This window comes from Ornithorhynchus anatinus, chromosome 5, assembly GCF_004115215.2.
Source record: "Ornithorhynchus anatinus isolate Pmale09 chromosome 5, mOrnAna1.pri.v4, whole genome shotgun sequence".
NCBI classification, from domain to species: Eukaryota; Metazoa; Chordata; class Mammalia; order Monotremata; family Ornithorhynchidae; genus Ornithorhynchus; species Ornithorhynchus anatinus.
In genome coordinates this window covers 23,914,284-24,057,341 of record NC_041732.1, presented here as the reverse complement: position 1 = coordinate 24,057,341, position 143,058 = coordinate 23,914,284, and the positions used below count along the sequence as shown (strand labels likewise).

Genomic DNA, 143,058 nt, shown 5'->3' with positions numbered 1-143,058 from the left:
GAGGAGGGGAGGGCATTCCAGGTTAGTGGTAGGACATGGGCCAGGGGGCGACGGTGGGACAAGCGAGAACAAGGCACAGTGAGGAGGTTAGCGGCAGAGTAGCGGAGTTTATGGGGTGGGCTTTAGAAAGAGAGGAGGGAGGTGAGGTAGGAGGGGGCAAGGTGATAGCTTTGAAGCCAAGAGTGAGGAGTTTTTGCTTCATGCAAAGGTAAACAGGCGACCACTGGAGGCTTTTGAGGAGGGGAGTGACATGCTAGAGCATTTCTGTAGAAAAATAATCCAGGCAGTGGATTGAAGTATAGACTGAAGTGGGGAGAGACAGGAGGATGGGAGATCAGAGAGGAGGTTGATGCAATAATCCAGTCGGGATATTATGAGAGATTGTAACAGCAAGGTAGCAGTTTGGATGGAGAGGAAAGAGAGGATCTTGGCAATGTTGTGAAGGTGAGACCGGTAGGTTTTGGTGACTGATTGGATGTGTGGGGTGAATGAAAGAGCAGAGTCAAGGATGACACCTTGGCCCCTGTTTGTGGGCTTGAGAGATGGGAAGGATGGTCGTACCATCCACGGTGACAGAGAAGTCAGGAAGAGGACAGGGCTTGGGAGGGAGGATAAGGAGCTCAGTCTTGGACATGTTGAGTTTTAGGTGGTGGACAGACATCCAGGTGGAGATGTCCTGAAGGCAGGAGGAGATACGAGCCTGGATGGAGGGGGGGAGAACAGGAGAGGATATATAGATTTGGGTGTCATCTGCGTAGAGATGATAGTTGAAGCCATGGGAGCGACTGAGTTCACCAAGGGAATGAGTATAGATGGAGAACTGAAGGGGACCAAGAACTCACCCTTGAGGAAAGCCTACAGTTAGGAGATGGGAGGGGGAGGAGGAGCCCGCAAAGGAGACTGAGAATGAACGGCCAGAGAGATAAGAGGAGAACCAGGAGAGGACGGAGTCCATGAAGCCAAGGATGGACAATGTGTTAAGGAGAAGGGGATGGTTGACAGTGTCAAAGGCAGCTGAGAGGTCGAGGAGGATTAGGATAGAGTAGAAGCCATTGGATTTGGTGAGAAGGAGGTCAATGGTGACCTCTGAGAGGGCAGTTTCGGTGGAGTGGAGAGGACGGAAGCCAGATTGGAGGGGGTCCAGAAGAGACTTGGAGTTGAGCAATTCAAGGCAGCGAGTATAGACGACTCATTTTAGGAGTTAGGAAAGGAAGGGTAGGAGGGAGATAGGGCAATAAGTGGAAGGTGCAGTAAAGTCAAGACTGATTTCCTACTGCAAACCAGTTCACATACTCCACTCCTCTTTACTCCAGCCTACTAACCTCAATCTCATCTATCTCACTGCTGACCCCTCACCCTTGTTTTCTCTCGGACCTGGAACTCCCTCCTCCTTCATATATAACAGAACATTACCCTCCCACCTTCAGTGACTTACTAAAATCACATCACCTTCGAGAAGCTTTCCCTGACTAAACCCTCATTCCTCTTACTCCCCCTCCCTTCTGGGTCACCTATGCACTTGGATTTGTATCATTTGAGGACTTGGTAGTCATTTCATTCTCAGCCCCACAACACTTATTTATCTGTGGGTAGGGGGACATGTTCACCAACTCGGTTGTGTTGTACTTTCCCAAGTAGTTGGTACAGTGCTTTGCTCATCATAAGCACTTAATAAATACTAGTAATTGGTGTTAAAGAATTCCTTGCCTTCTCCTCTCAGGGGCAGTTCTGTCAAGTTACAAAATTCTCCAGTTTTCTTAGATGCTGCTTGTGAATAAATATCTTCTCCCCTTTGGCATATATTTCTTTCTTACTCCCCTGCCTCTTTCTCATCACTGATCATCAGTGGCCTTTATTAAGTACTTACTTTGGGCACAGCACTATACTACGCACTTGGCAGAGTACAATAAAACAGAGTTGGTAGACATATTTCTTGCCTACAACAAGTTTATACAGTCTAGAGGGGAAGACATACATTAGTATAAATAAATGTATATGTAAGTAATTTATAATATATAATTTAAAGATATGTACCTAAGTGCTGTAAGGTTGAGGGTGGGGCAAGTATCAAATGCCCAAAGGCCACAGATCCAAGTGCGTCTGGTTGTCCTACTTCTCTTCGTCTGCATGCTGGAAAATAGCAGTTGAAGAGAATCATTATGAATTTGGGAAACCTGGTGTAGATCCATGAAGCTAATCCTTAAGTATTTGGATGGATATCAAAGACAACAATCATTACAAGATTCCTTCAAATGTCCTTGAGGCCATTTTGGAGCTAGAACATTGGGTAGGATGGGCCAATGTTCAGACCTAGTTAGAGCGTGGTTCATGTTTGTAAGAAACCACACAGTAAGCGCTCAATAAATACCATTGATTGATCGATTGATCAAGTCATCAGTCTCCTCTGTTGCAGAAATAATCTTGCCTAGAAGTTGCAGGCTGGACCTGACCCTTCTAGTCCCATGAGGCTAGGTTTTTGGGGGATTTTTTTGTATAATACACAGCCTCAGGTAGCATTGGATTTATGGACTTTTGAAATAAAATAATTTGATTTTAGGATTCAATTTAACACCTAAATACTTGGAAGAGAATCTGTGAAGGATTAGTAATTTATTTCTTACGGCCTTCATGGCTTAAATAAAAATGGTGATTAGTATAATTCAGGATAGAGAAGCAGCATGGCATAGTGGATGGAGCACGGACCTTGGAGGCATAGGTCATGGGTTCTAACCCCAACTCCACCACTTGTCATCTGTGTGACCTTGGGCAAGTCATTTAACTTCTCTGTGCCTCAGTTACCTCATCTGTAAAATGGGGATTGAGATTATGAGCCCCACATGGGACAAAGGACTGATTAGAGTGTATCCATCCCAGTGCAAAGTAGAGTGTCTAGCACGTAATAAGTGCTTAACAAAAACCATGATTCTTCATTATTATTATGTGAATACTTATGAAAGTAGGAGCTGGACAGCTCCTATTTACGATTCTCATCAGTAACTCATTTAGGTGCTATATGGATTTCCATATATATAAATTATAGTTACGGCTTGTTGTTCATGTTCAAAGGGACAAATGATTTGCTTTTATGTAGCAACTATCAGAAGTGAATTATTCAATATTCATTACTTGTAGGTTATAAAGGAATCTGGATTTACTTAGAATTTTCCTCCCCTTGTCACTGTAGGACATGCTTTAATGTTCCCCTTCACAGAGAATTTGTGGAAATGACTAATTGTATGTTTTGCATATTTATAAACACTTTGATATTTATTAATGGGACATTTCAGGGTAAGATTACCATTTTTCTCACATCATCCTCATTCCTCACAGAAAGGCTGACGTGTCAGGTAATGCAAACTAGAAACTGATTCAACAACAAAGGCAATTATTGACTATACAGAATGGAAAAGGGGGGCACTTTTATCCCCCAGAAGCTCTGTTAGTCTGACTTCCTGTGGAATGGTGGTTGTTCGATCCCTGAGTGGTTTCATTGCTCTAGTAACATTTCATCTGATTGGACACAAGACACAGTGCTCAAGGCTAAGAGAGGCCACACACAGGAGATGATGTCTCTTCGATGCTTCTTCAAATTACCCTTGACCTAAGATGAAAATGATCTTGGGATCACCTAGCTGGACCAGAACTCGAGTTATCATTGTGGTGCTCCATAATGAGAGTTGGAGGGGAAGAACTCTAGCCAAGAGGAAGTCTATTGACCTAGAACAGAGATAATACTGTGGATCCACAGGGGTAGGAGGGAAACTAATGAATTATTGTAAAAAAATAATTCAAAACATGATCCTGGTGACGAGGGTCACTGGTGAGTTCCATTAAGGGTATCTGATGAGGGGAACTTGTGATCGAGATGCTGAGGATGTGTCTGCTCCTGGTCCCTTGATAAATTGCATTCTTAATCAATTCACTTTTTTGAGCACTTACTGTATGCAGAACACTACTAAGTGCTTGGCAGAGTACAAGATAACAGAGTTGGTAGATACGTTCCCAACCTATAGTGAGTTTACAGTCTAGACTGTGAACTTCTTGACTACATCTTAACTGTACTGTACTCTCTTAAGTGTTTATTAAGCGCTCAATAAATACCACTGATTGGTCCTGAAAGACTGAACATTTGGAATGCTCTTAGCGATAATCAATTAATGGTATTTATTAAGTGCTCACTGTGTGCAGAACACTGTACTAAGTGCTTGGAAGAGTGGAAGAGCCCAGACTCTGGGCCAGAATTTCTTCATGGGCTTCCTAACGAGGCACAAAGGAGTTGAAAATAATAAAAATAATTGTGGTATTTTGTTAAACACTAACTTTGTGCCAGACACTGTACTAAGCGCTAGAGTGGATACCAGTAAATCGTATTGTACACAGTCCTTGTCCTAAATGGGGCTCACTGTCTTATTCTATGTATCTCTCACTCACAGAAGGGGGCCATGGAGTTAATCCTATACAGGAAATCATCTGTGCTAACACAATCCTCCATCCAAAGGTCTCAACACCTGTTGCTACCCATTTTCCCTCTCTGGTTCTTGAGGACATCATTTTAGCAGCCTGGGACGTGAGCATCTGTTGGATGAAGTGCTGTCTCTCCTCCCTGCAGCATGGTGGCAGAAATGTGAATTCTGATTGAATATAGACACCCCACCCCTCACCCCAACCCTTCTTCAACCAACAGTGTTGTACTTACAACACAAAGGCATGTCTAATGGCAAGTGATCAAACGCTGCACATCAGGATTAACTAGTTCGCATTGGTCATGGCTAAAGAATTACAAAGTGTCACTATTTCTATTATTATCTGCCACAATTTTGGAGGAGGCTACAGTCATTTAGGGTTCTTCCTCTGATTGTCACAGGCATACATGATTTCTCTCCTGGAACTTTCTCCTGAATGCTTTAGCTTTCCTGCAGGGGAGACAGAAGCCTGGCCTCTTGATGGGCAGGGAGAATAGAATCTGAGCAGAATCTAAACTGTAAGCTTGTAGTGGGCAGGAATCATGTCCATTATTATTATTATTACTGTGGTAATTGTTAGATACTTACTATTTGCCAAGCACTGTTTTAAGTGCTGGGGTAGATACAAGTCAATCAAGTTGGACAAAGTCTCTGTCGCACATGGAGCTCATACTTTTATTCTCCATTTGAGAGATGAGGAAACTGAGTCCAAGGGAGGTTAAGTGATTTGCCCAAGGACACACAGCAGACATATGATGGAGCTGGGATTAGAACTCAGGACCTTCTGAATCCAGGCCTGTGCTCTATCTACTGCGCCACACTGCTCCTCTGTACCAACTGCTTCTTCTACCAACTCTGCTGCATCATACTCTCCCAAGCGCTTAGTAATTGTGGTATTTATTAAGTGCTTACTATGTGCCAAGCACTATAGTAAGAGCTGGGGCTCACAGTCTAAGTAGGAAGGAGAACAGAGATTGAATCCCCATTTTGCAAATGAGGGAACTGAGCCCCAGAGAAGGGAATTGACTTGCCCAAGGTCACACAGCAAATAAGTGGTGGACCCGGAATTAGAACCCAGGTCCTCTGACTCCCAGGTCCGTGCTCCTTCCACTAGGCCAACAGTGCTCTACAAACAGTAAGAGCTCAGTAAATGTCATTGATTGACTGGGTAACAGCAGCAAACACTAACCCTTATAGTCAGTGTGTGGACATTAAGATTTAGAGTCATGGGCATGGTTTTAAGGAAACAATATTTTTAGGAGCTGTGCAGCCTTCTGGCCTGTCAGCTGTGAACTAGCCTGGCATTTGCAGTCAATCTATGCATCTTCTCCTTCCTCAAACAATGCCTAGTTCACTTCTCCTATCAGTCAGTCAATCAGTGGTATCTGTTGAGTGCTTACTGTGTGCTTAGTACTGAGCACTGTACTAAGAGCTTGGGAAAGTACAATACAGCAGAATTGGTGGACCTGATCCTGAGACTCTAGAAAGCTCATAGAGTTTCCTGGACCATCTGCACTGATGAGGGTTATTGTAATTTACAAACACACATACACCTGTTCCCCTCCTGCCCCACACCAATTCTCGTCCACATAAGAGCAGATTCAAGGGTTGTGGTAAAGCTGTGTTGGAATACGAAGTTACTCTTCTTTAATTCCCCACACTGTATCTCAGCCTAATCACTGTGAAGAGGGAACTCATGGTATTCTCCTGGGTTTTTGACCCCAGGGGTCCTTTCTACCCACTTACTAACTTTCTGTGTTTTATAATTGTTCTTCATATTCAAGAAGACATAATATCAGGAAGTTCACCTATGTGAGAGTGTGTATGTGTGCGTGGCTGAAAATGTCAATACAGGACCCTCAACCCTGGCCACATCGGACACACGAAAAGACTGTCCCTTGTTGTGTGATCATGCTTAATGTTCGCAGTGACTGACCCTGGTTTTCTTTTGTCTCCTTGTCTCCTACTTTATGAAGCTTTTAATGGAAGAGGGCCACTGCTTTCCTGAAGGCAGTGTACAGTGCAGGTCCATTCTCAGCAATCGATTCCTAATTTTCAGCTGGGATGCAACCTGATCTGTGCCTTTGTTTTCTTCTGTCCCCTTTTTCTTTCTCAATTTCAGCTCACCATACAGCACCAATTTGGATATACTGCTGCCTCTCACTCTCTTCATGTACCACACAGTGAAGCCTTGTTAAGGTGAGCACACCTGTTAAAGTTACCATTGCTCTCAAATACCACATTTTCCCCAAACCAAGACTAGCCAGATTAAGACACAATCCTTAAGAATCAAGTGCTTGATTTGTAAGTCTTCACTGACACGTATTCTCCTTCTCAGTCTCTTTTGTAGGCTCATCCTCTGCCTCCTACCCCCTAAATGTGGGGGTCCCTCTAGGTTCAGTTCTGGGTCTCCTTTGGCCTGAGAGTCAGAAAAGCCTGGCTTCTAATCCTGACTCCACCACTTCTCTGCTGTGTTACCTAAGGTAAGTCACTTCACTTCCACTGTGGGCAGAGAATGTTCTGTTTATTATATTATATTCTTCCAAGCACTTAGTTTAGTGCTTTGCACACAGTAAGTGCTCAATAAATACAATTTAATGAATGAACTTTTCTGTGCCTAGGTAACCTCATCTGCAAAATGGAGATTCAATACCTGTTCTCCCTCCTACTTAGGCTATGAGCCTTATGTTATTTTTTATCTACCCCAGCACTTAGAACAGTGCCTGGCACACAGTAAGTGCTTAACAAATATGGCAATTATTGTTGTTATTATTATTAGTGCTCCATCTTGGATGGAGTTTTGAAAGCCAACCTGGCCAGTTCCTATTTGACCTCCTTCCCTCCATCCCCACATGCATGAGCATGAGGTATAGAGCTTATCCAGGCTGAAGGAGAATTTGCCCTGAGCTGGTGTGGAAGTGGCTCAGACCTCGCTTTGGGATGAGACTACTAGAAACGGGCGGTTATTTCAAGTATGGGATTCTGGGATTTGCTGGAACAACACTCAGTCATATTTATTGAGCACTTACCATGTGCAGAGCACTGCACTAAGCACTTGGGAGAATAAAATGCAACACAACAATAAAAAGACACATTCCCTGCCCAAAACGAGCTTACAGTCCACTGAGTGAAGAGGACAGTTCATGTACCATGCTGCAGACTCTGCAGCCCCAAATGACTGAGAGAAGCAGCATGGCTTAGTGGATATAGCCTGGGCCTGGGAGTCAAAAGGACCTGGGTTCTAATCCTGACTCTGCCACTTGTTTGCTGTATGACCTTAGGCAAGTCACTTCACCTCTCTGCATCTCAGTTACTTCATCTATGGGGGTTTAGACTGTGAGCTCCATGTGGGACAGGGACTCTCTGCAACCTGATTTGCTTGTATCTATCCCAAAGCTTAGAACAGAGCTTGACACATAGTAAGCACTTAATAATTCTTGATTCTATGATTAAGTTGTCTTGTTTTTGTCCATCTGTCCCCCCCGATTAGACTGGTAAGCCCATCATTGGGCAGGGATTGTCTCTATCTGTTGCCCAATTGTACATTCCAAGCGCTTAGTACAGTACTCTGCACATAGTAAGCGCTCAATAAATACTATTGAATGAATGAATAAATACCATCATTATTGAATGACACATAGAGCAGAGAAGCAGGACTATCAAACCTGACCAGTCCAACTTTTGACTGGTCATTTGTAGATTATGTACATATGTAGATTATGGCCCAGGCCTTTCCTGGGCTGGCCTCTAATACCCTGGCAGAAGCAGACTTTATGCCAAATTTATGCCAGTCAGTATAGTTTTCAGCTGGCCTGTCCCTTATCTGTAGCTGATAAGCTACAGATGACACTGTCCACCATCCCCTCCTCCTCCACACCTTATCTCACCTTGGCTTCACGGACTCCGTCCTCTCCTGGTTCTCCTCTTATCTCTCTGGCCAGTCATTCTCGGTCTCCTTCGCAGGCGCCTCCTCCGCCTCCCATCCTCTAACTGTTGGAGTTCCTCAAGGGTCAGTTCTTAGCCCTTTTCTGTTCTCCATTTACACTCACTCCCTTGGTGAACTCATCCGCTCTCACGGCTTTGACTACCATCTCTACGCAGATGACACGCAGATCTACATCTCTGCCCCTGTCCTCTCCCCCTCCCTTCAGGCTCGCATCTCCTCCTGCCTCGAGAATGTCTCCACCTGGATGTCGGCCCGCCACCTAAAACTCAACATGAGCAAGACTGAGCTCCTCATCTTCCCTCTCAAGCCCGGTCCTCTCCCAGACTTCCCTATCACCATGGATGGCACGACCATCCTTCCTGTCTCTCAGGCCCACAATCTCAGTGTCATCTTTGACTCTTCTCTCTTGTTCACCCCACACATCCTATCTGTTACCAAGACATGCCGGTTTCACCTTTACAATATCGCCAAGATCCACCCTTTCCTCTCCGCCCAAATGGCTACGTTACTGCTACGGGCTCTCGTTATATCCCGGCTAGACTACTGTGTCAGCCTTCTCTCTGATCTCCCTTCCTCCTCTTTCGCCCCGCTCCAGTCTATTCTTCACTCCGCTGCCCGGCTCATCTTCCTGCAGAAACGCTCTGGGCATGTCACTCCCCTTCTTAAACACCTCCAGTGGTGGCCTATCAACCTCCGCTCCAAACAAAAACTTCTCACTCTAGGCTTCAAGGCTCTACATCACCTTGCCCCTTCCTACCTCTCCTCCCTTCTCTCTTTCTACTGCCCACCCCGCACGCTCCGCTTCTCTGCCGCCCACCTCCTCACCGTCCCTCGGTCTCGCCTATCCCGCCGTCGACCCCTGGGCCACATCCTCCCGCGGTCCTGGAATGCCCTCCCTCCTCACCTCCTCCAGGTTAATTCTTTTCCCCTCTTCAAAACCCTACTTAAAACTCACCTCCTCCAAGAGGCCTTCTCAGACTGAGCTCCTCTTCTCCCTCTACTCCCTCTACCACCCCCCCTTCACCTCTTCGCAGCTTAACCCTCTTTTACCCCCATTTCTCTATGCTCCTCCCCCTCTCCCTTCCCATCCCCTCAGCACTGTACTCGTCTGCTCAACTGTATATATTTTCATTACCCTATCTATTTTGTTAATGAAATGTACATCGCCTTGATTCTATTTAGTTGCCATTGTTTTTACGAGATGTTCTTCCCCTTGACTCTATTTATTGCCATTGTTCTTGTCTGTCTGTCTCCCCCGATTAGACTGTAAGCCCGTCAAATGGCAGGGACTGTCTCTATCTGTTGCTGACTTGTTCATTCCAAGCATTTAGTACAGTGCTCTGCACATAGTAAGTGCTCAATAAATACTATTGAATGAATGACATTAAGAACTGAGCCTCTCTCAGACTCAGTTCCTGCCACTGAATTCTGCAGCTTGGTAATACTTGCCTGTGTTCTGGGAGACCTAAAAGGTGAACACAAAGGCTCTGGAGGAAGTTGGGAGTTCAGGTGGTCCCCCAGAAAATACTCCAATTCATGTGGCCTGGACAGATTCCACAAAATGGAGTGTACAATAATAATGATGATGGCATTTATTCAGCACTTACTATGTGTCAAACACTGTTCTAAGTGCCATGGTAGATACAAGTTAATTAGGTTGTACACAGTCCCTGTCCTACAAGAGGCTCACAGTCTTAATCCCCATTTTACACATGAGGTAACTGAGGCACAGAGAAGTGCATAATGATTGTGGTATTAGTTAAGCACTTATTATATGCCAGGCACTGTACTAAGCACTGAGCTGGTTACAAGCAAATTGGGTTGAACACAATCCCTGTCACACACAAGGCTCACAGTCTCAATCCCCATTTTACAGAGGAGATAACTGCGGTGCAGAGAAGTGAAGTGACTTGCCTAAGGTGACACAGCAGACAAGCGGCAGAGCTGGAATCAGAACCTATGACTTTCTCTGACTCCTAGGCCCGTGCTCTACCCACTAAGCCATGCCGCTTGTAACTTGCTCAAGGTCACACAGCTGACGAGTGGCAGAGCTGGGATTAGAAACCTTAGTCCTGATTCCCAGGCCCATGCTTTATCCACTAGCCATTTATTATATAACTCTGTGTGCCTGAGGTAAAACATGTGAGGTCATTTGTGTCTTTTTCTCTAGTATCAGTTGTTCAGTCCACAAGGTCAAATTCCATCACATGATAATTTCCAAAGTGTTTAGTACAATGCTCTCTAAGGGTTCAATAAATACCACTGAGTAATCAATTGATCAAGCGGCCACCTTATATGGAACTTCCCCAGTGAATCGCTGGTATTTCCATCTCCACTCTTACTCTCTTCAGGTAATTATTGTTTGGTTTGGCTAGTGATTTCAGGGGTTTTTTCTTTTTGTTTTTTCAGTAACATTAGCCATTATTTGATCAGCCCTTGAAATGGTGTGTGAAGGGCTGTTGATGCTGAGGTCATTTTCGGAGGTGACAGCCAGAGTTTACCACTTTTATAATAGGGATAGTTCAAAGGTATAAAATGGGGCATTACAGACCACTTAAAAATACAAGTTTAAGGAATCATAAAACGACTCCCTGATTTCAATACGCAGAAGGAGAAACAAATTCTAAAGAAAAATAAAACCTTGAAGTTTTGGAGGTATGTGGTATACGACCATTTATTCATTATTCAATCAATGATATTGATAGCTTACTGTGTGCAAAGCTTTGTACTAAGCACTTGAGAGAGTTCAGCAGATTTGAACTTTCCCTGCCCTCAAGGAGCTTATCATCTAGTGATTGGTTGATTACATATATCTGTATAAATAGGTCCTGCAGCTAAATGTATATTAAAGCTCTTCTGTCTGCATCGGAAAGTAAGTACATATAGCTGCAAATCAACCACTTGATCAATCGCAATTATTGAGCACTTACTTTGGGCAGAGCACCTCAAACTTAATATGTTCAAGACACAACTCATCTCCCCACCCAAATCCTGTCTCACCTGACTTTCCCATCATTGTAAACAGCACCACCATCACACCTGTCTCACAGGCCCATAACCTTGGCCTTACCCTTGGCTCATCTCTCTAATTCAACCCACATATTTAATCTGCCACCAAATCCTGTCAGTAAAAACTTCATAACATTGCTAAAATCCTCCCATTCCTCCCCATTCAAACTGCTACTGTGTTAATCCAAGCACTTATCCTGCCTTGATTACTACACCAGCCTCATTGTTGACCTCTCTGCCTTCCGTATCTCCCCATTTCAGTTCATACTTCACTCTTCTGCCCATATCATTTTTCTACAAAACCATTCAGTCAAACGGTCAATTGTATTTGTTAAGTGCTTACTGTGTGCAGAGCACTGTACTAAGCATTTGGGAGAGTATAATCTAACAATAAACAGACATTCATTCATTCATTCAATTGTATTTATTGAGCCTTGCAGAGCATTGTACTAAGTGCTTGGAAAATACAATTCGGCAACAAATAGAGACAATCTCTACCCAACAACAGGCTCACAGTCTAGAAGTGGGGAGACAGACAACAAAACAAAACAAGTAGACAGGCATCAATAGCATCAAAAATTCTCTGTCCATAATGAGCTTAGGTCTAGATAGGGAGACAGATATTAATATTAATAAATAAATTATGGATATGTGCATAAGTACTATGGGGATGAGAGGGGGGATGAATAAAGGGAGCATTAAGTCCATGTTTCCCCACTCCTCAACAACCTCCAGTGGTTGCCCATCCACCTCCACATCTAACAGAAACCCCTTATCATAGGCTTTAAAGCACTCAATCTCCTTGCCCCCTCCTCCCTCACCTCTGTGATTTTCTACTACAAGCCAGCCCACACACTTCACTCCTCTTAGGCCAACCTGTGCATTGTACCTCGATCTTATCTATTCTATGTACTGCTACTTTTCCCAAGATATTGCTCATTTGATTGTTAGTGCTGCTAAGTGTTTCTCCAGAGAATATACATGGACCTAGAAATGTTCAACCTGGGAAAAGGTTTCTATTTAGAGCTGAAAAACTAGGCCACCTCCAAGAGCAGTGACCTACATTTTCCAACTTTAGAAATACAAGATAAAGTAACAGTCACCACCTACACTCCGTGGTTGTCTTCAACATGTTGATAATTGACAGCATAAGGGCATGGACATGGGGGAAGGGCCAAAGAGACATAAAAAAGCAGCTTTTGATCCAGGTGACAAGGTGAATCATGGCCCTGGATATTATGGCACCAAGATTGTAGTGTTTTCCAGCTGCAGCTACCTAAGATTGAGAAAAACCGCCATCCCTTTGAACCCAATTAGTAAATAACTGTTCTCTCTCCTCTCTCTTCACCTGTGAACATGATTCTTTATTTATTTGTCAGGCAAGAAGTCTACCGCTGTTTGCGATAGCCCTCAACATTACCTTTGGGATGGATTTCATTGATTGCAGCTTCTTGAACTGTAACTTGCCAAAAATGCCAGGTTAATTGTTTTCTGGTTGGACCAAGGTGTGGGTGGGTTGAGTCCTTAGCTACTTGTCATAAACTCAAAGTTCCTTATTATCAGGGAATATGCTATTAAGAGAGCAGGGTAGCAGGATTCTGGCTTCCAGTGCTAAAAACAGGTCCAAAATGCCAAGAAATTCCCCCAGTTTTTACAGCTATCAAGTTGTCCATGCTTTTTAGGTCATTGCTTCAAGTCCTGAAAGTAGCAATAATAATAATAATAATGATGTGTGATATTTATAAAGCACTTACTTTGTACCAAGCACTTTACTAAGCACTGGGGTAGATACAAGGTAAGTGGGTTGGATACTGTCCCTGTCCCACATGGGGCTCACATCTTAATCCCCATTTTACAGATGAGCTAAATGAGGCACAGAGAAGTTAAGTGACCTACCCAGGGTCACACAGCAGACAAGTGGAGGAGCTAGGATTAGAACCCAGGTCCTTCAGACTCTTAGGCCCGCGGTCTATCCACTTGGCCACACTGCTTCCACTAGGGCATGCTGCTGACAGAGAGTCTCGTTGCTTCTCATTGTTCCTCTCAATTTTTTTTCTCATTTAGATTGTTTTTTGCTTAATCACCAATGTCAGCTACTATCTTGCCTATAACTCCTGAAAGGCCCCGGCTGACTCTTATTTTGATCATCATTACAATGAAATTCAGTATTAGACTCTAAGGGAGAAAAGGGGAAAAAAAGAAGTTTCAAAGGTCTGCTAATACTCTCAAATTCAGAAAATGTTTGATGGACCACAAAGACAGATTTAGGAGCACATTAGTAAATCCTGGAAACATTATTAAACATTGTGTGGGAGGTGGGGTATAAAGGTGGTTCTTTCAAGTTATTCAAGAACACACCCAGGCAGTAACCTTTCCAAGGTAAGTCTCTGAAATGTGGTACAAATATTAAATGCTGCTTTAAAGAAATGAGATACGAAATGATTATTACCAGCAGAACAAATCTCTGTGGATACTATTTTTTAGTAGTCTCCTTGATAAGTCCTATGGGGAACAGTGTGGCTTGGTGGAAAGAGCATGGGCACGGGAGTCAGAGGACCTGGGTTCTAATCCCAGTTCCACCACTTGTCTGATATGTGATCTTGGGCAAATCACGACTTCTCTGTGCCTCAATTTCTATACAATGGGGATTAAGACTGAGAGCCCCACCCATGTAGGAAATAGACTTCATCCCACTTGATTTTTGTGTATGCATTCCAGCGCTTTGTACAGTGCTGGGCATATAGTAAGCACTTGGACAAGTGGATAGAGCATGGGTCTGGAAGTTAGAAGGACCTGGGTTCTAATTCTCATTTCGCCACTCGTCTGCTATGTAACCTTGGGCAAGTCATTTTACTTCTCTAGGCCTCAGTTCCCTAATCTGTAAAATGGGGATTAAGACTGTGAGCCTATGTGAGACAGGGACTGTTTCTAACCCGATTATTTTGTATCTACTCCACAGTTTAGTGTAGTGCCTGGCTTATAGTAAGCACTTAACAAATACTGTTATTAGTAGTAGTAGTAGTAGAGGTATCATCAATACTACTAAAAATAAACACTTTTTTTAAAAAAAAGCCCTCATTCACCTAATATCATCAGTTAATCTCTCTAAATTAACCCTTTACTGAAGGACTCTGGGCTTGTCCACTCTAAGAGGGGCCTGGTGTTTGGGAACCGACTGACCTCCTCAGAAAATCCAAAGATTCAAAAGAGGGAAGTCATTCCACAAACCCAACTCTACTCTGTAAATCAAGTTATTCATTCATTCAATAGTATTTATTGAGCCCTTACTATGTGCACAGCACTGTACTAAGTGCTCGCAACATACAATTTGGCGACAGAGACAATACCTGCCCAATGACGGGCTCACAGTCTAATCGGGGGAGACAGACGGACAAAAACAAGACAACATAATCACGATAAATAGAATCAAGGTGATGTATACCTCATTAGCAAAATAAATAGGGTAATAAAATATATACAAATGAGCACAGTGCTGAGGGAAGGGGGAGGAGGAGGGGGAGGCAGAGGGAAAGGGGGCTTAAGCTGAGGAGGGGAAAGGGGAGAGGAGGGGAAGGGGGAGAGCAGAGAAGCTGGAGGGAGAGCAGAGAGGGAGCAGAGGGAAAAGGGGTAGCTCAGTCTGGGAAGGCCTCTTGGAAGAAGTGAGGTCTCAGTAGGGCTTTGAAAAGGGGAAGATGGAGTCATGTGACCTAGTGAATAGCGCAAAGACCTGGATGTCAGAGGATTTGGGTTCCAATCCCATCTCCATCTCTTACCCGCAGAGTGACCTCAGGCAAGTCACTGAAGTTTTCTGTGCCTGAGGTTCCTCATCTATAAAATGAGGAGTAATACCTGTTGTTAAAAACAGCATTCTGAGCATAGCAGCTCTTGATCTAAATGACTCTGTTTTTGTCTCAGGAAGTCCCCCTTTTCAGGTGGGATGTATATCACATCCGCACATTCCAAATTCTGGGGGACAGGAGATTGCTTCTTACCCAAAACAGATAAGGCCTGCTTGAAGAGTCCCTTTTGTCACTGAACACTTGTCCGAGTTCTTTTGTGACTGGCTACTTCTCCTATATGTTGTAAATAAAGGCACAGCCAAACAGGAGAAGGGGACCACTGTGTCACTCGTACCTCTCTGGAGGTGAACGGGCACTCGGTCACCTTCCTCCTTTTCTGATCTATCCAACACTGTCTCTGAGTGTTGCTTTTCCTTGCTTGTGTTACCACCTTGGGTTCGAATCCTCACTGCCTTTTAGTTCCATTCTCTTTTCGAGAACACCTGTTCTTCCACTTTTCTAGACTGTGAATCTTCTGAACTGGGACTGTGTCCAACCTGATTGTATTTTATCTATCTCACTGCTTAATTCAGTCCTTGGTACACAGTAAACACTTAACAAATAGCACAATTATTATTATTAGGGACAGGCCAACATAAGCAATTCAGAGCAGCTGGCCCAGAGAGAGTATCAGGGGAGTGTATGGGAAGGGGTGGTAATGTCTAAAATTACTGCCTAGTAGGATGTGATATCTGATGCCTTTCCTTCAATTAGTAAGTGACACCCGTGGGTCCGCTCAGATATTTGAGCCTGGTTGGTCAGGATGATACAAGATATAATGGAACATAAAATCTACATGGTGAAGGAGATCTATTACATGCATTAGGAAGACCTACATTTTGATGGCCTTTATATTCTGTGGATAGCAAGTCTCTTCAACCTTATTACTATGACCCCGATTCAAACCCTCATCAGCTTCCAAGTGAATTACCATAATAATTATCTTAATCATTTCCTTACCTCAAGCCTGCCCCCTCTTCAATCTAATCCCAACTCTGCCACTTGCCTACTGTGTGGCCTTGGGCAAGTAATTTAATCTCTCCGTGTATCGGTTTCCTCATAAAATATAGTGGAAATTAAATACCTGTTCTCCCTCCTACGTATTCAGTGAGCCCCTTCTGGAACAGGAACTGGGTCCACCTTGATTATCCTGTGTCTACCCCAGTGGTTAGTACAGTGCTTAGCACAGAGTAAGTGCTTAAGGGTTACCACAGTTGTTACTGTTATTCATAGTATCTCACCATTGATGCCATCTTTTTAATGTGTTATTCAAAACACATCACGCCCCTCCTCAACAACTCTAATCTGCCAAATCAAATCTCTCCCACTTTCAAAACCTTCATAAAAGCCACTTGAATCAATCAATCAATCAGTGATATTCATTAAGCACTTACTGTGTGCAGAGCATTATACTAAGTGCTTACAAGTGTACAGTATAATAGTGTAGGTAGGCACAATCCCTCCCTACAAGGACTTTACAGTCCAGAGGGGCATACAGACTTTGAAATGAATTATGGATTTGTGCATAGGTGCTGTGGGGCTGGGGGAGGGTGAATATCAAAATGCTTAAGGGGAACATACCCAAGTACATAGGCGATGCAGAAGGGAGGATGAATAAGGGGAGTTAGGGCTCAGTCAGGAAAGGACTTTTGGAAATAGGCTTTGAAGATGGTGAGAGTAGTGGTCTGCCAGATATGTATGGGGAGGGAATTCCAGGCCAGAGGGAGGATATGGGCAAGGGGTCAGCAACTAGACAGATGAGATAGAGGTACAGTGAGTAGGTTTGTTTTAGAGGAGCGAATTGTCTGGGTTATGTTGTAGTAGATCGGTGAGATAAGGTAGAAAAGAGAGAGAGAGAGATAGCTGATAGTGCTTCAAAGTCAATGGTAAGGAGTTTCTGTTGGATGGTTGGATGGATGGGCAACTATTTGAGTTTTCTGAGGAGTAGGGAGTCATGGACTGAAGAGATTTTTGGAAAAATGATCCAGACAACAAAGTAAGTACTGGAGTGGGGAGAGATAGGAAGCAGGGAAGTCAGTGAGAAGTCTGACGCAGGAATCAAGGCAGGATATAGATGTTTGAATCAACAAGGATGCAGTTTGGGTGGAGAGGAAGGAGTGGATTCTAGAGATGTGGTGAAGATACAAATGGATAGAATTTGGTTATAGACTAAAGAATATGCCTGTTGAATTAAAGATATGGGTTGAGGATAAAGCTAAGGCTTGTGAGGCAGGGAGGATGGTGGTATTTCCTACAATTATGGAAAAGTCTGGAGGAGGACAGGATTTGGGTAGGAAGATGAGTAGTACAAGGATATGTACATCTATGCATAAGTTTACATAAGTGCTCCTCTAAGAGGCAACCCACGGTTTGTCCTTCCGACAGCTACTTTAGCATTCTTGAGAATATGTCCTTGCTTATTTGGGAATCCTTTTCATTTCTTAAGATTTTAATCATTTATATCCTTACTCTTTTAACTGTTTTGCAATTATTATCTGCTTGTCTTCCTCATAAGATTGTAAGTCCCCACTATCTAGTCCTGCATCTCCTTTTGCCTCTAGAACATCTCCATATGGATGAACTGCCAACAAGCCCAAATAAGCTTCTCATCTTCCATCTTAAACCCGCCCTTCTTCTCAACTGGCCATGTCCATTGACCATACCATTATCCTCTCGGTCACTGAAGCCTACAACCTTGATATCATCCTTGATTCCTCCCTGTCATTCTGCTCTCATCAATCAATCAAGCAGTGGGTTTTTTTCTGAGCACTTGTGTGCAGGGCACTGTACTAAGCAATGTACAGTACAACAGAGTTGGTAGACTTGTTCTCTGCCCACCATGAAATTACAGTCTAGAGGATAGTCAATCTGTTGCCAAAATCTCCAGTTTTTTCCCCAAAGCATTTCATGGATCAACTCCTTTCTCCCCACCTATACAACAACTACCCTGGTTCAAGACCTCATTATATTGTGATTGGATTATTATATCAACCTCCTCACTGTCCTCACTGCCCTCCTTGCCCTCAGCCTTTCCACTCTTCAGTCCATATTCCACATTGCTGCTGGATCATCTTTCTGAACCAGTGCTCAATACACCTCTACCCTCTCCTCTCCTCAACATTCTCCAAAGGTTACCCGATTCCCTCTGAACCAGGCAAAGATTCCTCACCATTGGACTCTCCACCAGCTCTTTCCATCTTATTGGTTCCTGTCACCCCTGGCTCACACTCTTTACACCTCCTCAGCCCATTTCCTGACTGTACCCTCCTCACTTCTGACCCCTTGCTAATATTGCCATTAGGGCTCAGAACTCTCTTCATCTTATATCCACCAAGCAATAAATAACACTACTTAACTTCTATTGTATGCAGAGTATTTTATCACCAAGCTCTTAGGTACTTTCTGGATTAATTAGTATCCCAGTTCCCATCAACACTTCACCTGCCTCATGCCCTTCTATAATTGTTTTTTTTTAATGTCAGGACTTGTGTATATGTGCATATTTGATATGTCCTCTGCCTCCCCATTTGAAGAGCAAGGTCCTTGGGAGCAGGGAATGTGTCTTGTGCTTATGTTGTCTCTTCCAATCATTAATTCATTTCATTCATTTATTGAGCACTTGCTGTGTGCTGATCACTGTACTAAGCACGTAGTAGAGTACAATATAATAGATACATTCCCTGCCTACAACAGTTTACAATCTACAGGGGAGACAGACATTAACCCAAGCACTTAGTATGGTGCACAGGTGCTCAATAAATATTTCTGCTCCTACTTGTATTACTAAATGCCCCCCCTACACATACATGGCTTTATTCAAAAGTCAGACCTATGTGTTCTAATGTAAAAGACAGTAACACAATCTTGATCCTTTGATTTCCATTTGTTTTTTCCAATCCCTCCCTCATTATCAACCTCAAGACAAGGAGTCTCTTGTAATATTCCTGCTTGGTGACCCTGGTTGGGCCCAGACTTTGTGGATCACTGACTCTATTGTCCCTCTGTAAACACAAGGATCTGGTGATCATGTCAACTCTGCCAATGGGAACTTTTGGAACAGCACAAGAGTTCAATTAATGCAATGCACTGTGCTGGTCCTGGAAAGGGACAGGCAGTTGGCCCTGGAGGGCGGGTATTGTGATGCAAGTCAGTTAAACAAGAGCAGGCCCTGAATGACAGAGAAGCCTTCCAATTTCTCCAACAGATTCATTCTTTTTACTAGACAGAACAGTACCAGTCGGGTCCTGGAGATGTTTTTATTTTCCCTGCCATTCTCCCTTTCTGTAAACTCATTGTGGACAGGGAAGATGTCTGTTTATTGCTACACTGTACTCTCCTAAGTGTTTAGTACAGTGCTCTGCACACAGTAAGCTCTCAATAAATACTATTGAATGAATGAATGAATGTCTTTACCCTTTGCTTTTTTGGCGTAGAAACCTTGGTCGACCACCACCTTGGGTGTTAGTGATGAATTAGGAAGGAGTGTGTCCTATTGGAAAGAGATCTGTCCTGGGGGTCAGAGGATCTGGGCTCTGATCCCAACTCCTCCACTTGAATGATGTTTGACCTTGAATGAGTCACTCAACTTCTCTGAACCTCAGTTACCTCATCTGTAATATGGGTATTTATCCTCCTCCCTCCAACTTAGACTGTGAGCCCCATGCAGGATAGGTACGGTTTCCTATCTGATTATCTTGTAACAACTCCAGCACTTAATACAGTACCTGGTACATGGTAAGTGCTTAAGAAGTACCACTCAAAAAAAGAACTTTTTGCTATGGACATGCATACATACACACTAATAGTTACTGTGGTACTTGTTAAGCACGTACAATGTGCCAAGCACTGCACTTAAACACTGGGGTAGCTACAAGTCCATGACAGGACTCACAGTCTATAACAAGTATTGTATCCCCATTTGAGAGTTCTGTGATTTGCCCAAGGCCCCACAGCAAGCAAGTGGCAAAGCCATGATCAGAACCTAAGTCCTCTGTCTCCCAGACTGCTGGTCTTTCCACTAGGCCATGCTACTTCTCACATAGCCCTTTGTCCTATTTCCTTTGGCTAGGTGGCAACACTGGCTCAAATTAGTTGGGTCAAAAAGAAATCCGGAGTGAGGGGCACAGAAGGACCAGATGGAGATGGAAACTCACCTTCCTCCCTCTTCAAATCCCACAGACAATTAACAATGTTGGTATTTGTTAAGCACTCACTACGTGCCAAGCACTGTTCTAAGTGCTGAGTTAGATTCAAGGTAATCAGTTTGTCCCACGTGGGACTCACAGTCTTCATCCCCATTTCACGGATGAGGTATCTGAGACACAGAGAAGTTAAGTGATTTGCCCAAGGTCACACAGTTGACAAGTGGCAGAGACGGGATTAGAATGCATGACCTCTGACTCCCAAGCCCGTGCTCTTGCCACTAAGCCACGCTGCTCCATCTTCAAAATCATTTTGAAGGTACATCTCCAAGAGGGCTTCCCTGAGTGAGACCTCATTTCCTCTTCACCTACTCCCTTCTACGTTGCTCTCATTCATTCTCTTTACTTACCCCTCCATCAGCCCCACAGCACATCTGTAATTTATTTATGTATATTAACATCTGTCTTCCCCTCTAGACTGAGCTTGCTGTGGGCAAAGAATGTGTCTATCAACTCTGTTGTATTGTACTCTCCCAAGTGCTTAGTACAATGTTCTGCACATGGTAAGCACTCAATAAATATTACTAATAAATTGATTGATTCACCTTGCTCTCTCCATCAACTACTTACTTGCAGCAAAAATTCACCAGGCCTAAATCATTCACTGAGTCACTGCTAAACAGCTTGGCCTAGTTATCTATGTCCCTACAATGGATGACCTATGAGAATCAGTACATGATAGGTGATAGAAATACTCCTAAGCCATGTGACCAACCCCATAGAGCACAAATGACAATCATAAGTGGCTTGGTTCTCCCTGCAAATCATTCATATTTATTGAGCACTTACTACATGGAGAGCAATGTAGTAAGTGCTTAGGAGAGTACAATGTAACAGAATTGTTAGTCATGTTTCCTGCCTACAATGAGGGTGAGATAGACACTAAAATAAATTACAGATATGTTCATAAGTGCTGAGGGGCTGAGAGGGGGTAAATAAAGGGTACAAACTTAAGTGCAAGGGTGGCACAGAAGGGAGAGGGAGTAGTGGAAATGAGGGCTTAGTCAGGAAAGGCCTCTTGAAGGAGATGTGTTCCTAAACCATGCACATCTTCTAGAATTAGGTTTGGAAGCATGCATCCTCTATCAGAGTCAGGCCTGTCTCTACATTTCAGTACGAGGGTGAGTGTGAAAAAATGAAATGAGGCCATGAGGGGGAAGAGACACGGCAGGAAGGCAGTGAGTTGCTTTTAAAGACATTTCACTCTGTAAATTCCCACTTCAGAGGCTGGGAAATTCTAGGTTTTAGCCAGAACACCCAGTTGTTTGGCAGGGGGAGTGAAAGCCAATAATGTAGGTAATAGTGGCCCCTGCCTTCTTCCAGATTACATTCTAAGGTAGACATCAAGGGTGTGATGGAAGAAATTGTTAGGCCCATGAGAGTGAGTAATACAAAGTTTGCTTGGGAAGAGTGAAGACAATTATGGGAATAATCCAAAGCAACTGATGGATGGGCAGACTTGATGAGCCTATTAACCATATAACTATTAACCATATGCCACCCTGTCTGTCAACTTTAAGCGCTACGTGGGACAGGGACTATGCCCAACCCGATTTGCTTGTATCCACTCTAGTGCTTAGTACAGTGCCTGGTACATAGTAAGTGCTTATTAAACAACACATTTGTTGTTATTACTATTATTATTATTATTAAGGTCCCAATAAAGGTACAAATAAGGACAGGGGGATTGGACCAAGTGGTCACTGGAAGGCACAAGCCCCTTCCATAATTCTGTGATTCAAATGGGTTTTGAAGTTAGGCACAAACTTTAGTTACTCAATGGAATTTATTAATTCAATAGTATTTATTGAGCGCTTACTATGTGCAGAGCATTGTACTAAGCGCTTGGAATGTACAATCGGCAACAGATAGAGACAATCCCTGCCCAGTGATGGGCTCACAGTCTAAATGGGGAAGACAGACAGCAAAGCAAAACAGAAAAAAACAAAAAAGAGACATCATCATGATAAATAGAATCAAGAGGATGTACCCCTCATTAACAAAATAAATAGGATAATAAATAATATATACAAACATGCACAATGCTGAGGGGAGGGGAAGAGGGAGGAGCAGAGGGTGGAGGGGAGGGGGAGCAGAGGGAAAGGGGGGCTCAGTCTGGGAAAGCCTTTTAGAGGAGGTGAGCTCTCAGTAGGACTTTGAAGAGGGGAAGAGCGTTAGTTGGCGGACTTGAGGAGGGAGGGCATTCCTGGACAGTGGTAGGACGTAGGCCAAGGGTCGACGGTGAGATAGGCATGAATGGGGGACAATGAGGAGAGGAGTGGCAGAGGAGTGGAGTGTACGGGGTGGGCAGTAGAAAAAGAGAAGGGGGCAAGGTGATGGAGGGCTTTGAAGCCAAGAGTGAGGAGTTTTTGTTTTGTGCGAAGGTTGATAGGCAACCACTGGAGGTTTTTGAGGAGGGGAGTGACATGCCCAGAAAGTTTCTGTAGGAAGATGATCTGGGCAGCGGAATGAAGAATAGACTGGAGTAGGGAGAGACAGGAAGAAGGGAGATCAAAGAGAAGGCTGACACAATAATCCAGTCGGGATATTATGAGAGCTTGTACCAGCACAATAGCCGTTTGGATGGAGAGGAAAGGGCGGATTTTGGCGATATTGAAAAGGTGAGACTGGCAGGCATTGGTGACAGATTGGATGTGTGGGGTGAATGAGAGAGCTGAGTCAAGGATGACACCAAGGTTGCGGGCTTGAGAGACGGGAAGGATGGTCATGCTGTCCACAGTGACAGGGAAGTCAGGGAGAGGACAGGGTTTGGGAGGGAAGATAAGAAGCTCAGTTTTAGACATTTATTGAGTGTTTACTGTGTGCAGACCGCTGTACTAAGCGCTTGGGAAAGTACAGTATAACAATATAGCAGGCACGTTCCCTACCAACAATGAGCTTACAGTCTAGCGGAGGAGACATGTTAATATCTTGATAATTAATTAATGAATATCCTAGCTTTAAGTTTCCTATTAGAAAATTGTTATTTTAGGGGAGCTAAGACTTCAGGGGCCTTTGGAAAGAGGGAAGGGTGAGAGCCAAATTGGTCATTAATTTAATTAAAAGAGTTGTTCACTTATCACAACCAGGGTTCTTGTGGAACAATGACAACCTGTTCAGGTCATGTCCAAAGCACAGAAACTCATGGGTTTCTGGGCAATGGGAAGCCAACAGCAGGCTTCCTAGAATTGCGTTTCTGATTCCCATTAGATTCTCAGGTCATTATTGCTCCATTTGCTGTCTGCCCCTAGTGATCAGGTACAAAACAATTCTCCAGTTCTAGAAGGACCATGGCCACTTTTGCCTAGCACAAGCGCTTTTCCTACAACCAAGCGAACATATGCTCTTGGCAGTATCTCAACACCTGTCCTCTTCTCTTTTGCTTAGTGTTCCCTGACTCCAACTGAGCCCCTATAGGTAGCTTTCAAATATCAGCTCCTTTGGGCCTTGTTAAAATACTTCATCAATGCCCATCTTTCTCTGCAGGGGTGACCTTTAGCTCATCTTTGCTGTCACTACCTGATTTGGATAACCTCGGAGGAAAGGTTGCCATGGCAATCATATTCCACTGAACCAAATTTGGTTCCAGTATCTTATTAAATGCTCCCTCTAAAGGAAATAATAAAGTGGGATTGGAGGGCAAGGGTCACCCACATGTAGCCACATGAATCCAAATTCCTCAAGCTGTAAGGCAAAGTGCTTCCCCCATTGCAAATCCCTACTGTTCTTCAGCTTCCTTCAGGAGACCCTCCTCTGCCCTGGCCCACCTCCTGTCTTGGCTGTTCTGGAAAATACTGAAATTATAGAAAAAGAAAAAAAGGAGCAGAAATCACAAAATAAAACTTAGTAAAATGTCAATCTGCCTTCTTGGAAGGCTTATTTTTACAGCTCAAATCTTACCTACATGAACAAATATCAAACATGGATGCAAAATGAATATCTTTAAGAAGCCTTATTAGATAGTTATTCAATTTTGGGTTTTTATAACATTTTTTCCTGGAGACTATGCTTTCATAGCATTTCTCATTAAATCTGAAGAGGTCATCCTTTAAACTAGCAATTTAGTATGCCTTACTCCTCTGAGGTCTCCTGAACTCCCAACTACTGTTAGAGACTTCCACGGCTTTGTTTGGTATTCAGTTCATGGTAAGAGAGATGGGTGACAGTGGCTCACAGCGTTAGCATTGGGGCAACAGCCTCTTGGGCCCAAGGAAAATCTACATTTCATTCATTCATTCATTCAATAGTATTTATTGAGCGCTTACTATGTGCAGAGCACTGTACTAAGCGCTTGGAAAGAACAAGTCGGCAACAGATAGAGACAGTCCCTGCCATTTGACGGGCTTACAGTCTAATCGGGGGAGACAGACAGACAAGAACAATGGCAATGAATAGAGTCAAGGGGAAGAACATCTTGTAAAAACAATGGCAACTAAATAGAATCAAGGTGATGTACATTTCATTAACAAAATAAATAGGGTAATAAATATATATAGTTGAGCAGACGAGTACAGTGCTGAGGGGATGGGAAGGGAGAGGAGGAGGAGCAGAGGGAAATGGGGGGAAAAGAGGGTTAAGCTGCGGAGAGGTGAAGGGGGGGGTAGAGGTAGTAGAGGGAGAAGAGGAGCTCAGTCTGGGAAGGCCTCTTGGAGGAGGTGAGTTTTAAGTAGGGTTTTGAAGAGGGGAAGAGAATCAGTTTGGTGGAGGTGAGGAGGGAGGGCGTTCCGGGACCGCGGGAGGACATGGCCCAGGGGTCGACGGCAGGATAGGCGAGACCGAGGGACGGTGAGGAGGTGGGCGGCGGAGGAGCGGAGCGTGCGGGGTGGGCGGTAGAAAGAGAGAAGGGAGGAGAGGTAGGAAGGGGCAAGGTGATGTAGAACCTTGAAGCCTAGAGTGAGGAGTTTTTGTTTGGAGCGGAGGTTGATAGGCAACCACTGGAGGTGTTTAAGAAGGGGAGTGACATGCCCAGATCGTTTCTGCAGGAAGATGAGCCGGGCAGCGGAGTGAAGAATAGACTGGAGCGGGGCGAGAGAGGAGGAAGGGAGATCAATGAGAAGGCTGACACAGTAGTCTAGCCGGGATATAATTGAGAGCCCGTAGCAGTAAGGTAGCCGTTTGGGTGGAGAGGAAAGGGCGGATCTTGGCGATATTGTAAAGGTGAAGTCATGAAGGCAAAGACTGATATTAGAAGTAATGAGGGTACAGATTGACTCTTGACCCCCAAACACCAGGTCAAGGAAAACAGACACCTGAGGCTTAGAAGAAAACTTGATCGCCAAGGTTGTTCAGAAGGTCAAGGGGTGGGGACTTTTTGGATACTGCCAAAATCGAAGAAACAGGACATTAAGGGGTGAGTGGATTGAGAAATGAAGGGCCACCCCCTTGGTTGGATTTCCTGTTCCTAATGTACTGATTTTATGTTTGTCACAACTAAGACAAGAGACACCCCTAGGCCAAAGGTCAGAGCCCAAAGATCTACATCAAAGTGGGCTGAACAAGGCCTCTCAGGGACTGGAATCTATGGAGAGAGGTCTCAGAACCATTCTGCCTTTTGGGGATCTCTCTGGATTGTTGAGGAGGCAGGGAATGAAACCTCTAAGATGCTTGGAAAATTCTTGTGCTAATCCAACCCCCAGTGTAGCCCCAATGTGCCCTCCAAGATTCACCTGGGGTTCAGGGGTGAAATCCTCTGGGTCTGACTCATGTTCACTGAAGCTTCCAGGGTAGCAGCAAAAAGCAACAAATGTTGGTCAGGTCTCTTCAGGAGACATCAAAACTTCATCTCTCCCTCCTGTTACTGTTGTAGGAAAATGTTGCCTCGAGTTGGACTTGGTAGATGCTTTTTTAACTTTTTTAAAATAGTACAGAAGTGACAAAGAATTTCTTGGACTGTGGATTGCTTTTTTCTCAAGAAAATTTTTTTTTTCCAACATTCCACATCTCCTCATCCAACCCATGCACTCCCTGTCTCACCAAAGTAGATCTTTCTCTGTCCAAGGCCACTACTGTACTTCAGAGTCACTCTTGGTCCCTTTGGAAGCAACTTCCTTCTCTCTTCCTCTCCTTCATTGCTCCAAGAGGGTTGGAAAATTATCCTCTAGACTATTAGCTCTTTGTGGGAAGAGAATGTGTCTGTTATACTGTGGTGTTGTACTCTCCCAGTCATTTAGTACACAGTGCTCTGCACACAGTAACTGCATAATAAATATGATTAATTGATTGATCCCTGGGCCATACCTCTAGGAGGATGAAAAGCTGCCCTTGTACTGTAAAACTTTTAGAAGGAGCTCTTCCCTGTTCACAAAGGAAACTGAAGGGAAGGAAAGGTTCTGAGTCAAAACAGGGCATTGGGTTAGGAGGTGTGGGAACTATTTGCATGAATGTTCAGATCCTTCCAATTTCCTTTTGGGGTTGTTTGGCCCAGCCACTGCTCTTCTGACTCCTTGTTTGCAGTAAAACCATCCAATCTCCCCTCTTCAAAGAGTCAGAAGCCTTGATAAGCCTGTCAACACATTTTCTCCATCTCTTCATTCCCTGCCATCGAAGACATACCGTTCCCCGCATAACACGACTATCGTAAGTCTGGGTAGGGACAGTTAATGAAACTGTGACCCTGGTGTGCCAGTGACATGGCCCAGAAACAAACTGCATCTTAGTGGACCTCCTGCCAAGGGTGCAGATGGAGAAAGAGAAAAATTTTGGAAGTTTCCATGGGAAATAACAAACCCAAAGCAGCCTCTATTCAAGTACTCTGCCCTTTATTTCTTTTCTTAAAGAAGGACAAATGATGGTTTTAAAAAATGTTTAGATTTTCAAACAACATTCCAATACACCTTTAATCACAATCTTGAGAATGGTAAACTATAGAACAAACAAATGCGACCATTTCTGTAACTTGTTTCAAATTAAGCTATAAACAAATCAAAAGCACACACACATGCACACACACACATGCACACACACACACGCACACACACACAGAGACACGCTACAAAACTAAGGCCACACACAGTCAGAAATGTTCTAATAATTCTGGTTTCTTGAAAGGATTCAGACTTCAGCAACCTTGACCTCTACCTTTCCTTGCTCTTCTGAAATGAAAGCAAGTGACATTATACATAATTATGAAAATGACATCTGCCAGAAATAATTAAAATGGTTTTCAGCACCATCCCGCCCTTAACACAAGCTAAGATAAGGGGAGGCCAAGAAATCTTTCTCCATAGTTTCTCTCCTGCTGGATTGCTACCAGGACAAAAGGTGACTAAGAGTCTACACTTAAGGAATCATGAAAAATAGATCTAAGAAAAATTGGAGCAGGTCCAGATGAAATGTGAACCCTCCAACATATGATGAGACACTAATTAGTCTTCATTTGTTACAGAACCTTAATTATGTTCTGTAAATTATTCTCCTGTTCTGACTTGCAAAGGGAGATGGTAAAGAAACCAGGACGTATTTTCTGAATATTTATCTGAATCCTCAGGGATTTGGCATTTCTATCAGAAACTTTTTCAGATCAGTTCTGGTTGGGATGTGCCTAATGTCATCCAGGTTCTGGCCTGGTTCCAGTCATCCAGCTTAGGCCAGCTTGAATAGGGGAGGAGATCGAAGTCTTGTTTTGTTTGGGTCAACAAAGGTTTTGTCTGACCATTCAGACTTCTTTCTGGGAAGAAAAATCACCTCCCATTCTGGGGCTCTGCTGATGGGAGGGCTTTGAGGTTTCTCTCTGCTTACCAGGAGTGAAAAGCCTGCTCTGGTCTGCCCTGGAAACTGCCTGTAAAAGCTTCAGAACGTCATAGAGACAATGGACCGCGTAGCCTATTATCTGTGGGAATGACACCGTCAGTTTTCTCACCCTGGAGTCAGCTCCGGGCCAGCAGGACCAGCGGCAAATTTGGCCATCTAATTCACAGTGCCAACCCTTGCTGCTGGCATGTCATCCGTAGGGGTTGGCACACTTTAAAGCCACTGCCCTCTCTAAAGAATGGTGGCAAAAAGGCAGAGGCTGAGCAGTCCAAAATGGCAGCTCAAAGCGGGGCCCCGTGTGATTCAGCACACTCCAGAGACCCTAAGAGGGCCTGCAGTCCACCTTCCAACATCTCATGGCCAGACCTTGCCCCCAAGTAGTGGTCTCCCCTCCTTCCCTCCAACAGTGGCTAAGACCCTACCTGCAACTCCAGACCTGTGGTCCAGACAAATGTGTAGCCCTGTGAGTGTTCTCTCCTGTCCCTTCCCTCCCCAGGCTCAGTTTGTCTCTCTGGTACTCCAGGTCATTGGCTATTTCTCCATCTTTCTAAGACACTGGTTGCCTCAATTTCTATGAGGTCCTGGCTGCCTCTCTCTTCAATACTCAGATTACTCAACTTCTGGGACCACTGACACTCAAGATAAAATGTTGACATCTATGTGCTCCCTTGAGAGAAATGGCTGCCCTCCTCCCTAGTGATACAGGCAGGAGACACAGTTTGGGAAGGCTCATAAGGAGGCCTGGGTTCTAATCCCACCTCTGTTACCTGCCAGTTGAATGACCTTGGATAACTTAACTTCTATGTTCTTCAGTTTTCTCATCTGTTAAAATGGGGATTTAATACCTGTTCTTCCACATCCTTAGACATGAATCTTATTTGGGACAGGGACTGACCAAATTATATTATATCTAGCTAGCACTTAGTACAGTGCATAGTATACAGTAAATTCTTAATAGATACCATTATTATTATTATTCTTTATCATTTTTATTATCCCAAGATCAATAAAAGGGTAGCCATTTCTGGCTCTACTAAGATCAAGTTTATTGCTGGTTTGCTGCTTAGGGCAAAGGTCCTGGTGGTTATTCTGTCAGAGGAGTTGGGGGCTATCTCTCATGACTTCCATCCACTCTCCCCTTCGCTCCCCACCATTTCCATCTCCCACTCCCAAGCTACTCCATCCTGAACTTATTTTATTTATTTATTTATTTAGATTGATAACAATAATGATGATAGTATTTGTTAAGCACTTACTATGTGTCAAGCATTCTTCTAAGTGCTGGGGGAGATACAAGCTAATCAAGTTGGGCACAGCCCATGTCCCACATGGGGCTGGTAGCACTAATCCTCATTTTACAGATCAGGTAACTGAGGCCCAGAGAAGTTAAGTGACTTGCCCAAGGTCACACAGCCCACAAATGGAAGAGGTGGGATTAAAACCCAGATCCTTCTGAGTCCTAGGCCTGTGCTCTTTCCACTAGGCCAAGCTGATGACTGCCTCTGCCTTCTGACTATAAGCTCACTGTAAGCAGGGAGTGTGTCTATTAGCTGTTGAACTGTACTCTCTCAAGTGCTTAGTTCAGTGCTCTGTAAGCAGTAAGTGCTTATTAGATACCATTAATTGATTGAGCATGAGGAGTTTCAGCTGGAATCTGGTAATAATAAAGATAATAAAAATGGTACTTGTTAAGCACTTAGTGTGTGCCAAGCACTGTTCAAGAACTGGGATAAGAACAAGTTAATCAGGTTGGACATAGTCCCTGTCCCACATAGGGCTCACACTCTTAATCCCCAATTTACAGATGAAGTAACTGAGGCACAGATAAATTAAGTGACTAGACCAAGGTCACACAGCAGACATGTGATAGAGTAGGAATTAGAACCCAGGCCCTTCTGATTCCCAGGTCCATGCTTTATCCACTAAGCCATAGTCTCAGAGTTTAAATGCTCATTATCATAGTTTAAGGGCACTTTTTATTTTCTATTGAGTAACAATAATAGTAATAATAATAAGAGCAATTGTGGTATTTCTTCAGCACTTATTATGTGCCAAACACTTTACTAAGCACTGGGGCAGATCCAAGATAATCAACTCAGACACAGTCCCCGCTCCAAAACGCGCTCAAATAGTGGAACAAAATTTGGCTGGCAAGAGACTCAGCTAGAAAAAAAGACAGTGACTGTCGAATAAACACTCCAGATGCCCTCTCCCCTCCCTTAATTCGTTATCGTACACCACGCTGACACCTTTAAAATTATGCTGGATATAAATGAGCATCATTAGGTGCAATTCATTTCATTGGTTTCAGACAATATTTGAATCACTGGCTTTCTTTTTAGGCTGGAGGCAAACCAACCTTGGCTGCTTCTACATGCATTAAGAACTATCCACGGACCTGGCCAGCCCCATCTAACAGATGGTGTTCCGTATGTTTCCACGTTGGCCCCATATGGAATGCTGCTCAGCAATCCAGGAATAGCACAGGCTATTTCTCCACTTCCCCCAGCCACCTCCAACCCAAAGGCTCTTCCCAGAGCAGGAGGACTTAAGCAAACCTGTCTGGAAAACACACAGCGGGACATCAAACGTCAAGAATCTCAACACATGATCTGTTTTTTCCCAAGTCCAACTCGGAGTTTAATGCAGAAGTGGATCCCAGGTACTTCCTCTATCCTGGGTATCCACCCTGAAACTCTCTGGGGTGTTCTACTTTTATTTTGTTTTAATGTGACATGCTCAGCCTTTCCCCAGCACTAGAATGTGGGTCAGCTTTCACCAGAGGTCAGTTAGTCTCAAGAAGGAAAAATGAGTTCGGCATTTCTGAACTGGGAATTTCACTTGGGAGACTGGGTTAATTTTGGAATGCTGCAGGGGGAAACCAGATCTATGAGTAGGAATGAGATTAGCACCGGGGATCAAGGCAGCTCATTCCTCAAGTTGGTTTAAGAAAGATCATCCAGTGTAGTTCCAATGGGCTCCGATTTCTAGTTTAGGGGGCTCAGAGAAGTTATGCTGGGATCTTAGCTCCCTATGCTAGAGTCCCTACCCCCAGCTTTACATGTTTGCTATTCCCAGAAGTGGGTGGAGAAAGGAGTCCTTTAAAATCCTGGCCCATCGGTCCCACCTCTGTGCTGGAATAAACAAGTATGTGGAGCTCAGGAGAGAAGCAAATTGCCAGAGCAATGAAGGCAGATCAGAAGATCAGAAGCGGATCAGAAGATCAGAAGCAGGGTGGTCCAGTAGTAAGAGCATATGCCTGGGAATCAAAGGACCTGGGTTTTAGCCCTAGTTCTGCTTGTTGTCCAAAGTGTGACCTTGGTGAGTCATTTCAGTTTTCTGTGCCTCAATTTCCTCCTCTATAAAATGGGTAATCAATACCTGTTCTCCCTCCTACTTAGACAGTGAGTGCCATGAAGAAAAGGGACTGTGTTCAGCCTGATTATCTTACATCTTCCTGTCCTATCTTTTGGTACTGTGTTTGGTACAAAATAAGTGCTTAACAAATACCACAGTAATTATTATTATTACTATATTATTATTTATTATGACTGGAACAAGACTGAACAGGTTTTCTCAGTGGTAGGGCTAGGTGGGAGCAGGGGAGAGGGAAGAATTAAAGAATTAAAGAAACCTAGCATAAAGAGGAGAAAGAAGACTCAATAGACATGAACCTGGACTTTTTCTACCCTAGTCTATTCCACCCTTAGTGCAATCTTTGAATATCCCAACCTCTTTCTCTCCCCTCCTTCTTTCAAATCCTTCAAAAGATAGAATTTATTCTAAGCAATTTACTTGGCTTGATTTTGTGAAGGGTGGGAAGGATAGGCGAGGACAGTGATATCTATGAAGACAAAGAAGGAAAAGTTTCCATTGAGTTTGGAGATTCTGTTGCCATACGCTACTTCACCAAAAAGAAAGTCCAATTCAAATTTGGTGACTTGTAGACTGGTCCAGTGATTTCTTTGCCTGTTGAAGAATGAAGCATTCCTTTAGTGTCCTCCAGGGAATAAAATCTCAGGATAAAGGCTCCAGGAAGAAGAGGAATATTGCTTATTTGCTCATCCCTCAGAAAATTTATTCATAGGAAAACTCTGAAGAATTCCAGGGCATGACACAATCTGGGATCTTGTTGCCATAGGAACCAGGAACAGCCAGCTCTGAAATCCTGATTAGGAAAGGATGATCCATTATTTCACCTTATGTGGGGTTCACATATTCTCTTGGTTCTTCAAGCAGTGAAAGGGAAAAATAGTGTTGAAGCTTTTATCAAGTGCCAGTTTTTAAGGTTCTGGTTGTTGCCCAGGCAGTCGGTTTTTATCTGGGTGACAGCCTGCCTAATGCTAAGGGCAGCATTGACCATGCCACCAGCCAGCCATGCAGGCTGTACTGCCAGGCAGAAAGAACCCAGGAACTGAGAAAAAGGCATGCCCATGGTGGTGCAGAGTGGAAAAAGAGGGAGAAGTGGAAGGCTCCAGCAACTCCAGAATATGGGCAAGTGGCTGCTGCAGTGATGGGAGATGGGAGCAGAGTGGGATGGGAGCTTACTTGGCTTAAGAATAGCGGGGAGGGTTGGTGTTCTGTTTTCAAGTTTCCCACCATTCCCCCTACCTCAAACACACTCCCCACTCTGCTTTGGCAAACCACCTCCTTCCCTTCCTTCAAAGCCCTCATTCAAAGCCACCTCCTCCAGAGGCGTCTCCAGGACCCTTCCACTTTTTCCAGTCATGCCATCCTGTCAGCCTCCTTAGAACTCAGGTTATCAACTACTTGCTACCTACTTGGAGTAGCATGATACTCTTGTGGAAAGAGCTTGAGCTTGGGAATCAGAGGATCTTTGTTCTAATCCCACCTCCATCACTAGCCTTCTGTGTGACTTCAGACCAGTCAATTCACTTTTCCATGCCTCAGAGGGCTTCTCCAATTAAGAGGTCTTCCTGGATTAAGCCCTCTTTCCCCAGACTCTCTCTTCCTTTCCCTTATGCATTGTCTATTCCCTTGGATCTGTCACCTTTGGGCATCTGATATTCACCCTCAACCCCAAAGCATTTATGTACATATCTTTAAATTATATGTTATAAATTATTTATATTAATATCTGCAGTCCACTTTAGACCTTAAGCGCACTGTGGGCAGGGATTGTGCCTGCTAACTCTGTGGTATTGTATTCTCCCAAGTGCTTAGTACAGTGCTCTGCACATAGTAAGTGCTCAATAAATACCATTGATTGATTGATTGGTTTCATCCAATGAAAAATGGGGTTATTTAGTACCTGGTCTCCCTCCTACTTAAAGTGTGAGCTCCATGAGGAACAGGAATTGTTTCTGACCTGATTATCTTTATCTACCCTAGAGATTAGTACAGTGTTTGATGCATATTAAATGCTTAATAAATGCAATTATTATTATTATTACTTATTCACCTGTGCCTACTCTTTGTACTGACCACCTCACTCTTAGCAAATTGATTTACACCAACTCTCTCTCCTGACCTTGAGGTCAGGAGTCACATGTTACCTGTTTTTGATACACTCTCCCAGGGTTTAGTTCAGTGCTCTCCCCTTAGCTGCTCCTGACTGAGAAGCTTCAGAGCACCAAGAGAGTCAAAATTTCCTACATGGTCTTGGGGCAGGGCAGAGGAAAGGATCTGGTAAAGTGGATAAGTCAATTAATGGTATTTATCGAGCATTTGCTGTGTGCAGAGCACAGTACTAATCATATGGGAACACATTATAGAGTTGATCTCCTCTTGCTAATGGAAGCAAAAATTAACATTGAAGTAGCATGGCTCAGTGGAAAGAGCCCGGGCTTGGGAGTCAAAGGTCATGGGTTCGAATTCCAGATCTGCCACTTGTCTGCTGTGTGACTGTGGGCAAGTCACTTCACTTCTCTGGGCCTCAGTTCCCTCATCTGTAAAATGGGGATTAAGACTGTGAGCTTCACGTAGGACAACCTAATTACCCTGTATCTACCCCAGCGCTTAGAACAGTGCTCTGCACATAGTAAGCGCTTAACAAATATCAACATTATTTATTTATTATTATTAACAGTACATAGAAGGATTTTCTAATCTGAACGAGTAAACGTGTTGCCCTGAGGACCGTCAACTCAACTATACCACACTTAATCTCTGGCCAAGTAGCACTAGTGGGGCCACTAATGATTCTGGTGAAAATGTACTCTCTTAAGGCAAGGATCCATGGGCGGTCAATGGAATGGAAAAGTCCCAGTGGAAAAAGCACACTTGAACCGGAGATCACCATAGTCCAATAGCAGGATAGGAGACCGATGTAATCACCATCTTTCCCCAAACAATTCCTTTCTGAATGCTCAAAGTCTTTTGGCTGACTAGGTGCAGCGCGGCCTATTGGAAAGAGCATCGACCCGGGAGTCAGAAGACCTAGATTCTAATCACGGTTCTTCCACTTCCCTGTTGTGGGACTTTGGGCAAGTCACTTCACTTCTCTCTTTCTCAGTTTTCTCATCTGTAAAGTGAGGATTCAATACCTGTTCACTCTCCTTCTTAGAAGGTGCGCTGAACAGTGTCCGACCTGATTATCTTGTATCTACTACAGTGCTTGGCACAAAGTAAGCACTTAACAAATACCAATATTATTATTATTGTTTCATTTGACAACACAACATAAATGGGAGGCAGGGACAGGTGTTTTGATCCCCGTTTTACAAATAAGGAATCCATAACCTCAGGTAATGTATGCAAGCAGGAGTCCCGGTGACATTTCCCTCCACACAAGTTTGGTGCAGATGGTTTGATCTGCTTCAGTCTGAGTTGTGTCAAAAGGATGAATTTTCCATTGTCCCTTGTCCTGGGCTGACTCAGCTGGAAGTTCACTTGTGTGAATGGAGCTAATGTAAAAAACAGGAACAGGAAAGGGAAGGACTGAGAGAGCAAGTGAGCAGATCAAATGCATTCATCGACTACAGAATCTGAGAGCTATGTCCTCTTCAGCCCCACCACTAACACCTCCAATCACAGAGTCACAGATTTCTCTCCATGGCTGGGTTTAGATTTCCAGAGACACAACAGCTGCCACGCTAATATTATGTTCTGCTATTATGGGTGTTTTTGTACACATTTTGGGTAGAATGTCATGAGGAAATTAGGGAACATTCATCTCACGGTGTGAGCCTATCTGGATACAGTGCACCGAGGCATCAGAAGAAAAGATTCATGTAAGCTCGTCCTCCAGACTGTAAGCTCGTTTGAGGGGAGGAAATGTGTTTACTATTATATTGTACTCTCCCAAGTGCTTAGTATAATGCTCTGCACACAGTAAGTGCTCAATAAAAATGATCAAATGAATCGAATGAAAGTACTGAACACAGTTTTTCTTAATATGGGATTGCATGTTCAGTATCTGGGTCTGGTCAGGTTATCTTCTTGGTTCCAAGCATAAGGTTAGCTTTGATCAAGTTTCAACCTAGAAAGGTCAAAATCGAAAGGGACTTCCTGATTTTTTAATAGATCTCCTCAGCCCAGAAACCCAGAGGCATCTGTCAATGCCACTATTTTGCTGCTCATTTGCAACTTTCTACTGCTATGTTCACCTTAATTTCTGGCAGGATTCCTTTTTCCCCTGCCCCACTACACTTATTCCAACTCTGTTGTATCATACTCTGCCAGATGCTTATCACAGGGCTCTGCACACAATTAATAACATTTGAGTACTTACTCTGTGCAGAGCACTGTCTCAATCACTTGGAAGACTACAATAAACAGAGTTGGCAGACACACATTCCCTGCCCATGAGCATTCAATATGTATTGAATAAGCATTCAATAATATGCATTCAATAAGTACTACTGATTGATAACTGTCTGGTTACTTTCTGAACAAAGGTGCAAGTAGGTCCAAGGTCCACATTCTTGCTTATCCTTTTAAGTATTCTTCCCTAGTGTTTAGATCAATGCTTTGCACACTGTACATACTCATTAAATGAGATGAATTAATGAATGCCCAAAGGAGCTTCTGCATTTGCATCCTTAACTGGTTTGCTTGTAATAATAATAATAACTGTAGTGCTTCTTAAGTGCTGACTATGTTGCAGTCCCTGTTCTAGTAACTGGAGTAGATACAAGATAATCAGGTCAGACACAGTCCCTGTGCTACAAAGGGTTCAGAGTCTAAGGGGGATGGAGAACAGATGTATAATCCCAATTTTACAGAGGGGAAAATTGAGGCCCCAATAAGTTAAATGATTCACTCAAGGTCACATAGCTGGCAAGTATTGGAGCCACTATCAGAACCCAAATCCTCTGTCTCCCAGGCTGTGCTCTTTTCACTTAGACCACACTGCTTCCCAACCAGACCCAGCCAGAACCATTGGCATTGGTTGGTTCCAGGCTTAGAAGCCTGATCCACTGTGTCGCCTTCTGGACAAACAGGGTCTGACCCTATTGACAGCACCAGTGGGGCATAAGCCACCAACCAGACTCAAATTTCACCCTTTGGTTCTAAGAAAAAGCTTCTCAGAAGCCGCTTGCTCTAAAGTGAAGAGATAATTTCGGAGCCCTCTGATTCTGCCCTGGAGCTACAAACAGTGCCAGTTGACTGCCACCCATCTAGTGCGATCTTGGGCAGTCCCAGAGATCAAGACTTTAATTTAGGAGCCAAGGAGACCCCTTTCAAGTCAGATAAGGAAAGCGATGGTTGCAGTTACTTTCATGTCTGCTGGGCTGCCTGCTCTTCTCTGCTCTGCTCCACTCCCGGTGCCAGGCCTGTTTAGGATTGTGGATTTCCAAGTCAGGGTTTTTGTTGATGGCTGGGGAGAACCAGAGATGGTCTGTTCCCTGCCCAGTGCTGACAGAGCACCAGACACCTCAAAGATGAGTATTTTTATTTTAAATGTCTGGTGCCCCTCTGCCTCATTTCCTATGCAGAATTCTAATTAATCAAACACCAGTCAATAAAAGCCTGTGGCCCTGTTTGGGTCTCCCAAAGCGTGTCCAGTATCCAAGGTGGGTACCATCAGCAGCCACCCTAACCAGAGAGGCTCTCCTTCCTTCACTTCCAAGTCCAAATTTCCTCTTGTTTATTATGAGCCCTGGACTGGAAGTCTGGCGACCTGGGGTCTCATTCTGACATTTGCCTGCTGCATGATCTTGGGCAAGTGACTTCACTTCTCTGTGCCTCAGTTACCTCATCTGTAAAATGGAGATTAAGGCTGTGAGATCCATTTGGGACAGGGACAGTGTCCAACCTGATTAGCTGGAAGCAGCATTGCACAGTGGATAGAAAATGTGCCTGCGAGTCAGAAGGTTGTATGACCTTGTATGACAAGGACACGTCTCTGCTGTGTGACCTTGAACAAATCCCTTAATTTCTCTGTAACTCAGTTACCTCATCTGTAAAATGGGGATTGAGACTGTGAGGCCCACTTGGGACAGGGACTGTCTATGAAACCCTACAGGGACTGTGTCCAACTCTATTTGCTTGTGTCCACCCCAGCTCTCAGTACAGTGTCTACCACACAGTAAGTGCTTAACAAATACCACAATTGTTGTTATTATTACCTACCCCAGTGCTTAGTATGGCATGTGGCACATAATAAGCCCCTAACTAATACCATAAACAAAATCATTTAACTTTTCTGTGCCTCAATTTCCTCACCTGTAAAAAGGGGATTAAATATCTGTTCATTCTCTGCCTCAGGCTGGGAGTCCCTTAAGAGATAGAGCTGTGTATGATGTGATTATCTTGTATCTACCCCAGCCCTTGGCTAATAGTAAATGCTCAACAAATAGGACAATTACTATTGTTTTTATGAACCATCACCAAATTGCAGAGAATCCTGGTGTTTTCTATTTACTCTTTCTTGAAATGCTTCTCAGCAGGAAGGCTGGGAGGTTCCCACCTCTCCTTCCAATCTCTAATTGAGCCAGGATCCTGGCAGGTGTGAAAGCTGAACTGCCATCACATGGCTTGCCGGGCTCTCTCTGGACAGACAGTAATGAAGACTGAAGGAGCATTGATGAAGAGGGGTGATGGGGGAGGAGATAATGAAGAAGAGGAACAGAGAGGCAGATAGTCTGGGCTTGAACAGCAGCCTCTGCTGCCATCATTAGGGACGCTATTACAGATGTGCATGAAGCAAGACACACGTCTGAGTCCCCATCTGACTGGAATAAATAAACTTCCCATTCATTTTGGAAGGGAAGCCTTAATTAGGCATGAAGAGATTCATCAAACAGCAGCATCCTGGAGCAGGTTGATGCCGGTGCCATCTGGCCAGATGGCTTCCTGCACCATTAGTAGCAGCAGTAGCTAAGATTTATTAAGATCTTCAGGGAAGCAACGTGGCCTAGAGGTAAGAGTCTGGGCCTGGGAGTCAGATGACCTGGGTTCTAATGCCGGCTCCACCAGTCAACTGGTGACCTTGGGTAAGTCACTTAACTTCTCTAATAATAACTGTAGTATTTGTTGAGCACTTACTATAGGCCAAGCCTTGTCTAGGAGCTGGGGTAGATACAAGATGATCAGGTCCCACACGGGGCTAACAGTTCTAAGTAGTAATAATAATAATGTTGGTATTTGTTAAGCGCTTAAGACGTGCAGAGCAGTGTTCTAAGCACTGGGGTAGATACAGGGTAATCAGGTTGTCCCACGTGAGGTTCACAGTTAATCCCCATTTTACAGATGAGGTAATTGAGCCACAGAGAAGTTAAGTGACTTGCCCACAGTCACACAGTTGAAAAGTGGCAGAGCCGGTTGTCGAACCCATGACCTCTGACTCTGAAGCCCAGGCTCTTTCCACTGAGCCACGCTGAACAGGTAGTGAATCATCATTCTGTAGATGAGGGAACTGAGGCACAGAGAAGCCAAGTGACTTGCCCAGGTCACACAGCAAACATGTGGCCAAATGGGGATTAGAACCCAGGTTCCCTGACTCCCAGGCCTGGGTTTATTCCATTAGTCTATGCTGCTTCTCAGTTACCTCATCTGTAAAATGGGGCATAAGACTGTGAGCCTCATGTGGGGCATGGACTGTGTCCAAACTGAGTAGCTTATATCTACCCCAACATTTAGTACAGTGCCTGACACATAGTAAGTGTTTAACAAATAAACATTAAAAAAAAAAGACCTGGAACTCCATCTCACTCTTTCTGATAAAATCCAAATGTCTTCTGTCTCCACCCAGTTTGTGGGATTTTTCTCTGAAGACGAGAAGCATATTTCCAGTGGTTTGCTCTCACGCACAGTGTTCTTCTGGACTCTGGTGTACGGATGCAAGTCATCCAGAAAATTCAGTCTAAAAATAATCCACGTTGGGCTGGATTCTGTTAGTATTTTGCATTAAAAAAAAAATCAAGAGAATGGAGATTTAAGTGGACTTTGGAGTCATGCAGATGATGTGCTATTGTCATTTAGAATGGCTACTGGATAGTAAATTCCTCCAAGGCAGGGTCTTGTCTATTAGCTCTACTGTAGTCTTCCAAGTGCTTAGTACAGGGCTGTGCACAGAGCAAGCACTCAGTAAATATGATTGAATGAAAAGCACTCATTAAATGCCAATCAATCAATCATTTAGTACAGCATAGAGCACTATGCTAAGCACTTGGGAGAGTACCTTACAACAGAATTAGCAGACATGTTCCATGGTTGATTGATTCACCCAGGCTCAGAGGGCCGATGAAGTGGATAATTATTCACAGTATAATAATAATGATGGCATTTGTTAAGCGCTTACTATGCACAAAGCACTGTTCTAAGTGCTGGAGAGGATACAAGGTGATCAGGTTGTCCCACGTGGGGCTCACAGTCTTAATCCCCATTTTACAGATGAAGTAACTGAGGCACAGAGAAGTTAAGTGACTTGCCCAAAGTCACACAGCTGACAAGTGGCTGAGCAGGGATTTGAACCCATGACCTCTGACTCCCAAGCCTGTGGTCTTTCCACTGAACCATGCTGCTTCTCTGGCCAGTATGCCAGGTCCCAGTTTGTGAATCAAGGAAGGACAGACTCCTTAGAACAATCTTCACTGTAAAGCTAATGCATGCACAGATGTGGTTTTTTTTTCCCTTCCATTCTAATTTTGGCATATGGCCCAAGAGTTTGGCTCATGTTTCCAAGTCTTTACTGGAAAAGGTGGCAGGAAAGGCAGCATTCCAACAGTTGGCCAGGCCTTGAAAACAGCAGTCAGTTTCCCACTTCCACACGCCACTGTAGGAAGATGCCTCCATCCCGGATTGAAGCTCTAAAAAATTGAAGCCCTAAAAATTGGTCAGGGTTGAAAGATCCACCCTCGACTGGGAAGATTTACAGTCTTTCTAGATCAATGGTTTTCCAGGGAGGGAGTGCTGACCAATGGTTAGAGGTTGGGGCTGCCCCAGTGACTACTTGATGGCTTTGGAGAAAGTGTCTTAACGACTCTGTATGTCCATTAAGTTGTTTTTAAACTGGGGTCAGTGCTACCTCTCTGTTCCCTAGGGGTGAGACACAGAGAAGTGAAGCTGCTTCTCTAAGGTCTAAGTGGAGGAGCCAGTACTAGAAACCAGGTCCTTCTGACTCCCAGGCTTGTGCTCTATTCACTAAACTGTGCTGCTTCCCAGGAGGGGGATTTTAAGTATCTCCAGGTGTGACCAGCCACACCTTGACCAGATTAACAAACTAAGCACAGTAACTGGAGAGGAGTGGGTAGTGAACTATAGGAAGCAGTTGGATAAACAAACACATTTTGTAACTCCTGGTGCTACCGACCTCAAGGGCCGGTGAGCAATAGGGCTGAACAATTAGAACTGAATGAATAAATTCCCATGGGTCTCATCACATGGATCCTTTCCTTTCCTCTTCCCACCAGATGTGGCCAAAGGAAGGGAAGAGCGAATAGTAACAGGGTATATCTGGGGAAGGTTCTCCATGGATGCTTGGTAGTAGGTTGGAACTCTGTTACATGGATTTAGTGAGTCACCTCTACCCAGAAGTGGCGTATAATCTGTTGGACTTTGTGTGGTTCCAAGTGACTGTGTAGACCACCCCGCTGGAGCAAGGAGAAGTGAGTATCCCCTCAGGAAGGGAGCTCAGTTGCTGGGCAATTTGAACAGTAACCCCTGGAGACAGCCAGTGTCTCTTCCCAGATTTCACCAACTGCTGAAAGGGGGGGACCATTCCAACTGCATGGGTGCATTTCTCCTGAGTGGGAAGTGTTCACTGGGTGAGAGTGAGGTTGTTCTCCTCGTGCAAGTAACCATATAAGTATATTCCTTCTGAAAGGGAAGTTCAATTCACCATGAGGGATACATCTTGCATGGCTCAGCTTTTTTCACTCTGGTCTCCCACTCTTGCTGCTCCGATCCTCAAACCTGTTCCAGTGTCAAGGGTGATACCATGTCACTTCAGAGAAGAAGTGTGGTCTTGTGGAAAGAGCATGGGATCTTTCCAAGTCAGAGGACTTGGGTTGGATCCCAGCCTTGCCCCCTCTTGCTGTGTGACCTTGGATTTACCAGTTACCTCTTTTACCCCCTCACCTATAAAATGAGAATGGAATACCTGTTCTCTCTACTACTTTAGACTGTGAATCCTATGTGGGACAGGGACTGTGTCTGACCTGATTAGCTTGTATCCAACCCAGCACTTAATACAGTGTTTGGTGTATAATAAATGCTAAACCAGTATCACTTAAGAAGGTGGAATTGTCCAACAACTCCTGAAGCCATTTGGTAGAACTGATGCTGAATATCTAATCCCAGGTCCACCACAAATCTGCTATGCAGACGACACACGAATCTACATCTCCTCCCCTGTTCTCTTCCCCTCTCTTCAGGCTCCTATCTCCTCCTGCCTCCAGAACATCTCCACCTGGATGTTGGCCGGCACCTAAAACTCAACATGTCCAAAACTGAGCTCCTTATCTTCCCTCCCAAGCCCTGTCCTCTTTCTCACTTCCCTGTCATTGTGGATGGTACGACCATCCTTCCCGTCTCTCAAGCCTGCAACCTTGGTGTCATCCTTGACTCTGCTCTCTCATTCACCCCACACATCCAATCTGTCACCAATGCCTGCCGGTCTCACCTTTTCAATATCGCCAAGATCCGCCCTTTCCTCTCCATCCAAACGGCTATCGTACTGGTACAAGCTCTCATAATATCCTGGTTGGATTATTGTGTCAGCCTTCTCTCTGATCTCCCTTCCTCCTGTCTCTCCACACTCCAGTCTATTCTTCACTCCGCTCCCCGGATCATCTTCCTGCAGAAACGCTCTGGGCATGTCACTCCCTTACTTAAAAACCTTCAGTGGTTGCCTATCAGCCTCCGCATGAAACAAAAACTCCTCACTCTTGGCTTCAAAGCTCTCTATCACCTTGCCCCCTCCTACCTCTCCTCCCTTCTCTCTTTCTACTGCCCACCCCACACGCTCCACTCCTCTGCTGCTCACCTCCTCACTGTCCCCTGTTCACACCTATCCCGCCATTGACCTCTGGCCCACATCCTACTGCTTTCCTGAAATGCCCTCTCTCCTCACCTCTGCCAAACTCTCTTCCCCTCTTCAAAGCCCGAGAGCCCACCTCCTCCAAGAGGCCTTCCCAGACTGAGCTTCCCCTTTTCCCTCTGCTCCCCCTTTACCCTTTGCTCCCTTCCCCTTCCCCCCTTCACCTCCCCTCTGCTAAGCCCCCTTTCTCTCTGCTTTTCCCTTTCCCTTCTCCTTCCCTCAGCACTGTGCTCATTTGTATATATTTTTGTTACCCTATTTATTTTGTTAATGAGGTGTACATCCCCTTGATTCTATTTATCATGATTGTGTTGTCTTGTTTTTGTCCATCTGTCTCCCCTGATTAGACTGTAAGCACATCATTGGGCAGGGATTGTCTCTATCTGTTGCCCAATTGTACATTCCAAGTGCTTACACATGGTACGCGCTCAATATATACTATTGAATGAATGAATGGAAAAAAACCCAAATTTGGCTGATTTCTGAGCATTTCTCTGAGACGGGGGTGATGGGATCTCTGACGACCCCCCGCCCCCGACCTAATCCAGAACCATTGTGTTGCCCCCAAATCCTTATGAACCCTACTGCCATGTTAGAGACATGGAATTTAGCCACTGGAGGGACAGCAGAGGGAGGCTCAGGGTTTACATTTCCATAAACAGACAGAAAAAGCTTCTGCTTCTGTTTTTGGTCTTGGACAGGGGTAGGCCAGCTGGAAATCAACATAAAACTTCACAAAGTGAGAGGAAGAGGACATTAAAATTGCTGACTTGGGCATCTGCCTGCTTCAGACACTCCTAAAACCTGAGGTCAGAAACTGACCTTATGGTCTGGTGTTTTGTTGTTTTTGAAAACCAGTGTAGCCTAGTAGAAAGAGCACAGGCATGAGAGTCAGGAGACCTGACACCTGCTGTGTGACCTTGGACAAGTCAGTTACCTCCTCTGTACCTCTGAGCATTAATTAGCAAAATAGGGAATAAATACAACTGTTCTTCCTCCTCCTTGGACTGTGAGCCCCATGAGGGACAGGGTCTCTGTGTCCAGCCTTATTATCATGCAACAGCAGCAGCACTTAATACAGTGCCTGGCCCATGTTAAGTGCTCAACAAATACCACAATCATTATTATGGAAGTTAAAAATGAAATACTTTTAAAGACAAATGCAGATTTAAAACAGCAATCATTCCCTGCCCCAAGGATCCAGAGTTGATAGCACCGGCCCTCTGCTTTTAGGTGCAGTACCACTCAGCTAGTCATTAATTTAGAAGCAATGTCCTGTCTTGAACCGCCATTGATTAATTAAGACCAGTTTCCTCTGTTTAGAAGCAAATCACAGTTCTTTCCTCCACTCCCTTTCCCTTAAAGATAATAACCCTCAGCCCCTCAACTAATTTTTAAATGGATGTGATTAATCAAGGAAGGCCAGCCAAGAGAAGTCAAAACCAAGGCCCCCAATCCAGTCTATGACTCCACACATGACCTCTGTTTCCCCTTTTCATAGTCACTGGCTCACAGCCCAGATTTCCCCGTGATGCTGCGTCCAGTAATTTGGGTCTTAAATTTGGCTTTCTGTTAAAAATAAAATAAAAACCCAACAACAAAAAACCCAGAACAAAATAGAGGATACAGACTCTAATGGGAATAAAAGTAATTTCACCAAATCCCCAAATAATTGCAGCCATTGGGGGGAGGATATAAATGTCCCTGCTGAGTTAGAAACCCAGATCCCAGTGCATTGCACTGTTCAGCAGGACAATCAGAAGTGGAAAAGGATGAGAAAGCTCTGACCACCTAATGCACAGCACGAGGAACAGACAAAGAAAGGCCGGTGCTGAGATGTGAAATGAGATATTTCAAATTCTTTCAGCTTAGGACTCTGGGGCTCATGGAGAAATCAGATGGGGATGACATTGTGACATTTTCAAGTGACAACAGCTATCCTGGTGGTGTCCTTCATGGTGTTGGGAGTTTTCAACCTCTTTCCCTCCTTCCAGAACAGGAAGGCCAATTGGCGGGAAATGAGGAAACCAAAAAGGAAGCAGCGATGGTATGAGATCAGACAGAGTAGAAATTCTTTTCTTCAACTCTCCTTGCCGACCGCTAGATCCAATCTCTCTTTCGAAGGAACAGATAGACATGGCCAAGGACAAATATTCCACCTTTTGGCATTCTTCTTCTCTAGTTGAGCTTGCCCCGATGACCCAAGTTCCTTTGCAAGAGCCCAAACTCCAGGAATCACATTAATTAGAAGATCTCTGGTTTGGACCTGGGCCCTGGGTTCAGGACCACCTGTTTTCTCGGTCCCAGCCACAAAAGCCCTGGGTGGAGGCCTGGAAACCAGAGCTATTCCTCCTCATCCTAGGGGGTCCCTCTGACGTCGGAAATGATCGGCTGGCATCGGATAGGCAGCTGCTAGCTTGTCCCGGGAGAGATCCCACTGGAGAGGAAGAATGAGGTACTCAGGTAGAGCCCATCCTTGGTTGCTCGGATCCTTGTCCGCCTCAGCTCTGTTAAGCACAACAACCCACTCTGCCCGGAATGCCAGCCACTTTTACTCTGAAACGGGGCTGCCGGCCTCATGAAGGGTCTCGGATACCCTCCTTCCATCGGCCCGGAGCAGCTCTGACAGGCAGCTTAGTGCAACAGCCCCGAGACCAACTCGGAGATGATCATAATGCTTTCCAGGCCAAGGAGCTGATTTCCATTCGAGCTTCGTGCGTCCCTCCCCACCCAAGCCCCCAGCCCAGGGGAGCGTGTCCACCTTCCCTTGTGGATGAACGCCACACAGTTATAATACTCAGGTCAATATATATGTGGGTATATATATTCTGGTCACTGTTTTTACACTTGAACAAAGAAAACCACTAGCTCCTGCTCATCCTATTGTCTTTGGCATCCGCCCCCTTCTGCCCGTGGTGTAACCTGCAGGAGTGTGAGCCACGGAGAACGCCCAGCCCGCCTTTTACGTGGCCCCATCGCACTCCCCGACGGTCAGTTTCAAAGCTCCCTGCTGATGCAAGGTCTTCAGGGCTTTGAATTCCAGCGGCATGGTGTGGGGGCTGGCTTGTGACGTGTAGCCGTACTTGAGGCTGTCATAATAGTGGTACTTGACCAGCTTCTGGTTCTGGTCTCGGGGAAAGGGCCAGAAGCCATAGAGGTAGATCCTGTTGCAGAAGCGTGTGGCCAGGGTGTACATCAGCAGGCCTGTGGTGGGTCTCTTGATATGCACTCTGTTCGTCAGCCAGTACCTGCAGAGGGAGAATGAAAACAAAAGTTCTGTGAGCACACAACTGATGTTACAAGCCCACAGGGAACTTGGCTTCTGGAACCAGCTTCCATGACAAGAATGTGAGCTTGGTGGTGTGGAGGATGTCATATTTCTGGGACACAGACTCTTGGAGATTGAGAGTTCATGAAAATTCCAGTGCTTGTTGGTGGAATCCTGAATCTGGAAGTCCTCCATCCACCAATCAAACAACCCATGGTATTTACTGAGTGTTTACTGTGTGCAGTACACTGTACCAAGCATCTGGGAGAGTGTACTACATTAGAGTAGGCAGGCATGGTCCCTGTCCTCAAGAAGTTTATTCTCAACTGTGAGGAATGAGGCAGGTGGGAGACAGATTCTTCAGGGTTGTGGGAGCCCGTTTATAGAATTTAGGGACTCTCTCCTCAATCAGTCAATGGTATTTATTGAGTCCCTACTGTGTACAGAGTACTGTACTAAGTCTTGGGAGAGTATCATACAACAGAGTTAGCAGACGTGCTCCCTGCCTACGTGAGCTAACAGTCTAGCCATTAATGTAAATAATAATGTATAGATATGTACATAAATGCTGTGGGGTTGAGGGAGGATCAAATACCAAATGCCCAGAGGTCATAGATTCAAATGCATAGGTGATGTCAAAGGGATCCTCCTCTCCTTCTCCTCCTCCTCCTCTTTCTCCTCCTTTTCTCTCCCTTTTTTCATCCAGCTCCTCCCTGCCCCTCCTCCTCCAGAGACTCCTAAAGAACTGTGGATGGAACATCCCCACTTTCCTTGAAGGATGACCCAGTGATTCCCTGTCTCCAGGATTCTGAATGGTCCAGTGGCAGCTACACTGTTGGCCATTCCCGAGGCAAGCAACATGCTCCAGTTTACTATATGGTGCCTCACCCCAGAGATTGGCCAGTTTCTGAGTGGCTGAGAACTTTGTGCCTGCCACACTGACTCACCAGCACCTTCAACTCTGGGAAATCACCACCTAAGGCAGGACAAGTCAGAGTGTGACAAAGGGAACTTCAGAGGAATCAAAGTAAGGAGTGAATCTGGTTGCACTGTTAAATCGGTGCCAAAGGAGTGGTGAAGTGGGGGTGGAGGAGGAGGGAGACCTGGGTTTGTACTGGAGAATTGTGGAAGCACAGTGTGTACTCAGGGAAAAGAACACCCATCCTCCAGGAAGGAGGCTCTGTTGACATCCCTCCACCTGGAGTCTGGCATGGGGGGGATCTGGGGTCTGCAGTAGAGAGGGGTTGAAGCCAGGAAACAGGGTCCAGGAGCCGGATAATTGGGATGTGAGCTTCTGTGCCCTAGGGTCCAGGGTAAGGTGGGGTCCTGGCTTTGGAAAGGCTAGAGTTCTTGGTTTGGAGTTTTTGGAGTTGGGGAACCTGGATTTTGATAGTCTCTGCCACATCACACACACACACACACGGACACCCACGGACACGCAGTTTGCTTTGTAGTATCACTCTCCCGATGTGACTTTTGGACTGAGGTTGGAACTGAGGCAGCCAGACCCACTGTCATTCAGTAGATGAAGGGAAGCAGCATGATCTAGTGGAAAAAGCATGGACCTGGGAGTCCCAGGACCTGGATTGTAATCCCAGCTGTCACCTGCTGTGTGTGACCTTAGGCAAGTCTCTGTGCCACAGGTCCCTCATCTACAAAATGGTAATTAAATATCTGTTCCCCTTCCAACTTACTGTGAGCCCTATATTAGATCTGATTATCTTTTATCTGCCCCAGCTCTTAGCACATAATGAGGGCTTAATAAATACCACAGTTATTATTATTGGAGGAGTCTTCACTTGTAGTGCACCAACAAGATTACCTGCATATTACTCTTTTTGACATACATAGCTTTTAAGACAATGCTACCCTTTATGATAGTGGTACCCATTAAAATGGTAATTCCATCTAAGACAACAGTTTTGGGGGAAATGCTGTGGTTTTCCAACAGAGAGGGGGAACAGGCGGGAGAGAGAGTGTGTATGTGTATGCATGTGTGTGCATACCTCCGTGCTCAAGTTTGTGGATGAGGCTATTTTCTCTGCTTTTTTTTCCCCTGACTCCCTTAGCCAAGAATAGACATCATGCTGTGGGATGGATTCTGCTCCAAATGGAAAAGGCCCCGAGGGAGGGGACACTCCCTTCTTTTGATCTCGTGTTTGTTTTCCAGCTGCTATCTCAGCCTGCAGAGACTGTCATCCCCACTGAGGCTCCAGCTGGGGTACAGCTGACTTTCCATCCAAATTGGTTTTCACCTGGGCCTGGCAGGGTTATGGTAACACTATTCCAACCACATCAGCTGAACTGCCTTTCTGGTTCCACCCTCAAATGGGAGGAAAACTCTGTTATTTGCTGTTTGTTTGATTTTGCACTGATTGTAAAGGAAATTTACAAATGGAAATGCTTCTTGGTCATCAGCCCCTGAATATCAAGAAAGTAGGGGTTCAAACCTGGGATACCAAACAGTTCAATGGTTCCTTTATAACAATAAAAGGAGGCTCCACTTAAGGATCTGGGAGTATTTCTATAACTATCAGGAGCCAGGGCAGTCCGATTCCTTTACCTAACAAGCCGAAGCTACTGTAATCCGCTGCCCCCTTTCCTGAAACAGTTCAGTCAGGATAAACTGGTACCAGATAAATTTTGGCTAAGGCACTAAACATCCTGGGTGGCAGGATAGTTTCCCCCCATAATCAAATAATAATAATAGCAGTATTTGGTAAGTGGTGGGGTATATACAAGTCAATAAGATCAGTCCCTGTCCCCACATGGGGCTCACAGTCTAAGGGGGAAGGAGAACAGGTTTTTAATCCCCATTTTGCAGATGAGGAAAAAGGCACAGAGAAGTTAAGTGACTTGTCCGAGGTCACATGGCAAGCCAGTGGAAAAGCTGGGATTAGATCCTAGGTCCTTTGACTCCCAGGTCCAGGCTCTTTCCACCAGGCCACACTAATTCCACACACTTCCATATAAAGCACCTGTCCACCAAACACTCACAGTACTCACATAATTAATTATTGTATTTGTTAAGCATTGATAATGTGCCAAGCACTGCTGTAAGTGCTGAGGTAGATTCAAGTCAATCAGGTTGGACCCATGGGGCTCACAGTCTTAATTCCCATTTTACAGATGAGGTAACTGAGGCACAGAGAGATTAAGTGATTTACTGAAGGCCACATGGCAAACAAGTGGAGGAGCCAGGATTAAAACCCAGGTTTCCTCTGACTCCCACAAATCTCTCTGTACAAATCTATGCACAGAAGCACCCTCATTAATACACCCAGGCACATACACACACACCCCCATGCACATATAGGCACAGACTCACACCTGCATACATGCAAACACTCAGGATGAACTACTGCGAGTGCAGTGGGAGTGATTCTCCCAGGGCCATGAGGACCAATTTAATTTTTCAGGGAACCTGCCTACTCCAAGTTGTTTTGGTCTGGGAAAGGCAGGGTATCTTGGGGGCTGCTACAACTGTAGAGTACCTCTGAAAGCACCCCTGGCTACATGGTTGGGCACTGCAGCATGCTCAGTGGGAATTTAGGGAACTCCCAGTGAACATGGTCTAGTTCTCTGGGACACTGGGAAGTAGCCAAGGTAGATTAGGGCAGAGCAGTGCTCTGCACACAGTAAGGATTTAATCAACATGAATGAGTGAATTAATGTTGAAGCACCTTATTTCCATCTCTCCCATATTTTCCCACTTGACTCCTCCCTGAGAGGCCTGGCCCTTGTCTACCCTAGCTCCCATCTTAAAGGGGTGAATCTGTGAGGATCCCTTTCTCATTTCTGGTAAAGTTTTATGTTTTCACCACCTACTGTATGTAGAGCACTGTGATAAGCACTTAATATAGTCTCATATAATCTAGCAGGGGTTGACTGAAATAACAGACAGGGCAAAGGAGAGGAGATATGTATATGAACTAGTCCTAAGTAACAGGGGAAGTAAGGGAGCTTTGTGAGTCTTAGTTTAGACAGCACAGGAATAATAATAATTATAATGGTATCTAAGTGCTTACTATGTGCCAAGCACTGTTCTAAGCACTGCAGTGGATACACAGTAATCAGGTTGTCCCACTTGGGGCTCAGAGTTTTAATCCTCATTTTAGGGATAAGGTAACCGAGGCACAGAGAAATTAAGTGACTTGCCCAAGTGGTAGAGCTGGGATTAGAACCCATGACCTCTGACAGCCAAGCCTATGCTCTTTCCACTAAGTCATGCTGTTGGAGAGGGACATTAATAATAATAATTGTGGTATTTGTTAAGTGCTTACTACATGCCTAGCACTGTTCTAAGCGCTGGGGTAGATACAAGGTAATCAGGTTGTCCCATGTGGGGCTTACAGTCTTTATCCCCATTTTACAGATGAGGTAACTGAGGCTCGGAGAAGTTAAGTGACTTGCCCAAAGTCACATAGCTGGTAAGTGGTGGAACCAGGATTAGAACCCATGACCTCTGAGTGTCAAGCCAGCGCTCTTTCCACTGAGCCATGCTGCTTCTTTAGGGAGGATATAATCAGGACATGGTGTAGTGGATAGAGCACGAGCCTGAGAGTCAAAAGGTCATGGGTTCTAATCCTGGCTCTGCTATTTGTCTGCAGTGTGACCTTGGACAAGTCACTTCACTTCTCTGTGCCTCAGTTTCCTCATCTGTAAAATGAGTAAGACTTTGAGACCCATGTAGGACATGGACTGTGTCCAACCTGTTTAGCTTATGTCTCCTCCAGTGCTTAGAACAGTGCCTGGCACAAAGTAAGTGCTTAACAAATACCATTTAAAAAAATAAGAAGAGTCAATAAAAGAAATTGAGAAGAATCAGCTCCAGACCTCACCTCCAAGTATATGAACCATTTTGAACCATTTCTCACATTCTTTCATTCTTTCTCCATCCCCACACTGATCCTCGGGGACTTCAATATCCACGCCGATGTTCCAGATAACCCTTCTGCGGCCCACCTTCCATCACTCCTCAACTCCACTGACCTCCTGCTCCAACCCACCTCTCCCAGTCACCAATTTGGACACACACTCGATCTCATCATTTCTAGTCACTGTACAATTTCTACCCTCAACAACTCTGTAATCCCTCTGACCACAACCTCCTCATGTGATTTCTCTTCCACACACTTTCTCCTTGCAAATCTGTCCTTTTCCCCCTCAGAAACCTCTGATCTTTTGACCCCATCCTTCTTCTATTTACTCTGACCACTAGTTTCAACTGTTCACTCTCCAAGCACTCAAGAGAGTACAGTATAGCAGAGTTGGTAGTCGCCCAAATACCAAGTCTCCTCTAGACAAAATAACAAAGCCACTCAGTGCGTGAGGCCCCTCCTAGCTCATCACCTTCCTTCACAAGTAAACAAGAACTCCTGAGCGATGTCTGACAAGGACACAGGGCACAGTTTAATGAGCAGCTTGTAATAGAAGCTGAATGAGTTATGCAGAACAAATCACTCTCTATTTCCTCTTTATCTCTTTGGTTCCTGTGGCCAATTTTGAGAATGTGGCTGGTGCGGATACAGTTTCTCTCCTTGGGACAACAGCTGGAGATTGAAACAAAAAACTAATTAATTTTTCCTCCCCAAATGATGTTGGCTGGGTGTATCAGGGCTGCTATGTTGATGATGCACCTTTATTGTCCCAGGCTCCAAATTTTAATTGGAAGCAAGGTAATCTCAAAGAAGGCAGTAATTATTTTTCAAATTGGCTCCACCCATCACCATTACATTAAAAACAGTGTTTTACGAACATGGACAGCAATAACCAAAGAAAACACAAAGAGTTTCAGAAACATGTTTCCTCCCTTCTGTTTGGGAACTCTGCTTGCTGTGTGCAAAGCAGTGGGTAATTCCTTTGGGCAGCAGAGTCACTTTCTAGAGCGCTTCTCTTCAAGAAGGCTAGACTGATTCCCACATCACAAGTAAGGGACAAGTGTTATAGATGTTGGGAAACTGAAGCACAGAGAAGTGCTATCCTCACCTAGGATCATGCAGCCAACCAATGACAAAACCGGAAATAGAAAGCTGATGATACTTTATGTTAATCCTGAGTCTGGAAGGCCAAATGGCTACTTAGATTAGCACATTTTGGACACATATTCAGGAGGACTCATTCTCTGGAGAAGACACTAATGCTAGGAAAAGTCCAGGGAAAACTTGGAATAGGCAGACCAGCAGCTAGATGGATAGAAACTGTAACAATGATAACTGAAGAACCGTTAGCAAGTTTACAGATTATGGCAGAAGACAGGATGCTCTGGAGGAAATATATCCATAAAGTCGCTATGAGTCAGAAACGACTCGACAGCACTTGATAATAATAGTGGAGAGAGCACGGGTCTAGGAGTCAGAAGGATCTGGGTTCTAATCCTGTTCCTCTACCAGTCTGCAGTATGACCTTGGGCAAATCACTTTACTTCCCTGTGCCTCAGTTCCCTCATCTGTAAAATGGAGATTAAGACTCAGAATTCTATGTGGGACAGGGACTGCGTCCAATCCTATTATGTTTTATCTAACCCAGTGCCAGGCACATAGTAAGCACTTAACAAATATTATTATTATTACCTGTGGTCCAAATAGGCCACTGTGGCTTGGCTTGGAGCCTGGGCCCCCACAGCCCTGGCCTGGTTCATCTGGAATCTGGCCCACTAACAAGCCTGTCTCTGCCTTCCTCTGCTGGATTTCTGGCTAACTCGTACTGGCTCCTCTCCACGGCCTGGCTCCTACTTCTCCTGCTGCTCCATGCCCTGGGCCCCGGCACACCGCCACTTCTCCTCTGTAGCTTCAGCTGACACTGAGGGCCATATAGAGCAGTGGGGGAAGCAGTGGGGCCTAGTGGAAAACTGGGATATCTGGGTTCTAATCCCAGCTCTGCCACTTGCCTGCAGTGTGACCTTGGACAAATCCCCTAACTTCTCTGTTCCTCATTTCCTCATCTGTAAAATGGGGATTCAATATCTAGTCTCCCCATTAGACTGTGAGCCCCTTGTGGGGTAGGGAGTGTGTTCGTGCTTCTCGTGGAGAAGCAGCGTGGCTCAGTGGAAAGAGCACGGGCTTTGGAGTCAGGGCTCATGAGTTCGAATCCCAGCTCTGCCACTTGTCGGCTGTGTGACTGTGGGCAAGTCACTTAACTTCTCTGTGCCTCAGTTCCCTCATCTGTAAAATGGGGATTAAGATTGTGAGCCCCACGTGGGACAACCTGATTCCCCTATGTCTACCCCAGCGCTTAGAACAGTGCTCGGCACATAGTAAGTGCTTAACAAATACCAACATTGTTATTATTATTATTATTGTTCAACTTGATTATCAGGTATCAACTCAGAGTTTGGTCTAAAGTAAGTACTTTACCATAATTATTAGTGTTACCTGTCCTTTTTACTGCCCTGGTGAGTACAACCTTTTGATGTGACAGGCTTATTTACCCAATCCCGCTCACTCTTCAGGTTCTAGAGAGCTGACTTTGTTCTCTGACAAAGTTTCCATGGCGAGAAAGTGGATTCGGAGTGAAAAACAGCATGGATGTAAAGGGTGTGAGGTGAGATCAAGAGGGTAGCAGCCTGGAAGGGGGTGAGAAAAATGAGCAAACTTGGCAGGGAATGAGGAAGAGAGGTGGGGAGAGTTGAAGCACATGGGATGAGGAAGTGTGATGGAAGGAGAGTGGGATGATGGGTGAAAGAATCTATTCCCGCCTATCCCGCCGTCGACCCCTGGCCCATGTCCTCCCACTGTCCTGGAATGCCCTCCCTCCTCACCTCCGCCAAACTAATTCTCTTCCCCTCTTCAAAGCCCTACTGAGAGCTCTCCTCCTCCAAGAGGCCTTCCCAGACTGAGCTTGTCCTTTTCCCTCTGCTCCCTCTGCTGTCTCTCTGACCCCCCTTCACATCCCCTCAGCTAAGCCCCCTTCCCCCCCTTTCCCTCTGCTCCTCCCCCCTCCTTTCCCCTCCCCTCAGCACTGTGCTAGTTCGCTCATTTGTATATATTCTTATTACCCTAATTATTTTGTTAATGAGATGTACATCCCCTTGATTCTTTTTATTGCTATTGTTTTTGTCTGTCTGTCTCCCCCGATTAGACTGTAAGCCCGTCAATGGGCAGGGATTGTCTCTAACTACTGCCGAATTGTACATTCCAAGCGCTTAGTACAGTGTTCTGCACAGAGTAAGCACTCAATAAATACTATTGAATGAGTAAGAGGCTGAGGGGAAGGAGAGAGTGGTGGGTGGTGGAAAGGACTGAGAATCAGCCTGGACCCCTTGAAGCTGTGCCTTCTCAGGCAGGCCCCACCGCACTGCATGTTTTCCAGACCTCTTCCAAGAAGGGAATCAATTCCAGACTCCTGCTGGGCCTTGGATTAATGATAAATAGGCTGCTGAAGGCTGAGTTCCCCTCCCCTCCACACTAAGCGAGTTGAACCTACAGGATGTGTGGATATACTAGTGAAAAGATCAAAGGTCTCAGAGGCAGAGGACCAAGGTTCGAATTCTAACTCTGCCATTTGCCTGCTGGATGACCTTGGGGAAGTCAGTCAATCAAAAAATCAATTAGGGGTATTAATTGAGCACTTACTGTATGCATGGCACTGAATTAAGGGCTTGGGGGAGTAAATACAAATAAGGTTGGTAGACTTAATCCCCACCCATGTGATGCTTAGAATCTAGAAGTGGGGCTGGGGCAGACTTTAAAATGAATTATGGAGCAGGGAAGCCAGAGAGTAAAAGGATATATACGTTGTGTTGTGAGAGGTTGGGTATCCAAGTGCTTAGGCAAGTCATTTAACTTCTCTGTGTTTCACTTTCCGCATCTGTTAAATAAGGATAAAACAACTGTTCTTCCTCCCTCTTATACTATATAAATGCCATGGCGTAGTGGATAGAGCACGAGCCTGGTAGTCAGAGGTTTTGGGTTCTAATCCTGACTCCGCCACTCGTCTGCTGTGTGACCTTGGGCAAATCACTTCACTTTTCTGTGCCTCAGTTCCCTCATCTGTAAAATGGGAATTCAGACTGTGGTTCCCACGTGGGACAGGGAGCTTGTACAATCCGATTTGCTTGTTTCCAACGCAATGCTTAGTACATTACCTGGCACATAGTTAAGTGCTTAACACACACCATAATTATTATTATTATTATTGTGAGGGAAAGGGACTGTGTCCTACCAGATTAGTTTGTATCTACCCCAGCATTTAGTACAGTACTTGGCAAATAGAGGGCACTTTACAAATACCACTATTACTGAACATTGTGTCCCTGAGCCTGGAAATCGGAATACCTGGTTTCTAATCCCAGCTCTGCTATTTGCCTGCTATATTACCTTGGGCAAGGTAACTTCTGTAAAAAATGGGGATTCAACATCTGCTTGCTCTCCTACTTAGACTGTGAGCCCTTTGTGGGATAGGGGCTGTGTCCAACCTAATTGTCTTTTATCTACCCCAGTTTTCAATACAATACTTGGCACAGGAAGTGTTTTACAAATACAATAATAAAAATGATCATAATTGTATTATTGTTATTATTATTAAGAAGCTGCTCTGGCCCACTCATTCTCTAGTGGGCCCAATCATCAGCAGCAGCAAAAGTTATAAAGTTAAAAAGTTTAAAACAGAACTGAGACCAGTATCCATTGAAGAATACCTTTCTCCTGGGAGGCCAGGTAGGGTAGGTGTGTCAACGAGACCCACGAGGTATTAATAGCTGAGAAACACCAATCAGGACTTTAAATATTTATGGTTACTATCATTAATAATATACTTACTTATGGCTCTTTTTTATGCCAATAAAGTCACAGTTTGGGAAATGACCATTTTCCTATTTGGCCACCCTATTATCTGCTCGATTGTTCCTAGTTGCCCCGAGATGTGTGTGCTGTTTGTTATTGTTTTTGTCATATGCTGTCAAGTCGTGTCCGACCCATAGTGATGCCATAAACACCTCTCTCCCAGAAAACCTCACTCTCTATGTGCAATTTTTCTGGTAGTGTATCTATAGAGTTTTCTTGGTAAAAATACGGAAGTGGTTTACCATTGCCTCCTTCTGGAGTGCCGTTTAGGGATGGATAAAGATTGCTTCTTCAAAACCTTACCCCCTTCCACCTCACTCCATTACTCTCCTAGTACTCCCCAGCCCTCACACTTTACTCATCTAATACCATCCTACTCACTATACCTCGATCTCACCCATCTTGCCACTGAACTCTCACCTACATCCTGCCTCTGGCCTGGAGCACCCTCCCCTTTCATATCTGACAATCACTCTTCCCGTCTTCAAAGGAAGGCACTTCTCCAAGAGGCTTTTTCTAACTAAGCCCTCATTTCCTTTTCTTCCACTCCCTTCTGATTTGCTCCCTTTACTGACTCCAACCCTAAGCCCCCCAGCACTTATGTAACCATCTGTAATTTAAAAATTTATATTGATGTCTGTCTCCCCCTCTAAACTGTAAGCTCACTGTGGGCACGGAATGTGTCTTTTGTATTGTTGTGTTGAACTCTTCCAAGTACTTAGTATGGTGTTCTGTATACAGTAAGTTCTCAATAAATAAGACTGATTAATTGCTTCCTGCAGAGCGGATCCAGAGTTTCGTACTATAAGCAGATGTTGCAGGAGTCTACTCCCGGCAGCCCGGGAGAATACCCCCATCTCATTTCCGAACATGATAACGTATATATATATAAAACATGTGTATACATATATATTATAAAATATTCTCTCTGTGATGATGATGATGATTATGACTGCTAAAAATCCATTTCACAGCACTGAGATAACTCTGCCCTCCTTTCTGCATGGAGTTTCTCAGAGGTTAAGGGAAAGCAGGTGGCTATAAGTGAATGAACTCTAGGGTCTCGGTGTAGGGTAAGGAGGTACTTCCTGAATTCAATCCATCATGGTATTTATTGAGTGCTTACTGAGTTCAGAGCACTGTACAAAGCTTGAGTGAGGGTACAGTACAATCGAGTTCGTAGATATGATCCTTGGCCTCAAGAGTTTATAATCCAGTGGGAGAAGCAGACGTTAAATTACAAAAGGGGAAAGCAGCAGAGTATAAGGGAATGTACATAAGGCCTTTTTGGGCTGGGGGTTGGGTGAGTTTCAAAGTATTTAAGGGGTACCGATCCAAGTGTGTAGGCAACACAGAAAGGAGGGTGAATAGAGTGGAGAGATAAGGGGATAGTAGAGAAAAGTTTCTTGGAAGAGAAATGATTTTAGTAGGATTTTGAAGATGGAGAAGGTGATGGTCTGTTGGGAGTCCCAGGCAGGAGGAAGGGTGTGAGCAAAGAGTGGAAGGCGAGCAAGAGGAGATTGAGCTACAGTGTTGTAGGTTGGTGTTAGAGGAGCAAAGTATATGGACTATGGGTTGTAGTGGGAGAAGGGCAAGGGTAGTGAGAATCCATTCTGGTTTTACCACCTCTAATTTTCAGAACCATGACATTGGGTTAAATCCTACTCTCTGAAGGGGCATTGAGAGACGACAGATTATTAGCTCTTCCTCTAGACTGTTAGCTCATTCTCTTGATGATAAGCTCACTGTGGGCAGGGAATGTGTCTGTTTATTGTTATATTGTACTTTCCCAAGGGCTTAGTACAGTACTCTGCACCCAGTAAGCACTCAGTAAATATGAATGAATGACTGACCACAGGACTAGGGGCTTGGGTCACTGTTGAGAGATCCTCTAGACTGTAAGCTCATTGTGGGCAGGGAATGTGTCTACTAACTCTTTTATAATGAACTCTCCCAAGTGGTTAGTACAGTGCTCTGAATACAGTAAGCTTTCAATAAATATGAGTGATTGATTGAGCAAGACACTCCAGAGGGGAATTAAAAGGGTCCACCACCCACTGAGCCTGGAAGGTTATAGGTTCAAAACAAAGAAGAAGAAAAACTTTCACATTGTAAGTGGCAAGCACGAGTACACAGTTTGTTTCCACTGGAAACTGGGCAGGTAGAAAATATCACTAGCTTCAAGAAGAGCTTGATTAAATGATTATGGTACTTATTAAAGACTTACTATTTGTCAAGCCCTCTGTTAAATGCTGGGGTAGATAAAAGATAATCAGATTGGACACTGTCCCTGTCCCATGCAGGGCTCACAGTCTCTGTAGGAAAGAGATAGATCTAATCCTCATTTTAAAGATGAGGGAACTGAGGCTCAGAGAAGTTAAATGACTTGCCCAAGGTCACCCAGCAGACAAGCACCCACGTTGCTTCCAGTTGGTTAATTGATTTGATTAAGTTGCTCAAGGTCACTCAGCAGGTAAGTCGTGGAGCTGAGATGACAACACCTGTCTCCTGATTTCATGTCCTGCGCTTTTTCTACTAGCAAGGGAATTCATACCACCGGAACTGCCCGTGGAGGGGGTCCCAACACAGGACCCCCTCTTCTCCCTGTGCTCATTCTCCTGTTTGGCAGCTGACTGGGATCCCTTGCCCTTAACAGAACAGCAGGTTCCTGGCTCCTAGCCAGCTGTTCCTGCATCAGGCTGATAAGACAATGAGGCACTCAAGGACACCTTTGTTTGATTAACGCCTATTCAGTGTCCTGGGTGAGGCATGTGAAGGGGTGAAGGGAAGGGGGTCTTATAAGGCACCAGTACAACTTCGGGGGCCATTCACTGGCCACAGGGAGCTGTTCAGTGGCCACCAGTTTGCATTGTTCCTAGCCTGCTGGTGGGGGGAGATGCTGCAGAGAGACATGGGATTAAATATGCCAAGGTAGAGCTTTCCTGGCCAAAGGGGGATTTTTCTAATAATAATAATGATAATGGTATTTGTTAAGCACTTACTACATGCCAAGTACTGTTCTAAGCATTGGGTTAGATACAAGATAACAGGTTGTGTCACATGGAATTTACAGTCTTAATCCCCATTTTACAGATGAGGTAACTGATGCACAGAGAGGTTAAGTGGTTTGCCCAAGGTCACACAGCAGACAAGTGGCAGAGCCAGGATTAGAATCCACATCCTCTAACTCCCAAGCCTGTGGTCTTTCCACAAAGCTACACTGCTTCTTTTTTCTGAGACAGCCCCTTCTGTGACTGGTATGGAATAAGTCTACTCAGACCCAGCTGCCTCTGGCACTGCATCCCTTCCTCTGAGCCCCTTCAACACATCCTCTCACCTATCTCTGAGGCCGCCACTCCCTTTTCCTCTGATTCCCCTCCCTGTTTCCAGACACGGTGGACATTTGGCGCTCTTGTGAGAGAAGGCAGAGGCGCAGTTCTTCTCAGTGCTGAGCGATGCCATCTAAATCCACCCTCCCATCCTCATCCTCAAAGAGGGATTACTGTATCAGCCTCCTTGCTGACCTCCCAGCCTCCTGTCTCTCCCCACTCCAGTCCACACTTCACTCTGCTGCCCACATCATTTTTCTACAAAAAAGTTCAGGTCATATTTCCCCTCTCCTCAAGAAACTCCAGTGGTTGCCCATCCACCTCTGCATCAAACAGAAACTCCTCACCATTGGTTTTAAACCACTCAATCACCTTGTCCCCTCCTACTTCATCCTGTTACTCTCCTACTACAACCAAGCCCTCACACTTTGTTCCTCTAATGCTAACCTTAATGTACCTTGATCTTGTCTATATAGCTGTCAACCTCTCACTCACATCCTGCCTCTGGCTTGGAATGCCCTCCCTCCTTGTAACCAATAGGCAATTTCTCTCCCCCACTTCAAAGCCTTATTGAAGTCACATCTCCTCCAAGAGGCCTTCCCTGACTGAGCTGTCTTTTCATTTTCTTCAACTTCCTTCTGTGTCGCCCTGACTTGCTCCCTTTATTCATCACCCCTCCCAACCTTTCAATACTTATGTTTATATCTATTATTTATAGATATGTTTATTTTTATTATATAATTATTTAAATATAATTATTTTTTATATTTATGAATATTAACATCTGTCTCCCCCTCTAGACTGTAAGCTTGTTGTGGCCAGGGAATATGTCTTATCCCAAGCGCTTAGTGCAATGCTTTGAACACAGTAAGTCTCAATGAATACGATTGGTTGGCTCCACTCCCAGCTGAGGGGATGTCTCCTAAGCCCTTGACATAGGACCTCATCTCTCTGGCAATCATCCACCCCGGCCCTTGGTGGGCTCCGAGTCCTGAGCAGGAGTTGCTGGAGAATGATGTGTGTCAACACAAATGTCCCAGCTTCTTGGGGTAGTGGAGACCTGACTGACTCCCCTTTTGTACAAGCAAACAACCCCCTGGATACCACCAGCCCTGAGGTGGGCCACAGAAGGAACTCAGACCAATTCAGACAAAACGATACCTTGTACATGCCCCCTCTCTTCCAGGAGGGAGAACTGGAGAGAACTGAACGGGCAGTGAGTGGGAAGGTGAGACTGTTGCTTTACTCATTCATTCACTCAATACTATTTATTGAGTGCTTACTGTGTGCAGAGCATTATACTAAGTGCTTGGGCGAGTACAATATAACAGTATAACAGACACATTTCCTGTTAACAACAATCTAGAGGAGGAGACAGACACACTCCTAAGCTTGAGGAACCAGAACTCGCCAAATCCCGCATACTTCTCTCCCATTTCACTTTCTGAAGGCACGCCAATCTCTGATGGCCATCCCTGGGTTCGGTGCAGCTCAGACCCCAAACAATCTGTGGCTATTCTGGGAGAGTAGGCATTACACCTCAGGTGGTGGGTTTTGCTCTTCATTGGGGATGACCAAGGTGGCATGACTTGGATTCCCTACCCTACAGATAGCCGGAGACCCTGGCCTGGGTTATCTCCATCATTTCAACATGTCTTTTCCCTAGAAGATCCTCCCTCTAATGGGGACATGGCCAGGACCCACTCTCAGAAACTAAGGAGTCATCGAATAACTGCATTTCACACGCTCTTATGCTTATTTCCTTCCTTCTCTCTAAGTAGTCCCAGGGTAGAAGTCAGATCCAGGAGCTGCTCTTGGACACACTCTTTCCTGCAAACATGAAAGGTAATGTCACCAGCTACTACTGTAGTCCCTCATTGTTGCTCCTCCCCTTAGCCCCTGACTGTCAAAGTTACACAGCTAAACCACCCAGAGCAGAGGGAAACAAGAGATCTGAGCCTCCTTTTATTATGGTATTCGTTAATCATTTACTATGTGCCAGACACTGACCTAAGAGCTGGGGTAGACACAAGCTAATCAGGTTGGACACACTCCATGTCCCACATGGGGCACACAGTCTTAATTCCCATTTTACAGATGAGGTAACTGAAGCACATAAGGTGAAGTGACTTGCTCAGGGTCACACAGCAGGTAAGTGGCAGAGCTGGAATTAGAACCCAGGTTCTCTGACTCCCAGATCGGTGATATATATAGATAGATCGATAGATATGTTAATCCACTAGACCACAATGCTTCTCCTTCTTTTCCTCCTGATCTTTTTCCTCTTGAAGAAGACAGAGAAGCCCCTCTTTTTCCCTTGGGAGAGTTCCTGATATGGGAGGGATTATTAGAAGCCTGTTGTTCAAAGGGCTTATTCCAGGGGTACAGTGCTATTCTGAAGAATCAAATAAGTCAATTAGAGCTGGAAACATTCCAGAAGAGGGGTTCCTTAGCCCCGTTTTCTCTATGGGCTCCCATTCTTCTTCTCTTATCTACTCTGTCCGAGAAGAATGTCTCATTCAGTTGTCTCCTGCCAGGCAGGCTCAGTTTGGCTGTATACAGTTGCAATCAGGGAAATGCCCATTCCTAGGACTGTGAAGGGTGACTCCATGACAAACTATGATAAGAGAATCTGGGAGGTTGGAAGAGGGACAGAACAGGGAGAGGAGGGGGGACAGTGGCCAACCTGATTATTTTTCCTCTAGCCCAGTGTTTAGTACAGTGCTTGGCCCATAATAAGTGCTTAACAAATCCTATTATAATTATCATTTTTGTTATTATTATTATTATTATTTCTTCAGACCCTTTTCAGTCCTACTCCCAAATAAATAGTTTCCAACAAGGCTGCTCTGAGAGTGTGGGCTGGTTTCCTTGGGATCCAAGGTGGGTGTTCTCCCCTACCGTTATGTGGCTGGAAATGTCAGGAATTTCAGGAGGAATTTGGATAGATTCATGAGTGAAGAGTTGACCCTAAGATCTTGGAGGGATAGAGAGGGTAAAGTTAGGGATGCTAGATGGTCCATCCCTAATCAGAGGGCAACACTTTACCATTGTTCCTCTGAATATTCAAGGCTCCCGGCAATTAGCTTTTGGAGTCCTCTCCTGGGCTAATTATAATAATTATAGTACTTGTTAATAATATAATAATAATAGTATTTGTTAAGCACTTACCTTGTGCCAAGCACTGTTCTAAGCACTGGGGTAGATACAAGATTGTCAGGTTGTCCCACTTGGGGGCTCACAGTCTTAATCCCCATTTTACAGATGAGGTAACTAGGCCACAGAGAAGTTAAGTGACTTGCCAAAAGTTACACAGCAGACAAGTGGCAGAGCCAAGATTAGAACCCCACATTCTCTGACTTCCAACCACTAAGCTCCGCTGCTTCTCAAGTTAAGCGCTCATTATTGTTCCAAGCGCCCTCTCAGGACCGCACCTGGAGAGTTTCCAATACTCTACCTGTCTTGGCTTTGGGAGGAAGAGTCAAGCAGAGGCATACCCATTCCATTCCTAGCAAGTGGAAGGCAATCTGCTACAAGTCAGAACTCACCTTTACTGGGCAGCAGCAGCATGGGAGAGAACCAAGGGAAGAGACTCAAGTTTACTGTGCAGAAGAAAGTAATGGTAAAACACTTCTGCATTTTTACCAAAACCACTTTATGGGTACACTACCAGAATGATTGCAATGGAGAATGGGGCATTCTAAGAGAGATGTGACCATGGAGTCACTATGGATAGGAGATGACTGTATGGCATAAGATGTTCTGAACACTGAACACTGTTTGAAGTGCTGGGGTAGATACAAGTTGATTGGGTTGGACAATGTCCCTGTCACACCTGGGGCTCACAGTCTTAATCCCCATTTTACAGATGAGGTAACTGAGGCCCAAAGAAGAGAAGTGACTTGCCCAAGGTCACAGCAGAAATATGGTGAAGCTGGGATTATAACCCAAGTCCTTCTGACTCTCAGGCCCATGCTTTATCCACTTAACCATGCTGCTTCTCTGTCAGGTAAGGCTGGGACCACCTTCTCTTGGCTACCCAATCTGGGAACCCGGAAGCCAGCTAGACTTAATGCTGCTGCTGGATGGGAAGACTGGGTTCCCCCGACCCTCCCTTAAGCCGGGGTCCCCGCCAGCTCCCCAGCCTGGACTGGCCCGGTCCATCCCAGTCCGCCAGCCCTGCAGCCTCACCCACGGACGGCGTGCAGCAGGCGCAGCGAGGGGTAGGCCGTGCGCACGTTGATGCGGTGCTTGAGAATGAGGTCGTTCACCCAATCCACACGCTCCTTGCCACCCTTGGCCATGAAGGCAGGGATCCACAGGATGCTGCCGTTGAGGCTTTGGAGTCGCTGGAGCAGCTTCTCCCTCCATGTCTCGTTGACCAGGTCCTCAAAGGCCCGCTGGATGACGGATGGGTTCATGGTCACCAGGTCCGTCTTCAGTCCCACGTCCCGGGAAAATTCTTGGACAGGGGCCAGGTTGCACCTGAGAAAGGAAATTGAAAGGTCAATTTCTTCTGCAAAGCAGGAAGGCCTCGTCAAGACCGTTTTTTCCCTCTGGGTCCCCTCTCTTCCTCTTCTCTTTCTCACTTGCTCACTTTTTCCTTCCTTTCCTCACAGGCCCATCATCTTCATCACTGATATTTATTTAGCGTTTATTACTTGCAAAGCACTGTACTAAGTGTTTGGTATACTACACTACAACAGTGGTGGCAGATACTGTCCCTGCCCACAGTGAGACTACAGCCTAGAGGGGGAGACAGACATTAATAAATATTTATAATATGTAATTTAAAGATATGTACCAGGTCTCCAACTATTGGCCATCAAGCCAATAGCAGCAGATGAAGAACCTGTCTCATTATCACAATAGAAATAATAATAATAATTGTGGTATTTGCTACATGCTCACTGTGTGCCAAACACTGTAATGAGCACTGGGTAAATATAAAGTAATCAGGTAAGACACAGCCCTCTCCTACCTGGGGCTCACAGTCTAAATGGGAGGGGGGACAGGTATGTTTGTCCCCATTTTAGAGATGAGGAATATGAGGCATAGAGAAATTGGGGAGATCATTTGATGGTTTCTTCTATATTTCTGAAAGGGGGTAAAATTCTGTAAAACCCATGTGGTAGAACTGGGATTGGAATCCAGGGCTTCTAACTCCCAGACCTAAGGTCCTTCTACTAGACCATGCTGCTTTCTCATCCAGTTGCAGGGAACTGGGAGCAGGCAGAGAACTTCTATACTCCCAAGTGCCAAGTACAGTGATCTACACAAAGAAGGCCCTCAATATTACTCCAAGGAATTTCACAGAGGAGGGAACTGAGGCACAGAGAAGTGGTGTGACTTGTCCAACATCACACAGCAGGAAACTGGCAGACCCCATTCTCTTCTGGGGCCTCTGGAGATGCCAACCAACCCATATAATTGGCTGAGTGCCACTCTGCTCCTCTGTTTCTTCCTCCTCCCCTCCCCTCCTCTCTGAGTTCCCTCCTGCCAATCAGAAATGGTTCCTGAACAGGCTTGATTGGCACTTCCTACTGAAGGCTGGAGACAGCCCTTTATGGAATTTATATTTAAAAAAAAAATCCCTTGGGCCCAGAAAATCTGTGCCTGAGAACAAAGGAGTGTGTGAGAATGAAAGCTGAACATTCCTGGGATTCTTGGGGGAGGCAGGAATGCTTGGGTGTCTGCTTGGGAATGGCATGTGCCATTGAATTGCCAGACTGAGGGGTGCCAATGTGGAGCATTAGCTACATCTTTTGTGTCTCCCTTGAGGGAGACACTCAGCAAATACCTTCTTGATTGACTGCTCAGATGTGAGGGGCAGAATGGACTAGTAATAATGAACTTTTGGCCTCCCCAGCCTTTGTCTGGAGCCACCTGGCCTAAATTCCAGGGCAGCATAGGGTGCTGGTCCTCATCCTTGGTGCAGCAGCCTCTGACTTCACTCTAAACTCACTGTGGGCAAGGAATATGTCTACCAACTCTTGTACAACAGATTGATTGATTGCCACTTTTCCAGGAGAGACTCTGTTCCCTAGGATGGAGGAGGGCTGACTTTCACAGTGGACTCTCTGCTAGCCAAGAGGGATGGAGGGGGCCATGTTCTGATGCTGAATTGGTTCTGGAGGAGCTTGCTTAGAGTTTTGGACAATGGCCAGGGGACTGTGATGGGGAGTGGTCCACTGTGGCTCTTTCAGGCCCACCTCATTTCCACATCAGAGGAGGGATGGGCAGGAGAGAGGGAGGCTCTAGCAGGGCCAGGGGCAGGCCCAGGACCCTGAAAGCCACTCTGGACCACACTGGGAACCTGCTCTGAGCCAGAAACCTCAACCTCAGCTTTAGAAGGCTAGAGAGTTGTCCGTAGGGAAGGCAACTGATTTGGAAACCCAAAAGCCCAGACAGCCCCAAGTATGCCAAGGAGATTCTGATAAATGAGGCAGAACACACTCAGCTGGGATCAAAAACAGGGCAGTGAAAATTGTCTTGCCTATGAGATTTCTCCTTACTCTCCACCACATCCCCAATTTCTCCCTGGAATCCTAATTGTCAGCAGTTCTGGGGGATGGGGTCCTGGCATTAGAACCAGATCTGGAGTGGGGAGAAGGGGCAATCTTCCTCATGATGGGTATTTGCTCTCATAATCTCTTGGGCAGTGGAGGACAAAGATAGGTAGCCCATCTATGAAACCAGAAAGAGGTCAGAGGTGAAAACAAAATGTGGGTCACACGTCTTGAGGGTAGGAGAATAGAAAAGGGGCCCCCTGAGTAGTGCAGCTGTGTGCGAACAGCACTTCTCTTCCCTACCTTCAAAGCTCAAGAGGAGGAACTGCATCGACCCCTGCCCAGTCCACCCAGGTGGTTTGGGGATCCACGAGTGATGGGGGTGAGGGTCCAAACTTGGGAGTTGCCACAACACTTTTCAACCCGGGTCCTCCTGTTTGGCTTTTTTAAAATAGCATTTTAAGCACTTACTATGTGGCACTATAGTACTGAGCGCTAGGATAGATACTAGCTAATCAGATTGGACACAGTCCCTGTCCCACATGCCACTCACAGTCTTAATCTCCATTTTGCAGATGAGGTAATTGAGGTCCAGAGAAGTTAAATGACTTATCCAAGGGCACACAGAAGACAAGTGGCAGAGCTGGGATTAGAATTCTGGTCCTTCTGACTTCCAGACCTGTTCTTTAACCACTAGGTCACACTGCTTCTATTGCTGTGTTAGTGGAGCTGGGCTGTTTGTGTGGCATACAAGCAAATAGGGTTGGACACAGTCCCTGTCCCACATAGGGCCCAGAGTCATAATCCCAAATTTACAGCTGAGGTAACTGAGCTACAGAGAAGTGAAGTGGCTTTCCCAAGGTCATGTAGCAGATAAGTGGAGGAGCTGGGATTAGAATTTTGTATTTCCTTAAATTTCTTAGGCAGTGTGCCCTAGGGGAAAGAGTATAAACCTGAAAATCACAGGATGTGGGTTCTAATTCCTGTTATGACACTTATCTACTGTGGGACTTTAGACAAGTCACTTAACTTCTGGTCCTAAATTTCCTCATCTGTAAATGGACTTTAAATCCTACTCTCTCTACTTAGACTGTGAGCCCACATGTGGGACAAGGGAATGTGTCTAAACAAGTTATCTTTTATCTATCCCAGGTCTTAATACAGTGAGTGCTTGGTAGATAATAATTTATCAACAAGTACCATAATTGTTATTAGTAATAGTATTCTATTTCTATTAGTACCAATAGAAATCCAACGATGCTTTCACACCAGAGGTGAAATATGCTTGAAAACCACCTAACACATGCTTTATCTGAAGTAAATTGTACTTCTTTTGAGGGGCAGGCCATATCTTGCATTGCTTGAAACAAATTATGAGGCCCTGTGGATAATGGTATGATTTCAATAAAATATAATGTGAGGAAATCCATTATAATAATAATAATGGTATTTGTTAAGCACTTCTGTGCCAAACACTGTACTAAGTGCAGGGATAGATACAAGATAATAAGGGTGTCCCACATGGGGCTCACAGACTTAACCCCCATTTTACAGATGAGGTAAATGAGGCCCGGAGCAGTCAAAAGGCTCACCCAAGGTCACACAGCAGATAAATGGTGGAGTCAGGATTAGAATCCATGTCCTCTGACTCCCAAGCCTGTGCTCTTTCCACTAAGTCACGCCGCTTCTCTACGAATTATCTGCTACTAATCATCTGCTACTATATTCTACTACTACTACTTACATATTATCTACTACTAATAAGCTAAGTCATTTTGCTTCCCAATTTCCACTGTGACCTCTGGTGTGTTGTGATAGATAACTCAAATTAACCCAACCACTTTTGGGCATTAGCTTTTAGGCTAGATCTGCAATCCAGGCATATAAAACATCTGCAGTTTTTCTTTTGTTATTGTTGTTTTTGTTTGGGTTAGTGTAAAGATGCATATGCTAGTCATAATGACTGCTGATATTTGTCAATAACAATATTGCATTTTGTAGTTTTTGCTTGGGTTACATAACAGTGGCTTAGTGGAAAGAGCATGGGCTTTGGAGTCAGGGCTCATGAGTTCGAATCCCAGCTCTGCCACTTGTCGGCTGTGTGACTGTGGGCAAGTCACTTAACTTCTCTGTGCCTCAGTTCCCTCATCTGTAAAATGGGGATTAAGACTGTGAGCCCCAGGTGGGACAACCTGATTCCCCTATGTCTACCCCAGTGCTTAGAACAGTGCTCGGCACATAGTAAGCGCTTAACAAATACCAACATTATTATCATAATGACTGTTGATATCAATACTGCATAAGCTGCCAGACTAGTTGTACTTTGGGAGAAATTCTCTGCGTCAGGTTTACACTCCTTTCAACCCATGCAAGTTGAGAGGTGTAGAACTTTGCCTCTCCAGGGTCATCAGTTGGCTGCATCAGGTCACCAGCCTGGTTCACTCAGTGAGTGACTGGCAATCAGCTCCAGAAAACGGTGTCTCTCATTTCTCACTCCCATGGTGAACTCATTCGCTCCCACGGCTTCAACTATCATCTCTACGCAGATGATACCCAAATCTACATCTCCTCCCCTGTTCTTTCCCCCTCCCTCCAGGCTCGTATCTCCTCCTGCCTTCAGGACATCTTCACCTGGATGTCTTCCCACCACCTAAAACTCATGTCCAAGACAGAGCTCCTTATCTACCCTCCCAAACCCTGTCCTCTCCCTGACTCCCTGTCACTGTGTATAGCACTACCATCCTTCCCATCTCACAGGCCTGCAACCTTGGTGTCATCCTTGACTCATCTCTCTCATTCACCCCACACATCCAATCGGTCACCAAAACCTGCTGGTCTCACCTTCGCAACATTGCCAAGATCCACCCTTTCCTCTCCATCCAAACTGCTACCTTGCTGGTACAAGCTCTCATAATATCCCAACTGGATTATTGCATCAGCCTCCTCTCTGATCTCCCATCCTCCTGTCTCTCCTCATTCCAGTCTATTCTTCATTCCACTGTCCAGATCATCTTTCTACAGAAACACTTTGGGCATGTCACTCCCCTCCTCAAAAATCTCCAGTTGTTGCTTATCAACCTTCGCATAAAACAAAAACTCCTCACTCTTGGCTTCAAAGCTCTCCATCACCTAGCCCCCTCATACCTCACCTCCCTTCTCTCCTTACACAGCCCACCCCATACATTCCGCTCCTCTACCACTAATCTCCTCACTGTCCCTTGTTTGCACCTTTGCCGCCGTTGACCCCTTGCCCACATCCTACCACTGACCTGGAATGCCCTCCCTCCTCACATCCGTTAAACTAACTCTCTTCCCCTATTCAAAGCTCTACTGAGAGCTTACCCTCCAGGAGGCCTTCCTAGACTGAGCCCTCCCTTTCTCTCTGCTCCTCCTCCCTTCCCCATTCCCCCTACTCCCTCCCTCAGCTCTTTCCCCTTCCCCTCCCCACAGCACTTGTGCATATTTGAATATATTATTTATTTCTCTGTTTTGTTAATGATGTGTGTATATCTATGATACTATTTATCTTGATAATATTGACACCAGACTACTCGTTTTTGTTTTGTTATCTGTCTCCCCTTAGACTGCTGAGCCCGTTGTTAGGCAGGGATTGTCTCTCTCTGTTGCCGAATTGAACATTCCAATCGCTTAGTAGAGGGCTCTGCACATAGTAAGTGCTAAATAAATACGATTGACTGGAACTTGGGAAGAAGAGGATTTCTGGAGCCAACTTAGCTCTCCTTGGGTGTCCTCAAAATGAAGGAAGATGGTTCCAATAGAAGTAGAAAGGTTGCTTAGTGGTTGATTTGCTCTCATCTGCTAGGGATGTATACCTACAAAACAGTCATATGCTATTTCATCAGGTCATCACACTACCAGTGAAAGGTGGTGGAATTGGCGGAGACATTTTGGAAGGCTGATTCTGGGAATCAAATAGAGGCCCATAATCAAAGACTGCATTTTGGTCCTTTAAAGTGAGAATATGCTTATAGCAGCAAAAACCTGGAGTTTAGTCCAGGTCTGAGGGTCCATAAAACCTGCATAAAATCCAAGAGCTGAACACAGTGGGCTTCATAGGTAGGATTAGGTCTCTTTATAAGAGTCCAATTTTCATTAGATGAATGACTTGGGTATTGTTTTGAATATAACGACTATTGAACTTGGGCTCATTCAAATCTTCTATTGAACTACACTATTAGATGAAGAGCAAATCGGGGATTTGGTGTCAAGAAAATTATCTCTTTGGTCAAGAGAAAATTGGTTTGGCTCTAAGTAATGCTACAGTGTTATCTAGGTTACATTTCTTTTCTTAGAGATTAGATTCATAAGCAATAACCACATAGGACCTTCTGTCTGCATTGGTCTGTATTGAGTTTAATTGTTAGTCAAATTAGTCAGTGGTATTTTAGTGCCTAATGTTCTGGTAAGCACAACCCTGTGCCAAAGCCATGATCCCTGCTGTGGGCATAGAGGGTCCTACAACCTAACTGGGAGAGACAGGCAGATGTCAATCATGTAGGTATAGCAGAAGCAAGAACAGGATGTAGTGGTTAGAGACATCAGTATATTGGGGTGAAGTGACCAAATGAATAATTGAATGTGTTTACGTTATTGCTGAGGGTGGATGGCAAAAGCACGGGCTTAGGAGTCAGAGGACTCGGGTTCTAATCCCTGCTCCTCCACTTGTCAGCTATGTGACCTTGGGCAAGTCACTTAACTTCTCTGTGCCTCAGTTAAAATGGGGATTAAGACTGTGAGCCCCATGTGGAACGGGACTGTGCCAACCTGATTACCTTATATCTACCCCAGCGCTTAGAGCAGTGCTTGGCACATAGTAAGCATTTAACAAATACCATTATTATTATTTTTATTATCCCAAGGCCTTCTGACACCTAGGCCCATGCTCTAACCAATTGGCCATGTTGCTTTGCTCTGCTAGTTCCCAGACACAAGCTCTGTTTACCCAGGGGCTGGAGGGGAGTTATTGACATTCCTGGGTCCCCCAGGGGACTGGCCTTGAAAGCAGCTGACAGATTGGCCTGTGTTCCTGGAAGGCCAGAGAAGCCAGCACTCCCATAAATCACCTTCAGTGCCTAACATCTCCTTGGCTACCAGATTTTCAAAGGCTTTAAAGATCAAAGAGTGACTGTGTCCTTTCAGTTGCTTGTTTTTGTTTGTTTTTGTTTTATGGAACTTGTTGAGCACATATTACATGTCTAACACTTTTCAGGTCAGACACAGTCCCTGTGCCACATGGGGCTCACAGTCTTAAGTAGGAGGGAGAACAGGTATTGAATCCCCATTTTATAGTTGAGGAAATTGAGGCTCAGAGAAGTGAAGTGACTTGCCCCAGTCCACACAGCAAGCAACTGACAGAGCCAGGATTTGAATCCAGGTCCTTTTGACTCCCAGGCCACACTGTTTCGGGGTGTCTTGAGCTATTTTTCCCTCAAGTGTGTGATTGAAGGTGGGATTGTTAATAGACAGGTTAGAAGTGTCTGTGTGTGTGTGTGGGGGGGGGGTGTTTGTGTGTTTATGTTTTCTGACTTCCCTGCTGCACAGATGATGCCAGTGCTCCAGTTGGCAACGTGGCCGAGAGCCTCTCTAACATTTAATTGTATTTATTGAGTGCTTACTATGTTCAAGGCACTCTACTAAATGCTTAATTTAGTGTAGACAGTATTTAGTCTTTGGCTTATTCTCCTGCTTGTCCCTTGACCCAGGGCTATAGTCAACATGGTGGTTCAGTCTCTTGTACTAAGATCTCTTTTCTTGCTCATCCCTGCTGAATGGAGGATGAGAATGGGATCCTGTGATTCCTGCTACTTCCTAGGGTCTCTTGGTTTTTCCTGGAACTGTGAGGGAGGATTCTCTTTTGGCATTTTCCATCTGGCTGAAAGCAGGATCCTGGGACTGCAACTTTGGGAGGCTTTAAGGGAGGGAGATCCTGGGAGAGGTAACTCCTCTGACCCTACTTCTTCCCCAACCCACAGAGGTCAGAAGGGTCAGGCTTGCTCCTTTCATTCTGGACATCTTCCTACTAGTAAGGTCATTGTAGCAAGATGGAGCAGCCTCAGTTTTTTGCGCGGCCACCCGGCCTGGATGGGGTCATTTCTACCCTAGGTGGATCCAAGGAGTCAAGCATGATTCCCAGCACCAACACCTTGACTTTATCCCTCTGCTGGTATCAATAAATACTAAAACCCTTAAGAATAGTGGTGGTGGTGGAGGGGAGGGGTCTTTCTTTAGCATGGAGGCTTCAGGGGACAGGCCCTGTTCGCCACACAAAATATTGATAAATGAAAATGAATCCAGTCGAGCTGCTCCATCTACTGAACCCATAAATGTCCATTCTGCATTCTGACATGGCATCATGACAAGTGCCACAAACTCAGACAAAGAAGATCCCAAATTGGACACTCTTCAAGTCTGAAGTGACTGGATTGACTATAGTATTCCTTTCCCTCCCAGGGCCTCCCAGACATTAGGGACAGGGAGGAAGTTCCTTAAGAAAGCCTGAGCAAACTACTGTCATAAGATGGAACTCTGGTTTCCATCCCCAGGTTGATAAAACAGGGCATTAAGATTTCTACATCTTCCAGGTGAAATCTTATTAATTGAACAATAGATGCTTTGAGCTACCAAAATGGATCTTAAAATATACATAGAATCAGGGTGCTGTGGAATAAAGGAGACTTGCAAGCAAAGAAAAAAAATGTTAGCTTCTTGTAGGTAGGGACTGTGTCTACCAATTCTATTATATATTATATATAAGAGCTTAGTACACTTCTCTACACATATAAAACACTCAATAAATACTTTTGATCGATTGATTACCAAACCATCCTTCAACCCCTGAAGGTTGGGGGAGATTAAAGCTTTGGTGAGAAGCAGCGTGGTCTAATCGAAAGAACATGGTCCTGAGAGTCAGAGGACCTGGGTTCTAATCCCAGCTCTGCCAATTGCTTCCTATGTAACCTTGGGCAAGTCACTTAACTTCTCTGTTCCTCAGTTTACTTATTCTTCCCCCTACTTAGACTGTGAGACCCATGTGAGACAGGGACTGTGTCCAACCTGATTAGCTTATATCTACCCCAGCGCTTAGAACAGTATGTGACACATAGTAAGCGCTTAACAAATATTATTATTACTAGTAGTAGTATAAAAGGAGAAAGTCAGGGTGACGCAGAAGAGAGTGGGAGAAGAAAAGTGGGCTGCTCATTAGTGGCAAGAATTTAATTTTTACCCTTCCCCATGGGAGTAAATTTTACCTTATAACAAAGCTGTGGGCATCAATCTCCTGCCCACATCCACTGTTGAGCAGGATGCCCGAGTTGCCGACGATGGCACAGCTGGGAAAGTGCTTGTTTTTCAAAGGGGAGGCCCTGGGGAGGAGCTCATACAGGTTCTGAGACACGTTCATGGTGCTGTCTCGGTCGAAGATGTAATGGATGATGTCTCCGGGCTTCAGCGTCCCCTTCAGGACTGAGATGTCCTTTTCTGCATCTAAGAATTTTAAAATTTGCTTCCTGGAAAAAAAGAAGAAAGACAATTAAAGCAAAACACTCCAGAGGAGAATCAGTTTGCTGAGAACTCTTTGTTGTGCCACAATCTTTCTGCAGCAGTTGCAGTGTGGGAATCAACGTGAATTAGTGGGAAGAGCATGGGCCTGGGAGTCAGATGACCTGGGATTGAATCCCATTTCTGCTACCTGCCTACTGAGCGACCTTGGACAAGCTACTTTACTTCTCTGTGCCTCAGCTTTCTTATCTGTAAAATGGAGATTCAATACCTGTTCTCTTTCCCATTTAGACCATGAGCCCCACGTGGAACATGGACTGTGTCTGACCTGATTATCTTGTACCTACCTCAGCATTTAATACAGTGCTTAGCACATAGGAAGTGCTTATTCGAATACCACCATTAATATAATTATGATTATGTAGATCTGTCCCCCCCACGCGCCTCTAAGGTATTCAGGGACCTTAAATAAGAGGATGCCTGGAGTGAAATCAGATGAAGAAAACTGGGAAGGGAGAGTTCTGTGTTCGAATCATATAGACGTTTCCAATGAGCAGGGCATTGGAGAGAGCTCTACTCTGTAGATGGGAATTTTCAGAGCCGATTTCCTTCTCCCCAGGACGAGTGAATGACAAGATGATTATTGACTCAGTTAGGGGTATGGCTTTCACTTGGAGAAGTCACTGAACTGCTTGCATGGTTTCAATTAGCCGAGCAGACACATCTTTTCAGGACATCAATTAATGGCTGTGAATACAGAGAATTCTAAAAACAGCCAGAGAGCCTTTTGAAAGGATCAAGGCCATAAGAAGGAAGGAAATGCTTGTCTCAGCTTCTCCTCTGAAGAACAGCTGGAGCAAATTTAACTCAGTGACACTGAGCCTATGGATCCACTAGAACTGATGGCTTTAACTAAGAATGAGGAAAATTTGTTTGTGGTATGGTGCCGATTAAATCCCAGACCCGGATGACTGGCTGGTATTCTTAGTCCCATTCTTCTGAAGGGGAGACTGACGCCTGAGGTTGGGTCATTTCTCCAAGGTCGCACGAAGAGACAGGGATAAAGCTGGGAATAGGTCCTGTTTCTGCCAGTTTCCCAGGAGACTCTTTGGGAACCCCGATGCAGAGCTGGCGGGGGAAAGAAAGGTAGGGAAGGGATCCATTCTGTACTTCAGTGAACTGGAACTTGCACCAACACACAAAGAAAATAGCTTGATAATTGGCATTTCCTGATGGAAAATAGAATCGCTGTTGTTATTTTACTGGGGCTTACCGAGGATTATGTAACGTGCAATATCTAATTTCTTTTGGAAATTGCAGAGAGCCTTTTAATGACTTAACCTAAAGTATTTAATGGCAAAGAGAACCTCCAGAAAGCCAGAAATAAATGCCTTCATGAGTGACTTAATTTCTAGCTAATTACTAGAAATCACTATCAATTATTAAACATTACTCCAAATTACTCGTAGAATCTTTTGTCATGAAAAATCACCGTGATTAATGGTCTGGCATTGAAAGAAATCTTTCTCTTTCCCCTTCTCTTGATTTTTCCCTCTGTTTGGACAAGGGTAAATTAATCTTCCCATTTCCACCAGAAGCCCTCTGGGCCAGGAATGAACAGGAACGAGGCTATTGTCCCTCCCTTCCTTCTCCCCTCTCTGATTTCAGAGCCGCAAACCAAACACCCTTGAAAGTTCAAAGTGCATTTCTTAATGTGGGGGAGAGAGGAAGAAGGAATCCAGAGGAGCTGAAGCTGCCAGGGGAAGGTCATAAGGTGCCATTTCCCTCACAGGTGGATTGGACAATAATCTTCAGCCTCTTCTTTAAGGTCTCATCAATGGGTGCCTGCAGCTGACAGGAAATCGGGGGTTGGGAAGCAAAATAAAGTAATACCTTCATCAGAGTGGTGAAGGAGGAGGAGAAAGTGGAGGAGATCGTAGCCCCTTTGGGAGAGAAAAAACTCCTTCTCAGCTTTGGCTTTTCAATTTGCCGACCTGAAAAAGACCCTAATAAAGGTTTCACCTCTTAACCTGCTCCCATCTGCCCTATCCCTAGGAGTTTCCTGTTCTGAGAACAGTCGGTTTCCTGAGATCAGTTGGTCAGTTCAAGTCAGAAATTCTAAGTGTGGGTCAAAGCAGGGGATTTGATAGACTCTGCTCATTTCCCATCCCATCTGTTGGACACAGTGTTGATGATGGAGTCCTCTACAGAATCCACTAGGCTGTAAGCTACTGAAGCAGCTTGGCCTAGTGGAAAGAACACCGGCCTGGGAATCAGAGGACCTAGGTTCTAATCCCAGCTCCGCCACTTGTCTGCTGTGTTACTTCACTTCTCTAAGCCTCAGTTTTCTCATCTGTAAAATGGGCATTAAGACTGTTAACCCCCTTTGGGAGGTGGACTGTGTCCAACCTGATTATCTTTGTCTACCTCGTTGCCTGGCATATAGCAAGCACTTAACAAATACCATTAAAAAGACCTCTTGAAGCCAGGGTTTGTGCATACCAACTCCACTGTATCATACTTTCCCAAGCATTTAGTAAAGGGCTCTGCACAAGTAAGCACTCAATAGATATCATTGATCCATCTCTCACTTCCAACTGAATAGCAGATCTTTAATCACCATAGTTTTCAGTGAGGCAGATTTGCACTTTTGCTACACACTTGAGAATCAGGTAGAGAGGCAGTGTATCAATCAATGGTATTTACTGAGCACTTACTGTGTGCAGAGCATTGTGCTGAGCATATGGAAGAGTACAGCTTTGGTAGACATGTTCCCTGACCACAGTGAACTTAGTCTACAGGAGGAAAGAGACATTAAAATAGACTAGGTATAGGGAAAATAGTAGAGTAGTTGGACATTTACCTAAGTACCATGGGTCTGGATGAGTATCTATCAAACTGCTTGAGGGGTACAAAGTCAAGTGCATTGTTGATGCATAGGGGAGGGAGAGTAGAGGAAATAAAGAGCTTAGCTTTGGAAGTCCTCTTGGAGGAGATGTGATTTTATGAGAGTTTTGAACGTGGGCTGAGTGATAGACTGTCAAGTTATGAAGGAGGAGGGAGTTTTAGGCTTAAGTGTAGGATTTCATCCAAGGTAAGAAAGCTTTGGCTCCATTCTCAGCCAGGCAAAACTTCGGCTGCTGCTGCTAGGAGTGCCATTCTGTGGGACATGAGGGTGCTAGTTTGAGCCTGGGTGGTATAATAATTATAATAATCACAGTATTCCTTATTAAAATCACATCTCCTTCTAGAGGCCTTCCCCAGCTAAGTCCTCATTTCTCTCCCCGCTTCTTCTTTGTCATCCTTGCACTTGGATTTGTACCCATTAATAAAGCACTTGAATTCTGTCGTATTGTGCTTTCCCAAGTGCTTAGTACAGTGCCCTGCACATATTAAGATCTCAATAAATACCACCGACTGATTGACATCCATAATGTATTTTAATATCTGTCTCCTCCTTTAGACTGTAAGCTCCTTGTAGGCAGGGAACAGGTCTACCAACTCTATATTATTATATTGTCCTCTTCTAAGTGCTCAATACCATCCTCTACATACATAAAGTACTCAATAAATATGATTGATTGACAATGGCATGTTTAAGTACCTATTATGTGCTAACCTCTGGGGTAGACGTAAGGCTTTGGGATGATACTCAGTCCCTGCTCACACAAGGTCTATAATCAATCTTGCCTCCATGTGACTGTGTACTAACTCTGTTGCACTGCACTCTCCCGAGCACCCAGTAATTTTCTCCTCTCTCAATCAATCGTATTTATTTATTGAGCATGAGAGAAGGAAACTGAGACACAGAGAGGTTAAGCGAATTGACCAAGGTCACATTGTAGGACAGTGGCAGAGCTGGTACTCAAACCTATGCACTTTCCACTAGACTACACCAGAAGTCTCCTAACTCAGAGCATGTGGAGTTCAAGTCCCAGGTTGGCTGCTAAACTTCACTTGTCGCATCAATGAAAACAAGATGGGCTTGGATAGATTCAGGGGGAAGCGTTTCAAAATAGAGGGCTAGAGGGTAAGTTAGGAATTCATTCAACCATATTTCATTCAATCATATTTTTTGAGCGCTTACTGTGTGTAGAACACTGTACTAAGTGCTTGAATGTACATAAGGGAAAAGTTAAGGGGTGTTGAATGGTCCATCCTTCATCATTAGGCTAGATTTACTAAGCACTTAATACAGTGCTCTGCATACAGTAAGTGCTCAATAAATACCATTGATTGATTGGTGTCCTAGGAGACAACTGTTCCAAACATCTTGCTAACCTGTGGAAGACAGACTACTTGGGTTGGTGGATTCACTGATTTGACCCAGTAGTGGTCTGGTTTGTATTCCTATTGAGTCAGTGGATTTCTTGGCCCAGGACTTCTGAATCAGCGACAACACAACCTGCTCCCTAAGCTTCCACTCTCTTTCATCTGCCATATCTCTGCTGGGTCACTAGGCTATCCTCAGACTTTTACTTTTGACTCATCGCTTACAGTGGGAGCCAACCTCAGCAGGCGGCAAACATTTCATTTCTATCTTGACTTCTTTAGATGATTTACAGAGGCAATTTGCCAGCTTGCGTTGAAGAGGACCAAATCTGTCTCTTGTCCTATAGGTAATTACCAATACCTGATCTTCAAAGAGAGTGTCTGGTTGTGCTTCCATTTGGATGAGGCTGGCTTAATGTTGTGCTTAATGCTTTCATTACTTCTGTCAACAACAGCTGGAGATGAAGAGCCATTTATTACGACTTCAGCTCTAGCAGAAAAAAAAAAGAAGAGAGAGACATGATCCGTTAGCATGCCAATGACATTTCTAATAGTTTTGTTTTTGCTCTGGACTGAATGCAAAGTTCTTCTGAAAAACAAAATTGTGGTTATTACCTAAGAAGGATTGGAAGTTTGTTTATCCTTTTCAGGGTGCACTTTCTCTCTCTCTCTCCTCTCCCTTCCCCTTCTACCCAGGCTGTAGCCTGCTCTTTGAAGAAAGCTTCATTACCATTGGCGCTCAAGTGTGTGGTCCGTTTACAAGTTTGTCCACTGCACCCCACTGAACATTGGGTCTATTTTGGGGTCAGACTACATGAACATGACCCCCTTCCTCTCAGCCCACAAACAAAATTACATGTTTGAGGCAGCAGGGCATGGCTTAAAAACCCAAACCCCAAACATTAAATTGAGCACCCCAGATGCTATTGGAATGGAGAGCAACATAGTGCTAAGATTGGGGCAATCAGTTTTATACCTTGGGGAACTGGGCATTACTACTGAGGTTAGAGTTCGTAGGACCTGGGAACAGCCCTGAGCCATTAGTTTGGATGCGTTATTTTCCCTTTTTGATCTTTCTCAGAAGCATCAGGTTTACACAGAGCCAGAGGCAAGGTCTTGGACTCTATATGCTGGTGATCCATGTTATCCATAAGATCCATGAGAAACAGCATGGCTTAGTGGAAAGAGCATGGGCTTGGGAGTCAGAGGACATGGGTTCTAATCCTAGCTCTGCCACTTGTCTGTCATGTGACCTTGGGCAAGCCACTTAACTTTGTGCCTCAATTACCTCATCTGTAAAATGGGGATGAAGACTGGGAGTTCAAATGGGACAACCTGATTACCTTGTATCTACCCCAGCACTTGGAAGAGTGCTTGGCACATAAGCTCTTAACAAATAACATAATAATACTTATTAGGGCAAATCCTGGGAAACACATTTAACACCGTATTTTTAATATAGGATATAATTTCCACTCGTTGAGGATGGGCTTAGATACAGCATGTGGGTCCCACTATATGACAACTATTCTTCTGTCAGAGAGGAGGAGGAGGATATAATTTTTGCACACACTAAAGCCACCTGATTGAAAGCTCCTAGAAGCCAGAGGTTGTGACCATGCACTCAATTGTATTTTCTCAAGATCTAAGTACTGTGTTCTGTACAGTGCAGGGGCTCAATAAATATAATTGATTGACTCAAATTCCTTCCAGAAGTTCTTAAAGGACATGTATATGAGATTAAGTGAGGTCCAAAATATGTAAAATTCATATTACATGGCTGAGATCCAGCTGGGCATTTTCATGGCCTTTTGAGGTTTAAATGGGTAGAAATTGTCTTTCTCCATTCTCGGGTTGTCTTTCAGCCTCTTCACCTCCCCAGTGTCCCTGCTTCTTTGCTGGTGAATCTATTTTTGAGTTGCCTCAGGCCCCAGCTGGATAAGCAAAGAGACATTGGTGGAGCATACAAGTTGTTGCTTAGATTCTGGGCTGATACCACGAGGCAGACCTTTCAGATAAGCAGCGTGGCTCAGTGGAAAGAGCACAGGCTTGGGAGTCAGAGGTCATGGGTTCAAATCCCGGCTCTGCCACTTGTCGGCTGTGTGACTGTGGGCGAGTCACTTAACTTCTCTGTGCCTCAGTTCCTTCATCTGTAAAATGGGGATTAAGACTGTGAGCCCCACGTGGGACAACCTGATTCCCCTGTGTCTACCCCAGCGCTTAGAACAGTGCTCTGCACATAGTAAGCGCTTAACAAATACCAACGTTATTAGATGAAGGGCCTCCCAGATGTAGCACTGGCAGAGTCCTTCAAGAAAGAAGAAGGGATCATGACATTGGATGAGAGAAGTTTATAGTCATGAAGCACCCTCGAGTCAGAATTGCTGCCTTGGTCCTGAGGCTTCAAGATGACGTGGGTGGACAGGCCGATATCTTTAAACCTCAGAATTTCCTGCCAAGCTGACCAAGATGTAGTCTGCTTCCTATTCACAGGGGAACAAGGCTGGAGTATAAGGGAGGTGCCTCTGGTAGCTGATTTACCTAATGGGTACTTAATCTATAGATAGTATTTATTGAGTGCTTACCGGCTACAGACCACTGTACTAAGAGAATACAGTTAAATGGAGTTAATAATAATATTGGTATTTAAGCGCTTACTATGTGCTGAACACTGTTCTAAGTGCTGGCGTGGAAACAGGGTAATCAGGTCATCCCATGTGAGGCTCACAGTCTTAATCCCCATTTGGCAGATGAGGGAACTGAGGCACCAAGAAGTTAAGTGACTTGCCCAAAGGTGGTGGAGGTGGGATTAGAACCCATGACCCATGACTCCTAAGCCCATGCTCTTTCCACTGAGCCATGCTGCTTCTCTAAGCAGGTGGTAGATATGTTGATGGACATGTTCCCTGCCCATGAGGAGAGGGAGACAGACATTAAAATAAATTATAGATACATTCATAACTGCTGGGGGGTTGAAGTTGGGGTGAATATCAAGTGTGTACAGGGTCCAAGATTATAAGCAACATAAGAATAAGGATCCAAGAATATAGGCAACCCAGGAGGGAGAGAGAGAAAGAGTAGGGGAAATGAAGGCTTAGGGAAGTCCTCCTGGAGATGTGACTTTAGTAAGGCTTTAAAGGTGGAGAGAATAGTGTGTTCTGTAGTATATGAAGGCTGCTGGAGGTAGATCGTGGGCTAGAGATTGATCAGATCTTAGTACAGTGAGTAGGTTGGTGTTAGAAGAGTAAAATGTGTGGGGCTTGTAATAGCCTGGGGGGTAATAATAATAAATAATAATTATGGCATTTGTTAAGCACCTACCATATGCCAGGCACTGTTCCAAGTGCTGGGGTACATAAAAGGTAAGTGGGTTGGGCACAGTGCCTATCTTACACAGAGCTCACAGTCATTATCCCCATTTTACAGTTGAGAGACCTGAGGCACAGATAAGTGACTTGCCTAAGGTCATCCAACAGACAAGTGGAGGACTGGGATTAGAACCCATGACCTTCTGACTCCCAAGCCCGTGCTCTATCCACTACATCATGCTGATTTGAGATTGTAGTTATAGTAGAGTGCCTAGAGAACTGTGAAAGAGAAAGGAATTGATGGCATGTCAGAAGCCCAGGCCATGTCAGTTGTGAATGGGATGAACTGTTATGGCTTGATGCTAGGAACATAAGACTAGGAGCACTGCCCTTCTTGTGTCAGATCAATGGTCCACCCAGCCCAGCATTCAGTCTCGGGGATGCTTGAACCATGTGATGGTTGCCTTTCTTGACATCATGAACCATTAGGATGATACCTCAGTATATTGTACTATCCCAAGCAATTAGTACAGTTTTTTGCACATAGTAAGTGCTCAATAAATGTCAGGGATGATGATCTAAGATCCCTAAACTTTTGTTCTAGTGATACACTGTGGGACATTTGTCCAAGAATTCATTCTTGAACTTCCTGGATACTGTTTACTTGATGTTAAAAGTTAAAGCATGACTAAGTTTGGGTTAAAAAAAAAAATTCTGTATGTTCACCACCTGCTGAGTGAAGAAGCGTTGATGTTTCCAGATTCTGTTGGCATATGACTTTGACCCATTACTCTTGTCCCAAGAGGGAGATTTTCAAGGAAAAAACAAGATGACAAATGGTATGCCTTGCTGAGCAGGCTATCACTTGGTTTGACCTGTCCATTAGGAGGAAGCTTTGAACAGACTCCTAGGAAGCCATATGAGATTCTCTGGGGAGAGACCATCTTTCTGAAATGACCCTATGCAAGAATTTCTGGCCCAAGCTCTTCTACTTGTTAATCTCAATATGTCACCCCAAAGTTTCCAAAGTCCAAACAGGCACCTTGAACCACTGGGCAGAGAGATAGATGATTGTGGGGGAAGGAAGAGGAGATGAAATATTTTCAGTCTTGAGAACCAAATGATTGGTTTGGTGGGTCCGCTATTAACTGAGTCTGTGATCCAAGCAGCTAAATACCAATCAATCAATAAAACTGGGGCCTAATGAATTGGAAGCTTCCAATGAGTTGCTTCCAATGAGTTGGGAATCTGGGAATCACAAGAGACCAAGAAGCCTCTTTCGCCTGCTCATCTTCATGAGAGGGAAGGTTGGCATTATTTAGGTTGTGCTGTGCATGGCAATTTCAGATAGCTTTGCAAGTATCCTTGAACCAGGCTTCCAAAACTTCTTCTCTGATCTGCATCCAGAACAAGGTTAGGGTGTGATTCTCTATTGAGCACAAGTGCCCCAAGGCTTGCAAGTTGAAACAGTATGGCTTTGTGGAAATAGCACTGGCCTGGGAGTTAGAGGACCTGGGTTCTAATCCTCACTTTTCCACTTGCCTGCTGTGAGACCTCTGGCCTCAGTAAAATAAGAAATACTTGTTCTCTCTCCGTACTTAGTGCATCCTGTTTGCGTCTGGGACTGTGTCCAACTCGAGTGCTTAGTACAGTGCATGACATATAGAAAGCCTTTAATAAATACCGTAATTATTACGATTAAATCTGGTGCAAGGAGAGAAGGCTTCTGTGAATGAGGAATTTTAGCTTCTCCCCTATTTACCCAACCCATGTTTCATATAAATGAAGCAGCATGACCTAGAGGGCAGAGAACAGGACTGGGAGTCAGAGGTCATGGTCTCTAGTCCCAGTTCTGCCACTTGTCTGCTGTGTGACCTTGGGCAACTTACTTCATTTCTCTGTGCCTCAGTTACCTCATCTGTGAAATGGGGATTGAGACTATAAGTCCCATGGGGGACAAGGACTGTGTCCAACTCTATTTGCTTGTATTTAGCCTGGAGCTTAGTACAATGCCTGGCACATAGTAAGCACTTAAATACCACAATTATTATTATTATTAGCTCCTGAGCATCCATGAACTAGCTTCTGTGGAGGTCCTCCAGAAACTCAACTATGTGCACAGGAGCATAGCACAAGCACCGGAACAGACATCTGTCAGCCGATCAAGGTCTCAAGCTGCCATCAGGAGCTACGATGAGGCAAAAATAATAATAATGATAATAATAATGGTGTTTGTGAAGCTCTTACTATGTGCCAAGCACTGTACTAAGTGCTGGGATAGATACAAAAATAATCAAGTTCCACAGGGGCTCACAGTCTCAGTAGGAGGGAGAACAAATGAAGTGACTTGCCCAAGGTCACATTGCAGGCAAGTGAAGGAACCAAAATTAGACCTTGGATTCTCTGACTCCCAGCCCCAAGATCATTCTACCAGGCCATGCTGCATCCTGAGTTTCCTCAACAGAGTTGTTAAGCGTAGTGGAAAAGGACTTATGGTAAAGTCTCGAGGAGGCACATAGAAAGGGAAGGAGGTATGAGAGCTTGCAGGGCTTGGAATATTTTTTTAGAAATTTTTTTTGGACTAAATTTCATTCAGGCAGTAAAAGATGAGTGCATTTTGGTAGGCGGAAACCCTCGAGGGTGCACAGCTGTGATGAGCTATAGTGGGCACCTGTCCCATATTATGAAAGTGTGCAAGCAATTCTCTCTCAGAAATCCTGTAGAGAACTCAGTAACTCAACAGAGAAGCAGCATGGCCAAGTGAAAATAACATGGGCTTGGGAGTGAGAAGGACCTGGGTTTGAACCTCTGCTCCACCACTTATCTGCTGTGTGACCTGGGGCAAGTCACTTAGCTTCTCTGAACCTCAGTTACCTCATCTGTAAAATGGCAATTGACTGTAAGCCCCATGTGGGACATGGACTGTATGCTACCTGTCTTATATCTACCCCAGTGTTTTGAACAGTGCCAGGCACATAGTAAGCACTTTACAAATACCATTAAAAAGAAAAAAAAACCCTCATACTCATGACTACCAGCTTATTGTCAGCATCACCATCTAGGAACCAGTACTTTATTTTAATGCCTGCCTTCCCAGGTAGACTGAAAGTTCTTTGTGTGTAGGATTGTTTCTACCAACTCTGTTATATTGTACTTTCCCAAGTGCTTAGTAAAGTGGTCTACACACAATAAGCTCTCAGTAAGTACCATTGATTGACTGGGAGTGGGAATAGACTCATGAAACACTTTGATCCAAGTTCTGCTCCTGCCCTCATGGCAGTGTGGATTTTTTGCCCCCTTTTGCCCACTAATTTGTCCTCTTGGGACAAAAATAGTTGAGATATACAGGGAAGGCTAGCTTCAGATCAAAGAGGTGGCAGCAGGTCATGGCTGGCCATTCATTCTCAGTCTTCTTCATGGGCTTCTTCTCCCTCTCCCATCTTCTAATTTTAGGGAGTCCTTCAAGGTTCAGTTTTGGGTCTCCTGCTATTCTCCATCTACACTCACTCTCTTGGAGAACTCATTCACTCTCACAGCTTCAACTATCACCTCTATGAAAATGACACCCAAATCTACATCTCCCCGTTCTCTCTCCCTCCCTCCTTCCAGACTTGCATCTCCTCTTGCCTTCAGGATATCTCTAATTGGATGGCCTCCTGCCATCTCAAACTCAACATGTCCAAGACAGAACTCCTTATCTTCCCTCCTAAATCCTGTCCTTTCCCAAACTTTACCATCACTGTAGACAGTACAACTATCCTTCTCGTCTCACAAGATCATAACCTCAGTGTCATCCTTGACTCCACACTTTCATTCAACCCACATATCCAATCCATCACCAAATCCTGTCAGTCCCACCTTCACAGCGTCACCAAGATCCACTTTTTCCTCTCCATCCAAACTGCTACCACATTAATACAATCACTCATCCTATTCCCTCCTGGATTACTGCATCAGCCTCCTTTCTGACCTCCCAATCTCCTGCCTCTCCCCACTTTAGTCCATTCTTCATTGCCTGGATTAGCTTTCTAAAGAAGAATTCAGGGCATGTCACCCCCTTCCTCAAAAATCTTCAGTGGTTGTCTATCGTCCTCCGTATCGAACAAAAACTCCACTTTTAGCTTGAAAGCTCACCATAAACTTGCCCCCTCCTACCTCACCTCCTTTCTCTTCGTCCTCTCCTTCTATATTTCCAGCCCGCACATGCTGCTCCTCTGGTGCTAACCTTCTCACTGTGCCTCGGTCTTGCCTGTCTCACCACCGACCCCTGGCCCACGTCCTACCTCTGGCCTGGAACTCCCTTCCTCCTCAAATCCACCAAACAATTACTCTTTCCTCCTTCAAAGCCCTACTGAAGGCACACCTCCTTCAAAAGGCCTTGCTAAACTATGCCCCACTTTTTCTCAGCTCCTCCTCCCTTCCACATCACCATGACTTGCTCCCTTCATTCTCCCTCCGCTCCCCATCCCACAGTACTTATGTATATATGTACACCTCTAAAATTCTATTTATTTATATTGATGCCTGTTTACTTGTATTGATATCTGTCTCCATTCCGCCAGACTGTGAGCCTGTTGTGGGCCAGGATTGTCTCTCTTTATTGCTGTAATGTACTTTCCAAGCACTTAGTACAGTGCTCTGCATATGATAAGTGCTCAATAAATATGATTAAATGAATGAATGATTGAATAAAAATTGGAATGTTTCCATCTGTGGGATCAGAGACCAGGGTGGGTAATGCCATGATCTTGGAATAAGACCGAGGGTTGGAAGGAACCCAGAGAAATACTCTAGAATGTAAGCTCTTTGTGGGCAGGGATTGTGTCTAACATCCCAATCGCATCGTATTGTCCCAAGCACTTAGTACAGTGCTCAGCACACAGTAAGTGCTAAAATAAGTACCACTGATAGATTGATTGGAACTTTAAAATAGCATCCACATCCTATCCATGATCCCCAAGATCATTCTGTGATCTTCACATTCACATCAGGCTGTGTGTGAACATAGGGCATCATACAGAAGGGTATCATACAGACTGTCCCATGTGCAATCAGAATGTTGTAATAATGATGGCATTTGTTAAGTGTTTACTATGTGCTAGGCACTGGGCAGAATAGGAGAGGATGGGGAAATGTCTGAAGTCAGCCCTGGTTACAAGTACTATTGTTAAATGTGAGTCTTTTTTGCACTTCCCTGGATTCAAGGTCTTTGTGGAACAGAAATCTCATTTTGTGTAAGTGAGGCAAGTTGCTCTGCCTTCATATTACATGTTTGGCAGTAAGGTATCTCTTTCTCCCTCTCTCCTTTTTCTGTCTCCCTCTCCCACTGGGAAGAGTGTGGGTCTGGGAGGACCTGGGTTCTAATCCCAGGTCTGCTAATTGCCTGCTGTGTGTCCTTGGGCAAGTTATTTAACTTCTCTGTTCCTCAATTTCCTCATCTGAAAAATGGGGATCAATTCTTGCTCTTCTTCCTACTTAGGCTGTGATCCCCATGAGGAACAGGGCCTGTGTCTGTCCTGATTACCATGTATCAACCCCCACCCCGCACGCTCCGCTCCTCTGCCGCCCACCTCCTAACCGTCCCTCGGTCTCGCCTATCCCGCTGTCGACCCCTGGGCCACGTCCTCCCGCGGTCCTGGAACGCCCTCCTTCCTCACCTCCGCCAAACTAATTCTCTTCCCCTCTTCAAAACCCTACTTAAAACTCACCTCCTCCAAGAGGTCTTCCCAGACTGAGCTCCTCTTCTCCCTCTACTCCCTCTACCGCCCCCCTTCACCTCTCTGCAGCTTAACCCTCTTTTCCCCCCATTTCCCTCTGCTCCTCCCCCTCTCCCTTCCCATCCCCTCAGCACTGTACTCGTCTGTTCAACTGTATATATTTTCATTACCCTATTTATTTTGTTAATGAAATGTACATCGCCTTGATTCTATTTAGTTGCCATTGTTTTTACCAGATGTTCTTCCCATTGACTCTATTTATTGCCATTGTTCTTGTCTGTCTGTCTCCCCCGATTAGACTGTAAGCCCGTCAAACGGCAGGGACTGTCTCTATCTGTTGCTGACTTGTTCATTCCAAGCGCTTAGTACAGTGCTCTGCACATAGTAAGCGCTCAATAAATACTATTGAATGAATGAATGGAGTGCTGGGCCCATGGTAAGTGCTTAACAAACATCACAGTTCTTCTTATTCTCCCTCTTCCCCTCTCCCTTTGCCCCTACACTTCTGCACTCTCTCCTTCTTTCCCTATCCTCCTCTCCATATCCTTCCTCTTGTGGTGAGCCCACAACTAGCTGAGCTCCTCTTCTCCCTCTACTCCCTCTGCCATCCCCCCTTTACCTCTCCGCAGCTAAACCCTCATTTTCCCCTTTTCCCTCTGCTCCTCCACCTCTCCCTTCCCATCCCCACAGCACTGTACTCGTCCGCTGAACTGTATATATTTTCGTTACCCTATTTATTTTGTTAATGAATTGTACATCGCTTTGATTCTATTTAGTTGCCATTGTTTTTATGAGATGTTCTTCCCCTTGACTCTGTTTATTGCCATTGTTCTTGTCTGTCCGTCTCCCCCGATTAGACTGTAAGCCCGTCAAACGGCAGGGACTGTCTCTATCTGTTGCCGACTTGTTCATCCCAAGCGCTTAGTACAGTGCTCTGCACATAGTAAGCGCTCAATAAATACTATTGAATGAATGAATGAATGCCTTACTAGTGACTGTGATCCTGCAAACAACAACAAGGAAGAGATTCGTGAAGGCACCAATGGGCGTGGCTTAGTGGAAAGTGCCCAGGCTTAGGAGTCAGAGGTTTTGGGTTCTAATCCTGCCTCTGCCACTTATCAGTTGTGTGGCTTTGGGCAAGTCACTTCACTTCTCTGTGCCTCAATTAATCCATCTATAAAATGGGGATGAAGACTTGAGCCCCATGTGGGACAACCTGATTACCTTGTATTTACCCCAGCGCTTAGAACAGTGTTTGGCACATAGTAAGTGCTTAAAAAATACCATCATCATCACGGGGTCTACTCAAGGACAGGCAATCGTTGGCCTGTGAGAGTGGAGCACAAAGGGAGGAGTGGCCTTCTCTCCCTGTTCTATCCAGTAAAGGGCCTGTACTAATCAGTGATTGCAGGTAGAACCACAGCTGCATTGCCTAAGGCAGATGAAAGGGTGTTGTTTTGAATTACCAGGAAGCACGCAGAGAGAAGACCAGTATTGAAGGAGAAGCAACAGAAAGTAGCAGCACTTGGAAGCAGAGAAGAATGGACAGAATGGGCTCCTTTGACCAGCAGACTGGTATTGGAACATTGGTGAAGTAAGTGTGTGTTTGTGTCACTTGCTTGTTGGTAAAACTAAGTAAAAAGGTTTCCACAGTAACCTAGATGGTTGGTGGTGTGGTTTGACTCTAGTATGTGTCACTGAAGGTTCCCCCCAGGTTGAGGAAGGTCCTGGTTGGTATGGGCTGGGGGCTTGTGCCAGCTCTACACTTCACCCCTTTCTTTCTCCTTCCCATGCTGTCCCACTTTTTTTCTCCCTTCCTCTTCCTCCCTCTCCCTAATTTCCTCTCTCTTTATATCCCTCTTCTTTTTTTTTTATTTCACAAGGACCTTAGAATCTACCATATGGTAAAATGAAGTTTCTCTTCATGTGGTGTTCTTTTTAAAATACAGCATCCCATTCCTGTGGCAAGAGAGCAACTAGAGTTATTTTGATGGTTCCTACCAGAGAGCAAACCTGCTCCTGAAATTTAGGAGTGGGGACTGGTGTATCTTATAGGCTAGGACTGTAAGTTCCTTTCATTCATATTTATTGAGCACTTATTGTGTGCAGAGCACTGTACTAAGCACTTGGGAGAATGCCATACAATAATAAACAGACACATTCCCTGCCACAGTGAACTTACAGTCAAAAGGGGGGAGACAGATATTAATATAAATAAATTACAGATATTTGCATAAGTGCTGTAGGGCTGGGAGGGGGGAAGAACAAAGGGAGCAAGTCAGCGTGACCCTGAAGGAAGTGGGAGAAGAGGAAAGGGAGGGCTTAGGGAAGGCTTCTTGGAGGAGATTTGCTTTGAAGATAGGGAGACTATCTATTGGGAAGGGGGGGCATTCCAGGCCAGAGGAAGAAGGTGAAGGAGGGATTGGCATTGAGCTAGATGAGATCAAGGAAGAGGGAGAAGGTTAACATTAGAGGAGTGAAGTGTGTGGGCTGAGTTGTGGAAGGGGAGTAGCAAATTGAGGTAGGAGGGGGCAAGGTGATTGAGTGCTTTGAAGCCAATGATGAGGAAGTTGGGTTTTTTCGGTTTTTGTTTTTTTGATACAGAAGTGGACGGGCCACCACTTCTTGTGGTTCTTTGAAGGGTGGGAAAACATGGCCTGAATGTTTTTGTAGAAAAATTATCCTGGAAGTAGAGTGAAGTATGGATTGGAGTGGGGAGAGGCAGGAGACTAGCAGGTCAGCAAGAAGGCTAATGCAGTAATCCAGATGGGATAGTATTGTATAAAATGTGGTAGCAGATTGGATGGAGAGGAAAGGGCAGATTTTAGCAGTGTTGTGAAGGTAGGACTGAGAGGATTTAGTGATGGATTGAATATGTGGGTTGAATGAGAGAGAGGAGTCAAGAATAATGCCAAGGTTATGGGCTTGTGAAAATAGGATGGTGGTGCCATCTACAGTAATGGGGAGGGCAGGGTTTGGGTGGGAAGATAAGGAGGTCTGTTTTGCACATGTTAAGTATGAGGTGATGGGAGGTCATCAAAGTACAGAGATCTTGAAGGCAGGAGGAAATGTGGGACTGTGGAGATGGAGACAGATCAGGGCTGGAGAGAGAGATTTGGGTATCATCCACATAGAGGTTGTCATTCAAGCCATAGGAGAGAATGAGTTCTCCAACGGAGTGGGTGTAGATGAAGAATAAAAGGGGACCCAGAACTGAACCTTGAGGAAGCCCCCACCATTAGGGCGTGGGAGGCAGAAGAAGAGCCCAAGAAGGAGACTGAGAATGAGCAGCCAGAGAGATGAGAATCAGGAGAGGACAGTGTCAGTGAAGTCAAGGTGGGATAATGTTTCCAGGAGTGGTTGGCATCTGAGAGGTCAAGGAGGATTAGGATGGAGTAGAGGCTGCTGGATTTGGCAAGAATAAGATCATTGGTGACCTTTTGAGAGGGTGGTTTCTAAGGAGCAAAAGGGACAGAAGCCAGATTGGATGGGGTCAAGGAGAGAATGGGAGGAGAGGAATTTGAGACCGGGGGTGTAGACAACTCACTCAAGGAGTTTTGAAGAGGAATGGTAGAAGAGAGATGGGGTGATAACTGGAGGGAGCCGTGGGGTCAAGGGAGGGGTTTTTTTATTTAGGCTAAAGAAGACCTGGGAATGTTTAAAAGCAGTGGGGAAGAAGCCATTGGAGAACGAACAGTTGAAGATGGCTAAGGAAGGGGAAAGTGTTTTGATAAAGTGCAAGGGAATGGGGTAGGATGGGCAAGTGGTAAGTGTGGAGTTTTAGAGGCTGCAGGTGATCTCTAGAGATACTGCTGGGAAGGATGGGAGAGTTGAGGAGGACGGTGAGAGGAGAGAGGGACAGAGGAAGTGCAGGGGAGAGTTTTAGTGTGCTCATTCCTGGTAGTGTCAATTTACTTAAAGTAGGAGGCCAGGTCACTGGGGGCAGGAGATGGAAGAGTCTGGGGGAGAGGGGCCTCAGGAGAGAGTTAAATGTCTGGAACAACTGGACATGGGTGTCATTAAGGATGGAGAAATAATTTTGCTGGACAGAGGAGAGGGCAGAGTTAAAGCAAGCAAGCAAGGATAAACTAGAAGTGGATCAAGTCAGCCTGATATTTAGATTTCCACCAGTACTCTGTGGCTCATGCCCAAGAGCGAAAGGGGTGGACTGTTCAGGTGATCCAGGGCTGTGGGATAGTGGTATGAGATTGATGAAGGGATAGGGGAGAGAGTGAACTGAGTTCAGTAGAGTGGGTGGTGTTGAGTGTCAATTTGGTCATGAAGCAAAGGCATTTTGGGTAATGGAGGTTAAGTGGGGCATGATGAACTGAGAAAATTGGATGGGGTCAAGAGATTGGAGGTCTTTGTGGGGGATTAGTACAGACTTTTGGGGAGAAGGTGAGTAAGAGAGGAGGCAAGTGAGGATGTTGTGGTTAGATAGAGGGATTTCAGAGTTGGTGAGGGTAGAGACTGTACAGTGGCTAGAGATGATGAGCTCGAGAGTGTGTCCAAGTTGGTGAGTAGGTGAGGCAGGATGGAGCTGGAGGTCAATGGAACGGAATAGGAATCATAATTTGCAATAGGCTCTCAATCTATACTGTTGATACTGACACTGAGGAGTTGAAGCATCCTAGACACTGCCCAAATTTGGGAATAAAATTCTGGATCTTAAAAGAAAATTATCATAAATCCTGGTCTTGAGGGCCTACTGGCAGTCATACTGGATTAGCCCCTCTGGCATGTAAACTTGGAAGGTGAGGACAATGTCACGTCCACTACTGCCTCCTTCCTGCGGCCATCAACGTCATATCTACCACTAACTCCTGCCCATGGTCTGTACACTAATCTTTCCAGAGGAGTTAGCTAAATAAAAAGCTATCTTGGTCCCTTTTTCAGCTACAGACAAATCAATGATAATAGTCATTTCTACTTGAACTCTCTTCTTCTGTGCTGGAAATACCTGATCAGTGTTTTTTAGGATATAGACTGTAACTCTGTGAGCCAGATAGAATAGGGTATTTGCTAGGAGTGTGCCTGAAAGAGCTATTGAGAGGTTTGTGGCAGAATAGGCAGGATGTGCTTGTCCTCTTGGGAAGAAAGAGATTTGATAAATACAAGTGCTATTGCTGAAAGAGAATCACACTCCTATGTATTCGGTCTGTAGAGAATAGGCACCTCATTTTAATACAGGAGGAACATTTTGCTGAGAACGTTGTAGTGAGTTTGGGGTAGATGATATGGGTTGTCAGAAGCTGGGAAAAAGCCCAATTGTTCAAACTTGGTTTTTGTCTGTGAGCTTAACTTTTTCCCTCCATAACTACAGTCATCACATCTAATGTTCGTTCAATTGTATTTATTGAGTGCTTACTGTGTGCAGAACACAGTAGTAAGTGCTTAGGAAAGTATGATACAACAATAAACAGACAATCCCTGCCCACAAAGAGCTTCCAGTCTCCTTATAGCCAAACCCCAACTGCCTTCTCTTAAATGGACACAGCTGCTTCACAGATGAGGAAGGCTGGGCAGAAGGGAAGATTTCAGAGCCATGTTCTTAGGGCTTGGTTTGATCTCTTTAGGCAAATTTCCATTTGGCTAATTCCTTTCTAATTACCTATGTACATTTGTGGTCATATCAACCAGAAAGTCTTTTGATCCTCATGTCTTAATTCATTTTGTTACATTCATAACAAGGATAATATTCTTTGCCCCAGAAGAAGATGCATAGGATAGGTTATACAGGATATAAACAGATAGTATAACATTTTGGAAAGCTTTTAGGATAAACATTGCCTAGTAAATAAGCAACTATTGTTATTCTGCCTTTTTAACAAGCATTCCTACTTTTCTATATTTTTGATTTCTGCAAAGGCAGACTTTCTATTGTCAACAATTGAGGGCTTCAAACAAAAGTGATTAGAGAAATGCAAAGCAGAAGTGAAAGGAAACAGATCTGTTTGCTAAGTAAGAAGGGCACCATCCACCAAAGAAAAGAAGCAGATTAATAGCTGCCTTATAGCAAAAACAAATGAACACAAAATCTAATTTACAAACCTATTAGATTTGCTATGTAAGCTGTTCACAGCTGATCTGATTGTACCTCTGCCTCCAGAATTCCTGCAAGACAAAGGAAATGCATTATTTATAAACCTGGCTCCTCTTTGTAGAGCATTGTTCAACAGTCAAGAGAAAACCCCATATGAAGAGAGTGCAGAAAGCAGGACTCATTCTCACCTCCCTGTACTACCAGTGTCATCTTAAGAAGCAGTTTCTCACACTCTAGGTTGTAGGCATGAATGAGCCTGACCCATTATCTAACTTCTGTCAGGGAGTCATCATCATCCTCATGATCATCAGTGGTATTTATTGAACACTTATTGTGTACAGAGCACTGCAGTAAGTACTTGGGAGAGTACAATACAACAGAGTTGGTAGACAGTTCCCTGCTCACAATGAGCTCACAGTCTAGAGGGAGAGGCAGACATTAATATAAATAAATAATTTATACTAGATATGTACATAAGCCCCTTTAATTTTTTAATAGTATTTAAGTCATTACTTATGTAGCAGGCACTGAACTAAGTAGTGGGGTAAATACGGGATGATCAAGTTGGATACAGTCCCTATCCCACAGTCTTAATCTCCATTTTACAGATGATAACTGAGGCACAGGGAAGTTTTGTGAGTTGTACAAGGTCATACAGCAAACAAGTGGCAGAGTTGGGATTACAACCCAGGTTCTCTGACTTCCAGGCACATCTCTTTTCACTAGGCCACACTTCCCTTTATCTTCCCAGAGGAAACTTTTGTCAGTGAGCCTCCGCTGCTCAGTGCAAGGCAAACTTTTTTTAGCAACTATTACTGACCTGGAGTTGTCCAATGCCCAAAGTCTAGCATTGGAACTCCCCCTAGAGCCCTGTAGCAAACAGGCATAGTTTTGGATGCTTCTCATAGACCTTTCCTCCCTGGCTCACAAAGTGCTCCTCTACTTAAGTCCAGGACAGCGATAGACCCAATTTTACAAAGCCCACTGAGTCTCAGAGAGCACACATATTTTTCTTCAAAGGTCTGATAGGGGCATACCTGAGAAAAGAACCCGAAAGGACCGACTTCTTGTCCATGTCGATGATGCTTTTTCCAGTAAATAAAACTAGCTGGAAGGCCAAGATAGAAACTTCTTGCCCATTTTTTTAGCAGCTTTAATGGAGGCTAAATTGAGTGAGGTAAGAGGAGAGACTTATACTCCACAATGCCCTGTGGGAGATTTAACTCAAGAAGAAATCCAGAAATGGCTCAAAATAGTGACTACTTCTTCCTGGAAGTATGAAGACCCATCTTGACCTAGAGCTTCCATAACACACTGCAGTCATTAAAAGCTCCACCAACTGAGTGTATAGGAAAACCAAGATCAATCAATTAATGGCGTTTTTCGAGAGCTTACTGTGTGCAGTTACTGTTCCCTGCCTTCAGTGAGTTCACAATCTACAAGATAGAGACCACGTTCTAGAAGCCACATATGTCCACAATAACTCCAGCTAAACGAAGTTGTCAGGCTCTCCCAGAACTAGTGATTGTATGATATGAGTAAGCCCTTGTGTTTGAGCAACTCTTAGAGGTTAACAAACAAGATACCTCTCCTTAATGGCCTCTCTTCCCCTCTTTAAAAAGGTTTATAACACTTTAGTTTTCCCAGTGCTTGTCAACCCACTGGCATATTCTTCTTTTGAAAACCAAACAGCATGTAAACAACTCCTCAGGTCATGCCTTCTTTTATCCCTGGTCCAGGGTCTTCTAGGCCAGTGGCCTCTAGCAATCTGTGGGCAGCCCTTGATATGGAAAATGCAATATGGGGAAGGTTATTGCTCACATTTCCAAGACAATGTGACCCATACAAACCTACTGAATTTCAAAAGACACAGCCACCACTCACCACTCCAGAAACCCTGAAGTGTCTTTTAAAATGGTTTGGGTGCTTTTCTTGAAGGAGGCAGCAATGTGATTTCTCCAGAGTGATGATAGAAACTAGAAATTGACTTCACAGAGATATCCAGAATGGACTTTCTTGAAGCCATACACTTGGCCCGGCATCTGAGGGCCCCAGCTACAACTGCGGAGAAGCTGTTTGTTCATACCCATTCATTTGTGATTTTCAAAGGCCTACTTACTGTGTAGATGCCTGTCCGGTCACTTAAGAGCATACAATAAGAGAGAAAAATACAGTCCCTGACCTCAAGAAGCTTTCAGTGTAGTGGGGAAGACCAGGTAAGGAATATGTCTACTAATTCTATCATACTCTTCTAAGTGCTTGTATAGTGCTCTGCAAGCAGTAAGCACCTTATAAATATGATTGATTAATTGACTGGTAGGCAGAATGTATATACAAATGATACTAACAGGAGACAAATCATTAATACAATTGGTAACTATAAAGGTAGCCAAAAAAATTGAATAGCTAAACCTTAAGTATATTGATACTCATCCCAGCCCCCTGGCACTTATTTACATATTTTTTTGTTCTGCCCCTTCCCCTATCTATAATTTTATTTTAAAGTCTCCCCAACTAGACTATAAGTTCCTTATGGATGGGAATTGTCTACCCACTTTATTGTACTGTACTCTCCCTTGAGCCTGGTACAGAGCTCTGCATACAAGAAATAGTAAATATCCCTGACTTACATGCTTATTCATTCAGTCATACTGATTGAGCATTTACTATGTGCAGAACACTGTTCTAACCACTTGAGAGAGTGCTGCATTGCAATAATCAGACACATGCTAAGGTGTGTGTGTGTGTGTGTGTGTGTGTGATTTTTGTCCCTAGTTTGAGGACCTGAGCAGAAGGTGTGTGGCCTGAGAAAAGGAAGAAAGATGTGATGGAGTGGGAAGGAGAAAGGACATAATAATGTTGGTATTTGTTAAGCGCTTACTATGTGCAGAGCACTGTTCTAAGTGCTGGGGTAGATACAGGGTAATCAGGTTGTCCCACGTGAGGCTCACAGTTAATCCCCACTTTACAGATGAGGTAACTGAGGCACAGAGAAGTTAAGTGATTTACCCATAGTCACACAGCTGCCAAGTGGCAGAGCCAGGATTCAAACCCATGACCTCTGTCTCCCAAGCCCGGGCTCTTTCCACTGAGCCACGAAATCCCCAGGTTATCTTAATGCCCAGGAGGAAATTTTGCCTGGACTTCAAAAGTCATCAGCAATGTGGAAAGTAAACTAATCCAGATGAACCCTGTTTTTTTCAGATTAGCTTTTCTGTTCAACTGGCAACCTGGAAGTGTCTTAGTGTTGTGAGCTTTCCTGTGAGGTCGTATTTGCTACCTGATTCTGAGCACAGTGTTACTTAAGCAAGTTGGTTGAACATCCCTATGTGCTCTGGGGATCAAACTGAGTTATAGCAAGTCCCTACAGGAAGACTTTATGGTTTATTCAGTCTACCTGATCACTAAGGTGAGATAGTCTGGAGCCTGAACCCCTGAATTGCTAAGGCAGGGGCCATTATAGTTTCTAGGCACTGTATGTCCTAAGGCAAATCTTCCAGCCAAGGTTCTTCAGTCTGTGAAATAGGAGATAAATACCATTGCCCAAGGCCACTGAGGCCCTTGGTTAACCCACTGAATTTGCTAGCACTATTTCTGATGCTTGAGCCAGATTATAAACTCCTTGAGGGCACAGATCACGCCTACTATGAGTAACAGCATGGCTTATTGGATAGAGTATGGGCCTGGGAGTCAGAAGAACCCCGATTCTAATCCCAATTCCACCACAGTTCTGTTGTGTGACCTTGGACAAGTCACTTAACTTCTCTGTGCCTGTTACTTCTTCTGTAAAATTGGGTTAAAAGTGTGAGCCCCATGTGGGACAGGGACTGTGTCCACCTTATTTGTATTTAGAACTTAAAAGTGCTTGGCACATAGTAAGCACTTAAGTATCATTATTATTATTATTCTTATCATTATTATTACTAACTCTGCTGTATCCTCCCAAAACTTTGTACAGTGCTCCACACAAAGTAAGGGCTTACTAAATATTACTGATAGATCGGAGAGACACGGATGTTGACCTCAAGGCTGTCCCACAGGAGAGAATGGGCTTTTGAAGATCAGTAAATCTTTGCAGTCCTCAGCTGATGGGAGGTTGCTGTAGGACTGAAATTTCTACCAAAGGCTTTGCTAGAAAGCAGGAACTGGGGTCCAGTGAAGTGTGCATCAGCTGCTGCACTTTCACCTAAAACCAGGATTTTTTTTAATATTATGGTATTTAAGTGTGTACTATGGGCCAGGTACTGTTCTTAGTGAATTTGGACACAGTCCATGTCTCACATGGAGGCTCACAGTCTTAACCCCCATTTTACAGATGAGGTAACTAAAGCACTGGGAAGGTCATACAGCAGACAAGTGTCTATCAGAATTAGAACCCAGATCGTTCTGGCTCCCAGGCCCATGGTCTATCCTCTAGGCCATGCTGCTTTCATGTGAGCAATATTGCTATTTTGGTTTGGTTTCAGCAGTCATGAGAGGAACAAGGGGAGGAAGTTATGGGGCAAGAGATAGGATTTCTTCCTATACCAGCTCATTTAAATTGTCTAGTTAGCATGTTATCCAATGAGGGAGGAGTGGGAAACGAGAAATTTGTTCAATTTTTGATTTCGCCATTTGCCAACCCTTCAAACTGGAGCCTCCAAGGCTTCTGCTACCCAAGCAAGTTGAATTTTATTGCTCTTCATTCGACCCATCTCCCCTTTACTGGGTTTGAATCAGTTATGCAATACAACCAGACAGAGAAGAGAGAGCCCTGCTTCTTCAGTACACTCTGCAACTCTCTAGTCTCAGTGGCAGCAGAACCAACAGTGGGTGACTGGGTGACACCATTGTCTTTAGTGACCAGTTCATTATCCCCAGGAGCCGTGTGAAATAATTTCACTATGTTGGTCCCCAGACTGAGAGTTTGTAGATCAACTCTGCTGTACTGTACTCTCTCCCAAGTGCTTGGTACAATGCTCTGCACGCCGTAAGCACTAAACAAATACTGCTGACTGACTAACTGATCAGTCAGCTCGGGACAACAGCTCAGGACTGGGAACCAGGAGATCTGAGTTCTAATCCTTGCTCACCACGTGCCTGCTGGATTACCCTCACTTCGCCTCTCTATCCCGTAGCTTTTTCATCTGTAAAACGGGTATTAAATAAACATCTGTTCTCCACTCCCCATTTAGACAATGAGCCACATGTGGGTTAGAGACTGTCTGATTTGACTGTATTTTACCTAGTCCAATGCTTAGCACAGCACTTGGAACATAAAAAGCACTTAATAAATATCAGAATTATTTTTACTTTCATTACTCCAGTGGCCCTCTCATAGTCTCTAAAGAGCTTAATTAGGGCTCATCTCCCCTGCTTATTCCCTTTTGGAGTTTACTATTTGTTTTAATATTGAGCAATAATATCACTAGAGGTTATTAGCCTTCCAGGACCCACTATCTGAAAACATTCCCTGATATTCAGTTACATTTTCCGCTAGTTCAGTCCCTTATCCTAGTTGAGCCAGTCCCGGGATCCTGAAGATAATCTTCGCCACCTTCTAGGAAATGGGGCCTAATGTCGAATACATTCTGACTCTCGGCCAAGGGCTCCTTGGAGCAGAGGCTGCTGGGAACCATCACGGTTTCCTCCCAGTGAGGCTGTCTCTGCTATCCACAGAGAAGTGCTTGCTCTCTCTGGGGCCAGAGGAAGAGCAGGGTCTGAATCAGGTACTGGATGAAAACCCAGGGGATCAGGTTCAATAAAGAATTAGACTTTAGAACTGCCAAACAGGGGCAGCAGGTTCTCACGGTTGCCCAGGGACATACTGCCTTCTTAAAGCAGCTTCTCAGTGGCAGCAGGGTCCTGCTGACAAGACATTTATTTGATGAGAAGCTGTATCTAAGGTCACTGGTGGGGCATCTGAGGACAGAATGCTTTTTTGCACCATGTGTAGAGAAAAAAGGATAAGCCCCCTGATGATGGGAATCAGGTTTACTAAATCTATTGGAGTCTCTCCTAAGGGTTTAGTGCAGTGCTTTGCACATACAGTAGGTAGACTGTGAACTCAGTGTGGGCAAGGGAATGTGTCTGTTTACTGTTCCATTGTAGTCATCCAAGCCTTTAGTATAGTGATCTGCACACAGTAAGAACTCAGTAAATACGATTGCCTGACAGCTCAATATATACTACTTATTGACTAAAATGAAATCCAGGATAGAAGGCCACTTTAGGGCTTCTGTCTCCAAGACTTAAACATTGGATTGACTTCAAATGGGGCCACCGGCTCTGGATGACTAGGAAGGGTGACTGCACGTTTCTTCATCTTGATTGGTCAAACTTCCCTCTCAGCTACATTTCGACTTCTCCCAGTCCAATGGGGTGGACTGTGGTTTTTTTTTTTGGTGGTGGCTTCAGGCATCACAATCACCCAGGAACCGGATAGTCTTCTACCTCTTGAGGCCTTGACTGAGGCTCTCATCCAACTGGACAAACAACACAGCATAGTGGAAAAAGAGCACAGGGCTGAAAGAAAGGGGTCCTGAGTTCTAATCCCAGCTCAGCCACTGGATGAGTGGGTGAGCTTGGGCAAATCACTGGTGTTTTTTGAGTAGCTACTGTGTGCATAGCTGTCTCTGCTGTCTGCAGAGAAGTGCTTGCTCTCTCTGGGGCCAGATGAAGAGCGAGGTCTGAATCAGGTATTGGATGAAAACCTGGGGGATCTGGTTCAATAAACAATGAGGCTTTGGAATTGCCAACCAGAGGCAGCAGATGTGAACAGCTGGATAGAGGTTCTCACAGCTGCCCAGGGACATATTGACTTCTTAAGGCAGCTTCTCAGTGACAGCAGTAAAATAAAATAAATTGTATTTGTTAAGCACTTACTATGTGCAAAGCACTGTTCTAAGCACTGGGGGATACAAGGTGATCAGGTTGTCCCACATGGGGTTCACAGTTTTAATCCCCATTGACAGATGAGGTAACTGAGGCACAGAGAAGTTAAGTGACTTGCCCAAGGTCACACAGCTGACTAGCGGCAGAGCTGAGATTAGAACCTGTGACCTCTGACTCCCAAGTCCACGCTCTTTCCACTGAGCCATGAGGCTCACATGTGTCTCAGTTTCCTCATTTGTAAAATGGGGATGAAATACCTGTTCGCCCTTCCCCTTAGACTGTGAGCCCTATATGGGACATAGACTGTCTGATCTGATTGTATTGTATCTACTCCAACACTTGACACATAATAAACCTTAAACAAATACTATTATTATTATCATTCTTATTATTAATATTATTATTACATATGGGGATTGGGGACAGCTTTATGTGCCATCCTGTGTAAAGGGTTGAAAAGAAGGGAAGATAGTTCTTTCCCTCTAGGCTCTCCCTTGCTGTTGAAGAAACACTGGTTGTGATGAGTGCTGGGACAGTGATTTTTATCTATAAAATTCCTGGAGAGCAAAAAGCTCCCACAGGATTCAAAGCTGCAAAGACAGAGCGAGCAAGCATAGAATTTAGTTACTAAGTAACTTCAGCCAAGAATCAATGATTCCACTCTGTGGATTATCTCAGCCCATTGCTTCCCCTTCCTGCTCCTTTGTGGCCATTTTGCTTTCCACTCAGGCCCCCACAATATCGAGGGCAGGGTCAGGGAGCTAAGAAGTCAAGGCAGTTCAATTCACTTCTTGCCAATAGCTTCGGTCAGAGGTCGCTGGTGGTCGAGTCAGAAACGAATCCCTACAAATAAGTTTGGGGATTAACTGCAGAATCCAATTATCTACTGTTCTTTCCCCCAATCCTCCATGATCAAGATTAATCAAGTTTTATTTGGATTTGGACTAAATGTTATTGAAATAGAGCTACTTGGACACCATCTTTTAAATTGTAGCAAAAATGGAAGGCTTGTCAGCCCCTGCAGGGCTCAAGGCAGAATTTCTAAGGCCGTAGATCTGTGCTGAAATGGAAACAGGGTTTAGTGGAAAAAACACAAACTGGGAATCAAGGGACCTGAGTTCTAATCCAGATTTTGTCACTTGCCTGCTGTGTAACCCTGAACAAGTCACTTAACTTCTCTGTGTCTCAGTCTCCTCATCTCTAAATTGGACATTATGCACCTGCTGTTCCTCCCTCTCAGACTGTGAGCACCTGGCAGGATGGGGCTTCTGCCTGACCTGATTATCTTACAAAGTATGTGGCCCATTGTAAGGGCTTAATAAATGCCATCATTATTTTATTGTTCTACTGGGAGGTATTTCCCAGGGCAGCTGGTCTGTTAATTTATCATAATTGGGGGTATAAAATTCATTCTCTTGAGTCTTTCTCCCTTCTTTCCCTAAAATTCTCTTGCCATCTTTTAACGAGACCCCTTATTGGATGGCTTAAAATCACAAGTTCTCACCATAGAATGTTTTTAACAGCACAGAGCCCAGTATAGAACACTTAAATTAACTCTATTCCGCCCCAGCCACACTGAATGAACTGATATTTTTTCAGCAAAGATATAATTTTCCCCCCTTCCCTCCCAAGACCTGATATAGATACAGATGGAAAAACAGACCCACGCAGATTGAAATTGCTGACACTGGTATTCAAGGCTAAATTGCTCTATACCCGAGTGAGAGTTGCAAGGCCTTTCTTCTCTAGGCTGTAAGTTCCTTGTGGTTAGGGAACATGCCTACCAACTCTATTACATTGTACTCTCCCAAGTACTTAGTACTTTCATTCAGTCATTTGAGTGCTTACTATGTGTAAAGCACTATATTGAACATTTGGGAGAATACAGTGTAACAACAAACAGACACATTCCTCCTTTTCACAGTGAGTTCAGAGTTTAGAAGGGGAGACTGACATTAATATAAATTAAAAAATAAATTACAAATATATAGATAAATACATATGTGCTGTGGGGATAGGAGGGAGGTTGAAGAAAGGAGCGAGTAAGAGTAGCACGGAAGGGAGAGGGAGAAGAGGAGAGGAAGGCTTAGTCAGGGAAGACTTCTTGGAGATGTGCCTTCAATAAGGTTCTGAAGTGGGAGAGAGCAATTATCTGTTTGATATGAGGAGAGAGGGCATTCCAGGCCATAGATAGGAGAGGTCTGGCAAGATAGATGAGGTTGAGGTACAGTGAGAAGGCTAGTAATAGAGGAAAAAAGTGTGTGGGTTGGGTTGTAGTAGGAGAGTAGCAAGGTGATTAAGTGTTTTAAAACCAATGGTGAGGAGTTTCTGTTTGATGCCGAAGTGGATGGGCAATCACTGGAGTTTCTTGAAATGTGAGGAAACATGGTTTAAATGTTTTTGAAGGAAAACGATCAGACAACAGAATGGAGTGTGGACTGGAGTGGGGAGAGACAGGAAGCAGGGAGGTCAGCAAAGAGGCTGATACAATAATCAAGGTGGGATAAAATAAGTGCTTGCATTAATGTGGTAGCAATTTAGACAGAGAGGAAGGGGTGGATTTTGGCGGTTGTGAAGGTAGAACTGAAAGGATGGCTTGAATATGTGAATACTGAATATGCTATTCACACAGTAAGCACTCAATAAATACAATTGATGTTAATCTTCATTATCCTACCCCATGATCATCACAGATAATGTATTCATCATCCACAGGTGCATTGCCTTAGAGTTTACAGAAACAGAACTGAACCTGGATAATTATTATAATGAGTCAGGATACAAAGCATCCCAAGAACCATGAGGTTTTACCTATGGACAATGCTTGGGGCTGTTTCTCCTGAAATTAGAGTCAGGCAGGCTGACCCAAAGACCATCTGTTTTTTGATAGAAAGACAGCTTGGAATAGTGTTCCTGATCTACATTCTTTCTGCTCTCTATTATTGGATTTTCCTTCTAAAAGTGCCCAACTGCCAGCTAACGGAGTTGCTACGTTCTTTTCGAAAGAATAGAGGACTCTGCTCTATGTCTCTGTTTATCCATTGCAGACTTCTGGGTGTGAACCATGAATTTCAACAGTGCTTACAGCACAATCTTCCTGGCCAGCTAGTCTTTCTCCAGCAAAGAAGAAGAAGAAAAAAATACTAACAGATCCTGGGAAGCTAATTACGAGTAACAATCAAAAAGTCAACATATTTTACTTCATTTTATCTCAATTGATCTGGACTTCCAAATCTTCAAGTCTCAAAAGGCCAGCTTAAGTATTATTATACCAGCCAGACAGGCATTGATTTGAGAACCCTTCCTAATGCTACATGACTCGGTTAGGTTGTCAGCTCTCCCCTCCCCCTATGTTAATCTGATTATTATCAGCCTGATCTCTGCAGCCAGAAGCAAACTCTCCAGTTTCCAATTCCATCCCCATCCTTTCAACTTCCCGACTTCCATTTGAATGGTGTTTCAAGATCAGGAAGGCAGTAAGGACCGCGGCTTTCAGATGCTAGCAACATTAATTTAACTCTTGGAAAAGCCATTCTTTTTCATTCATTCATTCAATTGTATTTATTGAGCGCTTAGGGTGTGCAGAGCACAGTACTAAGTGCTTAGGAGAGTACAATACAATGAAGAGCAGACACATTCTCTGCTCACAAGTCTAGATGGGGGAGACAGACATTATAAATTACAGATATGTACATAAGTGCTGTGGTACTGAGAGGGGGGGATGAACAAAGGGAGCAAGTCACGTGACTTGCAGAAGGGAGTGGAGAAGAGGAAAGGGGGGGCTTAGTCAGGTAAGGCCTCTTAGAGGAGATGTGCCTTCAATAAGGCTTTGAAGGTGGGGACAGTAATTGTTGGATTTGAGGAGGGAGGGCATTCTGTGACAGGCAGGATGAGCACGGGGAATCAGTGGTGATATAGACAAGATCTGAAGCATGGTGAGACGTTCAGCATTAGAGAAGCAAAGTGTGAAGGCTGGGTTGTAGTAGGAGAGTACCAAGGTGAGGTAGGAGGGGACAAGTTGAGTGCTTTAAAGCCATTGGTTAGGAGTTTTTGTTTGATGTGGAGGTGGATGGGCAACCATTGGAGTTTCTTGAGTGGGGAAACATGCCCTGAGCTTTTTTGTGGAAAAATGATCTGGGTAGCAGAGTGAAGTATGAACTGCAGAGGGGAAAGACAGGAGGCTGGGAGATCAGCAAGAAGGCTGATGCAGTAATCCAAGTGGAATGGGTTGAGTGATTGTATTAATGTGGTAGCAGTTTGAATGGAGAGGAAAGGGCAGATTTTAACAATGTTGTGAAAGTGGGACCAACTGGATTTAGTGATGGATTGAATACATAATAATAATAATAATAATAATGTTGGTATTTGTTAAGCGCTTACTATGTGCCAAGCACTGTTCTAAGCGCTGGGGTAGACACGGGGAATCAGGTTGTCCCACGTGGGGCTCACAATCTTAATCCCCATTTTACAGATGAGGGAACTGAGGCACAGAGAAGTTAGGTGACTTGCCCACAGTCACACAGCCGACAAGTGGCAGAGCTGGGATTCGAACTCATGAGCCCTGACTCCAAAGCCCGTGCTCTTTCCACTGAGCCACGCTGCTTCTCATACATGGGTTGAAGAGTAAGAGGTAATGCCAAGATCACAGGCTTGTGAGACAGGAAGGATGGTGGTGCTATCTACAGTGATGGAAAAGTCAGGGAGAGGACAGAGTTGGGTGGGAAGATAAGCATTTCTGTTTTGGACATGTTAAATTTGAAGTGATGGGAGGACATCGAAGTAGAGATGTTTTGAAGGCAGGAGGAAATGCGAGCCTGCAGAGTAGAAGAGAGATCAGGGCTGGAGATGTGGATTTGGGTATCATACACATAATTGTGGTATTTGTTGTGTGCTTACTATGTGCCAGGCACTGTACTAAGTGCTGAGGGAGATACAAACAAATGAGGTTGGATACAGTCCCTGTTCCACATTCCTAATCCCTGTTTTACAGATGAGTTACCTGAGGCTCAGAAAAGTGAAGTGACTTGCCCAAGGTCACATGTCAGACAAGGTACAGCCAAATTAGAACCCAGGTCCTTCTGACTCCCAGACCAGTGCTCTATCCACTAGGCCACGTTGCTTCTCTTGGTAGTTAAAGCCAGGTGAGTGAATGAGTTCTTCGAGGAAGTGGGTGTAGATGGAGAACCCAGAAATGAACCTTGAGGGACCCCCTCAAGGACCCCCTCAAATTTTGTGTGGAATGTGAGAGGCAGGAGGTGAATTAAGAATGTATAGTCACCATTGATGCAAATTCAGGGAATAAAGGAGATGAACATTGTGGAGGTGGAAGAGGGTTTTAATATGGACCACTAATTCTCTGAACATTCATTGTCCACTGACCAGTTAATGGAACAGAAGCTAGTTCAGATCACTAAAAGGCACATGTTAGAGATAAGCAGACACAGTCTGCTTCATTTATCAAAACTACAAGGTTGCTTACTGACTGTAGGAAGCAGTGCTCCATGCCAAATATGTGTCTTATCAGTGTCCTTTGAATTTAAAAACTCCACTGATGGGCAAATTCACCTATAATCAATCTATCAATCAAACAATAACTCAGTGGCTCAGTGGAAAGACCATGGGCCTGGGAGTCAGGATCAGGGTAATAAATCTGGTTTCTCAGCCACTTGTGGGCAGGGATCTTCTATGAGACTTTGGGTAAGTCACTTAACTTCCCTGTGCCCCACTTACCTCATCTGTAAAATGGGGATTAAATCCTCCTCCCTGTGACTTAGACTGTGAGCACCATGTGGGACAGGAACTGTCTCCAACCTGAATTTATCATATCTACTCTAGGGTTCTGTGTTCTAATCACAACTCTGCCACTTGTCTGCTCTGTGACCTTGGGCAAGTCAAAGCAGTCTGGCTCAGTGGAAGGAGCACGGGCTTGGGAGTCGGAGGTCGTAGGCTCTAATCCCAGCTCTGTAACTTGTCAGCTGTGTGACTTTGGGCAAGTCACTTAACTTCTCTGTGCCTCAGTTACCTTATCGGTAAAATATGGATTAAGACTGTGAGCCCCAAGTGGGACAGCCTGATTACCTTGCATCTCCCCCAGTGCTTAGAACAGTGCTCGGCACATAGTAAGCACTCATATACCCTTATTATTATTATTACTTCTCTGTCTCTCAGTTTCCTCATCTGTAAAATGGGGATTAAGACTGTAAACCCTATGTGGGTAAAGGGCTGTGTCCAACCTGTCTTGCTTGTATCCACCCCAGCAATTAGTACAGTGCCTGGCCCACAGTAAGTGCTTAACAAATACCAGAATTATTATTATTATTATTATTACAGTGTTTGACATATTGTAAGTGCTTAACAAGTACCATAAAAAGTACTGAGTGCTTAATGTGTGCAGTTGGTACTTGGGAAAGTACACTATAATAGAGCTGGTAGACAAGATTTCTGCCTACAAGGAGCTTACAGTTTATATGGGTAAGCAGACATTACAATAAATTACAAATTGGGAAAGTAGTAGACTACAAGAATATTTACATAAGTGCTGAAGGGACTGGGTGAATATCAAAATGTTTAAGGAGTATATAGCAAGTGCATAGTTGATGCAAAGGAGAGGCACGTGGGGGAAATGAGGGCTAAATTAAGAAAAGCGTCTTGGAGATGTGAATTTTAGAAAGGTTTTGAAGGTGGGAGAGCAGAGGACTGTCAGATATGAAGTGGGAGGGAGTTTCAGACTAGAGAGAAAATGTGGGCAAGGTGAAGATGTCAGGATAGGCAAGGTCGAGGTACAGAGAGTGGTATGGCATTAGAGGAATGGAGCTCCCCTCTAGACTGTAAGCTCATTATGGGCAGGGAATGTATCTATTGTATTTTACTCTCCCAAGCCCTTTGTACAGTGTTCTGCACACAATAAGTGCTCAATAAATACGACTGACTGACTGAAGGTGAGGATTGGGTTCTAAATTAAGGAGGTAAAGTTAAGGGGGAGCGAGCTGATTGAGTACCTTAAAGCCAATGGTGAGGAGTTTTGAGTTTGAGTTTCTAAGAAGGTGTATGAGGCTGAATAGGCGATTTTGTGTACAGAACGGCTATTCCTTGTTATGCCATTAAGTTTACGGTTTGCTGTGCCTGGAACTGTTCTCTCTTTTGCCTCCTGCTTTCTCATTCCTTAAAGAGCTTTTGTTCAGAGAGAGACACACACGCTTCTTGATGACAGTGCACCCTGCTGGCCTAGCCTTAGAAGTTAGCTTCCAATTTGCAACTGGAATGCAGCAGTGTCTGAAGCTTTGTTTTACTCTTTCCTGGAAACATTTCCTTTTCCCTCCTTACTTTTGATTTCCCCCTATTTTAACTCTTCTTGTAGCAGTTGTTCCAGCATCCTGCTGCCACTCGTTCTCCTCACAAGAGTCCAGGATAACTTTCAAATGACTTACTAAGGCTATCCCACTCAACCTGCCAGGCTTTTTTGAGCACTTACTCCTTCAGTCAGTGGCATTTTCAATCAATCAGTGGTATTTATTGAGCACTTACTATGTGCAGAGCACTGTTCTAAGCACTTGGGGGAGTACAAAACAAAAAATCAGCAGACACTTCCCTGCCCATCACGAACTTACAGTCTAGAGGGAGAGACAGACAAATAAGTAATTTATAGCATATAAGATTATCCTGACTCTGCCATTTGTCAGCTGTGTGACTGTGGGCAAGTCACTTAATGATGATGATGTTGGTATTTGTTAAGCGCTTACTATGTGCCGAGCACTGTTCTAAGCGCTGGGGTAGACACAGGGGAATCAGGTTGTCCCACGTGGGGCTCACAGTCTTAACCCTCATTTTACAGATAAGGTAACTGAGGCACAGAGAAGTTAAGTGACTTGCCCACAGTCACTCAGCTGACAAGTGGCCGAGCTGGGATTCGAACCCATGACCTTTGACTCCAAAGCCCGTGCTCTTTCCACTGAGCCACGCTACTTAACTTCTCTGTGCCTCAGTTACCTCATCTGTAAAATGGGGATTAAGACTGTGAGCCTCATGTGGGACAACATGATTACCCTATATACCTCAGCGCTTAGAACAATGCTCTGCACATAGTAAGTGCTTAACAAATTCCAACATTATTATTATTATTATTAATAAAGAAATGTACATAAATGCTGTGTGGTTGAGAGTGCAGTGAATATCAAAACCCGACGGGCTCGACTCCAAAGAACCAAGGCAATGGGTACATTTCTGTGAACACTTCAACAGTCCCTCCTCCATTGCAGTGGAAGTTTAGACCTAACAGCCTGACTGTTCTTATATCTGGATGAAATGCTCAGAAAACATGATTCTTTTCTTTGCCCTTTCTGTTTTCCCTCTGTTTTATTTTTCTGGTCCCTAGACATATTGATTAGCAGACAGGTAACACAGCTAATGAGTTTAATGAGACAGGAGCATCATTTAGAATGCTCCACAGACTGAGCCCTAAATCTTGGGCCCATTAATGCTCCAGAAGTCGTGACTGTTGACAGTATGTGTGCAGCTGAAAGGCAGGGAACCCAGGTAACTATCAATTTACCTATCCACTTAGTTTTTCCCCCAGACACCTTATTCTTTCTCACCTAATTTATTTGGGTGGCAGTGACATTTACCGGGGAAGAAGGTGTTAATTAATCCTGGAATTGATGCTGAGAGCAGCTGACATGCTTTTTCTTGACATTAGAGACGGAAAAACCTATTAACTCACCACGTCTGCCTGTCCTTGTCAGAGAGATGCCTCCTGAATCTGCTTCTTCGTCTGGTGTTTCCTTGAAATGCTTCCTACAGTGGCAGACCCCAACATTCTCCCCTAGATGCCTGCTTCTCCAAAGGAGGGGTTTGTTATTCCCCCTCAGAGTTCACCTCCATTTTCTAAATTTCATTGCTCCTATTTTATCCCCCTTGTGGGGCACTAGACAATTTGTCTCCTTCCTTGTCATTTGAAGTCTCCAGATAATTTTAGATGTTTCCATTCCCTCCTTTCCCCACTTGGCCCATTCTTAAATGCCTATACGACAGAGTTGTGTATGACCAATTCCTTTCATCTTTCCTGGGAAGAAAATCGCCCCAGGATTTGGGTTGCTTTGGTTGGAATGAGGTCCCCAGGATGAGTGTTAAATTCCAGGATGACCTGAGAAGACTTTGGGTCCGGGGGGAGGGGCAAACAGGGACTTGCTCTGTGACACAGGGTTCACTCCACCGCCTCTAGGCCTTGCACCCCCCTAGATTGTATTGACCATTTTTCTCCCTTATCTTATTATTATCCCCCTGCCCCTCTAGACGTTAAACTCCTTGTGGGTGGGAACGTGGCCTAGAAGAAAGAACACCTGGGTTCTAATCCTGACTCTGCCACTTGTCTGCCAAGTGACCCTGGGCAAGTCACCTAACTTGTCTGAGCCTCAGTTACCTCACCTGTAAAATGGGGACTAAATCCAACTCTCTACAACTTAGACTGTGAGTACCATATGGAACAGGGACTGTGTCCAACCTCATTAACTTGCAACTTCACCAGAACTATGAGCAATATTTGGCACATAGTAAGTACTTAACAAGTACCATTTAAAAAATTGTTATATTGTACTCTCCCAAGCGCTTAGTACAGTACTCTACACACAGTAAGCACTCAGTAAATACCTTTGATTTGTTACAGACTCAGATATAATTTGCCATTCTCTTAAGGTCTCTTCTAAATTCTACTCCTTTACAGGTTTCTCCTTGCTACGGACTTTCTGTGCTCCAAATGATTTCTCCTTGGAGATATTTGCCAGCATGTTTCCCGAGTTGAATTGCCTTTATTATCTTCCTAGTTTTTTTTGTATCCTTTTACAAGATTCTTCTCCAACTGGACAGGGGACATTTTTCTGACATACGAATTCAGAGAGATGGTAAAAAGAAGTCAAGACACCCCTAGACCTAACCCAGAGTTTATCTCACCTTCTAGGCATAAATTCTGGGCCACAAAAGGAGGAGTTTGTGTCTGAAAACTCTAAAGGAGGTTCAGGAAAACATGAGAAGCAGCGCAGACTAATGGTTAAAGCACATGCCTCGGAGTCAGAAGGACCTATGTTCTAATCCTGGCTCCACCACTTGTCAGCTGTTTGACTTTTGCCAAATTACTTAAGTTCTCTGTGCCTCGGCTACCTTATTGTAAAATGGGGATTGTTAGCCCCATTTAGGACATGGACTGTGTCCAAAATGATTAGCTTATATCTTCCCCAAGGCTAAGTATAGTTGCTGGCACATAGTTAACACCTGTTAGTCCATCATATTTATAAGCACTTACTATGTGCAGAGCACAGTACTAAGTGCTTGGGAGGGTACAGTATAACAATAAAATAAACTTAAATATCATTTTCAAAAAAGTGTCCTTTTAAGAGTAAAAAAAAAAATGTTGGTATTTGTTAAGCGCTTACTATGTGCAGAGCACTGTTCTAAGTGCTGGGGTAGACACAGGGGAATCAGGTTGTCCCACGTGGGGCTCACAGTCTTCATCCCCATTTTACAGATGAGGGAACTGAGGCCCAGAGAAGTGAAGTGACTTGCCCAAGGTCACAGCAGACAAGTGGCAGAGCTGGGATTCGAACTCATGACCTCTGACTCCAAAGCCCGTGCTCTTTCCACTGAGCCACGCTGCTTCAGGGACTGTGCCCAACCTGATTAGCATGTATTTACCTCAGCACTTAGTACAGTACCTGGCACCAGACACACAATAGATCAAATGGGAATGATCAGGACATAGTAGCCTGTTTTGTTCCTGTACAGTATTCTCAACATCCTCTTGTGCCTTCTAGCAGCACAGTGAGTTCTGATGCTTTGCCACATCCTGGTTCACCTGTAGAACTAGAGATCTCCAAGGCACTCCAGATGTTTGGAGCCACTACAGATCGGATGTCTATTGATTCTACACTCAAGGGTCATGTAAGGTTCATGTCTCATAATAACTGTGGTATTTGTTAAACACTTACTGTAGGCTACTGTGCTAAGCACTGGGATAGACAGATAATTATTATGGTCTTTGTTAAGCACTTACTGTGCCAGGCACTGTAATAAGTTCTGGGGTGGCACCACCATCCTTCCTGTCTTTCAAGCCTGTAACCGTGGCATTATCCTTGACTCCTCTCTCTCATTCAACCCACATATTCAGTGGTCACCAAATCCCGTTGATCACACCTTCACAACATCACTAAAATCCACCCTTCCCTCTTCATCCAAACTGCTACCACGTTAATACAATCATTCATCCTATGCCCCCTAGATTACTGCATCAGCCTCTTTGCTGACCTCCCAACCTCCTGTCTCTCCCCACTCCAGTCCATACTTCACTCTGCTACTTGGATCATCTTTCTACAGAAACATTCAGGACATGTCACCCCCCTCCTCAAAAATCTCCAGTGGTTGCCTATCCACCTCCTTATCAAACAAAAACTCCTCACCATTAGTTTTAAAGTACACCATGACCTTGCCCCCTCTTACCTCACCTCTCTTTTCTCCTTCAAAACCCAGCCCTCCCACTTAACCTCTCTGGGCTAACCCTTCTCGCTGTGCCTGGATCTCGCCTGTCTCACCCCCGACCCCTGGCCCACATCCTACCTCTGGCCTGGAATGCCCTCCCTCCTCAAATCCCCAAGACAATCACTCTCCCAACTTCAAAGCCTCATTGAAGGCACATCTGAGATTAATCCTCATCTCCCACTCCCTTCTTTGTCATACTGACTTGCTCCCTTTGCTCTTCCCCCTCTCCCTGCCCCACAGCACTTATGTATATAGCTGTAATTTATTTATATTGATATTTGTTTATTTGTATTGATGTCTGTCTCCCCACTTCTAGACTGTGAGCTCATTGTGGGTAGGGATTGTCCCACTTTATTGCTGTATTGTATTTTCCCAAGCACTTAGTACAGTGCTCTGCCCACAGTAAGCAAGCAAATTGGGTTAGACACAGTCCCTGTCCAACTTGGGGCTCACAGTATCAGTCCCATTTTACAAATGAGGTAACAGGCACAGAGAATTCATTTATTCTTTCAATTGTATTTATTGAGTGCTTATTCTGTGCAGCGCACTCTCGTAAGCACTTGGGAAAGGACAATACAACAATAAACAATGATATTCTCTGCCCAAAATGATCTTACAGTCTAGAAGGGAGGAGACAGGCATCAATACAAATTAATATAATTACAGATATGTACATAAGTGCTGTGGGGTTGGGAGGGGCAATAGCAAAAGGACCAAGTCAGGGCAATGCAGAAGGGAGTGGGAGATGAGGAAAAGTGGGGCTTAGTCTGGTGATGGAGTCTTTTAAAGCCAATGGTGAGGAGTTTTTGCTTAATACAGAGATGGATGGGCAACCATTGGAGTTTTTTGAGGAGGGGGGTGCGGTGACATATCCTGAACATTTCTGTAGAAAAACGATCCAGGCAGCAGAGTCAAGTGTGGACTGGAATGGGGAAAGGCAGGAGGCTGGGAGGTCAGCAAGGAGGCTGATGCAGTAATCCAGGCAGGATAGGATGAGTGTTGCCAGGGTCACACTGCAGATAAGTGGTGGAGCCAGGATTAGAACCGATGACCCTCTGACTCCCAGGCCCATGCTCTACCCACTAAGCCATGCTGCTAAAGTTAGCCAGATTAGACACAATCCTTGTCCCCTATGGGGTTCACAAACTCCATCCTCATTTTCCCTACACACATACAAGTCTGAGGCCCTGGTGAAAGCCAGAGTTGAGACACTGGACCCAAATGGAAATAAGAGATATTGTCTCCATGTTTCAACAGGGAATTTCACAGGCATTTTGGGATTCAATCAGCCCAGCAGCCTGGATATCAGTCTAAAAACTAAAGGACAAGAGAAGCTGAAACTGAAGCGACAAGAAAGACACCTTTAACTGTCGTTCAGAGGGAAGGGGGTTCTGTTTTCATGGATGATAATGGCATCAGGGTGTCTAAGTCTCTGTGTATCACTTAGGAGAAACACTCTCCTTGGGATCCCAAAGACAGAACATGCCACCTGGTTCGACGGGCTTGTTACTTTGTCATGTTCAGCTCAACCTCCTGGTCCTTTTTCACTGAATCTTTCAATCTCCTGTGGTCTCGCTCTCTCTCCTTCCAATAGCCAAGCTGTCACTGTAACTCATTTATGGGAAGCAGCTGATAGGTATAAGGTTTTGAAGCCACTCGGGTATCTGGTGCACCAGCAGTGGGACCTGACTCCTCAATCGTTACAATCCTCAGTATTTTAAAAATGAAAGAAATAACACAACTACCCAAACGTTTGACCTCCTGAGGCTCAAGTAGCAACTTGTAAGATTCCCAGCAAATTTCTCTAACCAGTAACTTAGAATAGGCTGTGTTTATCAGCTCTTGGAGTGAAATAGTCTGACTTGAATCAGTAGATTTATTAATCATCTTCAAAGTCCTTCTAAAATAATATCTCCTCCAGGAAGTCTTCCCTGATGAATCCTTCATTTTCCTACCCTATTTCCTCCCCTACTGCATCAACTATGTTCTTGAGTCCTGATCCTCTAGGCAGTTAAGTACTCAACTCACAGCTTTTATATACATATCTTTATATTTGGTTACTTCCACCACGCCTGCAATATACTGTAATGTCTGTCCCCTTTATGAAGTTGTAAACTCCTTGAGGAAGAATTACATCTACTTACTCTATTGTACTCTCCCAAGTGGTAGGTGCAGTGCTCTGCACAGACTAAGAGCTCAACTATTTATTGAAAGAGCACAGAGTAAGCACTCAATAGTATTGATTGATTGATAATGCATTGTACTAGGCACTTGGGAGAGTGTAATAGAATTAATAAACATGATTCCTGTCCTCAAGGAGCTTGCAATGTAGTGTGGCTTAGTGAAAAGAGTAAGGGCCTTGGAGTCCAGAATCCCTGGAGTCAAATCCTTGCCCTGCAACCTGCCTGCTGCATGACCTCAGACAAGTCATTTAACTTGTTTGTGCGTCAGTTTTCTCATCTGTAAAAAGGGCATTCGGTCCCTGTTCTCTCGTCTACTTAAACTGTGAACCTCATGTGGGACAGAAACTATGTCCAAACTGATTATCTTGCATCTACCCCTTTGCTTCACTTGGTTTATAGCATATGATAACAAATACTACAATAATTGTTACTAGAGGAGAATTAAATAATGTCCCAAAGTCCTTAAAGGGAAGAAAGCATTGGTAACAGGGAGGATTCGGTGACAGGCAATTTTGGGGGAAGACACACTGGTCTGGATTAAAAGTCATTAGCTTCCTGGTCTGGATGCAAATCCTTCATTTCAATATAGTATTTATTGAGCGCTTACTATGTGCAGAGCACTGTACTAAGCGCTTGGAATGAACAAGTTGGCAACAGATAGAGACAGTCCCTGCTGTTTGACGGGCTTACAGTCTAATCGGGGGAGACAGACAGACAAGAACAATGGCAATCCTGAGTGGACTCACAGTGTATCCCTATTGGATGATGAGTTCCAACCGCATCTAAAGAGGGTTTTGGTCCCATGACCAAACCACATGCCAAATGTTGTCAGACCTCCACCACGAACTGTAAATCTCACTTAGTCTCTCCCTTCAGATTGTAAACTCGGTCAATCAATCAATCCTATTTATTGAGGGCTTGCTATTTGCAGAACATTCATTTATTCATTCAATTGTATTTATTGAACACTTACTGTGTGCAAAGCACTGTACTAAGTGCTTGGGAGAGTACAGTACAATGGAATTAGAGGACATGTTCCCTGCCCATAACGTGCTTACAGTCTGGAGGGGGAGACAGACATTAATATGAATAAAAGACATTAATATGAATAAAAGACATTAATATGAATATTATGGGCAGGGAAAGTGCCTGCCAACTCTGATGTAATATACGCTCCCAAGCACTTAATACAGTACTCTGCACATAGTAAGCACTTAATATATATCACCGATTAGTTTTGGTGGTGGCACATTGGCTTTGAGCAAGGTTGTGTCCGATTCACCTTATCTGTGTGAAAACAAGAAAGGGGAAGAAGCAGCAAAATTCTGTCAGTCATCAGATGATGGACCCTCAGTGAGCCATCTAGGTATTTGAGTTAACATTAAAGATACTTTGTCAGGAAGAATGTGAACCCTCAAATTGTATTGCCACCTAACCCAGGGCTTAGTACAGGGTTTGATAAACAGTCATAACTTAACCCTTACTATGATTATCACTTACCACAACAAAGCACCCTGATGACTGAGCTGGTTTTGTGATTTAGACTCCATACCTAAGGCACACCAGGGGTTCTGAGCAAAGTAGAGTCAATCAATCAATCAGTCAACCAATTTATTGAACACTTACTGTGTGAAATGCTTGGGAGAGTGCAATATAGCATAGTTGGTAGTTTCCTGCCCACCAGGAGCTTACAGATAAGAGGGAGAAACAGATAAGGATATAAATACATTAACTGATATGTACATAAATGCTGTGGGACTGAGGGTGGGGTGAATAAAGAGTGCAAATCTAAGTGCAAGGTTAATGCAGAAGGGAATGGGAGAAGAAGAAATGAGGGCTTAGTCAGGAAAGGCCTCTTGGAGGAGCTGTGCTTTTAAGAAAGTTTGCAGGTGGAGAGAGTGATAGATATGAAGTGGGAGGGAGTTCCAGGCAAGAGTCAGGATGTGGGCAAGGGGTTAGCAACAAGAGAGAAGAGATTGATGTACAGTGAGAAGGCTGGCATTAGAGGAGCGAAGTGTGCAGGCTGGGTTGTAGTAGGAAATCAGAGAGGTAAGGTGGAGAAAGCAGATCACAATTCCCTAGTATAGACCAGTATCGACTGGCCAAGGTACAGGAGGAACTCTAGAGGGCATTTTCTACACAAAGCTTTGACATGAAGCTGGGTGTGTCTATCTTGGAGGAGACCCAACACTGAGTCGGTGTTGGAGATGATAGCAGAAGGGTGATGTGGAGACCAAATAGCAGCATGGCCCAGTGGAAAGAGCACAGGCCTGAGTCAGAGAACTTGGGTTCTAATCCCAGCTCTGCCATATGTCTACCATTTGTCCTTGGGCAAGTCACCTAACTTCTCTGTGCCTCAATTACCTCATCTGTAAAATGGGGATTGAGTCTGTGAGTCCTACGTGGGACAGGGACACCCAATTATCTAACCCAATTATCCTGTAACAACCCCAGTGCTTAGTAAAGTGCCTGGCACTTAGGGCTTAACAAATTCCACAATAATTCCTATTATTATGGAGGTAAGTTTTGATACCTGGTTAACCCTGTATGGAATGATGAGGAGTCCAAGAATTATTTCCTCACAGAAGTAAAGTACTACTACTCTGTGGTGCTTAACTATTGTCTTTCTTTATAGCATCTGCTTTTCCTGATACTCTCCTCCTTCCTCAACTAGATTAAGAGCCCCCTGTGAGCTGAATCAATCATTGCCCTTGCCTCTCTCCCCTGTACTTAAGTAGGATGCTCTTTAAGAGCTCAATAAATGTCTTCATTAATGAATTCTAAGTTTGATCAGAGATGCCTTGCCTTCCTAAACTCTTCTACCAGCAGTAAGGAAGCTCTTCCGTGGTAGGGGTTGTGACTACCAACTCTGTTGTATGCCCCCAATCTCTTAATAAGGGGCTTTTCACAGAGTAAATGCTCAATAAATATCATTGATTGATTGATCTTAATCTTCTGCCACAATCCATCCAGCAGACTTTCTCCTGTAACACCAATTTACACACTGTATTTTGATCTCATCTCTCTCACTGCTGACCCCTTTCCCTTGTTCTGACCTGGAACTCTCTTCTGCTTCACACCTGACATATCATCACCATGGAGAAGATATTGGAGAAGCAGCGTGGCTCAGTGGAAAGAGCACGGGCTTTGGAGTCAGGGCTCATGAGTTCGAATCCCAGCTCTGCCACTTGTCGGCTGTGTGACTGTGGGCAAGTCACTTAACTTCTCCGTGCCTCAGTTCCCTCATCTGTAAAATGGGGATTAAGACTGTGAGCCCCACGTGGGACAACCTGATTCCCCTATGTCTACCCCAGTGCTTAGAACAGTGCTCGGCACATAGTAAGCGCTTAACAAATACCAACATTATTATCACCACACTCACCATTGTCAAAGCCCTGTTAAGATCATATCCTCCAAACGGGATTTCCTGATTAACCCCTCGGTTGTGGGCGGTGAATGTGTCTGTTATTATTGTACTCTCCCAAGCCCTTAATAAGGTGCTCAGTGCACAATAAGCACCTACTAAATACGATTGACTGGCTGACAGGAGACCTGGGTTCTAATCCTGGCTCTGCCACTTACTTGCTATGTGACCTTGGGCAAGTTACTTCACTTCCCTTAGTCTCAGGTTCCACATCAGTAAAGAGGGAAGAAGAAACCTGCCTTGGACCGCCTGTCCCCGTGTTTCCGGTTGGTTCTTTTGCCGCCGGATGCAGACATAATTGAACCGGGACCTCCTCTCTCTTGGAGCCACGCCTTGAACCGCCCATCCCCTTATTCCCGGCTGAATCTTCCTCCTCTGGATGCCGCCACGTGGGCCCGGGACCTCCTCTCCTTTGGAGCCGTGCCCCAAACCACTGGTCTCCCCTATTCCTGGCTGAATCTTCCTCCTCTAGACGCCGACATGGATGTACTGGGATGCGCCGGGATCTCTCTTCCCGAGAAGACTGCGCTTGACCTGCCTCTGGGCTCATGGTCGTCTATCCAACCCAGACTTCTGCACTCCCAACCAAGGACTCCGACACTGAGAACCCCAGGCCCCACAGCCACTAGAACCACGAGTAGCTCCCAGACCTTCCCCCATTTTTCCCTGACCCACCTATTTCCAACCCCCATGGACTAGCACCCCCTCGAAGCCCATCCAGGTAGCAAACCTGGACCATGGGACACTATACTCCCCAACACCCCTGCCTGGAGTCGTGGGACATTGTGCTCTCCAGGCCCCCTTCCCTCCCCGCTCCCCGGGGCTGTGGGACATTACATCCCCAACTACCCTCCCTCCCCCCTCCCAGAAACAGCCAACCTTTGGGGACCCCTCAGTCTGACTAGAGGTGATCGATTTCCCCGATCCCCCCGACTCCCACCCATCCCCAGACAACATTGCCCTTGTTTTCACTGTGATACTTTAGCTGCTACCTGAACCTGCAACTACTCACCCTGCCCATGCTGCTTGGTTTTTCACTCCTCTCCCCATGAGTTTCCTCTATCTCCCACAATAGCTCCACACTTCCCCAAATCAGACATCCACAGGGCTCCCTCCGCCACCTCAGAGACATTTGGACCACAAGCCCCAGAATTCTCCTTGCCGCTAGGCTTTTGATTTTAATTTGATAGACCCATAGACAAGTCAACATCTGATCATGAACATCACCTGCTTCTTAATAATATCTTATTATATCATATTACTGTATTACCAGTATCACATGTCATTAATTGTTCTCAGGGCTGCCACTTACCTCTCTGACTTCACCATGTCCTTCCACCCACCCCCCTCCCATCTGCCCCTCCTAATCCTCACCTTCCCCTTCCCCTCTCCCGCCCAGCTCTTTTCTGCACTCTCCTCTGCCTCCTCCTCTCCTCCCCTCTGCCCTAGAATCCCTCTTTACCAGCGCCACCCCTCATCCCCCTCCCCTTGCAATCTTTGCCACTGAACCCCCTCCTCCCACCCCCCTCCCTTCCCTCTTCCCTGCCCACACCCCATCCCAGTCCTCCTGTCCCTTCGCCACACTCATCCCCCATCCCTGCCCAGGTCCCCGCCCTCTCATTCTCATCCAAACCCTCCCCTCCCCCCACTCCTTTCCCTCTCCCTCCTCCTCCCCCACAGCTGCTGCCAAGTGTGGCCTTTGGAATCCCCGCTCCATTAGAGGCAAGGTACCTTCCATCCTTGACCTTTTCCTTTCCCTCTCTCTCCTCCTCCTCATCCTTACGGGCTTCTGGCTCACCCCTGAAGACAAGGTCTCTTCTGCTGCTGCCTCCAGCAGAGGCCTCTCTGTCTCCCACTCCCCCAGACTCACCGGGAAAGGAGGAGGCTTCGGCTTCCTTCTCACAACCCAATGCCACTTCCACACTATCCCTCCTCCCCACTCCCTCTCCTTTCCCTCCTTTGAAACCCATATTATTCGCCTCTATCACCCCCTCCAGATCCTTGTAGCTGTCATCTACCTTTCCCCTGGTCCCACCTCCAACTTCTTGTCTAAAACTGAGCTTCTTATCTTCCCTCCCAAACCTTGTCCTCTCCCTGACTTCCCTGTTACTGTGGATGGCACGACCATCCTTCCCATCTCACAGGCCTGCAACCTTGGTGTCATCCTTGACTCAGCTATCTCATTCACCCCACACATCCAATCCGTCACCAACACCTGCCAACTCACCTTTACAGTATCACCAAGATCTGCCCTTTTCTCTCCATCCAAATGACTATCGTACTGGTACAAACTCTCATAATATCCCGACTGGATTATTGTGTCAGCCTTCTCTCTGATCTCCCTTCCTCCTGTTTCTCCCTACTCCAATCTATTCTTCATTCTGCTGCCCGGATCATCTTCCTACAGAAACGTTCTAGGCATGTCACTCCCCTCCTTAAAAACTTCCAGTGGTTGCCTATCAACCTCTGCACGAAACAGAAACTCCTCACTCTTGGCTTCAAAGCTCTCCATCATCTTGCCCCCTCCTACCTCACCTCCCTTCTCTCTTTCTACTGCCCACCCCGTGCACTCTGCTCCTCTGCCATTCACCTCCTCACGGTCCCCCTTTCACGCCTATCCCACCGTTGATCCCTGGACCACGTCCTACAGCTGTCCTGGAATGCCCTCCCTCCTCACTTCTGCCAAACTCTCTTCCCCTCTTCAAAGCCCTACTGAGAGTTCACCTCCTCCAGGAGGCCTTCCCAGACTGAGCTCCCCTTTCCCTCTGCTCCCCCTCTTCTGCCCTCCCCCCACCCTCTGTTCCTCCCCCTTCCCCTTCCCTCAGCACTGTGCACATTTGTATATATTATTTATTACCCTATTTATTTTGTTAATGAGGTGTACATTCCTCGATTCTATTTATCTTGATGATGTTGTCTTTTTTTTTGTTTTGTTCTGTTTTGGTTTACTGTCTGTCTCCCCCATTTAGACTATGAGCCTGTCAATGGGCAGGGATTGTCTCTATCTTTTGCGGAATTGTATATTCCAAGCACTTAATACAGTGCTCTGCACATAGCGCTCAATAAATACTATTGAATGAATGAATGAAACCCATTTTCCCTTCTTCTTAGGCTGTGAACTCCATTTGGGACAGGGACTGTGTCTGATGTGCTTATATTCTAACTATGATAGATATTTGTTCTATCTTAAGGAATACCAGTTACTGTTTTTACCTTAGGCAGCATAATGTGCTCCAGCAAGAAAACGGTTAAGGAGTATTTTGCCTTTACAGTCCAGAGCTGAATCTGTTCATCTGAAAGAACTCTGCCATTGCCATCCAAGGGCAAGGGTTCCCTGGCAAGGTTACAGACACCTTGGCAGCATTCTGGCTTAGTCCCTAGGGACACCCTGCCCCTTTAAATTCCCAAGTGGTGACTCTGGCCCTCAACAGCTGACAGTCTCCTTGATCCTGGAGCAGAAGAGATGGGCATGTTCTCCTCTTTGATCTTTTTCTGGCTGATCCTAAATACCTCCACAAACTACATTCCTCCTTACAGAAGCAAACTTTTTCCCAACTCCAAGAGGGGAGTTGGTATAAGATGTATAAAAAGGGTGAAACTCAGAGGCCAACTAGGGAGAAAATTCTTAACCAACAATCATATCAATTGAGCACTAACTGTTCACAGAGCACTATATTAAGCATGCAGAAGAGCATTTGGTAGCCATGTTCCCTGCCTGAACCTACAATCTGGATGGGGAAATGGACAGGCAGGAGGTGAGGGAAAGGAGAAAAGAAGGTGGGGAGAAGGGGTGGGGGGCAAGTTATTATTGATCTTACCTTGTACATTTTTGTTTAACCTGTTCAAAAAAATTGCTCCCTCTCAGCTCTCCATCTGCCCCTCCCATGGCAATAAGGGAAGAGAAAGAGGATTCTGGGAAAAAGAGAAAGCTCAGTCCTTGTAGCTACAGGTCAACCCACCTGCCTCTCAGAGTTTTTAGATTTCCCAAAGATTAGACTTGAAAAACCATCTAGCTTCTTCAGCTGCTGTAAAAAGGTAGATTGACCCACCACCATCATCCTCAATAGTAGCAAGTCATCCTCAACGGTTCTGTGTGTGGAGCACTTTGAGGAATATCTGTAGAAGTAAAAGGCATGAACCCTGCCCTTGAGGTGTTTGCCACTTAATGGAGAAACCATCAGACACATAAACTGACCAAAAACTGTAGTTAAAAGCAGGAGGGCATAGACAGTGGGCAGGGATTTTCTCTCTTTACTGCTGTATTGTACTTTCCAAGCACTTAGTGCAGTGCTCCGCACTCAGTAAGCACTCAAAAAATATGATTGAATGAATGAATGAATATAAACTATCAACACAAGAAGCAGCAGGGTGTAGTGGAGAGACCACAGGCCTGGGAGTCAGAAGACCTGGGTTCTAGTCTTTGATCTGCCAAATGTTTCCTGTGTGACTGTGAGCAAGTCAATCAACCAATCAGTCAATCATATATACTGAGTGCTTACCTTGTTCAGAGCATGGTACTAAGCACTTGATTCCCTATCCACAATGAGCTTACAAGTCTCAGCCACTTAACTTCTTTGTGCCTTAGTTCTCCTTGTTTTCCCTCCTATTTTGACTGTGAGCCCTATGTGGGAGAGGGACTGTGTCCAACCTACTTCACTTTTATCTACTCCAGCAGTTAGTGTTCTATACATAGTAAGCACTTCACAAATGTCATTTAAAAAAAAGAAGAAAAAAAAGAAAGTATCATTCCATAGTGACCTAGCAGACAGATAAAACCGCGGGTTAAATGTATGGACCCCCGTGGTCAGCTGGAGAAATCTTTTGTGCAATATTGCCCTTCTTCTCCATAGAAAGTAGTCTCCATTAGGGCTCCATGGGCCTTGGGAGACAGGAATGAGGAGAGGGCACAATTAAACAGATAGGTGGGAGGAGGAAGTTCTATTAAGACAAGTAGGCAAAGGCTTTGGTGTCATTTCTGCTACTCTGAAAGTTAAGGTAAAGAGATCTCAGGGCGGGAAGAAACAGAGCTTGCCTTTCAAGCTCCAGGAGAAACATCCCCAAGCCTTCAGGTTTTGGTGAAGGGGGTGTGGTGTGTGTGGTGTGTGTGTGTGTGGTGTGTGTGTGTGGTGTGTGTGTGTGGTGTGTATGGTGTGTGTGTGTGTGGTGTGTGTGTGTGTGTGTGTATGGTGTGTGTGTGGGTGGCTTGCATGCATGTGTCTCCCAACTCCCTTCACCCCCACCCTCTTTTTTTTTTTAATCTCAGCTAGCAGACACGGAAAGAGGATCTTTGTTTGAACGACTCCAAGATTATTCCCTTCTGAACCAATAGTAGCTTCCAAGAATATGCCTCTCTCCATCCCCCCAGTCCTGTAGGCTGAATTGCACCCGACACCCCCGGGTGCCCCTCCACACTCCCAAAGATCTGTTTCCCCCTCCTCCTTTCTCCCTCTTGAGGGGATGAGGCACAGCCCCCATCCACCAGCCAGCCTCAGGTAGGCCCAGGGGAATGTGGAGAGGAAGAGAAACAGCTTCAGGAGTGCCCGGAATCCAGAGAAAATCCCTTCCAGCTGACCTCCTGGGGATCCTCAGTCCACTGACCCCATACCCTTCCTTTCCAGAGCCTCAGAGCTCCTAGGGTGACCCCAAATAACAAGCTTTCCAAGAAGACCAGCGGATTGGTCCCTGGACAGATGGGAAAACATAAGAGGGGGCTAGGGAGGGAATTCTGGACACTTTGACCCCAAAAGAATAACACGCAACTCATGTTGTACTCTCCCAAGCGCTTAGTGCAATGCAGAGCACAGAGAGATGCTCAATAAATATCATTCATTGACTGATTGATTGCAAGCTGGAGGCAGAATAACCTCTAAACCTCCTTAAGGGTGGGGTCGGCCAGGGACTTCAGCAGCCACCTCGGGGGGATTTGGGGGCTTAAAGAGTCTTCGGACCGCCTGCTTCTGCTGGGAAGGCAGAAGGCTGGGTCCTGGGGGCTGAGAATTCAGGGCCCCGCGGGAACGGACTGCTTCCCGAAGTTTTCCAAGGGGGTTCTTCAGGGAAGGAGAGCCACTCCCGGGCAGGGAGTGGAGGGTGGGGATGGGGAACAAAACAGGGAGGGAGGAGGAGGAGGACTGGAAGGGAATGGAAGGAAAAGAGTGGGGTGGGGGGGGGGAGGGAGGGCGAGAGGGGGTGCCCAAGATGGTCCCTTTCGGGTGGGCACTGCCCCTTGGGTCCAGGCGGAGGGGCGCGGGGGGAGTGGAGCTCCACAGGGGTTTCTTCCCCTATCCCAAACCGGGAGGGGCCCGTCTGGGATCTGGATGCAAATCCTCCCACCCTTTCTCCCCGGATCGGTTCGCCCCCCTCCCCACTTTCTCCTCCTACTCCCCACCCCTACTGGGAAGATCTGGGCTGGAGGGTTTTCCCTTTAAAAACGGCGGGTTTGCTGGACGGACAGGGTCCCGAGGAGCGGATCCCGTGGCAATAAGAATCACAACTGCCACCGCCCACCCCCGGCACCCAACTCCCACCGGATCTCCTCGTGGGAGCCATAAAGTGTGTGGGAAAACGGAGTTCCCTTCTCCTCCCCCTTCCCACTTTTCCCTCCCCGCCCCCTTTTCCCTTCATCCAGAGGAGCAGGGAGACAAAAGGCGCAGCGTCCCGGTGGCCGGGCAGGGCACTCCTGGGTTCCCTCCGGCCCCGGCCCTGGTTGGGCGGAGGGGAGCGCCTTGCAGAGAGGTGGTCCTGCCCTCTCACCCGTGCTGACCCCCGGCATCCACCCCCGGCATCCTCCCCCGGCCCTGCCCGACCCGCCCCTTCCCCAGGACCAGCATCCCGAGGCAGGGAGCAGGCGGAGCCCCAAACAAAGAAACTCTCCAGCCTCTCTGGCCTCACAGGGTCCAGCCTCCCCCCGCCCCCACCCCGGCACCCTCCCTCCCCCCTGCTCTTGTCTCCTAACCCCCTCCCCTTGCCCCCACCCCTAACTCCCAGCCCCGCACCCCAGAACCGCCCCCACCACCAGGGCTGGAAGGGGCAGGATGCTCTCCCCTCTCGGCCGCTCCTCCATCCATCGCCCCCTGCCACCCCTGGCCAGACCCACACCCTCAATCCCACCCCCCTGGCCCGGCGCACCCCCCTTTTCAGCATCTCCTTTTCCAGGGGGAGGGGGGCAGACAGACAAAGCAGAAGGGAAACCCTGGAGGGGCGCGGAGGGAAAAGACACTGGGGATGGAGGGAGGGGGCTGCTGGTGGTGGGCGGGGGTGGGGGGTCCTTTTATTTACCCGATCTCTTCTTCGAGCTCGGAAATATCCGCGAAGATGAGGAAGACAATCAGCAGGGTGAGCAGAGCCAACATCCAGCTCTTGAAGTGCAGCTGCATGGTTGGGCGCCCGCCTTCGGATCGGGACCAGGACCAGGACAGAGACCAGGACCAGGACAGGGAACAGGACCAGGACCAGGACCGCTCAGAGGAAGAAGGCTCCGGAGAGAAAGAAAAGAGAGAAGAGGGGCCAGGCTCCCCTTTCCTCCTCCTCCTTTTCTCCTCCTCCTCCTCTGTCTTCTCCTCTCCCGTCCCCGGCCTCAGCCCCAGCCAAGCGCGACCACCGCCTTCCCCGCCGCCCCTTAGATCCCGGCTCTCTCCTCACTTTGACTTGGGCGCCTTTCTCCCCCTCTCCCCTTCCCACAGCTCCTTCTTTTCCTTCTTCCTCCCCTGCCGGCGAGTCCGTCCTAGGAGCACAGCCTGGTCCCCTCCCTCCCGATGCCCCCTTTGCACACCCTCTGACCCCGAAAGATGGAGAGAGGGATGCAGGGAGGGATGCAGGGAGGGATCCAGGAGGGGAGAGAGGAAGGCGTTGCTAGGATTAGCCGGAGAAAGAGATTCCTTAGCCCTTCTCGCCCTCCCTCTTCTCCTCTCTCTCCCTTTCCTCCTCCCCACCCCCTTTCTTTCTCTCTCTTTCTCTGAAAGTTTGTCTGACACAAAGACCAACACCTGGGGCGGGGGGGCGGGGGGGGGACAGTCATTAGTGAGGAAGGAGGGGTTTCCAATCCGATGTTTCACCAGTCGACGAATGTGGAGAGGAGAGGTGGGGGGAGCCAGGGTGGAGGGGAAGCCAGAGAAGAGATGTTCGAATCTCTCCAACTTCGGCAGAGGCTCACACCTGCTTGTGGGTTCAGTTTCAGCAGAGCTGAGGGTTGTATTCTTGCAAGAAACGGCTCTCCGCCACGGGCCCTGGACGAGTCCTTCGATCTCAGCCCCTCTTCTTGCCAAACCAATAACCTGGTTATTTCCTGAACCACCCCCAAGGTAGCCTACACATCAATCCACTCACAGGGGTTCAAAATTCCCCTTTACCCCTCCATCCCCTCCAGCTCTAGAGTTCAAACACACACCCCCCCCTCCCCTCCTTGCATAAATGAACACAAATTAAATTTTGTTCTCATCACTCAGCCTGGGGCAGGTGGGCTTCATTAAATTTTACTGGAATGAGGGAAATGCTAAATTTTTTTAAAATGCACTAATTGCACAACTCAAAAGCCACATTTACAACCATTACAATCCCGCTCTTGGCGAAAGCATCGTTCAGCTTGGGAAGGGAAGAAAGTGTGGCAATTTTGAAAATTGTGATGCTCTCTTGGTCCTATCCATGAGATCTGCTCTGGTCCCATCAGACAATGTCACATACCATATGAACAGGTTCTCAGCCAACCTCACAATATAAGAATCTTTTTATGACATGGTGGGGAGAGAACTCTACCCTACTAAATTCTGTTCACCTCCTGAATCCTTTTATCTTCTGCAAAGCGGTAAGCACTATCCATAGCATTGATTCTTGAGAGAGGAGGCTGTGAGGGCTGGTTGAACAGAGATCTGAGCCCACCTATTTGCATCTTGGGCACTGGTACCCAACTAATGAGCTCTGGCATTATAGTATCCCTGAACCCTCTAAACAAAAGTCCTGTGCAGGTAGGTGGCTAAGGATATGGATCATCCAACTACTGATGAGGCAGCAGTATTCCTTGGTGACCACTTTCAGAGTTTGAGCAGCCTTATTTAGAGGTGCACAGCACACATCCCCACCCCCACAAATGGAAGAGCAGATAGAAAAAGTGACTGTCCCATCAACCCTAAAACTGGCTCACCAAAGGACCGTGCCTGATGACTCAATCTTGCACTTGAATTTGCACACTTATTTCATCCCACACTTAGCTCCTCAGCACTTACACATACCCATAATTTATTTATTTATATTAATGTGTCTCCCCCCCTAGATTCTAGGCTCCTTGTGGGCAGGGAATGGGTCTACCAACTCTGTTATATTGTACTCTCCCAAGTGCTTAGCAATATGCTCTGTACACAGTAAGTGCTCAATAAATATGATTGGTTGATTGATCGATTGCAGGGCAAGATTTCAGCTTATTGGTAAGCAGAAGTTGGGAAGGTGTGTGGATCGTGCACTATTCTTTCCCGTGTTTTTCTTTTCAGCCATATTTTGCATCCATCAATAAGACCTCACCTCCGGTAGCTTTGTCTTTGAATGCACCAAACAGTAGTCTATAAATATATCTATTCTTTATTTTATCAATAAACCAAACTCTGCTTTGAAAAAGTTGTATTTGCTAGTACATTAAATTTTAGAGTACTAAAATGTCTCTCCTGACTCTGTTTTTCTCTAACTCTCTTTTAGAAACTATTTCTTTGTGTCTGTCTCTGTCGTCTTTATATTTTTCTATCTCTCTAGCTCTCTTGTTCCATCCCCTGCAACCTTTTCTTCTCTCCTTCTTCTTTCCCTTTCACTTCTTAGGAAGGTGGAGCAGGAAAATCATAGTCATAGCATTTGTTAAGCACTTACTACATGTCAAACACTGTAGTAAGCTCCGGGATAGGCACAGGAAAACCTCGTGGGACATAGTCCTTGTCCCAATATGGGCCTCACAGTCTGAATAGGAAGAACAGGTACTGACTCCCCATTTTACAGATGAGAAAACTGAGGAATAGAAAAATTGAATGACTTGCCCAGGGTCATACACAGCTGGAAAATGGTGAGGTGGAATTAGAACCCAGGTTTCCTGACTTCCAAGCTCTTTCTACTAGGTCACCCTTCTTCTTGAACAGGAATGTGCAAGTGCCAATCACAGCCTGATAGAAATTTCCCTCCAACCAGCTGTGGGGAGCCCCTTTCTCTTTCCTCTTTCTCCTTGCTAAATCCCTATGGGGTCCTCGTTGCAGCTGCTTCCTGGTAAAAATAGTTGGTGCCAATGGGAACCTGCTAGACCCCACAAGGGACAACTGTTAGATCCAAGCTTTCTCCTTAAGACAGCTCATTAAAATGAGATGCCACAGATCTCTCTATTCCTAGGGGAAGCATTCCATTCATGTTGAGAATGAATGAATGTTTCTACAGTAGCAAGAGATACACCTGTTTGTACTGAGTAGTGAGAGAGCTTCTGCAATGTTGCACTGTGAAATTTTTCATATTTAAAATATGCTCCTCATCTGATAGTAGTAAAGACTAGGACTCATCTAGACTGTAAGCTCATTATGGACAGGAATCGTGACTGCTGATTCTGTTGCAGTGTACTCTCCCAGGTGTTTAGTGAGGTGCTCTGCACATAGTAAGTGCTCAATAATTGCGACTGACTGACTCTCTCAGGAGCTTCGGAGAAGAAAGAAAAAGAGATACATAGATCTATTGCCCCTCTAAGGGCTTTCTCTATCTCTCCCGCACTTGAAACTCTAAATGAATTAATCTCCTGCTTTGATGCAGTCCCTCAACCCCATTTTAAGAGCACAGGACAGGAAAAATATTTTAGTTTCCCCTTGGGAAGGAACAGTAATTACCCAAAAAAGTGATTGACCCTACCACCTGGCTTCTCCCTATTGTTTCAGAAGCGACGTGGGATGTTAAATACCTCTAAGTGGTTATTCTTATTCCTCTAAGTTGTTCTTATATCTTACTTGAGAGACAGGCTGCTAAAATTTTGTGTGTGTGGTTGGGGGGTGGGTGGGATGTAAAGAGGAGAGGTAAGATATCATATTCTGAATAGACTAATAGGCTATTATACCTCTTTGCCTCTAGTAGTTCTGAGAATATGCCTCTTCTTGAAATTTGCACTAAAATTGAATGTTCTTGCAAATGCAACTTTTTTCAAAGCAGAATCACGGATATGACGATGAGGGAAAGGAGAGCAAACCCACACATTTGCATTCCATTTGGAACTTTGTAAATAGCAAAATTGTGTATTAGCCAAGAACCCCAAGCACTTGCTCTAAAGATTTCTGGGAATAAGAGCAGAGGATCAGGGTGAATTTATAATGCAGGAGCTAGAGAGGAGAAGGATGAATGAGTGAGGGGCATGGAGGAGGAGAATGGGGACAAAGGAAAGGAGAAGGGGCATTATTTCAATTGTTGGCTGAATTGTGAAAATAACCCTTAGTCTAGATAAAAAGCAAAATGAAACCCAACCATGATATCAAGGATTAGATAATGGAGAGAGAGGAAAGTGTTCCCAGGATTTCAGTGCTTTTACTCTCTGGTCCTCATTTGAATTATTATTTCTGGTCTCTGACTTGGCTCTTTCAGGTTACTCAAGGGTCCAGTCCACTATATGTCCCAGACTTATCCTACCATGTTGCCAGAAAGTTGCTAGAATTTTTCCATTCTACAGCACATCAGAGCCAGGATAATACTACTACTAATAATACTAATACTAATAATAATAACAATAGTATTTGTTAAGCGCTTACCTTGTTCCAAGCACTGTTGACCGATGACCTTGATTCATCACCCAACTGAACTTTACTTGCCAATACAAATTGAAGCAGATTCAGTTCTCAGCTGAAACGACAGGAATAGTTGGAAGAATTGGATATATCATCCACCTCAACACACTGCTCTCATTATAGAAGAGAGAAAGGAGGCAAGTCTGTGACTTTTATGTTGTTTTCCAAATTCAGAGTTCCTTCGAGGGGAATGGTGCTATGCTGTGCAGTTCCATAGAGAAAGTTTTCTAGAATCAACTTTCAATGGAGAAAAACAACATGGAAAGCTGCTCATTCTCCTCCATCCTCTTCAACTCCTATACTCAAATCCACCCACACCAGGAGATGAGGTTCCCAGGGAAGTTGCAAACCACATGTGAAAAGATTCCTTAAAGGTAGCATGGTCTAGTTGCTAGTTTTGGGGCTGGGAAGTCAGAGGACCTGGGCTCTTATCTTGTCTCCACCACATTGCCTGCTGTGTGACCCTGGGTAATTCACTTAACTTATCTATGCCTGTTACCTCATCTGTAAAATGAGGATTCCATTACCTCTTCTCCCTCCATCTTAGACTGGAGGGAGAGGATCGCGCCCAATCTGTTTATACAGTATCAATCCCATTGCTTAGTACACAGAAAGTGCTTAACAAAAACCTCAATTTTAAAGCACCATTATGACCTATCTTCCTTTGTTCTTTTATCCTCTTCTGAAATTGCTGTAATTCCAAATCTGAAAAAGACTTTTTTTTCCCTGTGGTACAGAGTGGAGTAGCTGAAATCCCAGCTGGCTTCTTCCATTGGGCAGCCCACAAAGGAAGGGGACAACAAGAAGGCCGTATACTTGCCACAGGTGTGTCCAGGTGTCAATTAGAGGAAGACATTAATAGGAAGAATGACTTGGCAGCCAAAAAAACTTCATTTTCTTGCCTCAAAGGGAGAATTGACAAACCAAACTGGCACAGATTTTTAGTTTTAAGAAAATTAAAATCCCACTAACCTGCCAACTTGCTGTCATTGTGTGAGTTCAGCCAAACAAGGTAACGTCCCTTTATTTCTTTTCTCCCCATAGCAAAGTACCTTAGTGATCCAATATTACTGCATATATAACTCACCCTTGTATGACTGAAATAAAATAAGAATGATCTTTTTGAGGTCTGACCAGTTGTTTGAATGAAACAACTCTTACATATCAATCCTACAGATACCCTGTGAGCAAAAAGCCCTGGCTAGGTACAAAGAAAATAATTTTACAGCCTTGCTCCCAAGTCATTCAAATCTTCTTCCAAACAAAAGACGGTGGAAAATGAATGGTGAGAAAATACATGTTTGTGGAAAACGGATGGTTTGTATATTCATGAATGTACCTAGCAAAATCTTCTTGCCATTTGTGATTTGATGGATGACACTGGGAAAGCTTGATTTTTCTTTTTCTCTCTGGTGCTTGATCTCTGATGTTTGATCTCAGGCTTTCTTATGATGCCTGGACCACAGAAGAACTGTTCAGATCGCTTGGGTAAAAGTAATAGTAATTTACTGAGTACAGTTCAATACACTCTACTAAGCCTTCTGACCTTGGGCAAATCACTTCTCTGTGCCTCAGTTTAAAATGGGGATTAAAAATATGTTCTTCCCCTGTGAGCCCCTTGTGGATCAGGACTATGTAGGATCTGATTACACTGTATCTCTCTCAGAGCTTAGTACAGAGTAAAGGGCTTAACAGATACCTCAATTACTATTATAGTCATAATGGGAAAGTACAAGAAACCCAGAAGTACATTAACACAAGACATTTTCCATGTCCACAAGGAGCTTATCCTCCAATGGGGGAAACATAAAAGTAATTACAAAGAGTGGATTCAGAAAAAAATAGATTGAGTATTCAGTCAAAATATACATATGCACCAGTAGAGAGGATGGGTACAAAAATAACATTACTGAGAAATGACTGAGGAGTTGTTATGATTTGGGGTGTTGATCATTAATGGGGGCAGCTATATATGAACTGGACTTTTGCTTGAGGTCCAGAAGAAGGGTACTAGTAATAGTAATGATAATAGTGGTTTCTGTTAAGTGCTTACTATGTACCAAGCACTGCACTAAGCACTGGGGTAGATTCATGATACTCTGATCCGATATGGAACTCACATTGTAACTACAAGGGTAAACAGGCATTGAATCCCCATTTGAGAAAACTGAGGCACAGTGAAGTTAAGTGCCTTGTAAATCATTTTTGAAACAGAGGAGCAATCCAATATCCTTGTGAAGGGAAAGGGTGAGAAGAGGAGAGACATTAAAGTAGATAGAACCTTTATCCACCAAAATGTTACAATAGTCCTGTTTGGTGTTTAGCCCTTAATAATTATGATAATGATAAGATCTGTTAAGCACTTATTATGTTCCAAGCACTGTACTAAGAACTAGAGTAGATACAATTTCATCAGGCTATTTCACATGGGGTTCACAGACCAAGTAGGAGGGATTAGGATTTAATCCCCATTTTACTGGTGAGGTAACTATGGAACAGGGAAATTAAATTGCCCAATATCACACAGCAGATGAGTGGGCTGAAGCCACTTAGTTTCCGCAAAGTGGAGAGGAAATAGCGCTTCGCACTCTTTTGTTTCTAATCTCTGTGAGTTTCTAAAACCACCAGGTGGTCAACTTTGCAATCTGAATCAGAATGAATTTGAAAATTGTGACAGCATCAGGCAAGATCCAGGTCACAGAAAGGGCATGATAAGAAAGAAACAAAAAAACACAATAAAAGGGAGATGCTGCCTCTCGAAGGAGTTTTTCTGTTTATCCCTGTGCAAACCCTTGAAAAAATGCATCAATTTCAATCACTGCAGAGGGTTTCCCAGAAATCTGTAAAGCCGACACAGACATGGAGGAGATGGACAACCTCCAAACAGAGTGGAGTTAAAAACACAGAGTGGGAGCTGAAAATTTACGTGGATTTGCATTGGGCAGGAGCACTGCTGAAAGGAAACATCCTGGGAAATATTCTTTGATTGGCCCAAATCTGCACAAGATGAATTTAACATAAAACAGCAATGTAATGATGCTGACATAATCGACATTTTTCAGCCTGACCTATGATTCTCTCCATCTTCAGCATATCTACTTGGCAGACAGCATTTCTAGAATTTCTCCCACCAACTCTGTCCCCTGTCACCTAATCTTACTGCTGACCTCTCAGTCTTGAGGACAAGATTCACAGTCCAAGGTGGCTATCTGTGTGGGGTAAAGAATTGAGTAACCTGGGCAGCTGTCAACTTACGGGCCAAGAAATGAGCACAACTGCAGATGAACTCTCCAGGAAATTATGTCCTATTTACACCAGCACAACCCAATTCTTCGGAGTCTTCTGTGATGATTTACCACCATCCTACTAGTAGCATGCTGACAAGCTAGTGGATAGAGCACGGGCCTGGAAGTGAGAAGGTCCTGGGTTCCAATTCCCACTCTGCCACTTGTCTGCTGTGTGACCTTTGGCAAGTTACTTAACTTCTCTCTGCCTCACTTACCTCATCTGTCAAATGGGGATTAAGACTGTGAGCCCCACGTGGGACAGGGACTGTGTCCGACTTGATTTGCTTGTATTCACTGCAGCACTTAGTACAGTGCCTGGCACACAGTAAGCGCTTAGCACATACCATAATTATTTTTATTACTATTATTAATCTTAGCAGTCTTCTGGGTGTGATTCCTTTCATCATTCAGAAACAATGGATTCATTCAGCTTCTCTTTCTTTGCTCTTTGCAAACCCACCGTATGTAAGAGCTTTCTTTCCCTTAACATTGTTCTTTAATCCTGCACTTCAGAAGCATAATTTTTAGTAGAATCACCAGCTTCTCTTAAAAAAGTGAGAAGAGTAGTAAGAGATAGGTAATTGTGACTTTATGGGTCTGATTTGATCCATCACAACAGGCTAGCAGCTTTGAGCAGTTGGTTTACAGAGTTTTACAACATATGAAATACCCAATTTCTTCAGCCTTAAATACTCTAAATCTGAGTCAAATTCATCTTCACACTAATCTCTTTCCTTTCTCCTCGAATTTCATCCAAATATAGCAAGTCCAGTCCCCTTGAGTTATGATACAAATAAAATAAATAAGATTACAAAATTTTCTAGCCATGGACATACTTAAAATGAAACCTGAGTCTTTGGAAACCAGATTTATATTCAGATTATCAGTAATATTTGCCCAGTTGAAAAAAAAAGAGATGTCAGCACCTAACTTGTCATTAGTTTAATGGACTCGTGCAGTCAATCCTCAGGGAATGTGGAGGTTGAAACTACTGAGATTCATTGCGAGTGTAGGTGTAGTTCTACATGAATCTCCTACTCATCCATGGATCTACAAATGAGAACTGCTCATGCACAAGGAGAAGATTAAGAAACTGAATATCAAGAAATCTGCTTGAATAAAGCCAGCTGTAGCTGCAATCAATTTATCCTATTATCACCAACTCAGAACAGAGCATTGTACTAAGCGCTTGGGGAGTACAGTAGAATTACTATACATGATCCCAGGCCTCAGGGAGTTTGGAATCCAGAAGGGGGAGATAGATAAAAAAACAATTTATGGATAAGGGAAAGGAAGGAAAAGAGGATATGCATATTAGTTATTGCTTAATAAATAGGATATGCAAGATATGTACATATGCTAGCAATCAGTCAATCAGTGGTATTTACTGAGTGCTTATTGAGTGCAGAGCACTGCACTAGAGGCTTAGGAGAGTACAAGTGGATAGACCACAGGCCTGGAAGTCAGAAGAAACCTACCTTGAAATCCTGACCACCTCTTGTCTGCTGCGTGATCTTCGGCAAGTCACTTTACTTTCTGTGCCTGTTACCTTCTCATCTGTAAAATTGGGATTAAGAGTGTGAGCCCCGTGCAGATTTTGTCCAATTTAATTAGCTTGTATCTTCCCCAGCACTTAGTACAGTGCTTGGTACACAGTAAGCACTTAACAAATGCCAAATTAAAAAAAACCCAACAAGCAGAGTTGGTAGAAACCTTCCCTGCCCACAATGAGTTTAAGCACTGCAGGAGTTTGTGAGTACAACAAATATGTCAGTGGTGCAGAAGTGCTGAAGAAGCAGTTGGGGAGGATATTACCTGAGGAGATTAATAAGGCCTCCTGGAGATGTTATTTCAATAGGGCTCTGAAGATAGGGAAAGTTGTCATCTGTCATATTTGAAGGGAGAGAGAGTTTCAGGCTGGGGGAAGGGCATGAGCAAGAGGTTGGTGATGGGAAAGACAAGAATGAGGGACAGAAAGCAGGTTAATTTATGAGGACTGAAGAGTGTAAGTTAGGGTGTAGTGGGAGAAGAGAGTGGATAGGTAGAAGGGAGAGAGCTGATTGAGGTCCTTGAAGCCTATGGACAGGAGTTTCTGCAAAATGCAGAGAAGAATGGTGACCACTGGAGATTTTTTGAGTGTTTGGAAGAAATGTGTGGAAAGAAGCTTTAGAAAAATGATTGGGACAGCAGAGTGAAGTATGGATTGATGATGAGAAAGGATGGAGGCGGGGAGATCTGATAGGAGGTCACTGCAGTTATCAAGCCAGGCTATGACAAGGACCTGGACCAATGTTATGTCAGTTTGGATGGAGAGGAAGAGGAAGATTCTGGAAATGTTATGAGGGTAGAGTTGAAAGAAAGAAAAGAATCAGGGAAAAGTGTGGCTTAATGGGATGAGCATGAGGGTTGGAGCCAGAGCTCCTGAGTTCTAACCCTGGTTTTGCCACTTTTCTGCTGTGACCTTGGACAAGTCACTTCACTTTTCTATGCTTCATTTTCCTCATCTGTAAAATGGAGATTAAGACTGTGAGCCCCATTTGGGACAAAGCTTGTGTCCAAGCTGATTAGCTTGTATCTGCCCCAATACTTAATGCAGTGCCTGACATATAGTCATTGTTTAACAAATACCATTTTTTTCTAAAGAATGTTTAGATTGTGTGTTTAGATAGGAGGGTGGTGTCACCAACTGCAGTGAAGTTAGGGAGAGGGGAGAATTGAGGAGGGAATATGAGTTCAATTTTGAACATAATGGAACATGAGGTAGGCAGGAGGAGAAGTGAGATGGTAGAGCCTGTTGAGAGAAGAGAGGTAGGAGCTAAGGAAGTAGATTTGGGAGTCACCTGCAACACTTATTTTTATCTTTACACTCTTTTGCTTCATCTTACCATAATTTGTTTTAGTATGCCTTCCTCCACTAGATTGTAAGCTTCCTAAAGTTAGGGATCACGTTTTCTAACTCTACTGTACTCTTCCAATCATTTAGCACATGGCTTGGCACAACGTGGGGTTCAGGGAAATAGTGTAGACTTGTGGAAAGACCACGGGCCTGGGAGTCAGAGCACTGGGTTCTAATCCTGTCTTCACCACTTGCCTGCCATGTGACCTTGGAGAACTCACTTACTTCTCTGTGCCTCAGGTATTTCATCTGTAAAATGGGGATTTAGTCTGTGAGCCCTACGATGGACAGGGACTGTGTCCAACCTGATTATCTTGTACCTACCCTCAGCACTTAGAGTGCCTGGCACATAGTGCTTAACAAATGTCATGTGTTATTATTATTATTAGATGCCTAAAACATTCTACTGAATGACTGATTGATAGGGGTGGCATTTCGAGTTACAGGAGTGGATATTTTCTTAGGGAAGACAACTTATGAAATTATGTTTATGCCTCTGAACTTATTAAATCACAGTCATAAGCAGTTTACATGGCCATTAGAACTGTGCAGGGTAAATTTGCTGATTCCTGTTAAACGTAGGCTGGACTTGAATTATTTAGTTCTCTTTGTTGAGCCCAATCCAAAATAGGCTAGGCTTCGATTATTTGGATGTTTGTTTTATGAAAACACCTGTTCTGGTGTAAATCTTTGATTGGTTTGATTTTTAGCTTGCTATTCAAAGGGAAAACAGAATATCAAACCAAGATAATTGCCTGTATGGGAAAAAGAAGCTCTTTCAAAAATGAAGCAAACATGTGGTTCCATTAAATTCTGCTAGATTGTAAAATCCTCAAGGGCAGGGATTGTATCTGCTTACTCTCTTCTACTCTCCCAAACACTTAGTGCAGTACTCTGCACATAGTAATTGTGCCATAACTACCACTGATTGATTCCACTTGAGTTCAGCTGTGAGCCCCCTGAGGGACAGAGACATGGCCAGTTACCACCTGTGTATTCCCAGTGCTTAATACAGTGCTCCACACACAGCAACTGTTTAAAATACTATTACTACTGTTTCAGAGAAGCAGAATGGTGTAATGGATAGAGCACGGGCCTGGTAGTCAGGTCATGAGTTCTAATCCCAATACCACCACCTGTCTGCTGTGTGACCTTGGACAACTCACTTCACTTCTCTGGGCCTCAGTTACCTCATCTGAAAAATGGGGATTGAGACTGTGAGCACCATATGAGATGGGCACTGTGTCCAACTCAATTTACTGTATCTACCCCAGTGCTTGATACAGTTCCTGGCACATTGTAAGCTCTTAACAAATACTATTGTTATTATTACTTTGGTTCAAAAAACTTTGGGAAATCATGAAATTCAGTGTAGTTGACATCCTGCCCTTTTCCTAGGGTAGACACCCAAGATAAACCAAGGCATTGGAAAACAGAGCCCTTAAAGTCCAGTCAAACAAGAGAAATTGGGTCTAAACCACACATTAGGAGGAGCCCTATTCTCTTTCCTTCTTCAAAACCCTACCTCCTCCAAGAGGCCTTCCCAGACTGAGCTCCCCTTCTCCCTCTACTCCCTCTACTGCCCCCCTTCACCTCTCCGCAGCTTAACTCTCTTTTCCCCCTACTTCTCTCTGCTCCTCCCCCTCTACCTTCCCATCCCCTCAGCACTGTACTTGTCTGCTCAACTGTATATATTTTCATTACCCTATTTATTTTGTTAATGAAATGTACATTGCCTTGATTCTATTTAGTTGCCATTGTTTTTACAAGATGTTCTTCCCCTTGACTCTATTTATTGCCATTGTCCTTGTCTGTCTGTCTCCCCCAGTTAGACTGTAAGCCCGTCAAACGGCAGGGACAGTCTCTATCTGTTGCCGACTTGTTCATTCCAAGCACTTAGTACAGTGCTCTGCACATAGTAAGCGCTCAATAAATACTATTGAATGAATGAATGAATGGATAGGTTCAGAGTCACCCATTTCTTCTACTTTCAAGTAGTCTTCAATATTGTTTTCTCCACTCATTCCTTCCTGTCTCAGCTCTCTCAATCACCCACTCCGGGAGCAAAGGGAATCATAGGCATAGCAGCTGTGCCTCCCTGCCTCCAAACAGGGCTCCGCGGGCTTGTGCTGGAATGCTCTAAACAGTAATTGCACTGTGCTCAAGGAAGAAGAGTCCCCTCTGTGGTCTTCCTACCCTAACCGCTACCCGTTTTGGACAGTCAGTTCTGTCTTGGTGCAGGGGGCAGAACTGGCTTCCCTGAATGTCAGAAGACTTAAACTTTAGATCCACTTTCAGGGAAAAATTCCATATGTTGATCCTGTGGCAGGACAATTTCATGAGCACTTTTTTGGTCAAGGGTTTAAACAGATTCAGTTGAATGTGCTGCCTGGAAGATGAAGAGCAATCTTTATATACACAGAGTCAACTAACCAATTAATCAACCAATAGTATGTATTGTGTGACTGCTACTTTGGAACAATATACTAAGAGCCTGAGAGAATTCAATAGAAGTAGAAGACTGATCTGGTTCCTTGACTACTGCATCAGGCTCCTCACTGACCTCCCTGCCTCCTGTCTCTCCCCTCTTCAGTCCTGGATATATTTTCTAAAAAAGTGTTCAGTGGACATCTCTCCACTCCTGAGATCTCCAGTGGTTGCCTATCTACTCTGCATTAAACAGAAACTCTTTACCATTGGTTTTTAATCACTCAGTTTACCTCCTCCTATCTAACCTCATTTGATTTTCTACTATAATTCAGTCCACAGGCTTTGCTTCTCTAATCTGGATGCCTCCATTCACCTGTCTTGGCTTTGAGCCCTTTCCCATACCCTTCCTCTGGCTTGGCACTTCCTCTTTATTTACAAACAGACCACTACTCTCCCTTTGCCCACCTTCAAAGCTTTTTTTATGGTATTTGTTAAATGTTTACTATGTGATGTGCACAGCAGCAGCAGCCTGGCCTAGTGGCAAGAACATGGGCTTGGGAGTCAGAGGTCATGGGTTCTAATCTCTGCTCTGCCACTTGTCTGTTGTGTCACCTTGGGCAAGTCACTTCCCCTTCTCTGGACCTCAGTTACCTCACCTGTTTAATGGGGATTACGACTGTGAGCTCCACGTGGGACAAAATAATTACCTTGTATCTACCCCAGCACTTAGAACAGTGCTTGGCACATAGTAAGCACTTAGCAAGTACCATAATTATTATTATTAAGTGCTCGGGTAGATACAAGCTAATCAGGTTGGACACAGTCCATGTACCACATGGGCTCTAAGTCTTAATCACCATTTTACAGGTGAGGTAACTGAGCCCCAGAAAAGTAAAGTGACTTGCCCAAGGTCACACAGTAGACAGTGACAGAGTCATGATTAGAATCCAGGTCTTCTGACTCCCAGGTCCATGCTCTTTCCACATTGCTTCTTTAAGAATCTTTCTTGATTCTATTTAACTGCCATTGTTTTTACGAGATGTTCTTCCCCTTGACTCTATTTATTGCCATTGTTCTTGTCTGTCTGTCTCCCCTGATTAGACTGTAAGCCCGTCAAATGGCAGGGACTGTCTCTATCTGTTGCCAACTTGTTCATTCCAAGCGCTTAGTACAGTGCTCTGCACATAGCAAGTGTCAATAAATACTATTGAATGAATGAATGAAAGAAGCCTTCCCCATCTAAGCTTTCTTTTCTCCTACTCCTTCTTTCTTCTGAATTACCTATGCACTTGGATCGGTACCCTTTAAATACTTGGCATTTATCCCATCCTAGACGCCACTGCACTTATGCACATACACATTATTTTTATTATTATTATTGTCTGTCTCCCTCTCTGGATTATAAACTTTTTGTGGTAATGTATTTAGAAACTCTGCTGTGCTCTACCAAGTGCTTAATATAGTGATCTGCACACACTGAGCACTCAATCAATATGATTGATTGATTCCTGATCTCAAGATGCTTACAATCAAGCAGGACAAACAGAAAGTAATTTACGGTTATGGTGAAAAAGAACAGACAGATGAGTAGGTGAAAAAGTGCTTAAATAGTAAAGTTCATGAAATGATATCCACAAAAGGCCTACTGGTGGTTATGAGTGCATCACTGCTGACTTGGGAAGTAGCTGGGAGAAGACTATGTAGGGAAAAGAAAAACTAACCAGAAAAATCCCTCAGAGAGGAGGTAAGATTTCAGGGGTGCCTTGAGGATTGGAAGACCTGAAATCTAGGGAATTTGAAGTGGAAGGGTAGGTTGAAAGGTGAGAGCAAGGTGTTGGTAGCAGAAGTATTCATAATCACTGTAATATTTATTTAGTGCTTACTATGTGTCAAGCACTGTGGTAGACAAAAAATGAACAGCTCAGATATAGTCCTACATGGGGTTCACACTCTAAGTAGGAGAGAGAATGGGTATTTAATCCCCATTTTAGAGATGAGGAAACTCGGGCACTGAGAAGTGAAATGATTTGCCCAAGGTCACAAAGCAAGCAATTAACAGAGCCAAGATCAGAACCCAGCTCCTCCAACTCCCAGACCCTTGCTCTTTTCACTAGACCACATTCCTTTTACTGTTTCAGATACATCTTTTAAACTATTCCCCAGCATGTGGATAGTATCCCATAGTTAGTAGCTTTAACTTCAAAATGAAAGAGGTATTAAATCTTCATACTATATTATGTGAAAAGGATAAACCCTCTATGCAGATCTCTATGCCCTACTTATTAGTTCTCTAGGAGTTAGCTGCTTATGGGCAGGTATTACATCTACTAACTCTGTTGCATTGTACTCTCCCAAGCACTTAGTACAGTGCTCTGCACACAGTACGTGCTCAATAAAACAGCTGGAGGTAGCATGGCCTAGTGGAAAGATCACGAGCCTGGGAGTCAAAGGACCTGGCTTCTGATCCCGGCTCGATCTATTGCTTGCTGTATGACCTTGGGCAAGTTGCTTAACTTCTCTGTATCCTCAACAGTAAAATGGGGATTAAATCCTACTCCCTCCTATTTAGACTATGAGTCCCATGTGGGACAGGGACTGCGTCCACCTGATAAACTTGTTTCTACCCCAGCGTTTAGAACAGTGCTAGACACATAGGAAGTGCTTAACAAATGCTTTAAAAATAGAATGAATGTCATTGATTGATTTGATTGTGTGTGTATTTGTGTGTGTGTGTGTATGTGTCCATGCGGAGTGGCAACTGTTATTATTCTTTTCAAGTGCTCAGTACAGTGCTCTACACACAGTAAGGGCTCAAAAATACGATTGAATGAATGAACGAAATGTTTCCCTTTTCATAGCTAGGAAAACCAAGTCATCTATAATTTAAGTGCTTTATCTATCCTGCCCCCTGTGTGTTCAAACAGGGATTAAAGCGCTTTCCAATTCAGATCTCATCAGCATCAACAAGTGTTTACTAAATGTCCCCAAGGCACCCAGGATTGAAATAGTCATTAAAAATACCCTTGAGAGAACAGCATCATTTTTACCCCTTCAGAGAATTTACAGCCTAATTAGTTTCTCTCTAATTCTTTCCAACGGAACTAGAGTTGTCCTTCATATTCAAAGATGATATCACTGATGGTGTATCCATATGTGAGGGAACAGATAAAATGATCATCAAAATAATAATCACTGTGGTATTTGTTAAGCACTTAGTATATGACAAGAACTGTACTAAGTTCTGGGGTAGTTACAAGATAATCAGTTCGAACACAGTCCCTTTCTCATATAGGGGTTCACAGTCAAACGGGAGGGAGTCTAAGAGGGAAGGCATTGAATTCCCATTTTGCATATGAGGAAATTGAAGCACAGAGAAGTGAAGTTCATTGCCAAAATCCCACAGCAGGCAAACGGCACAAATAGAATTGGAATCCACTGATTCCCAGCCTCAGCCCCTTTTCCTTGGGCCACAGTGCTTCCCTAAAAACAGATATGTGGCTGCCAATCCATTCCATAATGAGTATGGCATTTATTAAATACTTACTCTGTGCTAAGCACTGCAGTATATACAAGATTTTCAGATTAGACACAGCCTACAACCCACCTAGGGCTCACAATTCCACTTGGTGCTCATGTGCCAATTGACCTCTGTCACACTGATGCAAGTCCCATTTTCAATACCTATCATTTTCTTATCAGGGGCTTGGTTTCCTGGAGTTCCTAAAGCCACTGTTTAAGGAGAAAATTCTTCCCATTTGCTGGACTTCAGACTGTGTCTTTGAAGGGTTTCTCTGCCCTGTGTTTCTTTCCACCTCATTTTGATTCTCCAGTACTTCACTCTACTGCCACAACTGAGTCTGTGGGCTTCTGGATACCAAACAAAGCAACCACTCAACTGTACTTCCCAGGATCCTCGGCTGGGATTCTCACAGCTCGATTCCCAGACCAGATGAACTATTGATTTTTACCCATCAATGGCATTGCTTATGTCCCATTCCTTTATTGTAGAAAGATAGGTCTTAACTTTATTTGCTTTACAGTAACATCTTTTAAAAATGCATGGGAAAAAATTATGGGTAGTCAGTGTGAGGGAATTAAAGTTCCTTTGTATTTCCCTGCCTTTCCTCAGTTCAAACTTGTCATGAAATGTGTGTTCAAATGGAGTTGCATTCATTGTCCTTGTTTAATTTAGAAAAGAAGAATCTACACATACCTTTCTCCAAACAAAAACACAAAAAAATGACAGTAACATAGATAGCAAAAAGTGAGTTGAATTGTGCTCTTTGGATTAGTTTATTTGAAAATCTGTACAACATTCACGCAGTTGCAGTTCTATGTTTAGGAAAGACTGTTGTCAAAGAAATGGTTAGAAAACTCTAAACACTGCAGGCATAGCAAGTTGCTGCTAATTATTCTTCCATAGTCCAAAAATATGTTCCTTTTAAAAATATTTATGCTCTGGAATGACTAGACTTTTTTTGTATCAACGTCTAATGGTTGAACAGGTTTGAAGGGTTTTTATTATCATTATTATTGAATTTAAGTGCTAACTATATGACAGACACTGTACTGAGCAATGGGGTAGATACAAGCTAATCGTTAGACACAGTCCATGTCTCACATGGGGCTCACAGTCACAGTTTTACCTCATTTGTCAGATAAGGTAACTGACTCACAGTAAAGTTAACTAAGTAACTTGCTCACGGTTACACAGCAAACAAGTGGCAGAGCCAGAATTAGAACACAGTTCCTGCTGACTCCCAGGCCTATGCTCTATCCACTAGGCCTCGTGCTTTCCACACTGCTTTCCACGCTGTTTACTGAGGGGACTTGCTTGAAGCCCTGTCCTGTTGACCTGCCATGTGACTGTGAGTGAGTCACTTAATTTCCCTGTTCCTCAGTTTTTCCATCTGTAAAATGAAGATAATAATCACTGCCTTCTTTCCCTACCTCACAGCATTGTTGTGAAGACTAAAATTAATATGGGAGTGCTTTGGCAATAAAAGTGCTAGAGAACATGAAGGTTTTATTATTGAGAAGCAGTGTGTCTTAGTGGAAAGAGCCCAGGCTTCCGAATCAGAAGGACCTGGGTTCTAATCCTGCTCTGCCAATTGCTTAGTGTCCTTGGGCAAATCACTTAACTTTTCTGTGCCTCACTTTCCTTGACTGTAAAATGGGGATTAAAAATCTGTTTTTTCTCCTACTTAGACGGTGAACCTTGTGAGGGACAGAGATTATGTCAAACCTACTTATACCTGACCCAGTACTTAGAACAGAGTTTGACACATAGTAAGCACTTAACAATAAGCACTTAACAAATACCATATAAAAAGGACAAAGCTAAGGGAAACTCATGAAAACATAAACTCTCTTGTATCTAGAAACCACCATTCTCCCCAGCTTTGAAGTCCTACTAAAATCAACCTTTCCTAACTAAATTCTTGGGTCTGTTCCCTTCCAGCATTTGATACTGACCACACCTCCAGACCCCCAGCACTTCTGTACAGATCCCTATAATCTACTGTTTTTCCTCTCTGTAACTAATTTTAATGTCAGACTCCCTAACTAGATAGAAAACTCCTTGTGGGCAGAGAACATGTCTACCTGTTCTATTGGACTGTGCTTCCCCCAAGCACTTAATACAATGATCTGTACATAGTATGTGCTCAGTAAATATCATTGATTAATTAACTATGCCATTACTGGATCAAATCATGGCCCATCCAATCCAGGATTGTATCCCTGACAATGACACTAGAATGTTGGGAGGGGTAATGTTACATTTACCCTCCTGGAAATTCAACAGCCTAATATCTAATGCCCTTAACTTTTTCTTTCTAATAAACTGGAGAAGCGTGGCCTAGGGGAAAGAGCATAGGCCTGAGAGTAAGAAGACCCGGGTTCTAATTTCAGCTTTGCCTATTGCTTGCTGTGTGATCTGGGGCAAGTCACTTCACTGTGACTCAGTTACTTCATCTGTAAAATGGGGATTACATCCTTCTCCCTCCAGTTTAGACTGTGAGTTCCATGTAGAGCAGTGATTGACCTGATTAACTGTATTCTACCTCTTTGAACAGGGTTTGACACATAGTAAGCCCTTACAAATACCATACCAATAGTAATAATAATAATAATAACAAAGCAACTTGGGGGCACATAAGAAGTCAATTATGTAATCCCTGTTAACAGCAGCAGCAGCAGCAGCATGTGCTTTGATTGAGCACTTACTGAAGGCAAAGCATAGGACATAGGGTTTACAGGCCTAACAG

The 143,058-nt window shown here is 44.7% G+C and overlaps 1 protein-coding gene across 1 annotated transcript; it reads right to left on the bottom strand.

The window, feature by feature from the left end:
- Positions 1-45,461: 45,461 nt before the first annotated feature.
- Positions 45,462-123,867, bottom strand: ST8SIA2 (ST8 alpha-N-acetyl-neuraminide alpha-2,8-sialyltransferase 2). The gene is made up of 6 exons (XM_029064632.1): positions 123,678-123,867; positions 92,411-92,473; positions 77,696-77,824; positions 72,813-73,070; positions 63,224-63,517; positions 45,462-45,901 (listed from the first exon to the last, which is right to left on the bottom strand). The coding sequence occupies exons 1-6, from the start codon at positions 123,773-123,775 to the stop codon at positions 45,616-45,618; spliced, it is 1,128 nt and encodes a 375-aa protein (XP_028920465.1). The 5' UTR covers positions 123,776-123,867; the 3' UTR covers positions 45,462-45,615.
- Positions 123,868-143,058: the final 19,191 nt, after the last annotated feature.

Excerpts from the sequence above, each read along its gene's own strand:
- ST8SIA2 (XM_029064632.1), bottom strand. The coding sequence starts at position 123,775 with ATGCAGCTGCACTTCAAGAGCTGGATGTTGGCTCTGCTCACCCTGCTG. Across the intron at positions 92,474-123,677 it reads GAGCTCGAAGAAGAGATCGG|GAATTCTGGAGGCAGAGGTA; the intron begins GTAAATAAAAGG and ends TTTGTCTTGCAG. Across the intron at positions 77,825-92,410 it reads TTACATAGCAAATCTAATAG|AGCTGAAGTCGTAATAAATG; the intron begins GTTTGTAAATTA and ends TTTTTCTGCTAG.